This window comes from Lepidochelys kempii, chromosome 9 (genome assembly GCF_965140265.1).
Source record: "Lepidochelys kempii isolate rLepKem1 chromosome 9, rLepKem1.hap2, whole genome shotgun sequence".
Lineage (NCBI taxonomy): Eukaryota > Metazoa > Chordata > Testudines > Cheloniidae > Lepidochelys > Lepidochelys kempii.
Window position 1 is genome coordinate 82,383,797 of NC_133264.1, and position 144,179 is coordinate 82,527,975.

The window sequence follows — 144,179 nt, forward strand, 5'->3', positions numbered from 1 at the left end:
AAACAAGTTTTGTAACCCGGTGGCTATAGTGATTCTGGGCACCTGAGCAAGCCCCTGGCCTTCCAAACTAGTGGAACTGACCATAACTTACATGAGCATATTAGCAGTCACACAGAGCTTCTCTTTCCATGACTAGATGCACCAGGACAATGGAATGTACTAGTTTTTAAAGGCCATATCTCCCCCTCAGAGTGGTAGGGGATGGGGGAGAGTGTGCTTGTGTCCTGTACTTTAAGGAAATTCCCTAGTGAAGATTCTCCAAGCCTCAGCATGTTCCTCTAGCAGGGGAAGACAGGAGCAGGACAGAAGCTCTTTTCCCCTTCTCTCCAAGCTATTAAAACCTTTCCAGTGTAGTTTCTTGGCTCCTTCCATAAACTGTTCATCTTGAGTTACAGCACTCCCCATTCGTGCAAGGTACAGTGTAACGGATTTTACTCTAGTCACGCTTTCTGATATTCCTATTTGTCGAGCTGGATCATCTGAACAGTTGGACCCTCCAAACCAAATACACCTGAATCCACATATTAGTCTTATTCACCTATCCCTAACAACTCCATCATTTTGGGATTAATGTTTTGGCAATTTTTAAAGTCTCTTTCTCTTGTAAAGGAGGGTGTTTGTTTCAAGGTGACATTTAACAATCTAACTCAAAATCTCCTTTATTCAAATTGTCACACAATTTGAATAAAGGAGATTTGATGGCTCCATAAAACCAGGAGTATCCAGACTGACACGAGTGTCCATTTTGGGCAACTTCTGGGAGCCCTGCAGAGCCTATGTTATTGACTGTGGTAGCTACTCTCAACTTGATTGCAGAGTGGGCTCTTTCTTACTGCAAGAGGCCTGAAGATGGAAGTGTAAAATCTGGACTGAGAAGATATTGCTTGGATTAAGATGGATCATTACATACAGGGGACCTGTTACCTCTGTATAGAACTGAGTCTATAGTCCAGATAGGTTTAGAACTCTTTGGGCAAGTGAAACTTTGTTTACCCCAGCGCAACTTTGGTTTCTCTGAGATCAAATCAACATGGTAATAATAGGCCCCTAATTCAACACCAGTCTGAAAACTGAGGAAATTAGGGAATTTGCCATAGATTACAACAGTGTATGTACTCTCATCTGATTGGCATGCAGAGCCATGATGAAGCTGTAACTCTGTGTGACATTATTAGTCACACAAAGATCTCTTCAAAGCTACCAGAGTTTGACTATTGCTGTTGTTGCCTTCAGGGAGAGTTGTGAGCTCAGTTAGGGAGACAGCCTGACACCAAAAAGAAAAAAAAAAAGAAAGAGGCCTGTCTTAAAACTGATTTTAATGAGGTAGGTTTCTCACGAATTACTAGGCTGCACTATGATATTCAACATTGCTTCGGACCAAGGTTCACTTCAAACTATATAGATGACATTTCTCTGTTACTAATCGGATTCTTCATCATAATCATATTTGGCAGTAGTTGGTCTGAACAGTGCCACCTAGTGTAATCCTGCAAGAAAATAAATTATAATTTAGCAGCAGAATAGAATAATGATACTGTATTACAAGATTACTTTGCAGAGCACTCGTACTTTTTAACTGGGTACCTAACTCACTTGACAAACAATTATTCAAGTCTCACAACTCTACAGTGAGGCAATGGTATTATTAGAGCCCTTTAATGTAAATTGAAACAGAGAGAGAATAAGAGGTTACTTGAGGTCACAAATTGAGTCAGTGGCTTGTAATATAATTTAGGAAAACCACTGAAGTTAGAGATGGAAAGATGCAGGAGATCATCCAGGTCATATCCCTGCCAGTGCAGAATTTTTCCCTACGAGCATTTTCTAATGTTTTGTCTAATTCTACTCCTAAAATTCCAAAGCAAGTCCTAGTTTTGTAAGGAATATTTGTAGACATTTCATATAAGGAATGTGTGTGAGAATTCGGAGTGGTTTGATTGAACCCCCAAGCTGGAGGGATAGCCATAGCTCTGAGATCAAAAATAATATTAGGAGACTGGAGGGATTCATTTGGGAAAACAGATTAAAAGAGCTACATATTAACAGCTTGATTTACAGATAACTAAGGGGATACAATGAAAAAATAAACATTAAGGAAGGAGAGGAATTATTTATGGTGACACATGAGTGAATTACAAGGAGTAATGAGATCACAGTAAGTATGGAAAAATTAAGACTCAGTAGTAGAAGAAAACTCTTATGGTGGGATGTGATAGGCAATGGAATGGAATCTCAAGGAAAGTAGTGGAATCCCTATCACTTGGGAACAGGGTGGATTGATTTAAAACCAAGTGGAACACCTCAATTTAAATCAACTTTTCCATTTTTAGTTCAATTATTTTCTAAAGAAAGGTGCATTCTCATTGGTTGACATAATCATTAAAACATTGCTTTACAACTAAATAGAGCCTTTACGATAGATTTGGTGTTGTTTTTTTTTTTTGCTACCTTGAAGGGTACACTATACTATATACATTTATTTAAGCAATTATATAGCTTAATATTTTCAGATTCTTAACTCACAATTTTAGTATGTTAGAAAATAGTGAGTAATATATTACTTTTTTGCTAGAGAATTAAGTTTTTGCTCATGATTTGTGTCAAGCTGCATTAGGATGGTGACTAGAATTTAATTAAACACACCAAACAGCATATACAAATTAAACAAAACAACCTTAAAAGTTTTGGATACATAAACTTCCCTTATCAAAACTAAATGATTTATTAAACAGAGGGATTAACTGTAGTCAGTGAATTTAACTGATTATTTCAGGTCACCTTGAGAAAATTTTCCTCAGAACATAAGAATGGCCATACTATGTTAGACCAATGATCCATCTAGCCCAGTATCCTTGTCTTCTGACAGTGGCAATGGCAGATACTTGAGAGGGAAATACCACCACAGGGCAATTTATCAAGTAATCCATCCCCGGTCATCTGCTCCCACCTTCCGGCAGTCAAAGGTGTGGACACATCCAGAGTGTGGGGTTGCATCCCTCACCGTCTTGGCTAATAGCTATTGAGGTACCTTATCCTCCAAGAACTTATCTAATTATTTTTTAAACTCAGTTATGCTTTTGGCCTTCACAACGTCACCAGCAATTAATTCTACAGGTTGAGTGTCTGTTGTGTGAAGAAGAACTTCTTTATGTTTGTTTTAAACCTGATGCCTATTCATGTCATTGGGTAACCATTGGGTCTTTTGTTATGTGAAGGGGTAAATGACACTTCCACATTCACTTTCTACACACCGTTCGTGATTTATAGACCTCTATCATATCCCTCTCAACTGTGTAGTTTCTAAACTGACCAGTCCCAGTCTTTTTCATCTCTCCTGATCTGGAAGTTGTTCCATATCCCTAATTATTTTTGTTTCCTTTCTCTGTACTTTTTTCAATACTAATATACCCTTTTTGAGATGGGTGTGACCAGAGCTGCATGCAGTATTCAAGGTATGGGGATACTATGGATTTACATAGTGGGATTATGATATTTTCTATTCATTTCCTAATGGTTCCTAACATTGTTAGCTTTTTTGACTGCCGCTGCACATTGAGTGGATATTTTCAGAGAACTATCCATAATAACTTCAAGATCTCTTTCTTGAGTGGTAACAGCTAATTTAGACCCCATCATTTCTATGTATAGTTGGGATTATGTTTTCCAATGTGCATTACTTTGCATTTATCAACATTGAATTTCATCTGCCGTTTTGTTGCCCCAGCACCCAGTTTTGTGAGATCCCTTTGTAACTCTTCACAGTCAGATTTGGATTAAACTATTTTGAGTAATTTTGCATCATCTGCAAACTTTGCCCAGCTCACTATTTATCCCTTTTTCCAGATAATTTTTGAATATGTTAAACAGCATAGATCAATACAGATCCTTGGGGGACCCCACTATTTACCCCTCCCCACTGTGAAAACTGATCATTCATTCCTACCTTTGTTTTCTATCTTTGAAAGAGTTAGTAACTGATGAGAGGACATTCCTTCTTATCCCATGAGTGCCTACTTTGCTGAAGAACCTTTTTCTGTGTGTGAGGAACCTTGTCAAAGGCTTTCTGAAAGTCCAAGGAAACTACATCCACTGAATCACCCTTATCCACGTTTGTTCCCCCTCCCCCATCAAAAATTGTTTAGTTATGATAATTCTTTTCTTTACTATAGTTTCATCCAATTTGCCTGGTACTGAAGTTAGTCTTACTAGCCTGTAATTGCCAGGGTTGCCTCTATAAAAATCAACATCCTGTTAGCTATCTGCCAATTATCTGGTACAGAGTTTGATTTAACTGAGAGGTTACACAGCACTGTTAGTAGTTCTGCAGTTTCATATTTGAGTTCCTTCAGAACTCTTGGGTGCCCATCTGGTCCTGGTAACTTATTACTTTATCAATTTGTTCCAAATATGCCTTAGTCAAAGTGACTGGAGTTTAAATTCCTACTCGCCTAAGTCTCTTGAAAATGACACAATCTCCTAAATTACTTTGTCCGTCCTTCAGACGTCTATAACTGGTAGATGTCATCCTCAACCTCCTCATATTTATTCATAGACTGGAAGAGAAAGACGAGTTTTCCTGCTTTGCCAACGCCAATTCAGTTTCTCACTTTTGAATGAATTAGTCCAAATGAAGAAAATATTCTTTCTGTGCCTGAAGAAGAGGCTACTGCTGTCAAAAGCTAGCTTAGCACTTAAACACTGGCTCCAAGTGCTTAGCTGCTGACTTCCACCAGTTCAGTGGTGTGACTTATTTAAAATTGAGAACTGAGACAATTAGAGCTCAGGTAGAAAGAAGCTATAAAACAGGAGTAAGATACCACCAGGTGCGCTTGATGGATGATCCTGAGGAGATACATGATCATGTCTCCTGTAGTCAGAGGCCAATTCCCAATGCCTATGATGATTTGCCAGTCTCTTGCATCCAGTAACACAAGCGCTTGATCCTGTGGGGGAATCTAGGGGCTAATCCGGTACATGTTGTGACATGTTTAAAGAGCTTGACCTCAAAAGTTAGATATTTTTCTTTTGATTCTTTCTTTATAAAGATCAGCCATTAAATCAAAAGTTGTTGATACAGCGTCATGGATTCAGCATATTTATTTTTTAAAATGTTTTACAAGATAAGTTTAGGTCTTAACATACTTTGTATTAAATTCAGATTTTATTGTAAACAGGTTTATTTTTAAAAAGAAGAAAACAACAAAATTTCAAATTGAAATTCCAATTGAAATTTTATTAAAAAATAATCTATTTTTATCCATTCTGTTTGGGAACTCCCATCACTTGGAACTTTTAAAATTAAATGGAACAATTCACTAGAAAATGGTCTCTAGTGAACAGTCCTGTACTTGGGATAACTGTGCTCTTTCTTTAGAGAAAATTCTGTAATCTTAGTAAATTTCATATTGTATCACTATGGACTGAATTACATCAGAGGTTTATAATCGCTGATTCTATGCTATGAGTTAAGATGTGCAACTTTATTTATATATACTTGCAAGGGAGATTGTATTATTTAATATATTGGGGGGAAAAAAATCTCATCTTGTTTTCTATAGTTAAGGTCCTTCCAATTCTGCTGTATTTTTCCTCTTCCTGTGTTCTTTCGTCAGTTTCCCCGTTTTGGTTTTTTAATGCTCTTCTTCCTCGCTCCTAGCCTTATGGCCTACTAGCAATTATTATTTGTATTAGTGTAAGACCTTGTTGTGCTAGGCACCGTAAAAACACATAGTGGAAGACAATCCATGCCCCAAAGAGACAAGACAGGGTAGGAAAATGGAGGCCCAGACAGGTGAAGTGACATACCTAAGGTCACAGTGAGAGTCGGTGACTAGAACCCTGACATCCTGAGTAATAGGCCTCAGAGCCCTGCCTACTGGACCACATTGCCTCCAAATGCATAGTTAATAGGTAAGGAAATTACTTTGATTCCTCAAATCACTGGGGAACTTGGGACAAGGATTGCTGAAGAGGCCAAGCCCTCAACTTTTAGGGGACCATGTTTCTCCTGTGATTACATTTGGTAGAACCAGGGGTGACATGGATAACATCCAGTCAAGCTGTGATGGAAGAATATGGTGTCGTTGGGGAGAGCTGATACAGGGGGATAACTGGGTATTTTTGGAGATACATGCAAAAAAAAGAAAAAAAAAAGAATCTCTCTTTAACTTATTCTACTGGACTTGTGTATGGTTGCACCTTCCTTTTATACATTTCATTTGATTCTTTTAATCACAGTGGATTGCTGTACAACAGTGCTCACCATTTGGAGATACTTGCATTAAAATAGATACAAGACAATGAGACAGGACTGAGTTTTAGCCTTGTCACTGAATGGCCTCACTTTTTCAGATTCTTAATATTATTAGACTGATAACACACTTCCTGTGCATGTGCAATTGCTCAGCCACTCATTTTCTGTGTAACTTTGTGCAAGTCACTTAAAGTCTGTCTCTCCTCACAGTAAAATGGGAATAATAATAATAGTCTGCCACATAGGATGTTCTGAGGAATAATTAGTTAATGTTTTTACAGCACTTTGAAGATAGTCATAATACCTTTTATTATCCATGATGAGTGAGTATTTAGACAATTTCCCTTATTTAAGAGCTGTGAGTCAGTGCCCATTACAGAACCAGCAAAATGTTAATAAGGATGTACATATTACAAACTCCATGAAAACAAGGTATTTCAGAGACAAGCAACTTGATTTCATTTATTTGATCAATTTCAAAATAGGAAAAATGAGGTAGGAAGGGCAAAGAGGTTAGAAGAGCGAAATGTACAGGTGAATATGAAGTCAGAAACGTAGACTAGAAGAGTAGACTGTGTGAAGCTAACATCAGAGAAAGCAGCAATGTGTTAAGAGCTTTCCAAACAAAGAAGGTGATTAGGGATTTGACCATTGTGAGCAATGTAGATTTCAGAACCAGATCAAAAAAATTTGACCCAAATTCTTACTTCAGTTACATTGGGTTGATCCTATTGAAGGCAACGGGGTTGCACTGGTGTGACTGTGAAAATACATCCCTTTTTTTACTACAAGCGGCTTGATACTTGAATATAATAAGTGCTTGCATTAATAATGAGTAGAATTGATCACTTTAGATCAAGAATACGCCCTTTGTTGTTCACTTGACAGTCCTCCTTCAGTTTTGCCCTCTTAGTTTAAGCAGGTTGATACCTACTAAACATTTTTGCTCTTTGGCCACAGCTTCTCCTGTGAAGAAATTTCCAACTTCCTCTCTGAATAGGATTCACTTTTAAGTATTTCAGTCCTTCAATAAAAAAATAAGTCTAAACTATATTTCAGCAAGATATAAAAGATATCTACCATTATTTTCTCAAATTTCCATTTTTTCTGTTTCCTTAGGTTGGCAGATGTGGCTTCATTTAGATGCTCTCATTTTTGACATCTCTGCACACAGATACATGAAATGGCTTAGCAGTGCTTAGAATAAAACCATATTTGTAAAAACCTCATCAGGGTTTTGTCACAGGACAAAATCTCACAGGAGATTGTGCAGTGGCAGGGAAGTACTTGACTTGAAGTGTGTACGGATGTGAAATCCTGAGATTGACATGTAAAATATCAAGAACATGAAAATACACACACTAAAGGTGACTTATGATAAAAGCATAGGAGTCAGACAAATTACATGCTGTATCAGTTATGGATGGGGGACTGTTAACAAAAAACATTAAGAAGGTACAACATTTATATTGAATTTTAAAAGATGTTTAAGGGGATTATGATATTTCAATAAATTCTGATTATTAATTCTCCGAGCTGTAAAAATACAGAATGGAGCTTCAGAAAGAAGACTGAGCTAGATTTAGAACTATAAAACATTCTTCCAAAATAAGCAGAATCAGTGTTGGAGTTAGGCCAAAGGCAGACGCCTATCGTTCAAGAAGTGACCCAGGTAACTCTGATTGCAGTGCTCAGACTGAATGAAAATGCTCCCAATGTTCTGGCAATCGAATTACAGTCAGGAATCAGAATGGGAGGGTAAAAGAAAGTGATAGTACTCTATTCAATGTCCACCCACTATCCCCAAATATCTGGATTCTTTGGCTAAATAATCAGATTTGATATTACAACTGTCATGATTAGGTTTAATAGTTAACATCCCACTGAGATTATTGGAGGGATTTCATGCCTCACAAATCTTTTGGGCCACCTTCATCCCTAATGTAAGCCCATAGAAATCAGTTGAGTTACACCAGACATGAATGTGATCCACTGTTAACTATATTTGCCTGCAGACTCCATAAGGTAACAGTGGATCAATTTGCATTTGGAAAAAGTTATTCAGCCACAAGATATAGGCTCAGTGCAGATATTACTGGATCATAGAATCATAGAATATCAGGGTTGGAAGGGACCCCTGAAGGCCATCTAGTACAACCCCCTGCTCAAAGCAGGACCAATTCCCAGTTAAATCATCCCAGCCAGGGCTTTGTCAAGCCTGACCTTAAAAACCTCTAAGGAAGGAGATTCTACCACCTCCCTAGGTAACGCATTCCAGTGTTTCACCACCCTCTTAGTGAAAAAGTTTTTCCTAATATCCAATCTAAACCTCCCCCACTGCAACTTGAGACCATTACTCCTCGTTCTGTCATCTGCTACCATTGAGAACAGTCTAGAGCCTCCAATATTTTCTATTACCTAGGGAGGTGGTAGAATCTCCTTCCTTAGAGGTTTTTAAGGTCAGGCTTGACAAAGCCCTGGCTGGGATGATTTAACTGGGAATTGGTCCTGCTTTGAGCAGGGGGTTGGACTAGATGACCTTCTGGGGTCCCTTCCAACCCTGATATTCTATGATTCTATGATTCTTTGGAACCCCCTTTCAGGTAGTTGAAAGCAGCTATCAAATCCCCCCTCATTCTTCTCTTCTGCAGGCTAAACAATCCCAGCTCCCTCAGCCTCTCCTCATAAGTCATGTGTTCTAGACCCCTAATCATTTTTGTTCCCCTTCGCTGGACTCTCTCCAATTTATTCACATCCTTCTTGTAGTGTGGGGCCCAAAACTGGACACAGTACTCCAGATGAGGCCTCACCAATGTCGAATACAGGGGAACGATCACGTCCCTCGATCTGCTCGCTATGCCCCTACTTATACATCCCAAAATGCCATTGGCCTTCTTGGCAACAAGGGCACACTGCTGACTCATATCCAGCTTCTCGTCCACTGTCATCCCTAGGTCCTTTTCCGCAGAACTGCTGCCTAGCCATTCGGTCCCTAGTCTGTAGCGGTGCATTGGATTCTTCCATCCTAAGTGCAGGACCCTGCACTTATCCTTATTGAACCTCATCAGATTTCTTTTGGCCCAATCCTCCAATTTGTCTAAGTCCTTCTGTATCCTATCCCTCCCCTCCAGCGTATCTACCACTCCTCCCAGTTTAGTATCATCCGCAAATTTGCTGAGAGTGCAATCCACACCATCCTCCAGATCATTTATGAAGATATTGAACAAAACCGGCCCCAGGACCGACCCTTGGGGCACTCCACTTGATACCGGCTGCCAACTAGACATGGAGCCATTGATCACTACCCGTTGAGCCCGACAATCTAGCCAGCTTTCTACCCCCCGTCATATCCCCAGAATTGTGTGTGTGCGTGGGTGAGTTGTTGGGAGGCAGGGGGATTTACAGAAAGCCCACTATACCAAAGCAGGTATTTTTGGAAAAGGGATGCAACTGATTTGCTGATAAAAATTGGCTGCAGGACCACTTTGATCTGGACCCATTGAAATGAGAGATAAGGGACTGCAAAGTGTGGGGTATTATTTCCCTTTATAAATATAAAAAAATAGACAAGAATTGTTAGGTGGGGTTTTTTTTTTTTTGTATTTACTTTTGCTTCATTCAGAATGAATTCAAGGAACTATCCGTATGACAGAAGAACCACTCAGCCAAAGTTATCCCGAGTGTAACTCCACTAGGAGTTGACAGCCACTGTAGCAGAATTTTGCATAGCATTAGTGGTCTTCTGGGCCATATTTTCCAAGTCTTTTTGCATGTTCCTTTAGAAATATAAGGCCAAATTTTCAAAAATACATTGCCTTCCCAGCCAAAGTAATTTACTTCATCTACCACTGGAATGCAAACACCTCTGGAGTAAAATGCAGCAGCTGATTATAAGCACACAGAAATAAAAATTTTATTAAGATGATGTTTAAAAAAAGTGAAAGGTACAGAGTTTAAGCGTAGAAGTTTCTGGTTATCAGGGAATAACATACAGATTATCAAGGGGTGTGAAGTTTGGTTTAAAATTGGCATAAGGAATACATAATCTGCAATATCCCCAATTGGGGGTAAAAGGTTAACGGGTCAAAGTACAGACACTGAGATATGAGGGTATGTTGTTCATATGATGGCTATGTTCAGGTGTGGAGTATAATGAGTGGATACGATGATGAGGATGGATTGACCCCCATTTGGTGAGATTTAACGTTCAGTGAGTTTATGGTTCCAGTTCATATGGTCCAGTGGACAAAGTCTCTCGGTCCCTTTCTTGTGGTCGATGCATGATGTCGCTCCAGCTCACGCCTCCTGGTACTATTGGTGGCTGGTGATGTGTTTGGTGTAGATGTCCCTGGACCATTAGATGGTGTCTGAGACCATGAGGCGCCCCATAAGCATAGCGTCGACCAATCCCACATATCCGCAGCACACGCTTATTGCAGGGGTTCCAGGTGCCCAGGGCTCCGACGATCAGGGTGTCCATCTGCACCTCACAGCCTTTCACTCTCAGGGTGTCGGCCAGGGGAGTGTACTTTTCCAGCTTACGAGCTTGGGCTTTGCGAAAGCCGGGGTCCTGTTGTCAAAGGAGACTGTGATGTTGACAACGATGACCTTTTTCTGGGCCTAGTTGGTGACGACGACGTCAGGTCGCAGCTGGCTGTCGGTACCAGGGATGGCGCAGTTCACAGCAACCTCCCCCAGGCATGGTGCGATGGCTTTCACCAGGCTGTACTGGAAGGCGTTGTGGCGCAGCTGCCAAGCTCTGGAGTGGGGCTTGCAGCTGCACAGGACATGGGGCAGGTCTTGCTGGAGTACTCACATTTCCTGCAATGCTTGTCTTGGTTCCTCTGGTGGACGACTCCGTTAAGAAGGATGCAGTTGAATCGGGCACAATGGATGAACCGCCAGTCAGCGAAACGGGTGAAGTCGCCCCTGGCAAGGAAGTGGTTGCTGGCATCCCACTTGCTGGTCAACTCGAAGGCTTTACCCTGGTGTGGTTTACGTTTCAGGGTTTCCACGTACAGCGAGTGGATCCTCTCCAGTATGCCCCTGGTGCTCAGGGTGACAATGGTGTTGTCATTGGATCTGATCTGCGGTGCCAAGATTCCCAGCTCCTGGTGCTCCTCACACCACTTCCAGCGGCAGCCAATGTGCTTCCCCAGGCGACGCATGGCATTGCGAGCACGGGACCACAGTGAAGCAATGTCGCCCCCGTCCAGCCCGAATTCGCCATCCAGGGAGCTGCTCAGGAAGGTGGCGATGTCTTGGTTGGAAGGGGCTCTGCCGATCTGCTTCTTTATCATGTCACGTAGGGCGTTTGCCATGATGTTCCTTATTGTGGCATCAGGACACGTCAGCAGGTGGAAGGCGTGGTTGATCACCACGACGTCACACAGGTTGCCCATGCAGGGGACTCTGGCGCCTCCATGCCTGTGGGCGATGCAGACTAGCTCGTTGCTGGCTCTCTGAGGAAGGAACAGTCACTTCTTCACCAGCTGCCGGTCGTTCTTCTCTGTCTTGTTGAGGGGCACCTTTGCCACAGCAGATCCCCTTAGGATGAACGAGATGCGGAGGATCAAAAGAAGGTGTTCAGGGTGTTTACCTTCTGCCATGGTGCTATCAGGGAGGCGTCGATCTTGGTGGCATCCTGCAAGATCTCCTGGATGGTGTCCTCGGGTGTCTGCTGGACACAGAAACCCATTAGCGTGCCGAGGTGCTGGTACACCTGCCTCTCTGCCAGGCGAATGACGGGCTTGCCCTGAATCTGGAACCCCGTCGCTTGCACCGAGTCCCTTTTGCTGCTGTCAATGTGGAGAGTTGCGCACTTCTTTGCACTGAAGCGGAGCCCCAGTTGGCAGCTCGACTGGTGGCGTCTAGCATACCTTGGAGGCTCTGGGTTGTCCGCGTAAGCCAGGATGCTCACCCTCTCACCGTGAAGGTTAAAGCCATCTGTGCCTTTGGAGAGCGCTCGCAGCAATGGCTCCATGGCGAGGTTAAAGATGATGGGGCTGAGGGCACAGCCCTGCTTCACTCCGCTCTGGATCTCGGCGGTCTCCCCGTCACCCGAGCAGATGGTGGTGCTGCATCCCTCATACGGCTCTTGGATCACATGAAGGAAGTTCTCTGGCATCCCGAATTCCTGGAGCATGGCAAACATGTGGTGGTGGGGCATGGACCCAAAGGTGTTAGCCAGGTTGAGCCATGCTACCGCGCACTGCCTCCGCACCCTTCTGGCTGTTTGGATCGTGGTTTGGAGGACGAAGTTGTGTTCGTAGCAGCCCTCGCAGGACATGAAGCCTTTCTGGACAGAGCTGATGGCTCTCCCACTCAACGACCACTCCGTGATCCTTGACGCCAGGTAGCTGGCATACAGCTTGAACATTGGGGAGCAGAGGGAGATGGGCCTCCAGTTGCTGGGGTCATCCCGCTCTATTACACAATAATTGAGGGCAGGAATTGAAGAAAAATCCAGAAAACTACAGTGCAAATATAGGGAGGCAGAAAGTAATTAGCTGAACTTCAATTTGGTCAGGACCATCGGGGTCAATAGCTGTGTTTTTACGATTTTTTTTTCACTATGTGAAATGGTTAGGGCAAGAAATGGGCAAATACTGCAAAACGGTATTTGCAAACATTTATGCATATCAAATAAGTGAATTTGCCTCAGCAGTATTCATAAGCCCTTTTTTTGCTGTTTGCTAACATTTGGATGTGCAAGGCTTTGTTCATACAGATATTCAGGGGAGTCTCATATTCACACAAGTATGTGTGTTCCCACGGGTAATTATAAAAAAAAATTGTTAATCCAATCACGGAGAAGGAACAATATAAAGTAACTTTCTTGATGACAACCATGCAGCTTGAATAATGAGCAGTGAGCACCAAATGAATCCTTGCAGAAAACAGTTTACAAACAATGCACAATCCAAAATATGTTTGCATAAAGTGTTAGTTGAGCACTTGTAAATATTGAACAAGTTTATTAAAAATATTGCAGATTGCATGTGACCATTCTGAGCCACAGAAAGGACTAACTTCCTCTACTAAATTGTTCGCTAATAGTTCTTATAAAATCTCAGGCTTTATGTCTCAGCAGAAAATGTTCTTCCCTAATTCTCCCCCCACCTTCAGTGTTCCGCACTTTATTTTCTGTGTACTACACCTTTAAATGACCAAGAACTCTGTATGTGTGGAGAAATAGCAGTCATTTTGATGTCAGGGTTACTGTAGCATGTGCAGAGGTGACACATCAACACAATGCTCTCACATGCAGACTTTACTTTTGGTTTTTTTTTTTTTGATATCCTTAATCTAAATATAAAAATAATTGTAGACGGAAAGTGTATATTTAGCTTTCTGTGTAGAAACATAACAAGAAGTGGCTGTTTCAGGAGGTTTAGAGCAGTGTTGGGGAAGAGGTTTAAATTTTTGTGTGTGTGTGCCTGGAATAACAATGGATTTGTTTTCCTCTCTTTTCTTCTCTCCTCACATTTGTGTTTGCTCCCCTTCCATTCTGTATTGTCTCTCCACCCTCAAAGGACCTGAGATATTAACTGTAATTATAAAGCAGGCAGTAAACATCAGATTCACTGATAAGTATTCCTGGCCACGATTGTAATATAGTCCAATTAATGGCTTGGAATTTAGGAGTCTCATCATTTAATTAACAATCAGAATTCAGTAAGCAGTGACAGGGATACAACACAATTCACAGGACTTGGAATTTCTGAGTTTTGTCAGTTAGCATGAAGTAGGGAGGAGAAATCAACTGACCTGATAGCTAGTATGAATGTCAAGAGGGCAGACTCTAATACATAAATTTAAGAATATTTTAGAAATAATACCACAATGAATGGACAATTGACAACTTGATTTTTCTGTCATACACATAGGACTGGTTTCTGTTTCCCCTTCCACAAGCTTTACACTGACTAACTTGGACTTCAATGCACTTACTCCCAGTTTATACCAATGTAAAACCTGATCCTGCATTAGGTCTTCTAGCAGGGACCATGCAGTAATGTGGCTCCCATCTGTGATTTTTGTCAGGCAGGGCCAAGCAACAACAGTTTCACTGTCACAGCACTCCCTGAGGATGCCTCACCTAATGGAATTGGAACCTACTACTCATGGGCTTCATGCTGAGTTTAACAGCTGATGTGACATACCCTCTTAATAGTGGGAGAGGCCACAGAACCTAATTCAGACTACTCTTCTTGAAGGAAAACATAACAAATATGCTGAACTGTCTATTTTATATTAGCTTGCAACCCACTCTAACTCCTATTGAAGTCAATAACAAACCTCCCACTGACCTCAGTGGGGGTAGGATTGGGCCCTTAATTTGGGCCAAGATAGCAGCAATTAAGTTTATTTCATTGACATTAATATAATTATTTGTATTGTGGTAGCATTTAGAGTCCCAAATCAGGGATCAAGGCTAGGCACTCTAATAAATTTTGTTTAGTCTCTGTTCCAAAGAGCTTATAATTTTAACATATGATGAGAGACAACAGGTGGATGCAAGAAATAGGCAGGGAGGACAAGGCAGGAGTGAAAAGATCATTAAGTATAACAAAAAAAAAAAAAGGAGTACTTGTGGCACCTTAGAGACTAACCAATTTATTTGAGCATAAGCTTTTGTGAGTTACAGCTCACTTCATCGGATGCATACCGTGGAAAGTTTAGAAGATCTTATTATATACACACAAAGCATGAAAAAAGTATAACAAGGAGCAGCACAGGTTGAACCAATTCTAAACCCCCAAAACACAAATACATTAGAGACATGCACAAGCCTTGACTTTTGGGACTCAGATTCAGACTGGTTTGCGAGATGTTTATGGTTACATATTTAAGCTTCCTGAGGTCAGACTCCCTTCTCCTTTAAGCCACCTAGAATTCTTTCCTGCAGTAGTCTTCAGTTCCCCACACTCATGCCTCCTGTTATGGGATGCCACTTATCTGGCAGCCTTTCGGTTGGGTTCCGGGGCTGCTGTTCGTCCTAAAATTTTAAAGCACACAATCCCAGAGCACTTTACATTCCAGGGAATGTGATCTGGCAGAGAGGCCTGTGCTCCATTTCCCATCATTGAAAATTTGCTTCACATAATCTAAACTTCAAGTTTAGGCCACATTTTCAGCAGCCTCTGATTGTGTTCAAAAATGCATTTATGAGTGTAATGTGTAAACATTTTGCAAGCATTCACAGATGCACATACAATTTTGTAACTGCAAATACCTTTACATGTACTTTGGGAGTATGAAAGATAAAGCCTGGTTTGAGGCCCTCTGAATTTCAACCCTAAACATTGTTTCTATAGATGCACTTTTATGGTGGTCCAGCCTTTCATGGAGTCCTATCTTGTCTTCTCTCCATTGTATATATGTTTAAGCATTACAAAAAAAAATCATACAAGAAGTTCTCATTGAATGCTACTGTGCTCTGCAAACTGCAGTATTACTACATACCTAGTTCCTGGTTTAATGAATTGACAAGATAATTAAGATTTACCAAGGCTTTGCTTTATTTATTTATTTTTTAAATTCCTATTTTCCTAACAGGCATATGCCTAGAGTAACTGATATGCATCCCTTAATTATTGCAGAATCAAACACCTCAACTCCAATGAAGGATCTGTGTTTTTGCCTCTACAGTTAAGGCTCTGCCATTATTTCCATTATAAACCTGCTCTCTCCAAGAGTTCACAACTTCTCTGTTGAAAAAATACCATCTGAAATTTTGCACATAAGATGGGCACCTGGGATTTTTTTTTTCAAATAAATCTGTCAAACTCTGGCTATTTATGGTATAAGCATTACCATCTGTGGATGCTTATTTTGGGGGCAGATAGTCCAGAATTCATCCCCTATTTTTTCCTATCCTCCTCAAATATCTTCAAAGATATAACTGACCCAATTAGTTCAGATAAGGAAGGCTGCATTGTAATATTTAGCATAGTAAGCATTCAATGACTGTTTAGTTCAGGACAATACCTGTATGGGGCATTAGGAAGCCCAGGCTACATTTAGTATGGGAACTGGAAAGGAACACACATTTATAGGCAACAATGTATTGTCCCTCAAGGGTTAGTACTCATAACAAGTTAAGCTAATTAATGTAATCAGAAAGGAAATTTAAAAAGCTCCCTGTCTGTGATTAGATCCATTCCTCTGACCCTGGGGATAGAACACTACCTGACCAAAAAAAAGAACAGGAGGACTTGTGGCACCTTAGAGACTAGCAAATTTATTTGAGCATAAGCTTTCCTGAGCTACAGCTCACTTCATCTTTTTGCGGATACAGACTAACACGGCTGCTACTCTGATACCTGACCAAAGACATTCTCCTACTCCTTCCTATCTCCCAAGCAGCCATTTTTATTAACCCCCTGAACACCTGGGGGAATAGCAGAGCTGAAGTTTGTCCAGAGAGACCAGGTAATATCCTTACACAGCTCTAGTTGGCATGCCCCTCCCCTCCATCAAGCAGGTGTGTCCTTACAACGAATTGCGTTTTTAGTGGGTATGTCAGGAACCAGATGAAAATACAGCCATCTCTATATCCCATAGGAAGGCTGGAGGGATGTGTGGGTAGAGGAGTTTACCCAGTGCCAGCTAGTCTCCCAACAGAATCATTAAGGACTATTAAATCAATATGCAAAACCACTTCCTTTGAAGATAAATATATATTTCTATCCTTGGAGTTGGCAAAACCCTTAAACAACAACGTTGGCCGTTAGACTGATTTATAGGGTCCCTTGCAATCCCTTTAACCTGCTCGAACAATCCGTACACGGGCTGCACAAAGGAGGGTTAAGCAGGGGGTTTGCCCCTTTGCAATAGCTAAAGACAACCCCTGCCCGCCCCCGCGAACACCTGCTGAGCTGAACTGACTCTCAATCCTCATTCACCAGTCCCCCTGGCGATCCCGCTAGAGCAGCCCCCCCGGCCCCGAGCGCCTGCCCATCCCGGGATCCCCACCAAGGCGTTTCTCCGCCGGGGGGGGCTCGAGCGGCACGTGGCTGCTCAGCCCGCCTGCGGGCCTTGGGGAAGGACAGCCGGGGGATAAGGGGAGCGGGTTCACGGGGCCGGCAACCTCACAGCCGAGGGCAGCGGGAGGGGCCCCGGCATTTCACTTGCCGGGGAGGGGCCTGCTGATGCCTGAGCGACGCCGACGCGGAAGGAAGGGGGCTCGGGGGGGAAGGGCGCGCCCGCGGGCGGGTCACTGGGGTCCCCAGCAGGGCGCAGCGGCCCGGCGCGCTAGGCGCCGCCCGGCGGGGAAAGGAAGGGGACCGCAGGGGGCACGCGGAGCACCTCGGGGGGGGGGGGGAGCCCAGCCCGCTCGCGCCGGCGGGGGGAGGAGCCCTCTGCTCGCCGTCGCCCGCGTGCTCCGCACAGGAAGCGGGCGTGGCGGGAAGCGGGGCCTTATGCTCCCGGCCGCGGGACCCCTTCTGAGTGGTGAGTGGCAGGGCCGGGAGCCAATGGGCGCGGACGGGGCGGGCCGGGCCCGGCCGGGAGCGAGGGACCCGGGCTGCGCGCGGGCGGCGGGTGGCGGCGCGCGCCCCGCTGCATGGAGACCATGCCCTGCCACAACCGGCCGTTGGGCGCGGCGGGCGGCCCGCGGCAGCAGGAGGAGCAGCCGGCGGCCGGGGCAGGGGGTGGCTGTGGCAGCACGCGGCTGATCCGCTTCGCGGAGCCCGGCCCCGACAGCAGCCCCAGCCCGGACAGCGGCAGCAACGGGGTCCCACCCCCGGAGCCCGGGCCGCAGCCGCTGCAGATCGGAGCCCAGCTCAAGCTGCTGCCCATGAACGACCAGATCCGCGAGCTGCAGACCATCATCAGGGACAAGTGAGAGCAGGGCCCGGCCGGGGCGGTGGGGAGAGCGGAGACCCCCGGGGGACCAGGGGGTGGGGTGGGGAGGCGAGCGGGCTGTGGAAGAGGACGAATCGGGCTGGCGGAGGGATTGGCCGGGGGGGCGGGCAGGGGGCTGGGGGCAGAAGGGATCGGTTTGAGGAGGCCCAGGCTGGAAGTGGGGGATCAAGAGGGATCGGGCTGGGGGGCCCCAGGCAGCAGGTGGGATGGGGGGGGAAGCAGAAGACGGGGGATCAGATGGGGGGGGAGCAGGAGGGATTGGGCTGGGGGGGCAGGCAGGAGGCTGGGGGTATATGTGGGGTGCAATTTTATGGAGAGGGAATCAGGCAAAGGTTTAAAGTGTCCTAAGTGACAGGACTTGTCTCAGCAAAGAAGGGCTGTGAGGAGGGCCAGTTCTTGGTAACAACAAGTGTGCGTCTGGCAGCACCGTAGGTGGTCACACAAGGGCCACCACTGTTCAGGCTCCCCACTCTTTCTGAGACCTAGATGCTGCCCAAGCTTTGTGGGCATTTCAAGGGGCGAGGAAGTACAGTGTCTTGGGTTTGATTTTGCTTCTCAGTCTCAGACTCTTGCATTTGTCGGCAGCACCCCTTTGCTAAGTGGGGAGCAGCATGTCAGACTGTGCTGCTGAAGCATGCTCGGTCGGTCTCTGGCTGGCCCTGGGGTAAAACTTGCAGAACTAAGGGTATGTCTACACTATGAAATTAGGTCTAATTTTAGAAGTCGTTTTTTTAGAAATCGTTTTTATATAGTTGATTGTGTGTCCCCCCACACAAATGCTCTAAGTGCACTAACTTGGCAGAGTGCTTCCACAGTACCGAGGCTAGCATTGACTTCCGAAGCGTTGCACTGTGGGTAGCTATTCCACAGTTCCTGCAGTCTCCACCGTCCATTGGAATTCTGGGTTGAGATCCCAATGCCTAATGGGGCAAAAACATTGTCGCGGGTAGTTCTGGGTACATGTCATCACGCCCTCCCTCCCTCCGTGAAATCAACGGCCGACAATCGTTTTGGTGAGGTCTGTCAGGGGCACCTTGAAAACTAATGGAGATTCAGTCCTCCCTGGAATACCCAGGGGGAGGGATAGCTTAGCGGGTTGAGCATTGGCTTGCTAAACCTAGGGTTTTGAGTTCAGTCCTTGAGGGGGCCATTCTGTGTGACAGTTGTTTTTGTTTCTCCTTGATGTAAAGCCACCCCCTTTGTTGATATTAATTCCCTGTAAGCCAACCCTGTAAGCCATGTCATCAGTCGCCCCTGTGTCCGTCAGAGCAATGGCAGGCAATCGTTCCGCGCCTTTTTTCCGTGCAGGCGCCATACCACAGCAAGCATGGAGCCCATTCAGATCGCTTTGGCAGTTAGGAGCACATTAAACACCATATGCATTATCCAGCAGTTTATGCAGCACCAGAACCTGGCAAAGTGAAAGCGGGCTAGTAGGCAACGTCAGCGCGGTGACGAGAGTGATGACCAGACCAGAAAATAACAGTTGGGGATGTTGAAATGCATATATGTATCCTTGGGGACCCAGCCTACCCCTTAATGCCATGGCTCATGAAGCCATACACAGGCAGCCTGAACAGTAGTCAGGAGCTGTTCAACTACAGGCTGAGCAAGTGCAGAATGGTGGTAGAATGTGCATTTGGACATTTAAAAGCGCGCTGGCGCAGTTTACTGACTCGCTTAGACCTCAGCAAAACCAATATTCCCATTGTTATTACTGCTTGCTGTGCGCTCCACAATACTGTGAGAGTAAGGGGGAGACGTTTATGGCGGGGTGGGAGGTTGAGGCAAATCGCCTGGCAGCTGGTTATGTGCAGCCAGACACCAGGGCGGTTAAAAGAGCACAGGAGGGCGGGGTGCGCATCAGAGAAGCTTTGAAAACCAGTTTCATGACTGGCCAGGCTACGGTGTGAAAGTTCTGTTTGTTTCTCCTTGATGAAACCCCCCACCCCTTGGTTCACTCTACTTCCCTGTAAGCTAACCACCCTCCCCTCCCCCATTCGATCACTGCTTGCAGAGGCAATAAAGTCATTATTGCTTCACATTCATGCATTGTTTATTAATTCATCACACAGATGGGGGGATAACTGCCAAGGTAGCCCGGGAGGAGTGGCGAAGAAGGGAAGCACCGGGTGGGGTGGTGGAGGAGGGAAGGACAAGGCCACACAGCACTTTAAAACTTACTGAATGCCAGCCTTCTGTTGCTTGGACAATCCGCTGGGGTGGTGTGGCTGGCTGGCCGGAGGCCCCACCACTGTGTTCTTGGGTGTCTGGGTGAGGAGGCTATGGACCTTGAGGAGGAGGGCGGTTGGTTACACAGGGCCTATAGCGGCAGTCTGTGCTCCAGCTGCCTTTTCTGCAGCTCAGCCATACACTGGAGCATATTAGTTTGATCCTCCAGCAGCCTCAGCATTGAATCCTGCCTCCTCTGATCACGCTGCCACCACCTATCATCTTCAGCCCACCACTTACTCTCTTTAGCCCGCCACCTCTCCTCGCATTCATTTTGTGCTTTCCTGCACTCTGACATTGTCTGTCTCCACGCATTCGTCTGTGCTCTGTCAGTGTGGGAGGACAGCATGAGCTCAGAGAACATTTCATCGCGAGTGTGTTTTTTTCGCCTTCTAATCTTCGCTGGCCTCTGGGAAGGAGAAAATCGTGTGATACTTGAAACACATGCAGCTGGTGGAGAAAAAAAAGGGACAGTGGTATTTCAAAAGACATTTTATAGAACAATGGGTACACTCTTTCACGGTAAACCTTGCTGTTAACATTACATACATAGCACATGTGCTTTCGTTCCAAGGTCGCATTTTGCCTCCCCCCACCATGTGGCTAACCCCTCCCCCTTTCCCCTCTCCCCCCAACGCTAACAGCGGGCTGACAGCGGGGAACATTTCAGCCACAGGCAACCAGCCCAGCAGGAATGGGCACCTCTGAATGTCCCCTTAAGAAAAGCACCCTATTTCAACCAGGTGACCATGAATGATATCACTCTCCTGAGGATAACACAGAGAGATAAAGAACGGGTGTTGTTTGAACGCCAGCAAACATGTGCTGCAGTGCTTTGTTCTGCAATGATTCCCGACTATGTGTTACTGGCTTGGTATGGTAAAGTGTCTTACCATGGTGGACGGAATAAGGCTGCCCTCCCCAGAAACCTTTTGCAAAGGCTTTGGGAGTACATCCAGGAGAGCTTTATGGAGATGTCCCTGGAGGATTTCCGTTCCATCCCCAGACACGTTAACAGACTTTTCCAGTAGCTGTACTGGCTGCGAATGCAGAGCAAATTAATCATTAAACACGCTTGCTTTTAAACCATGTATACTATTTAAAAAGGTACACTCACCAGAGGTCTCTTCTCCGCCTGGCGGGTCCGGGAGGCAGCTTTGGGTGGGTTTGGGGGGTACTGGCTCCAGGTCCAGGGTGAGAAACAGTTCCTGGCTGTTGGGAAAACCGGTTTCTCCGCTTGCTTGCTATGAGCTATCTACAATCTCCTCATCATCATCATCTACTTCGTCCCCAAAACCTGCTTCCATATTGCCTCCATCTCCATTGAAGGAGTCAAACAACATGGCTGGGGTAGTGGTGCCTGAACCCCCTAAAATGGCATGCAGCTTGCCATAGAAGCGGCATGTTTGGGGCTCTGACCCAGAGCGGCCGTTTGCCTCTCTGGTTTTCTGGTAGGGTTGCTTCAGCTCCTTAAGTTTCATGCGGCGCTGCTTCGGGTCCCTGTTATGGCCTCTGTTCTTCATGCCCTGGGAGATTTTGACAAATGTTTTGGCATTTCGAAAACTGAAACGGAGTTCTGATAGCACGGATTCCTCTCCCCATACAACGATCAGATCCCATACCTCCCATTCAGTCCATGTTGGAGCTCTTTTGCGATTCTGGGACTCCATCATGGTCACCTCTGCTGATGAGCTCTGCATGGTCACCTCTGCTGATGAGCTCTGCACTCACCTGCAGCTTGCCACGCTGGCCAAACAGCAAATGAGATTCAAAAATTGGCGGGCCTTTTCCTGTCTACCTGGCTAGTGCATCTGAGTTGAGAGTGCTATCCAGAGCTGTCACAATAGAGCACTCTGGGATAGCTCCCGGAGGCCAATACCATCAAATTGTGTCCACACTACCCCAAATTCGACCCGGCAAGGCTGATTTCAGCGCTAATTCCCTTGTCGGGGGTGGAGTAAAGAAATCGATTTTAAGAGCCCTTTAAGTCGAAAAAAAGGGCTTGGTCGTGTGGATGGGTGCAGGGTTAACTCGATTTAACGCTGCTAAATTTGACCTCAACTCCTAGTGTAGACTAGGGCTAAGTCTAAGAGCCAGGGTCAACTGACTCAGCCTCATGGCATTCAGGCTGTGGGGCTAAATTGTGGTGTAGACCTCTGTTTCAATATTATTTATGCTAAAGAAATGAATCCTGTGACTTTAAAGCTTCCTGTAATATTTTTTCACTCCTTAGTTTGAGTCTTTTGCCACCCACGCTTGGCCTTGGCAGGTTCAGAGCTGATTGGAGCATTTGAGACAAGAGAACATAAGACCTTGTGGTAATAAGCTGCTGCTTCCTTTCTCTAGAGCAGTGTTTCTCACCCTTTTTGATACCAGGGACCGGCTTGCTGCCTTCCTAAACTGTGTCAGGTAGATCTCAGGGACCACTGGTTGAGAAACACTTTTCTAGAGAACATCAAGATGTGATATGGAAATAGTGGTGGTGAAACTTAACTACTCTTTGGATTTTTTATATAGTGCACAGAATGAAAAGTCTGTGTGGAGCCATAAATAGAAGCTGGGGAAGGTATGGGGCACCAGCGTGTGCCCTGTTGCATTTGTTGGAAATTGGTCACATGGGATACACCCACATGGTCTATTTGTAGTTGCAAGCCAACTGTCTTGATTCTGATGCAGTCTCTTATGTCCAGGCTTGTTTAAATTTTGTGCATGACAAAGACAGAAAGTAGTCAAAAACAATGCACGCTTTCTTTCACCCACTTCATCTGTCTTGTTCCTGGTCTCCCCACTCCTGGGACACGTGTTGATCCAACCAGGTTTTTTCGCTGTTTTGGAGTCAGACAACACCATTCCTTAACTAACAGATGTAGTGCAAGATCCTGCTCATTTCTGCCTGGAACAGAGTCCCTTTATTTCTTCAGGTCTCCCAACTCAGAACAAGAAGCTGGGACTGGGAACAGAAACATGTTATTAGGAGTTGTGCAGGACATGACCAGTAAGTCACTAGTTTGGCTAAAGAAGTGACTTTAAAATAGATCTGCTGCCAGATCATTCCTATTCATAGTTTGATTGAGACTAGAAGTTACCTCTCACGCATATAGTAAACATGAAATCATGACTAACTACCCAATTTTTATAGTTCTAGTCTCTTGTTATTTTCCTTCTTCTTTTCTTTTTTAATAGTACCCTAAAAGCAGGAAGGAATCCTCACAGGTAGAAAGACCTAGTGTTTGTAAAAAAAAAAACCCCTGTCTTTATACTTCTAGTTACAACATGTTAAAAGAGGCTTACACTTTCCTTAATTCAGAGTCAATTATTCTTCTTGTCTCACTGCTAAGGCTTGTGCTGTAGCTTTCATAGTGTCTGCCTCCTTGCTGTATTATGACTCTGCTTTCTGCTTTTGGATGTACATGCTAAAATGCATAGTATGTGGTGAGGAGCTATATACGTACAGAGAATAGAAAGCAGTACTACATTGGTCCTGTGCTTTGGAGCAGGAAGAACCATTGCTCACTGGCTATGATGTCAGATTTATTGTAGAAGCATCCATTGGTGCCACTGTGCCATTCGATAGGTCAGTAGTTTCATTACAATCCCCACTTCTCTGGCACTTAGATTGCTTTTCAAATTCCTGCTGCTTTGAACCCCCACATTCATTCCTTTGATCAAGGAGAGCCTCCTTTTTTGTAAGCTTGGCTGTTTAAAGAAAAATCAAGTTTTTAAGACACTAAATCAGTGTGAGGTATATGTTGCAGCCTCACCTGTTAACCAAATATTTAAATAAAGCATGTAAGAATACCAAGAAGAGGCTAAAGCAGCACGTGACTTGGAGTTCCAGTTAGGTTCTGCTATTGACTTGCAATGACTGTGACTGAACAGGAGAAGGGAGCAATACAGATATGACTAACATTTCCTTTTTCCCTAGTAGCTAATAGATGTAAACTTACCAGAGCAAGAAAGGGAATAGAGAAAGTTCCTGAGTGCTGGATTTCCCAGAAAGCAATTGTGAAAGAGAAGAAGAATGGAATGAGGCTGCCTCTGGAACAACTTTAAGGGAGAGGGCTGCCTTTGATCGTCTTCTCCGGGTTATAGAAGTTCGTGAGCAGCAGCATGAAGCAGACAAGACGCTTGCCAGTTTCCTGGGTGTTATTCAGACAGGGTTGGGCAGCCGTGAAACTGTCAACACTTGTGAGATTCTCTTTGTTGCTGACTGGGAAGCAGGCTATTGCAGCAGTTGCCACCAGGCACTACCAGTGGCCTTCCCTGGTCTTTTGTATCTGCCTTTGGTTGGGTCATTGACAGTAGGTGTTGTGTAAAATTTTCAAGCAATGGTTTAAATCATCCATATCCGTACAATACTTCACCTCTCCAGGACACTGTATGCATTAAGAAAAGGAGTACTTGTGGCACCTTAGAGACTAACCAATTTATTTGAGCATAAGCTTTCATGAGCTACAGCTCACTTCATCGGATGCATACTGTGGAAAGTGTAGAAGATCTTTCTATATACACACAAAGCATGAAAAAATACCTCTTCCCACCCCAGTCTCCTGCTGGTAATAGCTTATCTAAAGTGATCAATCTCCTTACAATGTGTATGATAATCAAGGTGGGCCATTTCCAGCACAAATCCAGGGTTTAACAAGAACGTCGGGGGAGGGGGAGTAAGAAAAAAACAAGGGGAAATAGGTTACCTTGCATAATGACTTAGCCACTCCCAGTCTCTATTCAAGCCCAAGCTAATTGTATCCCATTTGCAAATGAATTCCAATTCAACAGTTTCTCGCTGGAGACTGGATTTGAAGTTTTTTTTGTTGTAATATCGCAACTTTCATGTCTGTAATCGCGTGACCAGAGAGATTGAAGTGTTCTCCGACTGGTTTATGAATGTTATAATTCTTGACATCTGATTTATGTCCATTTATTTTTTTATGTAGAGACTGTCCCGTTTGACCAATGTACATAGCAGAGGGGCATTGCTGGCATATGATGGCATATATCCATAACCTCAGCCATGCGGAACACAATGCCATCCACAGCCTCAGAAACAACTCTGACATCATAATCAAAAAGGCTGACAAAGGAGGTGCTGTTGTCATCATGAATAGGTCGGAATATGAACAAGAGGCTGCTCGGCAGCTCTCTAACACCACTTTCTACAAGCCATTACCCTCTGATCCCACTGAGAGTTACCAAAAGAAACTACAGCATTTGCTCAAGAAACTCCCTGAAAAAGCACAAGATCAAATCCGCACAGACACACCCCTGGAACCCCGACCTGGGATATTCTATCTACTACCCAAGATCCATAAACCTGGAAATCCTGGGTGCCCCATCATCTCAGGCATTGGCACCCTGACAGCAGGATTGTCTGGCTATGTAGACTCCCTCCTGAGGCCCTACGCTACAGCGCTCCCAGCTACCTTGGAGACACCACTGACTTCCTGAGGAAACTACAATCCATCGCTGATCTTCCTGATAACACCATCCTGGCCACTATGGATGTAGAAGCCCTCTACACCAACATTCCACACAAAGATGGACTACGAGCCGTCAAGAACACTATCCCCGATAATGTCACGGCTAACCTGGTGGCTGAACTTTGTGACTTTGTCCTTACCCATAACTATTTTACATTTGGGGACAATGTATACCTCCAAATCAGCGGCACTGCTATGGGTACCCGCATGGCCCCACAGTATGCCAACATTTTTATGGCTGACTTAGGACAGTGCTTCCTCAGCTCTTGTCCCCTAACGCCCCTACTCTACTTGCGCTATATTGATGATGTCTTCATCATCTGGACCCATGGAAAAGAAGCCCTTGAGGAATTCCACCATGATTTCAACAATTTCCATCCCACCATCAACCTCAACCTGGTCCAGTCCACACAAGAGATCCACTTCCTGGACACTACAGTGCTAATAAGCGATGGTCACATAAACACCACCCTATACCGGAAACCTACTGACTGCTATTCCTACCTACATGCCTCCAGCTTTCACCCTGACCACACGATCCATCGTCTACAGCCAAGCTCTGCGATACAACCGCATTTGCTCCAACCCCTCAGACAGAGACAAACACCTACAAGATCTCTATCAAGCATTCTTACAACTACAATACCCACCTGCGGAAGTGAAGAAACAGATTGATAGAGCCAGAAGAGTTCCCAGAAGTCACCTACTACAGGACAGGCCTAACAAACAAAATAATAGAACGCCACTAGCCGTCACCTTCAGCCCCCAACTAAAACCCCTCCAACGCATTATTAAGGATCTACAACCTATCCTGAAGGATGACCCAACACTCTCACAATTCCTGGGAGACAGGCCAGTCCTTGCCTACAGACAGCCCCCCAACCTGAAGCAAATACTCACCAGCAACCACATACCACACAACAGAACCACTAACCCAGGAACCTATCCTTGCAACAAAGCCCATTGCCAACTGTGCCCACATATCTATTCAGGGGACACCATCACAGAGCCGAATAGCATCAGCCACACTATCAGAGGCTCGTTCACCTGCACATCCACCAATGTGATATATGCCATCATGTGCCAGCAATGCCCCTCTGCCATGTACATTGGTCAAACTGGACAGTCTCTACGTAAAAGAATAAATGGACACAAATCAGATGTGAAGAATTATAACATTCATAAACCAGTTGGAGAACACTTCAATCTCTCTGGTCACGCAATTACAGACATGAAAGTTGCGATATTACAACAAAAAATCTTCAAATCCAGACTCCAGCGAGAAACTGTTGAATTGGAATTCATTTGCAAATTGGATACAATTAACTTAGGCTTGAATAGAGACTGGGAGTGGCTAAGTCATTATGCAAGGTAGCCTATTTCCCCTTGTTTTTTACTACGCCCCCCCTCAGACCTTCTTGTTAAACCCTGGATTTGTGCCGGAAATGGCCCACCTTGATTATCATACACATTGTAAGGAGAGTGATCACTTTAGATAAGCTATTACCAGCAGGAGAGTGGGGTGGGGGAGGTATTTTTTCATGCTTTGTGTGTATAAAAAGATCTTCTACACTTTCCACAGCATGCATCAGATGAAGTGAGCTGTAGCTAACGAAAGCTTATGCTCAAATAAATTGGTTAGTCTCTAAGGTGCCACAAGTCCTCCTTTTCTTTTTGCAAATACAGACTAACACGGCTGTTACTCTGAAACCTGTATGCATTAAGTAACCTTATCTTCCGTAGTTTAAATTATTTTAAATTAGTGTTTTTCTGTATCTTTTTTCTCTGTGTGCTGAAGAGTAATAGTACCACAGGCACAGAATGCACGGAGCTGCTGCAGTCTCGCTGTACAGGCTGTGGAGGTTCCATAGAGAGCAACTCTGCACATCAGACACACTGCCTGGCAGCTGTCTCCCCTGCAGAGCAGAAAGGGGGCTTTGAGAGTGGGCTGCGGCGAGAGGGAGGATTCAGTTCTGCCTCCCGAACCCATGGTGTTCTCGTGTCCACTCAAAACTTGTTGGTGAGAAGGGTTTCCCCTGTAAAGAGTTTTGAGGCTAGTAAAGGAAAACCGTGTCATTTTTGGAACACAGGGAAATATCCCACTTAGTGGGTGTCTTTCTTGCTGCAAGTAAAAAAGTGTTCAGCTTTTCCAAGTGTATTCAGTAGGACTTTGGGTTTGGCAAGCCTGCAAGCCACTGGCTGATTCTTCCGTTGAGGAGATTTACACATTAGATTCATTGCAAGGCTATGTTATTTTGTTGAGAGGCGGTGGAGACTCATAAATATGGATCACTAAAATATCTACTGCAATGATGACAAGTCTCAGAGCTACACTCGATCCTGAACATGGCATGATGACAAGGCAGCAGAGCTGTAACTGACGCTCTGAGCTTTTCACTAAACATTTACTAGAAAAAAACATTACTGTGTAAGGGGGGAAGACCCAATGCGGCTGTTCAAAAAGGCAAGCAGGCTTTCGCATCTCATTTGTTAACACTTTCACAGGGGAAAAAATGGTAGCAGTTTTATTGCCACATTCCATCTGAGAAAGACAGCTACATTTCAGTGGTGGAGAAAGAGATTCCAGGGTGCAATAATCTTTCATCCAGGAGGATTCTAAAATGTTCACTGCTAAATCACATAGGGGAGAAGGAACAGTTAGGCACAGGGTGACTAGAACTTGCTGTGATGCTCTTTTCTGGGAACGGCATAATTCATCTTGTCTGGTCTTTTTAAGCAACTGTAGTGCTGGAAATCCTCTTAAGAATGGATGCAGCAGGGATAGGCATGGAGCTTTACAGCTAGGACTAGTTCCATGCTGCCAAGAGCTTGGTCTGCTTGATACGGATATCATAATGAGACATCAATAGACAATGCTAGGAAGGAAGGAAAAATTGGCTCACTTACAGGGTATCCAGATCACGTCTTGTTTCAGATCTCTTTCTAGATAGAAAGTAGTATAAAAATGAGCAGATAGCACCACAATTACAAGTCTTAGAGGGGAGGTGTATTTGCTTAGTGCCCCAGAAGACAGATGGTCGAGGCACTGGGACAGTATGAAAAAGCCACAAAGTTGGGAGGGGCAGGATGAGAGAGAAGTGACCAAGATATAGGGCTGAGTGAGGCAGTTTGTGGCTCTTACTCAGGAGCAGGGGTGGGATAGTCTCTTACTCTGACACAGGTTAGTTCCATATTAGCCTGTGGGATCCTGAGGACAGTTGGGGCTAGTGCAGAAGAGGGGCACAGTGGGGCTCTGTGTTTATTCCATGGTGGGAGGTGCTTGGGGAAGTGGGAGCTCACGCAAATAAGTCTTTCTCCCCTCTCTCCAGGAATCAGGGAAGTTAATGCAATCCTGCATTGCAATAACTATCTGGCATCTGCTGCAAAATATGGTGGGGAAAATCAGGCAAAATCTCAAGACACTTTAAAAAAGCTCTTACCATTGTGGGCTGGGTGGCATTTCATGGGTTCCCCCTTTTAGGATACTTACAAAGCTCTGTATCCGTGGAGTCATGCTATGCTGTGGCGCTCTGGTCAGCGGCATGTGACAAAGCACAGGAGGGCCAAGATTTGGGCCCGTTTGGCAAGTGACTATTCTTGGACAAACCTTGTGTCTGCAAGATGAAGTCTTAAATATATGTATTTTATCACCACAAATAGCCGGTGGGTATTTCTCTCCTTTCTCTTCTGTTTAGGTTCTTCTGCCATCACCAGGGTGTTGTCCTGGCATTGTTTTCAGTACAGCCCCTGAAGCCTAAGGAAGTTAAAGTAATTGGCATTATTACTAGTCCTTCTAATGCCTCATACTGGATAAGATAGCATATGTTAGTCCACCAAATCGTCATTACTGACTTAGTCCACTTCTCTCTCTAGAGCTGTCCATGTTCCTTTTGCTTCCTTTATGTAGCTGTCATTAATATTAACAGGAGTTGAGCACGTGTGCAGGAGACTGGGGGATAGGATAGGTTCCATATCACTTCCTCATCTCTATATCCAAGATGTTTTTGCAAACTTGCTCAGTTTTGCAAGCTTTCCAGTGTTTACTTAGAGGTGGTTGCCCACAGTTTAAGTCTAATGGATGTGAATTTTGAACCCTTTAATGGAGAATGTACTTGTGCATTTCAATGTTGGTTATGTGGGAGCACACTGCTGTAGTCTTTTGTTTAAAGCTCTGTACTGGTGAGACTATAAAAATCATCTCACAAAAGTTCATTCATTCATGGCAGGGATAAATTAGATTGAGTGATCTGGAGGCTAAAACCTGTAGTATTGCAATTTGCAATAAAATCAAGTCTAGTGCACCCAAGATCTCTGGTTTCCATAGAAGCAACTTCGTTAGCTTAGATCAGTAGTGTGTCTGTATTGTTTAAAATCCAGACTTAACACGAGGCAGGATTTAAGTGTAGGTATTTAAAGGTTATTGTGGCTTTTGTTTGTGACCATTTTATTGTATTCTACTTAGGCTTTTTATTCCCTGAGGTGTTTAGAGTGAATAATATAGAACTGAAGACAGTAAAGCAGCAGGGTATATGCTCCTCACTGCTGTACAAAGCCGGATGACTCAGCAGTGCATAACACATCAGTGAGATGACTTCACTGCTGGGGGGGGCAGTGGAGGGTGGCATCCCCTGCATGTTCCACTTCTAGCAGGGCAGACACTTAAAATACACTCGGTGCCTTAATTCTAGATTTGACAGCAAGAGGAACTTGGCAGTATTGCCTCAATATATTTTCTCTTCTTTGTGATATTGAGTCTACTCCTGAGTCTACTCTCATTTTTGACATCGGGTCACCAGGCCTGAACACAGTTTTCCAGGTGAGGGTGTACTACTGGTCTGCCATATTTTCAGAATTATTCTCTATTCTTATGCAGTCAAACACTGCTTGCTTAGTGAGACCCAGGTCTCCCCCCAAGTCAATATAATTAATGTAATAAGCTATGTGCATCATTTTGAATGTCAACACTGAATTTCATCTGTCATTATGTCACTTAGCTTACCTAGATCCTCTTAGATTCCATGGTATGGAAGAACCTAGATGTGCCATCTGGAAGTTTTGCGATCTCACTGCTCACTCCCCTTTTCCCAATAATTAATACATACCAAAGAACAAAATATCAATCAAAATCTAAAAAAACAAAATATGATTGTAAAATCACAAGAATTATCAGAGGAACACTGTGCAGATTTACCTGAAGCCATTTTAAAAAAAGTTTTGGGTTTCCTTTTAATGCCAGAGAACCAGAAAATGATTAGTCTGTGTTCACTGCATAATTGAAAGCCAAAAAATAAATAGCAGCGATGTGATAAACTAAATAAACTTATTATTAGTATAAGATTGGTAACATGGGGAAAGAAATTAAGACAAACTGACACTGTCCCTTTTAAAAAAATGTCTTTAATGTGGCAAAGTCACCAGTTGCTCTGGGAATAACCAAGTTTCCTGACTTTCATGCAGGTAAACCCTCAAGTAAAATATTGCAAAAATATGGAGTTTGGTGCCAACATTTCTTTATGGAAATTTAGAGAGAGCTGTAACTAATTGCATGTAGTACTAAGATGTGCTTGTACATGATATTCTGATGGCTTGTTTGGGGGTTTTTAGGGCTGTCAGACAGACAGTTGGATTCTTAGTTCAGCGCTGGAGGCTTGGTACAGCTCCCATTTGATGACAATGCTTCTGGCTATTGACTTGATTGGACGCAGGATATTGAGCACAATGTTTGTAAATTCAAGAAGTGAACACATGATAGTTTGGGTGGCCTGCTAGGATGGAGTGGAAGCAAGATCAGATTTTCCCATGGAAAGCTTACATAGCAATTTTAGGTTTTCATATTCTAATTGCTTTGGGCAAAGCACTGCAAAATGTTAGCCTATAGTAAGAGGCAAGCCTGGCTGTAGCTTTATGTTCCCTGAATATTAGTTACCCACTATCAAGAGATTCCAATTAGTTTTATCCAGTAGAAATTAGTTATGTGGAGAACTCCTGCTATGTACAGTGTACTATCCTTGAATTATTTATCAGTGTTATCGAAATAAAAGTTATTCCGCAATTTAATTTAGCACTTTTGCTACCTTTTTCAGGACAGCCAGTAGAGGGGACTTCGTGTTTTCTGCTGATCGTCTGGTAGGTGGAGAATTTCTTCTTGTTGTTGCTGTGCTTTGACACTTGTGTTAAACAGGACTTTCATGCTGGAGAGTCATCGGGTGGGAGCGATTTGTGAATGCTGTTTGACAGTAACTTTCTTAATGTCTTTGTATAAGATGCCTTTCATGCCAAAGGATTTCACAAATACCTTCAGCCACCTGTGGAATGCAGCAGCTGTTTTAACAGCACACACTACTATGTTAGAACAGAAGTGAAAAGCTTGTAGGTAATTGAGAATGCTAGGGAAACAGATGTGCCTACCTCAGTTTCCCTGAGTAACACCCATACTCTTGTTAAAAGTGCCATGGGATCTTTAATGGCCTGAACATGGGGTCCTGTTCCATGACTACACGATATTACAAATAAATAATAGTAATAACAATCCAAGAGCCTTTACCTCCACCAGTACATATTAACAGGTCAAAGTGACACTACCAGGGAGCCTACGGTTTTTACTTCAATCTACTAACATGTTAATACTGTGATACAGGCATACAAATTGGATAATCAAATTCATTAAATCATAACCTTTCCAATGATATCTTACATGAGCTATCTATCTTACTTATGCCATATTCATATCATAACCATATTTCTATGAAGAATATGGGGTGTAAAGTCACAGTCTCCAACAAATGTCATTTGTTTCAAACACACATTTGTGACAGTTAATAAAGCAAATAAGGACAATCGTGGAAGATACACACAGGATGTGAAAGACTTATTTCTAGGTCACTTCCATTTCAGTGTTCCAATTTGTCAGGGTTCCCAAAATCTTCTTATACGCAGAGTCAAGATTTGCAAACAATAAAGATAAACCGTACTGAACATTAACAGAACTTGGTTCTCTCCATCAAGGGTGCTTTCTCTACAAGAGTTTCTACCACACTGAGCTCCTTCTGAAAGCACTTTATTTTTTACCCTGCAGAGGGTTCCCATCATGACCTACTCTCAAAGGGGTATTCCTCCCCTATCAAATCACTTCAAAAAAGAAGATGGGTCAAAAATATGTTGCTAAAGTTTTGATAGAAGGGAAACAATGGCTATTGCAAGACAGGCAGGAGAAAACCTTAATTAACCCTAACTTACCCCTGTTGCAGTTTCCCAGTGTGAAAGTCCTCACCCTGGGCCCTCTCATATTTTCCTGGACGTGTTGTGCCCGTCTTAGGGATGTACAAACTACTTCCTCACTGCTGCAGGCTGTAACTTCCCAGTCACTGAGCCAAACTCAGGCTCATGGTGCTGGAGTCCAGTGTTGCTTAACCTGCACATTTACAGATCTAGAGCTGCTGCTCACAGGATTGCCTCTACCTGCTGGTCATACAACAGGCTTGACATTCGTTAGACAGGTATCAGGTCCCTCCTCCTCCTAAGAAGAGGGAAGAAATGGAGAACCCGTGCATAGGATTGTGGGATGTCTTGTTTTGTATATTTTATTGTTTGATTTGTACTTTGGTAGTGCCTAGAGCTCTAGGCAGATTGGGGCTCCATTGTGCTAGGTGCTTTACAAACCTAATAAAAAGCCAGTCCCTGCCCAAATGATAAAATGTAACAGATGGATGAAATAAACAGAGAGGTGGGATTGGATGTGAGAAGAGTTTAGCTTTTTGCCTGCTTGGCACTGGCTGCTAGCAGTCTCTGGGAGGGTCACAGCAGATGAGTCACAGGGAGAGATCTGAAGGCCGATAAATTTAGCAGTGCAGATTTTTTTCATGCAATTGTTCCCATACGTAATAGTCAGCATGAGAGTGTGTGCAAAGATGCTATGGGGAGAATGGGACTAATAGGTGGAAAGGCTGGCAGAGGGAAGGTGGCTGTCACTGATGTGCTAATGCATCTGTGAAGGGTGTGTCAGGCAGCTAAAACACGATGGTGAGGACAAATCTGGTGTTTGTAGAAGAGAAGGGGAAGCTAGTGGAGGCACATGGTTAAAATAATGGCCTGAGAAGATGATCTGAGCATTATAAAGACTTGGATTAGAGCTTTGGTGGTGAAATATCAAAACATTGATGTTCGGTCTGAAAAGGTTGAGTAGAGGCTCTTTGAAAAGCCTTGGGAGCAGACCAGGAGCTGCTGGAGAACACTGCAGGGCTTTCCAGTCTCTTCCACTGAAGAGTTGAAGACACTGGACTCAAACACAAAGTAGAACTCAGGCTATGTCTACACTATTGCGGGATCGGCACTGCTGCGATCGATGCACTGGGGGTCGATTTAGCGAGACTCGACCAAGTACTCCATCAGGAACAAGAGGAGTAAGGTAAGTCAACGAGAAAGTGTCTCCCGTTGACCCAGCGCGGTGTAGACACTGCAGTAAGCGGACATAAGTTACATCGACTCCAGTTACATTATTCACACTGGAGTAGCGTAACTTGGGTCAATTCATCCTGATAGTGGAGACATAACCTAAGTCTCTGAGTGAGTTGTGCTAGCACTGTAAACATGAAATCAGCGTTTGGTGGGTGCTTTCCATACCTGGTCTAGGTAATTTATTTTGCCCCTTTCTGTTCCCGGTCCTAGGCATGTACGTTCAAAGCCTGGTGCATCTTGGTTTAAGAGTACTAAAAGATGCATCTTCCCACAAACAGCACAACCAGATACAAGTGATATTTCCTTCAAGCTGTCAGGATTAGAATGTGCCAGTAAAGAGCAAGAAAGAAAACTTCACTTTAAAAAAGGGAGTAAGTTGGCAGTGACAGCTTCCTGTTAGCTGTAACTACCAAACTAGAGATGGACACACTGGGCCAAATTCACAGGGGATGCCAATGGAGGTGCAGGACTCAGTAGGACCCACTTCCTGATATGCAGTTTGGTGTCATTTATATGCCATGGAGAAAAATGAAAGTATCCATCTTTCCTGACATTTACTTACAGCATCTTGCTAATTGCTTTTCTTGTCTTCTGGCCCCTGGGTGTGTGAATTACACCAACTCTGACCCACTCACTCACTGACATAACCTGTCCATCATCTCTGAATGTGGCCCACTATAAAACTCTGCTCCGAATTGAAATTCTTGTGGTGGTAAGCTTGAGAACACTCATCAACCTTGTCATGCCAATAAAATTACTGAACTTTCTTTGGCGTGACAATAAGTCGAAAGGCCTTTGGCACTGACTGCAACTGAAGAACTTCCCTTAAACAGACAGTCTGTCTGCACTGGGAACTGGGTTGAGAGGGAAGGATAGAAAAGATTCCTCTGGTGGGTTTTGCCCTGTTCCTGGAATGAGAACAGTAGAGATGAACCTTATATTTTTTTGGTCAATGGATAAGTTATGTGCTCAGTCCTGTGAGAGATTGCCTCACTTCTATCATTATACAGTGACTTTTGCTTAATACGTTTTCATCTTTGCTTGGCTTTGGGGTTTTTTTTTTTTTTTTTTTTGAGCATTCTGGGCTCTGAATTGCTGGCTCGCTCTACTTTCTAAATCTTTAATACCTGGAGCTCCTTTCATGGGAAATCATCCCTGGGTCAGATTAATACATTTTAAATAACCTTGCCTGGGGTACAGCTACAGAGCTATCATTGGGGGAGGACTAGGGGTTTTCAGGTCACCTGAGGCTGTGGAATTTACTGGCTCTGTCTCCTGTAGAGATTTCCCTGCTGAAATTGGGCCATGTTTGTGAACGTGAAATCTTTTTGCAGAGCATCCCATAATAATGACAACTGATAGGTGTCAAATGGAGGGGTGATGATATTTCTCTATTGATTGATTTGCCTTGGGGAACTTAGCTTTGTGTTTACAGTGCTGAGGGTCAGGCTGTTCTGGGCAGCCCACTGCAGCTCCTGAACGGAGATAGGGATATGAAAATAAACTGGCAAGGGGAAAACCTTGTTGACATGTTCACTGTATGTTGGTAAAACTACTAGAATACAGTACCTTACCTTGATGGGTAAGAAACCTCTCTAAGCTGATGCTTTCCTTTGGTTCTACAGATCAGACTTGTGGTTGAAGAGGGATTAAATCAGCTGCCATATACAGAATGCACAGTGACCACTCCAACAGGTAATTGGGAGTTTACTCCCCAGCTGGTAGGGTTGGCAGTAGAAGCTTCATACTATATGTAAAGTAGAACTTAGAATCCTTGTGAGGCTGACTCAGCTGAACATTCAGGTCAGGCCCCGCTTCCTGACATTTAACAAACCCAAACTTTACTGGCTAATACACTTCAGCAAGACACACAAGAGTTATTTAGTAAGAATTTAAATCAGTCTAGCAAAATGATCATGAAAATGTACCAGTCCAGGTGCCAGATCTGCTTACTTGCCCTTACTGTGATGATGAAAATAACCCTGATGATGTTTTACTTACCCATTAAGGAGAGTTGGGGGGATTTAGGCAAATTCAAGAGGTCTTGCAAAATTCTCTGTGCCTGGTTGCTTTCAACTGGGGACCAGATAGCAGTGATAACAGAGGAGCAGGAAGTTAGTTTCTGCATCATCAGGGAAGCATCTATGTGTTAACACTAGAGAGAATCCATAGGAATCATTTTGGCTTGTTCCTGTTGAAGCCAAATATGGGGTTACAGGCAAGACAGGTTAAACAGGAAACAGTGTAGCATTAGCTAGAATTTGGGAAAGAGGCTTTAAAAGTAATACAGATGAACATTGTTTTACTGGTTTAACAGAAGTGTCGCCTTTCTCCTCTGGAACACTGGATTCAAATCCAGTCCACATCGATCAACAGCTGACACCACTTGAAGGCTGTTTGTTAAGTGCCCTCTGTGAAATGAGTTTGCTGTATTCCAAACTGCAGCTGGTAGCTCCTTTGCAGAAGAACGCCCAAGGACTTCTGACTGGGCCATTGCCATGGTTATAGAGCAAACTGTGCCTTAGACCTCTTGAATGTTCCTGTTAGGTGACAGGCCTGGCTTCCTGCAGCTCACTCTGGATGGCACCACATGGACCAACCGCTCTCCGACCAGATCTCTGTGTTCCCAACTGTGTTAATGTGACAGACCCAACAGCACTTGGCACCTATAAGCACTTTAGCTCTCAAACCCTCTTACTAGTTAAAGCAACTAAACAGCAGGTTTTCCAAAACAAAGCATTAAGTATTCTTACCCCCAAAGGAACATAGCACCCTGAGCAAAGAGTTAATGCAACAGAGTCCTATACACATCTTCCCTTACCTGTACCATAATCTTTCTTTGCCCGCATTTGTGAGTAACCCTCATCTCTGGCTGGGAGAAGGAGACTGTCATGCTTGCAGCATGTCTCTTCTGCATCTGTCCTCCCTTGCCAGGATGGCAGCTGTTGCTGACACTCATTGGGCAGCCTCTGGCCACTCACTCAACCCTTCCTCCTGCCCGAGGCTGGCATCTTTAAGGTTTAGCATCTCCTTTGATGCTAGGCTGAGCCTTGGGAAGAGTAACCTTGCTTACCCACTTCCTGGCTTCATTCAGGCTATTTCCCAATAAACAGCTTACCCAGTGTTTCCTCAAGGACATTATTTCAGTTTTTGTTTGCTTCCTTCTGAACAGCCTCTTCTGATTTATCTCCTGGCAGTCAGGCTGGGTAACATCACACAGAGAACCACAGGGGCTTTTGATATTTATAAAAAAATATTACACATAATTCCCTCAGTCTCCACAGGTGTAGACTGAACTCTGCACCAGCCTCAGTATTAAGACTGAAGCACAATGCTTGGGCAGGGGAAGCTTGCCCTGCTGTCCAAGCTGTTCTTTGAATAAGTAAAGGACTTTAGCTTCCAGGGCTGTCAGTTGACCCCATCACTCGCATAGTATTTTCCGGTTATTCCTTGCACAAATCAAATAACTCAAGTAGTTTCATATTTCTGGTATCTGTCCACAGCACTGGCCTGTATCCATTGGTTTCTTCTAAAGTTACCATTCAGCTTTATTTTGTATGGCATCCTTCATAAGAAGTGTGCCCAGAATATGAGTTATTAAACTAAAATCCTACAGCAGGGAAGGCTCTCCTCTAAACTCCATGTTACCAGCCCTTTGCCAACTTACATTTTTGTTCCTCTGCCCATCACTTTTTTAGGCCCATAGTATTTGGCACACTATCATACTATTGGTCCACGCAGAGTATGGCATACATCCGTAGCTCCTCTTCATACAGTATGTACTTAGAGAGATGTTAGTTCCATTCATGGGAATATCATTTAAGACTATAACCTAAAGGGGCACCAAATGGGTTAAAAAGGCACAATGACTTCCACTGATCATCAGGTCTGTCTTTCCTCCCACAGGGTACAAGTATGAAGGAGTGAAATTTGAGAAGGGAAATTGTGGAGTCAGCATAATGAGAAGTGGTAAGCCATGGTTTCTTAATGCGTCTGTGTTTAAAGCTCTTCTTTAAATCTCTTTACCACCTTGCTTTTAAGAACAGCAACAACCCCTTTTACTCTGATGAACAAAATTCACCAAAGTCCTCCAACTGCCATTCTTCTCTCTTCATAAGTGTCCTGTTTCCAACCAAGCTTACACCCAACCACTATCAAGTAATGTGTTTTATTAAGCCCTTAGGAAATAGAACAGTTGCTGGGGATTTCCTGTGGCTGCTAGAGAAGGGGTTCTAGGTCGAGGACATTCAAATGGAGCAAGGCCTGCCCTTCTTTCCTTGCTTCTAGAAACCCCTATCCTTGTTTCCATTAATTTCCCCCTCCCGACAATTCTCCAAATAAACTGTGGCTACTGGTAGAAATTGTGCACATTCTGGGGAATGCTAGTGGGTTTTTTTGTCTAACTTAATTAGCAGCTTGATAGCAACAGTTCTTAAAGATCTAACAGCAAGAGGCTGAAATCCACTTGATGCAGTGTTTTCTGTCCCCTCTATAGTATCATGATGATGCATCAGTATCTAGAGATTTGCAGATGAGTTTCCATCTCAGTACTCAACGCGGTTTTTCATACTGATTAGGAATGATCAAAATGTTTGTAGGAAACTTTGCTATATTTTAGATTTAGATTTGCTATATCCTTGAAAACCAGCCTTGTGTTAGTGCTTGGGACCAATGAATGATACTGATCAGGCTAACTTCATTATCTAAGCAGAGTGAAAACTTCCAGTTAATAATCTAATGTGATTTTAGTCATTTGGTTTAATAATCTCCTTACCACAGTTAAATATTGAATATCCTTTACTAGTAGTAGCTTGTGGTGCTTTCTTCCTTGACGTGTAACAGGGTTTTTGTTGTTGTTCTCGTTACTAAACTGAAGGAGAGGCAATGGAACAAGGCTTACGGGATTGCTGCAGATCCATCCGAATAGGAAAAATCCTGATACAGAGCGACGAAGAGACTCAGAGAGCCAAAGTGTACTATGCCAAGTTTCCACCAGACATTTACAGGAGAAAAGTTCTTCTCATGTATCCAATACTGAGTGAGTGTCTTAGAGAATTGTTAGTGTTAAATATTGTTTGACTAATCGGTGTTCTGTGTAAAATTCCCTGAATGTCAATGACTACTAGTAGGATTTTAGCTTGCCTTGAGCAACACAGCAGAGAATTTATCAAGTTCGGCTAGAATAAGCCTTAGGGCATGGCTACACTTGCCGACGTAGACGGCTTTGAATTAAACCAGCCTTTGGAGAGCGCAGTAGGGAAAGCACTGCAGTCTGTCCATACTGACAGCTTCAAGCGCACTGGCGTGGCCACATTTGCAGCAGCATTGGGAGTGGTGCATTATGGGCAGCTATCCCAGCATGCAAGTGACTGCAGTGTGCTTTTCAAATGGGGGTGGGGTGGGGTGGAGCGTGACAGGGAGTGTGTTGTGTGTATGTGGGGGGAGAGAGAGGGGTTTGGGGGGGCAGTGTGACAGGGAGTGTGTTGTGTGTATGTGGGGGGAGAGAGAGGGGTTTGGGGGGGCAGAGAGCATGTCAGCATGCTGTCTTGTAAGTTCAGACAGCAGCAGACCCCCCCCTCGCCTCTCTCTCTCAGCATTCCACAGTAATGGTTGCTTTGTCTCGGAGCAGATAAGCAGCCGGCTGTCAGAAACGGAGCTTTCAAAGGGCATATCTGCATTCCTGTAGTGATTCAAAAACAATTACAAGAGTGGCCACTTGACTTAAGGGGATTATGGGACGTTTCCAGAGGCTGATCAGAGCGCAGTAATGCAACACCTCGTTCACACTGACGCCCGGACATTTCAGTCAAGACGCAGCAAGCGTTAATCTTTTCACCAAGGTGGAGTACCAGGAGCGCTCTACCTGCCTTGCCAGTGCGGATGGGTAGGGAGCTTGGGCGCCCGGGGCTGCTTTAATGTGCTCTAACTCACAAGTGTAGCCAAGTCCTTAGTCAAACTGCATTACTTGTTGAGGCATTATTTTCAAAATACACACGTTGAGGCGCTACCTAATGAGGTAAAATAAATGTGGTGCAAATTGCTTGAGTATGACCCACTGTGTATGTGGGGTGGGGGAGAACTGGGGTTTGCTGTAAATTGCTTTTTTAATATATAAATTTTAGTATGTAAGTGTAGAAAAGATTTAGAACTATTATTGCATGCTAAACACTTTAAAATTTCAAATTAATTAAATACTAGTTAACGCTAATTTTACATTTAAAAATTCTATTTAACAGTTTATATTAAATTATTTCAAAATTAAATTAATTAATGCCACCAAAGAGCCTCAGAAGCTGGTAGAGTTTACATCAGGCTGAAGCGAATTTTCTAATACTTAATTCTCCTCCTTCACAAGGAACTCGATTGTCATTTTCTGTTTCAACTGTGATTTCTTGCCAGAGGGACTAACCAAGAGCCAATTGATGTCAATGGACTTTGGGTCAGGCTCTTAATACAAAAAGAAAAGGAGGACATGTGGCACGGTAGAGACTAGCCCATTTATTTAAATTGGTTAGTCTCTACGGTGCCACACGTCCTCCTTTTCTTTTTGCGAATACAGACTAACACGGCTGCTACTCTGAAACCTGCCCTTAATACAGTATTTTAGTGCCGAGCTGCAGTAGCGTCATCAAGGCACGAAGCTGCCATAGGTAACAGAGTGAGTGGTCTGTTCTGCAGCAGAAAAGGGACATATTCCGTCTGTTTACTTACACGCTAGTATTAGTGGTACACTAATCCCCTCTGAAGGTGAATTCTGCTTAATCTAGTTCCAAATGACTTGTAAAGTCTTTCTGATAAGGATAGTGTTGTTTTTCCCCTCCTCCCAGGCACTGGCAATACTGTCATTGAAGCTGTAAAAGTTCTTATAGAACATGGCGTTCAACCAAGTGTCATTATCCTACTAAGCCTATTCTCCACACCTCATGGTAAGTTGAAGGAATAGGTTGGGAGCAGGTTATTCATGCAACACAGAACTGTACACAATGAGTAGATTTTAAAAAGAGTTCCAGTGAGCTGATTTAATGTAGTCTTATTTGGGGACTGAAGTGGGAGAAAAGTCATAAATCGAGGAAAGAAATGGATAAAATGTAAACAAAACAACAACAGGTGGTCATGGTAGTTTATTAAATGTGACGTGAAAGACATTGGTTCAATTTGATGTTTTCCTTTCCACTCTGTTAAAGGGCATGTCATATGACTCAATAGCGATCCCTTGTGAATAACAGTGGCATTGACTGGTTAAGAAAGGAATTCAGTCCCATATTACTCTGCTGACTTCTGGGGCTTTGAGAAGGACTTTTGGTTTCTGTTTAGTGGGGTGGGAGGATGGAGAAATTCTAATGCCTGTCAGGGCTACTCGTGAAATTCAAACAGAGACATAGCAGAAAAGAAAAGGAGTACTTGTGGCACCTTAGAGACTAACCAGTTTATTTGAGCATAAGCTTTAGTGAGCTACAGCTCACTTCATCGGATGCATACTGTGGAAAATACAGAAGATTTTTATACACACAAACCATGAAAAAATGGGTGTTATTCTCTACCCCCACCCCACTCTCCTGCTGGTAATAGTTTATCTAAAGTGATCACTCTCCTTACAATGTGTATGATAATCAAGGTGGGCTATTTCCAGCACAAATCCAGGGTTTAACAAGAATGTATGAGGAAGGGTGGGGGTGGGTGTTAGGAAAACAAGGGGAAATAGGCTTAAACAGAGACTGGGAGTGGCTAAGTAATTATGCAAGGTAACCTAAGTTAATTGTATCCAATTTGCAAATGAACTCCAATTCAGCAGTCTCTCGCTGGAGTCTGGATTTGAAGTTTTTCTGTTGTAATATCGCAACTTTCATGTCTGTAATCGCATGACCAGAGAGATGGAAGTGTTTCCCAACTGGTTTGTGAATGTTATAATTCTTGACATCTGATTTGCGTCATTTATTCTTTTACGTAGAGACTGTCTAGTTTGACCAATGTACATGGCAGGCACATGATGGCATATATCACATTGGTAGATGTGCAGGTGAACAAGCCTCCGATAGCGTGGCTGATGTTATTAGTCCCTGTGATGGTGTCCCCTGAATAGATATGTGGGCACAGTTGGCAACAGGCTTTGTTGCAAGGATAGGTTCCTGGGTTAGTGGTTCTGTTGTGTGGTATGTGGTTGCTGGTGAGTATTCGCTTCAGGTTGGGGGGCTGTCTGTAGGCAAGGACTGGCCTGTCTCCCAAGATTTGTGAGCGTGTTGGGTCATCCTTCAGGATAGGTTGTAGATCCTTAATAATGCGTTGGAGGGGTTTAGTTGGGGGCTGAAGGTGACGGCTAGTGGCGTTCTGTTATTTTCTTTGTTAGGCCTGTCCTGTAGTAGGTGACTTCTGGGAACTCTTCTGGCTCTATCAATCTGTTTCTTCACTTCCACGGGTGGGTATTGTAGTTGTAAGAATGCTTGACAGAGATCTTGTAGGTGTTTGTTTCTGTCTGAGGGGTTGGAGCAAATGCGGTTGTATCGCAGAGCTTGGCTGTAGACGATGGATTGTGTGGTGTGGTCAGGGTGAAAGCTGGAGGCATGTAGGTAGGAATAGCGGTCAGTAGGTTTCCGGTATAGGGTGGTGTTTATGTGACCATCGCTTATTAGCACTGTAGTGTCCAGGAAGTGGATCTCTTGTGTGGACTGGACCAGGCTGAGGTTGATGGTGGGATGGAAATTGTTGAAATCATGGTGGAATTCCTCAAGGGCTTCTTTTCCATGGGTCCAGATGATGAAGACGTCATCAATATAGCGCGAGTAGGGGCGTTAGGGGACAAGAGCTGAGGAAGCGTTGTTCTAAGTCAGCCATAAAAATGTTGGCATACTGTGGGGCCATGCGGGTACCCATAGCAGTGCCGCTGATTTGAAGGTATACATTGTCCCCAAATGTAAAATAGTTATGGGTAAGGACAAAGTCACAAAGTTCAGCCACCAGGTTAGCCGTGACATTATCGGGGATAGTGTTCTTGACGGCTCGTAGTCCATCTTTGTGTGGAATGTTGGTGTAGAGGGCTTCTACATCCATAGTGGCCAGGATGGTGTTATCAGGAAGATCACCGATGGATTGTAGTTTCCTCAGGAAGCCAGTGGTGTCTCCAAGGTAGCTGGGAGTGCTGGTAGCGTAGGGCCTGAGGAGGGAGTCTACATAGCCAAACAATCCTGCTGTCAGGGTGCCAATGCCTGAGATGATGGGGCGCCCAGAATTTCCAGGTTTATGGACCTTGGGTAGTAGATAGAACATCCCAGGTCAGGGTTTCAGGGGTGTGTCTGTGCGATTTTGATCTTGTGCTTTTTCAGGAGTTTCTTGAGCAAATGCTGTAGTTTCTTTTGGTAACTCTCAGTGGGATCAGAGGGTAATGGCTTGTAGAAAGTGGTGTTGGAGAGCTGCCGAGCAGCCTCTTGTTCATATTCCAACCTATTCATGACGACAACAGCACCTCCTTTGTCAGCCTTTTTGATTATGATGTCAGAGTTGTTTCTGAGGCTGTGGATGGCATTGTGTTCTGCACGGCTGAGGTTGTGGGGCAAGTGATGCTGCTTTTCCACAATTTCAGCCCTGCACAAGCCCAGTGTAAATGCAAAAAGTGGATCAAACAGCGGAGGTGAGGTAACTACAGGGGACCAACCTCTGCTCAACTGATTATAAAATCCTGTAGGTGCTGGACTGAACTACAAAGTGTAGTTTCAACTATTTCCTTCTTTCTTCCTTAAAAGGTGCCAAATCTATCATCCAGGAGTTCCCAGAGATCACAATTTTAACTACAGAAGTTCATCCTGTTGCACCAACACACTTTGGACAGAAGTATTTTGGAACGGACTGACACTTAACACAAACTGGTTATGTCAATATGTTGCTGTATATTACAATGGTGTTTTTCTACGTTTTATTATTTGTAGCAGGGCTGGCTGCAGGCATATTTAAAATCTTTATTGGCCAGAGGGGAAAAATATTTGACCTACATTCATTTTGTTTGGTTACTTTCTGAAAATTGAATCAGATACAATAATGAAGAACATTCAATTATTATAAACTAAAGGCTGTTTAATGAGCTTTTGGAAATTGTTACACCCTCAGTGCTTTAACTTATTTATTCTTTCATAACCCTGTTCTATAGCTGTTTGCAATAGCAAAATAAAATCATGCTGTAAAGCATGCAGTGTAGATTTCATTTTATGTTGGTACAGTTTTCATTGTGCTGGTGTAGTCATTACAGCTTATTTTACTAATTCAAAAATCATGAAGGCACTAGGAACTCTGCATAGACATTAGCACCAGAGGTAGATTTCTGGTCCCTGGATGGTGCCCACAGCCATTGATTTCAACTCTTTTTAGGTCATTGTTCTTTATGGATTAATTCCACATAGTAAAACATGTAGGTGCCTCATTAAGCTCTGTGGTACTAAAAAATAAAGAAACCTTCCACCATAACCCACTTGCTGCTGTAGTGAAAATGCTCAAAGGGCTAGTGCTGAAGATGGCAACAGTACGGTTTTCAAAAAAAATCTCTACACAAAATACTTAGCAGTTGTGCCTTATTAAAACCCCTATGTGTTAAGCTACATATGTGTTCTAATTAACCATTTTAAAGATAAGTAAACTGTCAGATGAAGTGATGCCTGGTTTCTAGCCCTATCCATCAGCCAGCATTCCTAAGAAAGGGGTTTATGTTGGTAGCTGTCTTGCATTTTATGTCCAGTAATTAGGTCTAAATGCTTCTTAAACACAAGCTAAAACTCTGACACTTTAAATGTAGTTCTAGCTTCTTGGTGTGTAATTTTTACTGTAAAATATTTAAGTCAGTCAGCTTCAAGTGCACAACAAAACAGGGTCTTGTCTTACTGTAATTTTTTGGAATACCTAGCGCGAACAGTTTATTCTGGAAAGAGAAGCAAAAAAAGTTTTTCACACATAAGTGATAGCAACTGGATTGCCTGTTTGTAAAACTTGTACCTCACCTTAACATGGTGCTTAATATCATCCAAAAAATATCCCAACACATAAATGCTGTAGTGTGGTGTACTGGTAAGCTTCCTGCCTGTAATAGGGTGGAATGGGAATTCTCCTCAAAAAGACAAGCTGGTGCAAGTATCCCTTCACCAGGGCAAAGGAGGCAGGAATTAAGCTTGCCATGTGCGCAGCTCCAGCAGTGAGATCTTCTCAAACCTCGCCTAGGTGGGATGAGCTATCACACCCTCCTGTCCTCAGACAGCTGTTTCAGGCTTACAAGACCTTGCCTGTGAAATGGTGCTCTAGACTAACTTATGGCCAATAATCAACATCAGTGTAAAGCTAAAACAATTTTAATGCAGTTCTTTACTGCAATACAGTATAAACCATGCGATTCTCTAGTAAAAAAACAAATAGTAGAAAACAATGCATAATATACAGTATTCAAACCATAAAAACTCCTTGAAAGTGCTACTGAAACTTACTAACACATCAAATATAGAGAATGTTTGTTGGCCAATAAAAATGGTGGTTTGTACAGAAAGTTTTTGTAAAAATCCATTTGACACTAAAAGCCAATGCCAGCATCGCTAATAAAAACTCTTGAAACTGCGCAAAAACATTCCCAATGCTGTCAGACTTTTCATAACATTATGGAAAACATTTGGCCCCCCTGTTGACATAAAGAAGTGTGAGAGATAAAACCTCATGCAGTTCCAATCTATCACAGTCTTAGCTGAACACTCCAGTAATCATTTAATCTGCAAGATGCATTTCAAAAAAAGCAAAGAAAACACACTTACTGGTATGAACATAGGGCCATATTGTGCCAGCAAGTAAGTTAGTGTGTATATGTAAGGCAGAACTAATTTAAATCAAATGGCAGTCCCGTTTAAAGTTGCTGACATGATATGGCTCACTATGCCAGTTTACATTAGTGCAAAGGGAAAGTTCTCTGCACTGGTTGTTAAGATTGAAGGGGACGAGTGACAGTAGGTTTTCTCCCCAAGCAAAGCTTTCTGAGTAGTTTGGATAAAATGTTTAGTTTGATTCACACCTTCCCCAGCAAACAAAACCCATGCCTGTGCAGCAAGGAGTGAAGCTGACCAGTCAAAATGGATTTTGAAGTAGAGTAAAATATTAAACAAAATAACTAATGAAAAGTGAACTCCAACATGTAGGTTGCTTACATCTCACAGGTAAGTATGAATTTTTTAAAAAAGTTATTTTTAAAATGCTCGTGTTTTAAAAACTTAGGGAAGGAGGATCTCCCTTGACTAAATGATGGCTCAAGTCCGTCCCTAAATGAAGATGCACTGAAAACTTTACAAAAGAACTGGCGGAAGTTAAAATCAAAGCTCCCTGCATAAATGAAGCAACTTACATTTTTATGGTACTTGGGGTTTGTCTACACACAAGTTATTCTGGAATAGCCATTGCACTTGAAATTCACACCCTACCTTATTCTAGAATAACTTTCATGTTTAGACAAGAGCTTAGTGTCCTTCACCCTTGTAGAAAGGCCCTGTCTGCACCAGAACCAGGGTGGTTTGTTGCACAGTTAGGATACCAGATGCCTGTGTCATGACTTTGCTCCATTTATAGATGCACCACAAAACAGCTTTAGGGCTCACTGAGCACCAGGGCCCAGAGGAGAAAGAAAAACACAGAGATACAGATTATGTGCTTTCCTTCCATGCAGGTGTGTAATAGATAATACACTGCAAAGGCTCTACAGCTTTGCGAGTGGGGGAAAGACACCTCTGTCTGTCCAGGTTTGGTATAGGATTTGGTCACAAGTAAATGCAAAGTTAGTTACAAGTAGCAAAAAAGTTCTGTTTAGTAAAATCACCTTTGCATTACATGGGCTGTTTGATATTAGCACCCAGTGCAAAAAGAATGCCTCTTCCTAAGCACAACTGGAATAAAAGAACAAGAATGACCCTTTTCTATTTTGTGTATTTTAACAATTATGCATTTTTCTAATACCAGCTGTACTGCAGATGCTGCTGCAAACCTCAAATCCTGATATAGAATGAATACTTTAAACCGCATCTTTGCGGGCATAAAAGATTTTTGGTCTTACTTGAAATATAAATGTAAAACCTAATACCATTTTTAAAAATTTCAATGTGTACATTCCAAATTGCAGACAGAAAACAGTAAAATAGGGATTTACAAAAATATTTAAGCATTCAAAAGAAGATATAGAAAATTGGATCTTGCTGCACTGAACAAAAAAACAAATCAGAATGACAAGGATGATGCAAAGATACCCATCAACAAATTGACATCAAACCAAGAAATTACATTGCACGACATTTTTTGAGAGCCCATTCCATCCACTCTCTGTATTAGTAACTAAAGGAAAAAATGCAGCTGGCTGAAAAATAATAAATTGTAAGTCATTTGCATGCGATCAGAAAGAAAAACTCTTCTCACTTTGTATTCTTCTTTAACAAAATGAAATAAGAATGCCTGTAAAAACTAAAATGAACAAATGGCTATCATCTTGGTGGACTGTTAATTATCAAAAAAGTGAAACGAGATGAAATAAGAGGAAATGATCAGGAAAAGTACATATCTAATGCTCCATGTCTGAATTGGTTGCCACCCTCCAAGCTGCTAACAGAACATTAGTTTTAATGAAAAAGCAACTCTGCCATGCAAATGCTTTAATTGATGGTTTGTGGGAAAAAACCTCAGTTTGAAATGTTCTGCATCAGAACACCTGCTGACAACTGAAAAATACCAATAAGAACAAGACATTTTTCAAGTAGATCAGTTTCAAAACATTGTACCACAGACACAAAGAGAACGTGCAACTTTGAGTTGACTCAGGCCTAACAGGCAAGGGTCCAGCAATGTTTTGTTAACCTGCTTACAATTATTAATGATCAGTTCCTTTAACACTTCTGTGGAACAGTCAGCCATATGAATGGCAAGTCTGCTGTGCTGGCTTAACAACTGTACTGAAGGCAGTTGTTCCCTGAATGCATCTTTAAAATCTTAACTCCTCCATCCACATTGTTAGATACAAAGGAAGTACTTCCTGACAGGTTACATTCATATTGTGTTACAGACTTTATGCAGCTAGTCCTGTAACTGGTACAAAATTATGCTTTCAGCCTGTGCCAGAATACACACCTCCTATACTTGGAATACACTGTATATTTTGCTGAACCACAGCTCTGGCCATTTCTGGCAAGTAAACATTCATCACACTGTCATGCTAATAGAAAGCTTCCTAGTCCTTACTGATTACAGTACGCCTACATGCAACAAGTATAGTCTATTAAAAATGTACAGAACTGAATTCCTGTTTAAAGGAATACAAAAACTTATTCTACTCCAAAAACATCTTACACTGATTCAGCAAGAGTCCAAATTTACAAAACAAACTGCAGTGCAGAGATGCTTACAAACACTAATTCCTTGGAGAGCAACTCACTGGCCAAGGAGAGGCCTTGTCACAAGACACCCTATGCAGGCATCAATATGATGCCTTACCTGCTTGTTAGAGCAGGGTATCTGGAATGTAAAGAGGATAATTGTCAGTGGGATATTTTGGACTGTTATTCATAGGAGACAGGCAGCTTGACGGAATGATTCATATTACAGTAAAATCCACCCACAGCATTCTTTGTGCATGTGGTGACATTCACTGGGGAAAGTGTTTATAAGTACGGTCATTTTTTTGGGGGGGGGGGGGGGGGAGGAGAGAGGAAGAGGAGGATAGGACAAATAAATGTGTTTCTTATCTGATATGAACACCACAGTCAGTATAAAATGGATCTGGGGCTGGGGGAACAGGGGAACGTGCTTTGCATGGGGAGTTTCAATACCCAAGTTCTTAGACTTTGAGCTAAATTAATGTTTACTGTTTAACATTTCCAAAGAGACTTTAGGAACCCCTGTTAAGCTTTTCATCTTTAGGTCTCTGGTTTGAATTCAGTCCAGGTTGGTTGTGACTAAAAATTACTCTCTGATGGCTGTTTGGTGAATTACATAAATTGAATTCAGTGATTTCAATTCAGTTTCCACATCCAAAGCACAAAAAGCCACCATGGAGAGCACTAACTGGCAACTTGCCTCTCTCTGTCCATTCAAGCCTTCATTTCTCAAAGCAGACTGCCAGCTATTTTAGCCCCAGAGGTATTCCCTTTCGGGAAAGCTTGTACTGCTGCCTCCAGTTTGTGGCTAAACAGTACACTGTGCAGGGCTATCAATCTGGCACCTTTCAGGAATATTGCATTCACACAATTTAAAAATAAACATTGGGACCTGCTAGAAGGATTGTGCTCCAAAAGTTTAATAGAGCTTTAACTCCTGTTTTCTGGGATTCAGTTTACAGCTGTGAAGCCCATTCTTTTCCTTGGCAAGAACAGAGACACAACTGGATCCTGATGATATCATAGGACTTAAACATCTCTTTCTGTGATGCAGCATAAAAATATGCCCAGCAAATAGCACCAGTGAAAGAGAAAATGCACCCTTAAATTTAAAGGGCTATCAGAATGTTAAAAATCACACTCCGGGCTGAATATTTTACCAACAGTCTGTTTTTTCAGTGCATTTACTTAGTGCTTTTGATAGCGTTGTGTGCATAGTGCATTTCCCCTGATGTTCGTGCACGACTTTCCTACAGAAACAGGGAAGGAAGGGGAAAAAAAACACTTTACAAAATAAATAGGAACCTGACTGTAAAACCACAACAAATCACAGGTAGTGTCGAAACTATTTAACTCAATTTTTATGGTGACTAGATTTCAAGCTGACAGAATCCTTTTTAATAGTGAAAAATACCGACCGAGTTATACACTTCTTAGTATGTCATCCTCTGTGACCTTAGGAGTAGATCTGTAGTCACGACACACCATCAAAGCAGGGAAACTTAAGTAGAAATATTGTATGAAGTGCTAGGCTTCCCCAAAGGGCCTGGTTATTCATCTACATGCAGCCTTGAAGGCGGCAGATGCAGAATATCTCTAGGGAAGGAAATAAAGGCACACTGTATCTCTCCATTTTTGGGCATAATTATGTTCAATACAGTTTTCTGTACTCAGTTTTCTGTGCTTCTTTCTTGGGATGTAAAGTTTTTGCACAACTCCACTCTGTTGCATTGGACTGCAGCATCCACAAATTCGATCTGCAATCATAGTATGACCATTTCTTCTAAAAGCAAACAGGTTTATTTTGAAAACTGATTTTTTTGTCACTCAGACATTCCTGCTTTGTACTATATTTGTCACGTTTCACTTGGATTGAACTTCAGCATTGATTTCATTTTATTTTATTTTCTAAGCACATTTAGTTTTGAGCCTTGGTACTGATTTTTAAAAGTAGATTTTGAAGAGCTAAGAAACAGTTACACAGTCTTGGACAGGAGACAGTCACCAAGTTACCTTAAAAAGGAGACCTGCAGCCTTACCTGGCTACAGAATAGCTTTCTAAATTAGAATATGTAAATTAAGTGTGGAAATTTCAAAACAGTATTTCAAAATACCTGAAATTACTTCAGACTGTCCCGTTATGAATTGGACAGTTGTATAAACACTGATGGTCTGCCATTTTAGGGATAATTGCAACAGGAAATGCAGCCTGATGTGGTCTACTCAAAGAAGAAGGTCAGAGCTGCAGTCAGTGAGCAAACAGGAGCAGCTTCTATAGCACCTTGTAGATACTCTCCTGCTACCACTGTACAGTTAGCTTTGGCAAGAAACAAAAGAATTAGATGGCTGTAAACAGAAAAACAAAACAAGAGATACAAGAACCTACCTAAAAAACTCCAGGAGTTCCACGTGGGTCTGGCTGCAGCACTGTTCTTCCTGCTCTGAGGGATACAATCAAGCTAACAGATAATATGCCAGCCTCCTGCTACAATCCTTATCTTCACATTTTTATACATAGGGCATTTTAAAGAGTTTGTAGTGATTTAAGGGAAGATTTTTAAAGGCACAAACACCAGTTAGGTACCTAACTCCCATTAATTTTCAGTGGGAGTTAAGACACTTAACTGCATTTCTCCCTTTGAAAATCTCCCTTGAAACACATTTTGTATGAGATTGGGCAATTACTTTGATTTCATGGCTATCTTTCCTTAGTATTTCACAGAAAATAACGTAATGAAAGGAGCAAGCCTTTACAGAAGTTGACTATGAATGTATTAAAAGCAGTAATGGGCTTAAATTAAAGAAAGGCAGATTCAGATTTGATAAAAAAAAAATGTTGAGAGCCACCTAATAACAGAACAGCTACCAAAAGAGGTGTCTGAGGTCCCATCTGCACAATGTACAAATTAATTAGCTAACACACTCAAAAAAAGAGATGAGAAGAGAACCTACACTAGGATATGGATGTGTTCTGCAGTCCCACTTACCCCAGCTTCCAGGAGTTAAATTAGGTGTTTGTAAAATATGTTGCTGCTGAAAGCAAGAGTTCGATTACCAGCTCCAGGATTTAAATACAGAGATGAAAGACGTCTCTTCCAAAAGCAGTGATTTATATCTGTGACAGAAGGTGGGAGGAGGAGTGTTATGTACACCAGGTTCTTCCCCTACAATTTCCAGCTGCTGCTACCACTGGTATATCCTCCTCTCATAGCAGCAAGAGAGAAATCTCAGGGGGAAAAAGTCTATTCTGTAGACAAGGCCTTTGTCACTGAACATTTATCAAGCAGTTTCTCATCACATCCATACTTGCTGTTTCAGGAACTGTCCACAGGAAAGTAAAGACTGATACTAAATAAAAAGTTGTATCTAAAATGGTATATAGTGAGCATAATGACTGATCTTATGACCTATGCTTAAGGACTAATATTAGTATTGTCCATACATTACTATTATGAAACAAGCATCTGATTTCCAGCATGGATGATGATGGAGCTGTCAATCCTGAATCTTGCAGGTGGAAAGAGAAAATTAAGACCTACCACTAAGAACTACATAACATCTACGACCCAAAAACTCCAAATTCCATTACCTAGTATAAAATTCTTGATTGCAAAAGTAGCTTAAAAAAATCTGGAACAATGATGTGCAGTCAAAGGAATGCTAAGTAACTGGGAAATATGACCACAGCTTGGTATTGAAAAAATCTTTACAGCCCCAGTCAATACATTTAATCAGGCAGAAGTTTGAGCTAATATAATACATCAGCTGCTGTGTTCAGCATTATGGGGCTAAAACCATCTTGGTTGAGGCTCCAATCACACTTGCTGGAGCCATACATTCAATGCAAGTTTCTAATTTACCTGCTTCTAGATCAATGTTTATGGGGAACTGAAAACAGTGATTAAAAACCTTTGTAAAATGCGGATCCTGGTGGGAGAGGGAAGAAGAATGTGCTCTATGTGATTGTTAGATTCCCATACATTAGGCCTAGGAATTAAATGAAGTCATTAAAGGGAATTTTAGACAATATAACATTTGAGTACCTGCTACAGGATTGTGCTTGAAGGCCAATAAACTTCAAAATTGTACTGAGGATGATGCATTTCTAGACAGAAGCATCAGTGGCCTTGGCATGTTCTTTAACCTTGCTTCTGCCAGCATGAGCAGGTATTTTATGCACATATACAGTTGCAAATGTACATGCATGTTATCTAAATATACACTGCACATACACACAAAGGGCTCTTCCAATTTAGGCCCTGATTTGGCAAACCTGACTCACATTGAGTAGTACTTACTCAAGAAATTCTGTTGATTTATGTGTACATTTTACTCACCATGAGTAAAGGCTGAAGAATCAGGCCCAAGATAAACAGCCTGCCTGGGAATATAAAGGCTTGAAGTATTTTGAGATTTAGAGTGCCAGATGTTTGCAGCAATGTAAAGGACTGTGGAAATGCATTTACACCAACACTTTTCACCTATTACAGACACAATTATATATAGATATATTCAGGCCAGTCTGCCCTGGCCCACTGTCTATGAAACTGCTCCGCTCAGACATTAACTTTAAAACACCCTGAACTTGTAAAGCCCTGAAAGATCCGCCCAGCAGGTATTCTGGACAATCAGTCTAGAACGTTAGGATTCCAGATAGATAATACTTCATGATGTTTTTTTATCCTGAATATCCATTTGCTTCCTGACCTTCAATTCTGAAGTCTGTGCAAAGAAAAGATGCTGGCTCCTGAGAAGGAAGCTGAAATTTAAAGGAACAAGAAAAATAAACTAAGCATTGTTCTGTCAGAGCAATTCACACCTGCCTGCTTCAGCCTTTATACTGGGTTCAACATTTTTATTTTAAATCATACAGACTTCAAGGAAACACTTTGCCTTCTCACTAGCATTTTTGATGGGTGTAGGGCAGCAAGTGGCTTTCAGTGTTATCAAGATTCGGAACATTTCCTTCCTGGGTTGGTAGCATCGTCCTCCTCAGAATAAAGTGGATGCATATTCAAAAGCTATAACAAGTAGTTTATCAAATAGTCTTAGGGCTTGTCTTCACGTACCACACTACAGCAGCGCAGTTGTAGCGCTTTAGTGAAGATGCTACTACACCGTCACCGTAGCAAATCCACCTCCCCGAGAGGTGGTAGCTTTGATGACAGGAGTAGCTCCTCCCCCCCCCCCCGACATAGTTCTGTCTACACCAGGGTTAGGTTGGTATAACTACATCGCTCAGCGGCGTGGATTCTTCACACCCCTTGAGTGACGTAGTTCTACCATATAATTCTCTAGTTTAGACCAGGCCTTAAATCATCTTTTTGAAGCACAGAACAAGGTACTGGATTATGCTGCGTTAGCACAGAGTTTACAATTAACACTTTGAACAAAATAAGGGTTAAATGTCCTCTGTCTACCCACAGCCCTACACTGCCCTACCTACAGAAAAGAAAGAGAAGTAGATCTCTTAAAGTGGTGCTTCATTGCATGGTTCCTTTGCAGAGACTTGAGGAGGACACAGCTCATAACTGAGTGGAGCTGTGAGAGGGCATCCTCCCAATGTCGTGAAGGCCAGAACATATGGGAGCTAAGTTGATGGATCAGTGACATTCTGACATGAAGGACCTGACTCCTCTTCCAGCCCATGCCATCTGCTGTTATACCCAGGCCCCTCCACGGTGAGAAAAAGCCAGATGGGAGAGTCACTACTGACTTGAGCATTGTAAGCTACTGTAATTTAGCCCTGATTGCATGGAAGAGGAATTTACTATGTAGCATGGCTATTCCCAACTCCTCCCCTATTCCACAGTATTCTACCTGCTACTTTTGGAAGTACATGAAACAGATCTTCATTCCTGTGGTCATGCGGGGGAGAGATGTGATTAAATCTGAGGGAATATACTGCCCAGCCACATTCCACCATCAAATACCTCAACTCTTTGATCCTTTCCTTCAAGTTAAATGCCTTTCGGTGCTCTTATGGGGTGTGTAAACTGAGGGGGCTTCTCTGGGCTCTCTTAGCTCACACAAGTAGGTCACAGATATGTAAAATTTATTTTCTAGATCTCTGAACAAGGAGAGAGAACACTGTAGGCAACACTCTGTGCACCACAGTCCTGGGAGGTTAAAAAAATAAAATAAAACCCCCCCAAACCCCAACCTCCATTACCTTATCTCACACTTTTCTATTCAAAGCTCTGTACAAACATACCATAATTAATCCTCAGAGTGTCCCTATGAGGCATTATTATCCTATTTCACAGAAGGAGATATAGACAAACAGGTTAAATGACAAGGCCTCAGAAGAAGTCCCATGTCAGAACCAGACTGTCTCAAGTCACCTGAAAACAAAGCGCTGACCTGTCTGAATGAGTTTTGTACCATCAGATTTGCAAACCGCTATGTCTCCATTTCCATGGCAAGAGATGAACCTTCATGGTAACCTATAAAATTGAAAACAAAATGGTTAGAGATAGATAGAATAGTGTTCCTGTCATCCTTATGCTCTGAATACACCATTAGCCATTAAATGTTAAAAAAATTATCTAACACCATTTTAAACAAAAATCAGACATTCATCCCCATCAGGGGTAACCCTGCTGATTTCTAAACTGAGAGTTTATTTATTGACATTATCTGATTCACAGTCCATGCCACAGGCTTTAACAGCCACTTTGACAAGTAAAGATCTTCCAATTCTAATGGCATGTTTCAGGTCTGATCAGTTCAGAAAATTATACGGTCTTGCTGCTATTGCTCTGGATGTAATCCAAATACTCAGTTACAGTACTATAGCACTTGAGGTGCTGGTGCATTGATAGGAAGGAAAGAGATGGCTAGAAAATGAGAGACTGCAAAGCAGTATCAGTTGTGTCTCAGATACATGTGATAGAAGGGGATGGATGTATCTGCATGGATTGGAATTTAATCCCTACAATGAAAAAAGAGGTGATTGGCTTTGTTTCAAGGATTTATGCAAATTAACTGATGATTTCTCAGGACAGGGAGGTCTCTCTTTATTTAATTCCTCCTGGTCAGAGCACTGCAGTAAGTTCCTCAACTGCAGTCAAGGCAATTCTCATGCATACAGTATTTCCTAATGAGTAACATTTAAATTGAAATCAGGTGCTTTCAGATATTTGAAGCTTTATGTGATAATCTGTGTTTACCGCTTCCAACTATGACACAGAAAACACTGGAATATGTGGTCAATTCAGGGGGAACTCTACTCTCATGATTATGCTCCCAAATTTACTGTACTACATATCCAAGTACTACATATATTAATTATATCTAGAATTTTGACTTGCCCTGAAACATACATTTAAATCCACCTGTGTGATTAGTTGTTAACATCATATACTACATAGATATTTTAAAAGTTCTTGTCCACAGCCTTATCTTGTTACTATAAGGGCAAACAGAATCCAAGCACACGTAGGACCAACTAATTCAGGATTTGGATATTAAGTGAATTCAAGATTAATTTTTAGAAAAAATAAGATTATTTTATAATCTGCCAGCACAGGCCATTTGGGGGAACTTCCTGACTAGATAGATTAGAGAGAGAATATGTTTGTGAATAAAGGACAGCATTAATGAAATCAGAAAAATGCCATAACTTAAGAATTAAAGTGCATTTGAAAGTGAATGTTCTTGGTTTCTGATTGATCAAGAAGCTCAGAATGTTTTTCATTCTAACTGAAATGCTACAATCCTTAGCGAATCAATGTACAAAAAAAGTCAGAGCAAAGGTCAACACCCATTTCAAACCGAGAGGAACACAATCTTACAGTGAAGATAAAAGCAACTGAAAATATTCTTTTTCATACACCTAGTCCAGGTCATGGTGTTCCCCGCCTCCTGAATTTCAGTAACATGTCTCTTGTATTCAGAAGTCTTCCAGTTTCCCCCAAGATTGATTTTAAAACTATATCCACAAGGGGTTTGCCTTTGCCATTTTTGCTTTTAGCTTTAAGGGTCTGCTGGGTGTTCGCTTTGTTTATGTTCAGAAAAATCAAACCACAGCACAGGCAAGGATTGTAGCGTGGTGGTTCAGAAGGAGAACATTATACAGCAAAACTGGATCAAGCATTTTCTCTTTTCTTTTCTTTTTTTTTTAAATTATCTCTGTGGCATGTCACTTCCTCTTCCTCATATGCCTAGAGGAGGGACTCCGATGATGAGAACAGCTCTTATTACTTCTACCAAAGTGCAGGTGCCTGAGCAATCATAGGTGTGTGCTGCAAAAGCTCCAAGAGGAGAGAGACACCACTTAAATACATCAGGGGAGGGATCATTCTGCTTTTGTGTTCTAGGAAGGAATTCGAGTCCCATTGGTGGGGCCCTACAAATTCACGACCGTGAGAAACACATCACAGACCGTGAAATTAGACTTCCCCCGTGAACTCTAGCTATTGGAGGGGAGAGGAAGGGGCAGGGCTGGGGGCGCTCCAGCCAGGGACTCCTATCTGTCACTGAGCTCCAGCTGCTAGTCTGCCGGGCTGGGGAGGGACAGGACTTTTTCTTCCCCTGCATGGCTGCTCTTGGGGGGAGATCAGACCCACTTCCAATTACCTCCGCTGACTGCAGGAAGCTCCTTGGCTGCATTGCACCCCCATTGGTTTCAGCTAGGCTCTGAAGGCAATGCAGCCATGGAGCTTCCTGCAGCTTGGGGAGGTGCCCAGAGGTGGGTCTGATCTCCCCCCCACCAAACAGCAGTTGTTCAGGGGAAGAGGCCAGGACTGGATGCTAGGAGCCCCTGTGGGGGCGCTCCCAGCAGTATGGGGAAAGATCAGACCCACCTCCACCTCTGGGAGCCTCTTCCAGCTGCAGGAAGCACGGTTACAACACCCTGAAATTTCAGATGTCAAACATCTGAAAACATGAAACTGACCAATTAAAAAACCCTCTGGCTATGAAATTAACCAAAATGGCCCTACCTATTGGTGCTGAAAAAAACTTCACCAAGTTTCAGAGCAAGATGATTACACACCATTTTCTTCACTGGGAAAGAGCCTAGTACAGGTCACTGATCATTATATGAGCACTACGATCATAAGGCTTGAAACTCAGATTTTGAGAGCTGACTTGGCAAAAGCTAATTTCATTCTTATGCATGCTTATGCTCATATTTAGAGAGCTAAGCAGACTTTTTAATCAGAGCCCATAACACTTTGTAAAGGGTAGGGGACTTGGGAACCACTCCTGAAGGGACGGATTGATTTTTTTAAAAATTATCACGAATAGCACACAGAAAAACACCAATGTTATTTTAAAAAGTTCATCAGCAATGCACCACCGTGTCAGACAGATTAGCTTAACTAAAATATACACGTCTTAGCAGAAGCAGATGTTTTTTCAGCCCAGATGTACAAAGGCCATTTGAAATCACTTATCTGAACCAATGTTGAAATGAGCCTCTTCAGCTCTGTTCATGAAATCCTGGAGTGCTAGTGTCTGAAGTGTGCCTTGGACAAGGTTTCATTTATTTGCTTTGCAATGACAATAAAACTTTAACACAAGCTAACATTAAACCGGGGACAGTAAGGCTGCAAGTGCTGTATAGTCAGAAATAAAAAAAAATAATACTGAGGTCTTATATTGCAATTTTCATCATTAGATCTCAAAGTGCTGGAGTCTTTACCATATTTATCCTCCCAGCATCCCTGTGAGGTAAGGCAGTTTTATTATCCCTATTTTAAAAATGAGGAACTGAGGAAGAGAGAGTCTGTGGCAGAGCAGAGAACTGATCCTAGGCTAGTGCCCTAATAACTGGCCCATCCTTCCTCTACCTCCTTTCTGTGTTCTGCAAGTAACAAGATTGCACACACTTATAAAAACCTACACAAGCTTTATTTTTAAACAAAGCTATTGCTTCCACACAGGTCCCCAAGTACGCACTGTTGAAAATGACTAAAGGGGGCTTCCTGGAAGTGAACTACAACACGAATGGTCTTGTTTTAAGCCTGGAAACAGTTAACATGATACCAAAGCTGAGCTCCTAATGAAAGCCTAGTCTCTATAGCACTAAATGTGCATTAGCAAGCTCTTCACCTATATTTGCTTAATTCACAAGTTATGGTTACACAAGAGTTTATGATGTTTTCACGATTCCTATAGGAAAAAAACATGATCCAATTTTTTAAATAGAAATCTGCTGAGCTTTCATGCCAGGATGGAATATCTATGCCTTTATTATTATACTTTCCACACATATATATGTGGCTATCCTTGCTCCATACAGAAAGCACCTGTCTCATGACACCAAGTGACAATATTTTGGAACCCTAAAACTTGGAGGGCATGAAGCTTTACAGGACACCAGGATGTGTTAATGCTTGTCATCATGTTTGAAGGCCGGAGTTTGGGGGTTAACAAGTACATGAGAAAAAAAATTGTGATTCAACAGGCAGAAGCACTGAATTATTTTGAAACTGATTGTAGAGGTATCTTAACCAGAGCAAAAGCAAGCAGCGAGTGGACATATTAGCAGGGGCTATTTCACAGCAGCACATAAAAAGGGTGTCTATGTTTTTAGAGGTCCATCAAGTCTTATTTCCATCAATCCAAAAATTAATTTTCAATTAATCTGAAATTATAACTGTTGTACAAACAAGCCATTTCACTATAATTGCTGTAGGCACAAGTATTTCTTTAACACCAATTATAGCAGCATGGACAGGTTTGTTTAAGTACCACCTACCTGACAGTCTCACTGAGGCAAAGCATAATTGGGCATCCTTACTGACTGATTCACAGTGCCAAAATGCAGTTACTGTACATATGCACACACACTCTGACATGTACGCTGGGTAAACTTCTCATTGAGCATGCACAGTTTCATGTCCCAAATAACTGTGGGTGCAAACAGTGAGTGAGGGAATATCTTTTATTGGACCAACTTTTGTTAGCGTGAGACAAGCTTTTGAGCCACACAGAGTTCTGAGACAATAAAAAAATATTACCTTACCCACTTTGTCTGCCTAATATCCTGGGGCCAACAGGGCTACAGCTACATTGCATACCTGGTGCAAAGAGTATTTACACATCTACGAATTTAATTTGTGGGAGCAATCAAATAGCTTGATGAAGAAAAGTCACCATTTCTGCCTGCAAATGTGGGTGCAAAACTGCAAGTCCAATTACAGTAACTCCTCACCTAACGTTGTAGTTATGTTCCTGAAAAATGCGACTTTAAACAAAATGATGTTAAGCGAATCCAGTTTCCCCATAAGAATTAATGTAAATGGGGGGGTTAGGTTCCAGGGAAATTTTTTTTTGACAGACAAGAGACATTATATTTTTATATATATATATAGCGTGTAAGTTTTAAACAAATAATTTAATACTGTACACAGCGATGATGATTGTGAAGCTTGGTTGAGGTGGTGGAGTCAGAGGGTGGGATATTTCCCAGGGCATGCCTTACTGCTAAATGATGAACTAGCAATTGGCTGAGCCCTCAAGGGTTAACTCATTGTTCACGTAGCCTCACACTCTACAAGGCAGCATGAATGGAGGGACAGAGGCATACACCCTGTGTGCGGGGAGAGAGAGATGCACATTTCCCCTTTAATTATGCAGACACCACTCTTAAGTACATTACCTTGTTAAGTTAATCAGCAAGCTGAGACTGCAGCAGCTGCTGCCAGGAAGCTCCCTCCCTCCTGAGTCCTGTTGTGTGTCCCCCCTGCTCTATGGAGATAGGGTAAGTGGCGTGCAGGAGCAGGGGGGAGGGGGACATCCTGACATTAGCGCCCCCCCCCGCCTCCTCTCCTCCTGCTCGCAGCAAGCAGGAGGCTCTGGAGAGCAGCTCCAAGGCACAGGGCAGGAGCAGCACCTGGCAGTGGGGGGACGGACAGCTGAACTGCCAGCAATCGATAGCCTGCTGGGTGGCTGCTGCACAGGGAACTTAGGGGAGTTGGTGCGGGGCTGCCGGTCCACCCTGGTTCCAAGCCCCACCAGCTCGCTGCAACGGGCTGCTCTCCCTGCAAGCAGGTGGCTGCGAAATGACGTTATAAGGGAGCATTGCACAACTTTAAACGAGCATGTTCCCTAATTGATCAGCGATGTAACAACGAAACAACATTAACCGGGACGACTTTAAGTGACGACAGGTTTCAGAGTGGTAGCCATGTTAGTCTGTATCAGCAAAAAGAACGAGGAGTCCTTGTGGCACCTTAGAGACTAACAAATGTATTTGGGCACAAGCTTTCGTGGGCTAAAACCCACTTCATCGGAGTTTTAGCCCATGAAAGCTTATGTCCAAATAAATTTTTTGGTCTCTAAGGTGCCACAAGGACTCCTCGTTCTTTTTAAGTGAGGAGTTACTGTATTTGTAGGAGCAGAGCTCCTCCTGCAAAATGGGAGACTCATTCCAAACTTGGGCCTTATGTTTGTTCTATTTCATTAACTAAGTCAGAGCTGTCAGAGACTTAGCCAACATGCTCTTTCATAAGAAGAACTTTCATAGTGGGTTCTCAGTGACTATTTTTAAATCCACCCAACAGTTACTTTAGTTTAAAACACAACTAAATTTCCTTTTGTGTTACCTTACCATGGTTCTCTTCATCCAGTCCGTCATCTCCCCACTGCTCTTCATTTGCTAGCAGTGGATTCTGAGCTTCACACAACGTTCTCATTGGAAAGGAATGTCCATCACCCTGGCTGGGGAGACAAAGGCAGAAAATAAGCTACTCCCAACTTGCTTCATTTGAAGGTTGAACTACAACTTTACTCCTTGCTTTGGGCTTGAGTCAAACCTAAAACAAGTCTTTCAATGTCCAGAGATTACTTTTAAAGGACTAAATTCTGGAAAATACTGGGTTCAGTTTTGGAACCTTGTTTTGATGGGTGCTCATAGACCATGTTTTAAAGTGATTTTGATCTTGAATTCTTGCAAAAGATCAGTGGGATAAAGATTATAGTCCGAATTCATTACTGGTGTAACTCAAATGGAGTTCAATTTAGCTCAATCATTTAAATATCATTAAGAGAGATAGCTAAATGTAATCGTTCGTGTGTGTATGTATGTATGTGAGAGAGAGACTGACTGACAGACAGACAGAGACAGACACACACACACACGCCAATAGAGAAGGTGCAGACCACCTGTACACTATGAAGCTGTGCTCCGTGGCAGTTTCATTCATCCATGTTAACAGGAAGCCTGGGGGGACAAGGCAAAGATGTTTGCTGGTGGGTCTATGACTGCCTAACCACCTTCCAGTCAGCAGTACAGCTGGAGGTGTAGCAATGAGGCTGCAGCAGCTGTTGCTTAGGAGTGACTCCCTAGCCACTTCTCAATCTACATGCGAGGACACCAGCTCCTCTTGATTCTTGCAGAACTCCGCAATACATAACTGGTCGACACTCAGGCTGAGCCCAGGGACCAGGATTTGGCCCTCAGCTTCATGGTATTGGCCTCTTTTCCACTGTTTTGATTACCACTTACCTGGATACAATAGGTAGTAACCACAGCTTCTTTTCCTCTCCAAATACTTGCTGAAGATTCTTTATGAAGCCCAGATTGAATCCATTTTTATCTGGGCCATTTTGAAACACTGGAGCTGAGAACGCCTCTATGGACAGATGCCATCATAGGGGAAAAAATAAAAGAAGCAAATGTTAAATAAAATATTTTATGCTGAAGCTCCAACATAAGGTGTCTAAGATTTTTCAAAACCTTGCTTTGTTACACATTAAAGTGATGACACTGTATCCTCATGGGAATTTTCAACGGACAAATCCTGAGGATTTGAGGATACACAGGCCCTGTGTTGAGAGATAAAAGCGGTGCAGGGAGAAAATGATAAAATAGAGGGCATCAGAAACAGTATTTTTAAAGTTACTTTCTACACTGTTGTGTAGAGACCTGATGCTTCAGGCCAGCACAAAGGCCTATGGATGAGTTCTAGTGCCCTTTGAAAACGAGTTTTCAAGGCAAACCTATACTAGGTCTGTGCAAGAAAGAGAGAGATTAATCTGTGTGTGGAACTTTGCTAAAAAAGTTTCAATTTTGTTTCAAGCCACTTTGTCATTCAAAAATGTCACAAAATGGTAGTATCTGCATTGAAACGTGATATTTGTGCTCTAATGTGAAACCTGATCTTCACCCAAATGCAGTTTCAAATTTTGAAACTTGGAAGTTTTTGGCTCAAAAATCATGGAATTTCAGAATTTTTTCACAAAACTGATCCAATTCCACATACCCCTACCCTCACTCACCATCAGAAAAGATGGATGTACTTTTGCTCAAATCCACTTGCTGTTTTACGGCCTACTCCAGCAAACACACGTGTAAGTAAATGTACTTACAGGTAGTCCCATTGATTTCAGTGAATAAAGTAATGCATAAGCATTTGCAGGATCGGGCCCTTCTATTTTACAGTCTCCACGTCGCCAATTTAGCTTTTGTCAGCTGAAGAGGAAAACCCCCAGCAGTGTAAATTAGAAATCTTTTTATTTCAGTGCTTTTTCAAATATTTGCTGGTATACCTAGAGGTGAACAGCACACGTTTTTTTAGAACACTGCTTTATGGTGTACACATGGAATCTTACCCAAAGTAGACCTGTTTCTACTGATGAGCCAGCAGTGGTAGCCAAAGAGAAACATCAGGCTTAGAAAGAACATGACTGCCACAAAAAGAAGGAAAAGGACATGGAACTTGGAACGTCCATTGGTCAATTCGTCCTAGAAATAAAAGCAAAAAAGGATAAAGGACATGAAAAAGAGGGAGAGAGAAATCTTGGTGCCTAAAGGAAATCAGACGTTACACTGGATCCATTAAGGATGTGTAGGGTTTTCAGACTTGCAGGAAAAAAATCACCTCTCCCTACAATGAATAGACAAGACAAAGAAGAAATAAGCTGGCTCTTTCCCTCATCACTTCCAAAGCAGATATACAGTGGGGCTTTGCTATTAATTTTTTGTATGGAACTGGGCCAGTATGTTCACAGTCCCCCATATGGGTACGAGAAGTGTCTCCTATGCCCACAGTGAATTTGGCAGGCAATAACAAGTGCTGTCAAAGCCTGTTCACATTCTGCTGAGTTTCCTTTAATCTTCACATTTTCCTGGATGCACATTAATACGCTGCCATCTTTTCCAATGGCTACATTCCAATTTAAGAGATCAGAAATTTGAACTCCCTCTCTCTCAGCTATAACAGCAACAAGCAGGTAAATCAAATGCTTGTGACAGATGTCTACAGTTAGTAAAAGCCCAGAAAATCTTACAGGTGGCTGAAATGCTTCATTTCACATGTTGGAGCATGAGGACCTCTCTGGCACTTAATTCCTGCAGTTTAAAGACAGACTGTACCTACCCCTTGCAAGTGAGCAAATGTGCAAAAGCCTTCCTCCACCTTACAAGTCCTACATAACGTAAGGGAGAATTACAAAACCTTTGCCCTCCTGAGTATGTGGACTAATTCCCATTAGTGCCCCACAGGGGTGACTGGGTTGGAGGTATGGTTTACAGCACCATCTGTTATAAAATTGAGGTCCAGAGAGATTAAGGGTACATCTACACTACGATAAAAACACCCACAGCTGGACCCAGAGCCCAGGCTCCAGCCTAAGCCCCAATGTCTATACTAAAATTTGATAGCCTCGTAGCCTGAGTCAGCTGACGCAGGTCAGCTGCGGGTGTTTTACTGCAGCGTAGCCATACTCTAAGTGACTTGGCCAAAGTCACAAAGTGAACCAGCAGCACCAGCAGGCATTAGAAATCAAGAATCTTGAGGCCCATCTCCTGTTCCGTCAGCGGACACTGTCTCCATATAAACCAACTGTAATATAAAGAAGTGCTCAGTATTTCAGTCCGACTTTTAAGCCAAAAAAGAAAAACTATAAGGAAACAATGAAGTTTCTTTGAATGCCATATCCTAAAATGAATGTGTGTAGATCAATGGCAGGACAAAGCTCTTTATATTAGTTCTAACTCGAAGAGAAGAGAAAAGAGAAGATGTACTGCAGGAACTAAGCTTATGGAGACAAGCAGGCAAGTAACACCATGAAAACTAACACCAAAGTAGGTTTCATTTACTTTTCCTCTCACTTGTTCCCTTAACACACTAAACTTGATCCACAGGAGCAAGGATTCAGAGAAGGTTGGGAAAGTGGGTCTGGGAATTACAGGAAACAAAGCATAAAGTCACAGAAAAGAATATACTCCAAGTAATAGTTTCCTGCAATGCTAATGAAAATGCGTATGTGGTGATCATGCAGCCACTTAATACATTTCAAATGTTGGTAACCTGCCAATTTTTACCCAGGAGACAACTATCCCCCCAGGCAATACAAGCACATAAAGAGATGAGATGACATAATTTTTCAGTATTTCCCAAATAATAGTTGTTCTTGGATTTAGGAAGTTTCATTGTGTTCTGTTGCAAGATCACCACAACGATGTACTGATTCTGACTTGCTTTATAATTCTACCTCTCTAGTCACAAAGATCATTCCAGACATGACTGATATTCAATTGTAAATCTTTTATATCTGATCTCTCTCTCTGCGAGTCTTTACATTCCCCTTACACAATACATAGGACAGTTAAAAAAATGAATACACTAAAACTGCAACTGGCAACAATGATCCCTGTAATATGTTGCTCAAGTCAGTTCTGGGACAGTATGTGTTACTGTTACCCTCATTCTCCCTCCATCACCCACTCCTTCTTATAGTTTATACACACTCACTTGTATTTTGTTTAAAGTTAGGCTGCAAGTTCTGGGCCCTAAAGACTGGCTGAAAATATGTCCTTTCATGCACAAATTTGGTAGCATTTGTAGAAAAAATTTAAAAACAGGTTTAGCATTTTTCAGCCAAAACCTTTCTACAACTGGAGCCTATTTTCCCTTCAGTTTGTGCATATCTGAATCACAATGTGAGTTAAACGGACATACAGAATTCAAGAAAAAGCCCCCCTACTACTGAAATGCAATATATTTTTCTGTGGAATGACAGTAAGAGTAACACAGCAGAGTTTAAAGCCACAATAAGAGTAATAAAATACATAAAAGTAACATGATTTCATACACTTACTGTCCAATACTTGATGACATACTTGAAGACTGTTGCAGCAATATACATGCAATACAACAAAGAATACATTAAAAACAGTAGAAAGAATTTGTAGTTAGAAAATCCAACGCAGTTATTCACCCTAAAGAATTAAAGCAAAGTTGAAATCAGGATACTTACAGCACATGTGGTCCAAAGACAAGGAATACAAAAGTAATTTTTTAAATTTTAAATGTAGGTGCTTGATTATACAAAACAATCTGTTCAATAATAGCTCCCCTTAGTGGTAACAATGAAATGTAACTGAGTTCTTGGTTACTTTTGTATTTTACCTGCAAGCAAAAGTCACACCAAGCAAAACATGATAAATGTATTTGATAACATCAAAAGACCAGACCTCCATCAGTTTGGTCTCGTCGCTAGTTTGTCACAGAGATGGGCTCAAGCTGCAAAATTCATATCTGGATTTCAAATACCCCAAACTCTGAAGGTACCCAGATTTGGGATTTTGATTTGGCTTGTATGGGCCATTTGGGCCTGATTCACCACGGACATCCACCTCGTGGAGTAATTTACACATGTGCAAAATGAGTGCAAAATGGTAGTAAGTCAGAATTCTCCATTCACATTGGTGATAGCATCTTATACCCTCTTTATATATGGGGTGGGATCCGAGTTACTACAGAGATTTCTTTCCTGGGTATTTGGCTGGTGAATCTTGCCCACATGCTCAGGGTTCAGCTGATTACCATATTTGGGGTCAGGAAGGAATTTTCCTCCAGGGCAGATTGGAAGAGGCCCTGGGGATTTTTCCCCTTCCTCTGCAGCATGGGGCACGGGTCACTTGCTGGATGATTCTCTGCACCTTGAAGTCTTTAAACCATGATTTGAGGACTTCAATAGCTCAGACATAGGTGAGAGGTTTATTGCAGGAGTGGATGGGTGAGATTCGATGGCCAGCATTGTGCAGGAGGTCAGACTAGATGATCATAATGGTCCCTTCTGACCTTAACATCTATGAATCTATGTGTAAATCTTTCCACTAGGTATTAATCAGTGGTGCATCAGACTCGCATCTGGACCTGGGTTCAAATTTGGAACCCCCTACGTTTGGGAATAAGATACGGGGGTATGTTTCAGACCCATGTCTGTGTTGCCTCTGGTTCCTGAAGCCTCCCTTCTAGTAAAGGGGAGGGAGTAGCAGAGCTGGGAAAACCCAAAGACAGTAATTAAAAAAATCTCAACCAGGTAGTTCTGGGAAATAAGTATATGGGGGCAAACTCTCAAAGTGTGAGCTTTAATTTTCCATGCACCATTCCGCAGACACTATCACGTATGCCCAAATGACACCATTTCATATGCATACAAATATTATTGGTGGGTGCAACTACTAACTGCTTGCCCAAATGATTATGTACCCAAAATGAAAGGTGGGGTTGAGGCCCCTTTACAATTCTGGGTAATAATCTAAGAGTAGATTAGTTTATAACAGCTTCTAAAAATGCAGTTAATAAAACACGAATATTCCTTATCTGTCCCTCAAAAGAAATCAAATGCTTCAAGCAAGTCTTCCCAGTATGTTCATTTCATACAGTGCTAAACACAAAAAAGAGATACATCCTCCATGATAAAAGAAAGAGGCATGCAGACACAATACCAACAAAAGCATTTAAATAGCCTTTACTTTCAGAAAGATACAGACCAATATCCTGGACATACCATGGGCAATGATGATCCATTTTTAACACACACCTGCAAAAGGAAAGAAAAAGAATACAACAAAGAGGATCCTTATGTTTGGAACTTAAACAGACTCATAAACAAAGACTCCACCAACTGTAGGTCAGAAGACTTTGTTGCTGTTTTGTGTTGGATTTCTACAAAGAGATAGATTTAAGATAGCTGCTATCATTCCATCATTCTTAAGGCAGGCACCATTTTTAAGGCTGACTGTTGTTGTTGTAAGAGCTACCGACATCCTTGGTGCTGTACAAGACAAAAAATGAAGATGGTTCCTGCTCTGGGATGCTTACAATCTTTGCATGATCAATACATAGCGAAGGCCTGACATATTTAAAAAAAAAAAAAAAAAAGACTTTTTTGAGTGCACTGACAGTAGCTAGTGCCTTTCATAAATTGGCAAACCTTCCACCAGATTCACACCCATGCAGGCAAAGTGTAGAAACTATAACCACAAAACGTATTAGGGACACAGTGTTTTGGGAGTGCAAATGCCAACACTTTCGTGCATGTAGGTGCTGGCACACATGTGCACAAGACCTAGCAGAAGTCCTTTTGACTGTTTCGCCCTTACTGTTTAGCTATTCTTGAACATAGGAAAACATTTGGATACTTCTATGTGTATAAGTACATGTTCAAGACATTGCCATTTTTGTTGCTTAGCAGTGGCTCAATTCACTGGTGTCAAAACATTTCAACAACTTACATAGCACAAACAGAACAGTGGTGACAACGGTCAGGCTTGATTAGCTGGCATCTATCACAGAATCGAATAGCTAAAATTAAACACAGAAGTATTAGAGTTAGTAGTTAGTGTTAAATAATGAGCAGGAAGAGAACACACACTTAATATTCTGTTCATGTTCTCATCCTTTCCCTCATAACTGGCTTCCTAAACAACTTTACAGTTGATTCAGGCTGCCAGGCAAAAAAACAGATAAATGGTAGTCCTAATACTCCAAGGGGCTGGCTTTGAGGTGAATGTACATCCAGCTTGAAGGTAGTCAAAAGAAACGTAGAAACAGGATGTGTGTACACATGTACATTTGTGTTGTGGCTTTGAAAAAGCTCCATTTAAACAATGGCCCAGGACAAAAATTGCTTACTTCAGATCCTAAGTTTGCTGACTAAAGAATACACAGGCCTGAACACTGCAGCAATTCCAACCATAGAACTCCTTTAGGCTTCAACAAGAGTTCCATGTGTTACTCCTGAGGGCATTCTGTGCCAAAAAATTAAAAATTCTGCACACAATATTTTAAAATTCTGAAAATTGTATTTGTCAAATATATGTAGAGGCTCCAGCATGACACTGGGGAGCACAGGCCACTGGCTGCACAGAGGTGGGAGATCACTGTGCAGCTTTCCCCCTGGACACGGACTCAGCAATGATGCTGCACCCAACTCTGACATAGCGCGAGGACCGGGCCTGCCCCAAAAACACCCCAGAGCCCTGCCCCTCTGTGCTAAGTGCATCAGGTGTGGGCAGGCAGGCTCAGCAAGGCAAGATCCAAGTGTGGAGGGGCTTAGTGTGAGGGGATCCATGTGTGGGGTGAGAAGGTTCTGTGTGGGGGTGGCTCAGTGGGGGATCTGGTGCGGGGGGATCTGGATGCACAGAGGCTTGTTGGGGGGTTCTGTGTACAACATTAATGGGACTCTGCAGGGGGTCCAGATGAAGGTGGTTGGGGCTCAGTGGGGTCTGTGTGTCTGGTTGTGGGGGGACAGAGCTTGGCAGGGGAGTCTGGGTGCGGGGGGTGCCTTGGTGGTGGGGTCCAGATGCTGGGGGAGTGGGGCTCAGTGGGGTGGGGATCCAGGTTTAAAATCCTTTTAAACATTAAAGTGGGGTGGCTTGTCAGGGTAGTCCAGGTGCAAGGGGAGTGGGGCTCATTGGGGGGGGTTTGTTTGTGTGGGGGGGGTGAGGTTTGGTGGGAGGGTCTGGGTATGAGGAGGTTGGATGGGGGAGCAGCTCCCTGTACAGTGATCCCTCCCTCTGCAGCTGAGGAGCGGTGGGTGCAGGAAGCACGTGGGGGGGTGGAGTTTGCAGAGCTTCCTACAGCCGGGGGAGAAATCTGGGGGTGGGTCTGACACAGCCGTGGATGCTGTGCCAGGGAAGAGGAAGTCCCATGTCCTCCCAGCTCAGCTGGGACTAGTAGCTGAGCCCAGCACAAGGTAGGAGCTACCAGCCGGGTCTTCCCCAGTCCTGCTCCCTGCCCCACAGTGATTTACCTCTCTGCAGGCTGCACTGGGCATCCAAAACATACTACTGGGGAGGGTCACATGACTGCTTTTGTGGCTTCCCTTTGCTTCCCTGTCAGAAAGTCATTTTTCTGCAGAGAAGCAAAGAATTCTGCTGGGGGAAAATTCTGTACATGCGCAGTGGCACAGAATTCCCCCAGGAGTAACAACGTGTATCTGGTTGCAGAACTAGGTCCATAAGGGACAATAACTGTTGACCTCATTTATGGGGCCATGTCCTGAAGTCTTTACTCAGGCCAAACCCTCTTTGAAATGGGGGAAAAAAAAAAAAGGCGACAAGATTTGTTTCTACACATAGGTGTGGTTTGGCTTCCATATTTGAGGGGGCAGCTGCAGTCAGGCCAAAGGGGCCACATGGTCGGGGGGGGGGGGGGGGGGACATACAAATTCCATGCCTGCCCGAGCTTTCCATTTTTGGGGGTGGGAGGGTGGCAGTACTCTCCTATCCCCCCCAAGCTATGCCCATGATTCTACATTAATAACTACCGTTTCCAAACTATAACTACAGAAAGGAAGACAACAAAAGGCTAAGCCCCCGGCACTCTACTTGAAAATGTGATAAGTATTCAAGGATTTCTCGTTTTTCCCAATCAGGAGGGTTGGAGGAGGAAGCCAGGAAGGAAATCCTTTTAAACTAATAGTATTTCCTCAGCATTAAAGTTCTGAGCACTGAAATCCTTTAGCAGTATGTCTTGGCATGAGGGATTTGCTGTTACTGTCATTATACAATGGATTGCCAGCATACAATGCTTAGCATGATTGAATAGATTTATATCAACAGAGCCTCTGCTTAGCTGACCTCCATTCCCCGTTCTTGTGTACACTGGCAACTTCCTTGCAATTTCGACAAGAATCTGCCTCTGTACCTCCGGTCTCTCTTCATTTTCATAGCGCTCTTTGTCAGCATAGGACATATGGAACTAGAAGCAGAAATGATGAGAGGACCCGTTATCCATGTGTAGTACAGTAATATTTCAAATGCAGGCCAGGTTGGAAAAGCCATTATCCTCCCACCACTTCCAAAGCACAAACATTAATCACACTTAGAAGAGCTTTCATTTAGGAGATAAACAGAGAGGTAATCACTGTTGGACAGATCAACTGCTGCGGAACTAACTGATTCACTCATAAGAGATACAAACCGAAATTGAGGTCAGAGCATAATAGATTAGCTTCACTACTACATGTTGCCTTAGATGTTTTCTCTTCATTAAATAACAAATAATGATGATGATAATAATAGCGGCATTTACATTGCACTTTATGAGGCAGATTCTGTTCTCAGTTACGTTAGTTCAAATCTGGAGTATTCCACTGACATAAATTTACATCTTTGTAACTAAGCTCAGACTCTGGAGCTGTATTTTTAAACTGCTGCACAAACATTCATTAACTCAACCTCAAACAGCCTTCTGAGGTTGGTATTTTGCCAAATATTTTACCAAGGGGTATAACAAAGCATAAAGAAGTGAAGTGACTTGAGTATAGTCAGACAGTAAATCAATGACAGAGCAAAGATTAGAATCCAGGAATTCCTGGCTCCCAGTCCTGTGCTCCAGTAAGTCATGCTCTCCATCTTAAAAATATCCTAAAATTAAGAATATGATTTGTCAAGTAAATTAATCACAATCTACATTTTGGTGAAGTGGTTCTTTCAATGCCTCTTCTCCCTCTTTGTTGTGCTCTTGGACAGTGATTTTTCCATTTCTATTATCACCACAGAAGGACATTTTGCTACTGGGATAGGTGTCTCCTATGTGTACATAGGCAGGGATTGGCAAATTAAACAATAGACACATCCCACAGTCATGTAATGTCAGAATTTCACCTTTCATTTAAAACAAAAAATATGTTTTAAGCCTTCAAGGTTGCCAAACCCCCTCCATCCCCTGAAAATATGAAGCGAGTGTAATCAATTCAGTGACATTTGTCTGAGTCTGCAGATAGCCTCCAACAGAGGGCAGGCCAGCCAACACTAGAACCAGAGAGAAAAATCATCTGGCCCCACATCCACTCTAGGGGAACAACTCACATGCCTCCAAGGGTGCAACACTGCTGCTGCTCCTCAAGAGGCCCTGTCACCACTACCAGTGCACCCTTTGGGGACCTCCTGGCAGGCATGCCTAGGACTCCATATTGTTTTAATCCAGCTCTGTATACAGGAGCCAAATCTCAAGGTCCTTACTCAGGAAAAATTCTCATGGAATTGGTGTGAAGTTAGACTGAATAAGAACATCAGGATTGGTTAAATCAGAGGTGGGCAAACTACGGCCTGCGGGCCACAACCAGCCTGTGGGACCGTCCTGCCCCGCCCCTGAGCTCCCGGCTGGGGAGGCTAGCCCCCGGCCCCACCCCTGCTGTCCCCCTCCCCTGCAGCCTCAGTTTGCCGCACCGCCAGCGCTCTGGCCTGCCACTGCTGCTGGGCAGCATGGCTGGCTCCAGCCACGTGGCGGGGCTGCAAGCTCCTGCTGCTCTGAGCGGAATGGTAAGAGAGCAGGGGGTTGGATGGGGGGCAGTCAGGGGACAGAGAGGGTTAGATAGGCGTGGGAGTCCCAGGGGAGCCTGTCAGGGGGCAGGTGTGTGGATAGGGGTCGGGGCAGTCAGGGGACAGGGGTCCTGGGAGGGGGCTGTCAGGGGACAAGGAGCAGGGGCAAGTTGGATACGGGGTGGGGTCTCAGGGGGCAGTTAGGGGTGGGAGGTCCCGGGAGGGGGCAGTCAGGGGACAAGGAGCAGGGGGGGTTGGAGGTTCTGAGAGGGGCAGTCAGGGGGCAGGAAGTGGGAGGGGATGGATAGGGGCCGGGGGCCAGGCTGTTCGGGGAGGCATAACCTTCCCTACCCGGCCCTCCATACAGTTTTGCAACCCTGATGTGGCCCTTGGGCCAAAAAGTTTGCCCACCCCTGGGTTAAGTGCTTAGGGATCAAAGACATTAAAAGATGTAAATTAATAATAATAAATCCCATTATCCTCAACCATTTAAAATCCTGTTAGCTCCTAAACCACTTGAAAGTAAAGCAACATCATGCCTGCTTTAAGCTCCCTAGACAGCTTAATTTAAACAATTCTCAGAACCGTTCAACTGCACTCTTTCTTATGGACAGCCACAGACATGTTTCCATCTAACCAGGAAGACTCATCAGTTGTCCTTGGCCACAGTAGTATAGGTGGATTTCTTGAATTCTCCCTTTGTCTCCACTTTCGTCTTAGGCTTGCCATGGATGAAAAGTACTTAGGCCTGGGCTACACTAGGGTGTGGGGGGTGTGTGTGGGTGTGGGTGTATGTTTCGAACTAAGATACACAGCTTCAGCTACACTATTCGTGTAGCTGAAGTATCATAGTTCGACTTACCTGGCCGTCTTCACGGCAGTGAGTCGACCGTGGCAGCTCCCCCGTCGATCTGGCGGGTAGTGAAGACGTAGGCCCTTACCTTTTTATCTGGCTGCAGCGGGAGAGTAAAAACGGACTTCCAGTATGTCCACACAAAGAGCACAAAGATGACATGGAATATGATGAGGTAGGCCACTAAGAGAAGAAAAGAATAATGAATCATAAGCAGAAGTCCCTCTATACTCTTCACCATTCAGGGTGCTTCATTTTAAAAATATTATGCTCCAATGGAATTTTGTATCATGGGAAAAATCAAATATCTTATGAACTGTCAACTGCAGCTGTCAGAGCTCATGTGACAAAGCAAAATGGGAAAACATTTCTTTTCAGCAAGTAGGCAAAACAGGAAATGATCACAGCTGTGAGGCAGGGTTATAATTCATAGCGATATCTTTATCATATGAAAAACAAGGTACCTGGAGCAATCTTATTTCAATATACAAACTTCTTTACTTGAAAGAATTTGGGAGGACATGAGATATTGAAATGAGGCATATGAAGAGACTCAGAAGGGCAAAGGGCAGTTCTGCATCAGCTTTGCAAAGCGCTTGGATATTTTTTTAAATGCTTAAACAAAACTACAATATTAACTACAGTTATATCCATGGGCAGTGGGTAGCATAGGCAGGGGAAGGCTGTGCCTCCCCAAACAGCCTGGCGTGGCCCTGCCGATGCTCCGCCCCCAAGACCCCTCCTGCCTGCTTCCAGTTCCATTTCTGCTCTTTTGTGGTGGAGACGCTGGGACAGGCAGGCTGGGGATGGGGCCACACTGCACTGCCCGTCCGTCCAGCCAGTGCTCTGGGGCTAGGGGTGCTCCAGCTGTGCCGCCCACCCACCCAGCGCTGGGGCTGAGGGCGTGCTGTGGAGGGAGTGGTGCTCTGGGCTCCAGCGGGCAGAAGTGGAGGGGCAGAGCCTCAGGTAGACGGGGAGGGGCCAGGGGCTAGCCTCCCCCCCAACGGCATGTTCACCCGCCACTCTTGGTTATATCTGCAATCAGGAGACAGCCTTATTTCTAAGTCTGTCACTTAAATAGATGCAAATATGTGCTTTTCCTGATCATGTTGAACTCAGAATTAATATGACCACCACAGGAAGAGTCAGAAGGCTATAGTCCAAGACAAATCCTGTTTCCCTACTTATATTTTATGGAAATTTAGCTAGTGTAAAGGCTGAGTACACACTTGAAAATTTGGCCCTTTCAATGTGAATAATAAGTTATCCACTCGGGGAGGGTACGTTATTGTTATCTTAAGTTTATTTATTTGAAGTGTGCTCATCACACTGCCTTTAGGCGTGCACACAAATTAAACTAAACTAAAAAAAAAAAAATCTATTGCAGAGCTGGGAATAGAACTCAGGTCCCCTGATTTCTGGTCTTGTTTCTTATCCACAAGATCAACCTTCTTCAGATAGCTTTTTTGCACAATTCTATGCAATATGAGATTACACCTTCCTCTGAAGCATCCATGTCGCCCACTGTTGTTGATAGAATGCCTATTTAGATGCATTATTGATCTTCCCAGTGTGTCATTCACTATATATAGATATAGAGCTAGAATATAGTAATTTAGGAAGTAATGTAGGATTCTCTGTGCATACCAATAATATACATGGTATGTACACATGTGGTGGACTGAAAAAATTCTGAGAGGTTGAGATGTCCTAAAAGCTCTATTTCACAGAGAAATACTTCACAACCCTTCCAAGACATTTTCCCTGCTCCTTCCCAGGATTTACTGAGTGACATCAGTAAAGAATTTCTACTCTGGTAGTGCAAAGTAGCCTTAAGCAATAAGAAACTCATCTCAGGAGTAATGGAATTCACACTGGAAATGGCTCCCACTGGGGCAGATCCAAATACTCCACTGACTTCAGATAAAACAGTGTACTGCTTTTGGGGGCACATATTTTTAAAGAACATTGGCAGAATGAAAGAGACATAACTAAGGGATGCTAGTTATTTGGGAGTGACAAGCCACTAACTCATTCTGTGGTATCCCAGCAGGATAGGGCAAGCACTCAGTCATTCTTAAACTGGCATTTAAGGAGATAACTCTTGCTGAAGGTTTAGTTATGCTGGTTAGGTGGCACAGAGGGGCTTCTCTGGGAAAAAAGGATCAGGGTGAGCAAACTTTTGTCCAGGGAACTTAAATGCACAGTGATTTAAGTTCACTGGCAAACTTTACAAAATAAGATACATTTTGCTGGATCCTCATTAACCTATTGCCATGTTTTCTACATTTCTTTTGTGACCACTTAAAATACTGGAGCAGTACTTTGCTGCAAAGAGAACCTGCTTGGTGCAGCACTGAAAGAGGGGGCCATCTGGGAGTGAGTTACAGCTCTCCAGTTCTCTGCCTTGGAAGCTGCTCGTCTGTTCTGGCTGACATGGGTTCTCAAGGGCCAGTCTGCCAGATGAGGATCAGTAAACCTGCTACTCCTCCCCATCCCCTGGGATGGGTTGTGTGGGAGCTATGTATGCCAGCTATACACCTGCTGGGGACTCTCCCATGCTGTGGAAATCTCCAGCAGGGGAGACAGTGCCAGAATGCATCTCCTCTGTACCATTAAAGTAGCACAAAAGGGATGGAGCAGGACAGAGAATCTGGCTCAAAGGACCAAATGGCAAAACTCCCATTGACCCCCATAGCACAGGGTTGGGATTTAACCCACTGACAGTACGTGCCAATGGTAGCTCTGTCTAATCCTGCCTGCTCCTCCTGACTGATTTATTCAGTGACCTTGTAGTTCTGTTTCTGCTTCTGCTTCCATAAGAATAAACTTTCACATTACTGAACGAATTTGAAGAAGGTGCATGCGAACAAGGAGAGTGCAGTGGTGAACTAGTAATGGGACATAAAACCTTTCACCCCTAGGCCGCTAGTTGTAATTCATATAGAGACTGTAGTTTGAAAGTCATTATCATTCAATGGCCGCCCAGGGGCCTATGGAAAATGAGTTTAGTGGTCTTGGTCGAGAGATGTCTATTTTACAAAACCATTACAAGTGGCATTAAATGATACAGCAATGAAGAACATTAATTGGGGCCACAGGGACTGAACTACTGTTTAGAGATAGTATTTTTACAGAAAAAGTAGGATAGTGTGTGTGAAGGTGCTTTGGGAGCATGCCTGTTGCCCGTGCTGTACTTGTTCTGGGAATAAACAGAGGGTTTCCACTTCCAGTTGGCACCTTTCACTAGCACGGAGAGAGGTTAGAACACTTCTCTTGATACATGCTGTACATATCCTGGTAATCTGCAATCGGGGGAAGGAAATATTGAAAGAGTATGATGGTTTAATGGAATTCTACAAGAAGTTATTGTTTGTAGTCTGCTGGAGCATGGAAATGTTTGCTTTTAAATTTTCTTGTTACTGAACTGAAAGATCCTACTATTTGGAGATTCAGCACAAATACCCTTTCCCTTCCTTCTCTTGAGAGCTGTATGTACATAAATATACAAAAAATGATTTTCAACTGCTTTCTTTTAAGTAGATGTTTGTGCACTTTTGGAACTATGGACAAATGCCAAGGTATTTAATAAAATTCACCTACCTTGTTCTACAGGATTGGTTAGAGTCACTGAAAAAGAAAAAACAACTATATGTTTATGCAGCAGATGAAATTCCCAAAGAAGTCTATAATCTTTTCTAAAACAAAATAAAAATAAAAAAAAGAATTTCAATATGCTAGAAGACCAAAAAGAAATGATTCCCAATTTTTATCATTAAACCATGATCAGACATAACACTACACCTGGGAAAGCAGCTCTTTTCATTTATTCCCTTGAATGGGCTCCATAATAAAAAGTTCAATCATCTTAGTTACACCATTTTCCATTCCAACAACATGTAATTTTTCTCAGGAGTCCCAATGGTATTGATGCCTGCAGATAATCAGGGCTCCTCTAACAGCCTGTCCAAATAACATCTTCACTTATTTACTGATATGCCTGCTTGGAGCTAGTTTACAGCTGCTTTCATTTCTACATTGGAAGTCTTGTTTACTAATATCCATGGATAGTACAGTTAATTTTGTATTAATGTAAAATTAAAGTAGACTGTCATGGCCTAGCCAGGTAGCCAATCAGTGGTACTCTGCAATGACACAGTGTCTTACTTGGACCCATCTAGCTGCAATCTGGATTAACAGGGCACCAAAAGCACTATGGAGCTCACTGCTTGCTTCAGCCTGCAGGGAGGAGGGGTACATTGCTCAACAGCTACTCTGAGTACAGAGCAGTTGCCCCTGAGGAGGGAGGGGGAGAGCTGTGAGAGCTTTGTGTTGCTCAGCAATTACCCCTCTAGGTTGATTTAAGGAGTGGCAAAATTGACAGGATGCAATAGGAGATCTGCCCAGTTCTCAGCTGGTGGTTAGTGGCTATGAAGCGGACCCTTGTTAGTGGATAAAAAGAACAAATTCTCAGGAAATGCACAAGTGTCATTAGCCACAATACATTTTTGGTAAAGAAACTAAGGTCCAAAAAGATCCTGTCATTTTAGCTGATACTTCTCCCTCATTTCCAAAATTTGTCTCTTCTCTCTCTGGGGAGGGAACAAGATTAAAAAACCTCTGTTTCAGAAATTTGGGTGTTTTTGAACTCTGTTACAAGTAAGGCAAATATTTCTAAAACTGACAGTTGAATAAAAACACAGTTACCCGCCTAGGAAACTGAAGTTACGCAGGTCACTTTACACATATGATCAGACAATGAGATACAGCTTAGCATGTGTAACCTCTGATTTTTTTTTAAAGTTTCAACACCTTTTGGCAAACACTCATAAACCAACAAGTTTTTGGGCTGTGACTTCATTTGCTCCAACAAGCTAAACCTAGTGGGATCAAGACAGTATTTAAAAGGGAGACTTCTCCAAGGAAACACACTGGGTTCTACAGGAAGAGATACTGATGAATTAAGAGAAGTTGTTGGTACATATTGTGGTATTAAGGAGCTCCTACTACTCTTGACTGTCCTGGGGTCATATGATTTAGATGAAGAGTTATAAATGCTTACGTTAGAATGATAACACACAATCTCTTATGTCAGTAGCAGGCACCATAAAAGTTTAGACGACAGGGTAAAGCCACCTTGAAAACTGAGCAGATCTGATCCACATTTATCTAGAAACAATGGCTAGCCCCTCCATGCCATTTTTAGAGTCATTATTCAGCTTCTGGGAAAACATCAATGCTCTGGCCTTTTGGAACTCCCAATGTTTCCAAAACAGCTGCAGTTTCTACCTGGGTAAATAAGACTTAACTACATCAGGTTTAATCTCATCAATTTATCTGATACCCATGACAGAACATAACTCAGGTCCAACCCCTTATGCTGAGGGCAGGGCTGAGTAAACCTGGACCATCCCTGACAGCTGTATGCTTAACCTGCTCTTAAAAATCTCCAATAATGGGGATTCCACAATCTCTCTTGGAAGTCTATTCCAGATCTTAACTACCCTTACAGTTAAAACATTTTCTAATATCTAATCTAAATCTTCCTTGCCGCAGATTAAGCCAATTACTTCCTGTCATACCTGAAAGCCCTCTTTATAACCACCTTTAACACACAGGAAGACTGTTATCAGGTCCCCCACTCAGGCTTCTTTTCTTAAGACTAAACATGCCCAGTTTTTTTAGCCTTTCCTCACAGGTCAGGTTTTCTAAATCTTTTATCGTTTTTGTTGTTTTCCTCTGGACGCTCTCAATTTGACAAGATCTTTTCTAAAGTGTGGCCCCCAGAATTGGACACACTACTCTAGCTGAGGCATGAGCAGTTCTGAGTATATCAGGACAATTACCTCCCATTTAACATTCCTGTTCGTACACCTCAGAATGACATTAGCCATTTTTCGCAACAGCATCACATTCAGTTTGTGATCCACTATAACCAACAAATCCTTTTCAGCAGTACTTCCATCTAGCCAGTTGTTCCCCATTTTGTAGTTGTGCATTTGATTTTTCCTTCTTAAGTGTAGTGCTCTGCACTTGGTTTTACTGAATTTTGTCTTGTCAATTCCAGACCACATCTCCAATTTGTCAAGGCCATTTTGAATGCTAATCCTGTATTCCAAAGCACTTGCAATCCCTTCCAGCTTGGTGTCATCCACAAATTTTATAAGCATACTCTCCATTCCATTATCCAAGTCATTAATGAAAATACTGACCAGTACCTGACCCAGAATTGACTGCTGCAGGACCCGACTAGAAACACCCTCCCAGTTTGACAGCGATCCATTGATAATTACTCTTTGAATATGGTCTTTCAACCGGTTCACATGGAAAATACAAATTAGAATAGGAACTGAGATGTATTGCATATGTTGATAAAGATGGCTTTTGTTAATGCCATGCTATCTGGTACTTTTGAGCTGTAGGCTATTTGAAATCAGCTAAGTAATCAGGTTTTTATAGTTGAAAAATACAGCAAAATTTATCATTTGCCTATGCATGGTCACTTATTCACATCTGAATATGCAATATCCTCTTCCCTTTTCTTTGGTTCTTTGAAAATCAGCACTACGAGACCTCACTAGCATTACACAACTGCTGCCTGGCTCCCTCCTAAGGCTCATTTTGATGCCCACAGTAGGACCCCCCCATGCATCATAAGTCCAAGGTTCTGCTTTAGTGGGAGTGGAAGCTTTAACCCAGGGACTGGCAACCTTTGGCACGCGGCCTGCCAGGGTAAGCCCCCTGGTGGGCCAGGCTGGTTTGTTTACCTGCCGCATCCACAGGTTCGGCCGATCGCGGCTCCCACTGGCCGCGGTTAACTGTTCCAGGCCACTGTGGGAAGCAGTGGCCAGCACATCCCTCGGTCCGCACCGCTTCCCACAACTCCCATTGGCCTGAAGTGGCAAACCGTGGCCAGTGGGAGCCGTGATTGGCCAAACCCGCGGATGCGGCAGGTAAACAAACTGGCCCAGCCCATCGGGGAGCTTACCCTGGTGGGCCGCATGCCAAACATTGCCAATCCCTGCTTTAACTCTATGGTTTTGCAACAGTTTGTTCTTTTCCCTCTTCCTTGACGTGGCATAATATTCACACCTCCAGCACCCTCATTCCCTATCATTCTCATGCTGTGGTAGCATCCACCAGCCAGTCACTGGAACCAGATCCCCTCTGAAGCATGGCTTTATATCCAAATCAGGCAGCAATAGCTGCAGTGATAATAGCGTGAGATATTCCCTCTGGAATAGAGTACATCACCTCTACACCGTTTCAAACTCACAGTGGTACTATGTTACAGAATCTGTTTAAAAGAAAAAGAAAAATTGTATTATGCCAAGAGTTCAGAAGGGCCAACTTTGTGCTCTAAGCATCAGTTTTCAGATATGTGCATTCCCTAGAAAAGCAGATTCAAATCCTAAGAGCATCAATTCAGCCATTCATCCTTCCAATACAGATAAACTAAGTTTCATACAGTTATTGTGTTTGTGGTGTGTGTGTGTGTGTGTGTGTGTGTGTGTGTGCATGCATCTCTTTTAGGTGAAATTTTAGACATTGAGGTCCTGTCTGCTCTGCATGGGCTTTGAAGAGACCAATGGTTTGACCAAGAACACAGGAAACAAACTTCTTCCCTCACTGTCACCCTGTTTGAAACACTTCACCCAGTTTGTGGCTGCAGAACAATCTACAGTTGAAAAGCATGATATGGGCCTGTGGAAGTAGATAAAGGGAATTTGGATGCTGACTTTAATGGGAGTTGGATTTGATCTTATAAGAACTAAATATTATTATTACTAAACTTATATAGCCCTTCTATCAAAACACTTTCCAAAACTCCAATGGTACTTTAGGTACATATTTTGTTAACCTCTTTATGTCATTGGGCTAATAAACCACTGACCATATCTGCGCAGCTGGGGGCTAGTCTCTTTAAATTAATTCCTAAAAGGAATTACGTAGTTCTAATCTCAGTAAAAGGAGAATAAAAAAGAGTCCTGGGGTGGCTTCTCTTGACTACGTGTTGAAATGAAACAACAAATGCAGGGCAACTTCCTTGTACCTAGTCCAACTGTAGAAAAACAAAAATAGATCTTACCATGGTTACTGCCTTGCCTACCACCAGTACAGTCCTTCTGAGCACAAGACAAGCAAATGTTTCTGCAGTTTTGCCACTCCCCTTGTTGGGGTCTGGTTCAAGAGCCTTCTAGGTTAGGAGGAGACCAGAAAGCAGCTCTTTTCTCATCTCAGAAACATCCCTCACTCCTCTCTCATGACCTCTCCTTCCTTTATTTGGCTTTACCCCAATAAAGAGGTACAGCCATCAGTTCCACCTCCCCGTCGCTTAACACACACAGCTGTCAGCTCTACCCATCTCTTTTAGGTACAGTGTCTTCCTTTCTGCCTAGTGAGGAGGTTTAACTCCTTCTTGGGTCACATGATGGGCACATAAGTGGTGGCCCATGAAGTGACTCAGGCTTTGCGATGCCTTTTAGGTGCCTAGAAAAATCACACGAATGCTGCTGAGATCCAGAAAGCCTGAGTTAGGCACCTAGGGTCCTTACAAAATGAATGAGGAAGGATAGGCTCCTTAGATTACTTAGGTTACTCTGAAACCGCTCCTTAGATTGTAATCCACAAAGCCAGCATGCTAGGTGGGGAGCCACCTAAACTAGCCAATGAGAGATGCTGACCAGAGAGCCCGGCCCCTCTCACAGAGATAAGCACTTAACTATGGGCTGCAAGGAGGCATCTTTACTAGTGATCCAGGACCCAGAGAAACATAGGCATTTGGTCACCAAAGCTGCACATGGGACCCAAACCAAATGACAGGAGGATCAGGAAGACTTTCCATATAGCCTGTAGTCTAATGCACAGGGTAATCCTCCAGGATGCTGGAGACTCTCCTGATTCAAGTCCCCCTTCCTACTGAGGGGTAGAAGGGATCTGAGCAGGGATCTGACAGGAGAGTGCTCTAATCACTAGGCTATGGAGTCATTTTAACTCTTTCTTTGGCCCAATTACTATTTATTATTCCATTGTTTAAATCAGTGGTTCCCAAACTTGTTCTGCCACTTGTGCGGGGAAAGCCCCTGGCGGGCCGGACCAGTTTGTTTACCTGCCGCGTCTGCAGGTTTGGCCTATCACGGCTCCCAGTGGCTGCGGTTCGCTGCTCCAGGCCAAAGGAGCAGCGATCGGCCGAACCTGCAGACACGGCAGGTAAACCGGCCCGCCAGGGGTTTTCCCTGCACAAGGATCTGAACAAGTTTGGGAACCACTGGTTTAAATTAAAGTGGAATGCTTTCAATAGGAGCGACTGAGGAAGACCTACATCAGGATATTCCATAGATTGGTGACTAGGGCACTCACCTGATCTATCTCTGGCACCTAGAGAAAGGCTGCAGTGCACATACCTAGAGGTGCTGAATGAGTTTAGGCAACTATTGATTTAGGTGGTAGCCAAATAGAAGTTTTAAGGGCTGCAATGGTGCTTAAAAACAGGACTCAGGTGCTTATAAATGGGATGTAGGTGCCTAAATACCTTCATAGATTGCACCCAGACATCCTACCACAAAGTGCTATGGAAATGTTAAATACTATTACATGCATCATATTATTTTAAACTTCCCTGCAAACTTACTAATAATCACTTTAGCCTCTTAGGTAGTACTGCGACAAAGCAATTTATTGCAGACAGCACTCATTGTTCTTATAAGTTGATCATTCAAATAGCAAAAGCCTAGGTTAGATAAAGAGACAAAAGAAATTGGTCTGCATTGCACAGCATCACTCACTATTCTTTATTTAATTTAAATGAAAACCACCTTTAAATACGGTTCAGGGTCCATTAACATGAAATTTTATTGGAGGTCTGTGTCTCCCCCAACCCCCTCAACTTCATATTTATTTTTATGAACCCATCGCCATAGCATCTGAAAATATGAGATTCAGATTCAACTCCACATTCAACAGCCAACAATACCAGTTCAACATTAGCTAAGAAAAGAACTCAGTCATGAATCTGGGGTAGTGGGATGCCCAGTGCACCACAAACATTCCCCAAATTAATCGCATCCTGGAACTGGCATACTAATGGAAAAAGCAAAAAAACTTTAAAAACAGACTCAAATGAGAAACCGCAGAACTGGAATTAATTTGCAAACTGGACACCATCAAATTAGGCTTGAATAAAGACTGGGAGTGGATGGGTCATTACACAAACTAAAAACTATTTCCCCATGCTAATTTCCCCCCCTAATGTTACTCACACCTTCTTGTCAACTGTTTGAAATTGGCCATCCTGATTATCACTACAAAAGGTTTTTTTCCTCCTGCTGATAACAGCCCACCTTAATTGATTTGTCTCATTAGAGTTGGTATGGCAACCCCCATCTTTTCATGTTCTCTGTGTGTGTGTGTGTGTACATATATATATATATATATATATATCTTCCAACTGTATTTTCCACTCCAGGCATCTGATGAAATGGGTTTTAGCCCACGAAAGCTTATGCCCAAATAAATTTGTTAGTCTCTAAGGTGCCACAAGTACTCCTTGGTTTTTTGGGGGTTTTTTTTTTTTGCTGGTACAGACTCACATGGCTACCTCTCTGAAACAAATATATCTGTCATTAGAACAAGTCACTTTCTACATCTAAGGTTACATCTATAGTACCAACTGCGGGGTGTGATTCCCCTGCTTGTTTACACATACTCCCCTCTGCTACTGCAACTGTATAGACATAGTAAGATGCAAAGAGCAGAGCCACCTCCCCAACTCTCCTGAAACTCATGATAAATGACATTCCCTGTGGACCCAACTGTGCCAACACAAGACCAGATGAATCATCCTATTAAGACTCAGTAATACTAGCAGAATCAGGGTCCTTATCCATAATAACTTCACAAATAATGGTGTGTTTGTGAGCTACTGCTCTTGCATGGGACAATGCAAACCTAAAGTTAGTCACTGTTACCCCGTCTCGCACTTCTGAGATGAGAGCCAGTGCAAGATCAGTGGTGACAGATGTTGTGTCCAAGTGACCACAGATGTTGACCAACTGGTCTATATCTGGATGTGTCTCTTTTCTGGGTAATCTACTCAACAAGAATTTAAAGGGCCCATGCGCAAAGAATTTATTTACGGCCAAACGTGCAGCTTAGAACAAACACTGCTACTCTCACCCCGCATATGAATGCTGCTTTTACTACCATCATAGTGCTGTCAACTCTCATGGTATCACAAGTCTCAAAATATTTAGGGTTTTGTGTCAAGCCCAAGCTCTTGGAGTCACACAGTCATAAGAATCTCAGCTTTTATTTCTTTAAAAAAAAGATTCTAGCGTTCATGGTTGCAGGAAAAAGCTTGAGCCTTTACTCAAACCCCAGAAGAGAAATAATAAGCATCTAAAAACTATTATTTTTACAGTTGCCATTATTCTGGGGGGCCTAAATAGTGATTTTTAAAAAACACTTAAGAGTTGACAGTTTGTGTCTCCCCATCTCCTCCCCAGTCTGGAAGGGAATGAATCCTCCCCATCCCCCCAGGCTGGGGCCAAATATTTAGGCTCTTTCCTCTTGCCAGACTCTCTTCAATCCCCCCTCTCCTTCTGGGAGACCCCACATACACACCCCACTCATATACAGGATGGGGGGAAATACGGGGGTGTCAGCTTCTCTCTCACCCCAGGTTACTGTCGCTGCTTCACACAATCACATTTATTCATCCAGTGCCCCCTCAATCCTGTTCCCCAGTCCCCCAAGCAGAACTTCACTCCTCCACTCACCCAAATTTCAGGTCCCTGGCCAGGCACAAGCAGAACCCCCCCAGCCCACCCAGGCAGAGCCCCCCACTCGCCCGGGGAGAGCTCCCCCCAGCCCACCCAGGCCGAGCCCCCCACTCGCCCGGGGAGAGCTCCCCCCAGCCCACCCAGGCCGAGCCCCCCACTCGCCCGGGGAGAGCTCCCCCCAGCCCACCCAGGCCGAGCCCCCCACTCGCCCGGGGAGAGCTCCCCCCAGCCCACCCAGGCCGAGCCCCCCACTCGCCCGGGGAGAGCTCCCCCCAGCCCACCCAGGCCGAGCCCCCCACTCGCCCGGAGAGAGCTCCCCCCAGCCCACCCAGGCCGAGCCCCCCACTCGCCCGGGGAGAGCTCCCCCCAGCCCACCCAGGCGGAGCCCCCTCCCCCCCACTCACCCAGGGAGAGGCCCCGCCCCTCCACCAGCCCAGCCGGGCAGAGCCCCCCCACTCACCCAGGCAGAGCTCGCACACGTAGGCGTAGTAGGACCAGAGCACCACCAGGGTGATGATAACGACCGGCACCCAGGCGAGCACCCGCTGGCAGCACCGCAGCCCCCTAGACAGAGCCATCTTCTCCCCAGCCCCATCCGCATCGGCGATCCATAGAGAGGGGCTGGCGCAGGGCGGGGAAGCCGGCGGCTCGGAACTCCACTGAGGAGGCCTGGCAAGCCGCGGCTAGCGGAGGTCTGGCGCCGCTGGCCATTGCGCCGCAGCGCCACCTGGCGGGGACTGCGCTGGCAGTGCACAGCAAAGGCCGTTCCCGCAGAGCGGGGGGAGCCGGGGCAGGGCGGAGGGCGCTGCGTGGGGAAGGGCAGGCGGGGAGCGTGGCCATGGGCAGCGTGGTGGGAGCCCTGCTGGTAGGTGAGACGCAAGGTGGGCGGGACCATATCGTTCCCCTGTTGGGCCAGAGAGAACTGGAGCTGCCTGGAGCCAAGGAAGAGCTTTGGGAAGGGCCAAAGGGTCTCTCGCCAACAGCAGTTGGTCCAGTCACCAATACAGTGGAGTCGCATCTTAGGCAGGGGTGAGGTTCTAAGGTCAGCGGCTAAAACGAAAATCACGTATAATCAAAATTTCCCTTGAAAATCCCTTAAATCGCCCTTAAAGTACAGTATACACGAGAACAGGGGTCGGCAACCTACGGCACACGAGCCCATTTTTTTTTAAATGGCACACTGCAGGTCCCGGCCGCCAGGACCCCAGGCCGGCCGCGGGCTCAGGGCGGCCGGGACCCCAGGCCGGCCGCGGGCTCAGGGCGGCCGGGACCCCAGGCCGGCCGCGGGCTCAGGGCGGCCGGGACCCCAGGCCGGCAGGAGCTGGCGGACAGAACCCCTGGCCACCAGCAGGCTGAGCCGGTCAGCCCGCTGCCAGTCTGGCAGGGGTGAAAGTAAGGCGGTATGGGGTACCGGTAAAAGATAGCCGCCTGTACCGGCCTTTACTGCCTTAAAGTGCTGCCGTGGCAGCGCTTTAATGTCGCTGCTCTTTTTGCGCCACCCCCCTCGGGAGCCCTGCCAGGTCCCTACTGTCAGGGCCACCAAACCGGGGGGGGGACCACACGACGCAAAAAGAGCAGTGGTGTTAAAGCAGGGCGCTTCAAAGAGCTGACGCAGCAAAGGGACCTGCTTAAAGCGCTGCCATGGCTTTAACATCCCTGCCCCTTTTGCCCCCACCCTGGGCTGCTGCCGCTGATGGGGGGGGGAGCAAAAGGAACAGCTACCCCTGGACAGCGTGGGCAGGCTGGCAGCAGGATGTTGACCCCCACCTGTTCCGCCCGAGGCCCCACCCTATTTAACGTGGGGAAATAGATTCAATATGTGTAATGACCCAGCCACTCCCAGTCTCTATTCAAACCCAAGTTAATGGTATCTAGATTAACTAGACTGTAATGACCCAGCCGCTCCCAGTCTAGTTAATCTAGATACCATTAACTTGGGTTTGAATAGAGACTGGGAGTGGCTGGGTCATTACACATATTGAATCTATTTCCCCATGTTAAGTATCCTGACACCTTCTTGTCAACTGTCGAAATGGGCCATCTTGATCATCAGTACAAAAGTTTTTTTTCCCTCTTGCTGATAATAGCTCATCTTAATTAATTTAGTCTCTTACAGTTTGTATGGCAACTTCCACCTTCTCTGTATATAGATAGATAGATAGATAGATAGATATAGATAGATAGATACACACACACACCCCTACCTTCTTACTATATGTTCCATTCTATGCATCTGATGAAGTGGGCTGTAGCCCATGAAAGCTTATGCTCCAATACATTTGTTAATCACTAAGGTGCCACAAGTACTCCTGTTCTTTTTGCGGATACAGACTAACATGGCTGCTACTCTGAAACCAAAGAAAAATAATTTCAGCATGATCACAGGGTAACTATGGGAACTGCATCCGTAATAAAGAGCCCTATTCTAAGGGCTGGTATAAAGTCAACATTGATTTATGTGGCACCGGGATACTGCTTTCAGGCAAAACCAGTATCTTATGTTTATCATGAAATATAAATATAGAACAAATTTCAATTTTCTACAATAATTTATTCAGTCTACACAAATCAAGGAATCAGTATCAATTTCATCCCTCAAAGGGTAGTATTTCCCATGAAAAAGAGGTCTGAAGGAAATAGACATTAAAATATTTTCAGTCACATTGCCCTTTTAAAAACTGTCATATAGCAAGCCTCAAATGACATTTCTCCCTACAAAATGCTATAGAAAAAAAATCAAGCTGTGCACAAACTACAATACACATTTAAAATGATGTACTAACCCAAAAGAGAGAAGTTTTGCAGACCATTTCACCCTCGTTAAAGTGGAAATTCTGGTGTACCCTTAAATGTGGTGACACTACCGCTCCTTCATAATGTTGCTGTGCCACAGCATTAGGGTCAAGGGCTGGTGAATATCTTAATTCTGTATTTTCTGGTTTTCAGAAGTTTAACTATAGGAGACCTTGACATTCTGGGAAGGTATAAAGCACACATTTGGTCAATCTTAACTCTGTGTTAAGAACATTTATGGGTAGTGAATAGCTCTGTAATTAAAGCTGAACAAAAATAAATAAAAAAAAACCATGACAGTTTTCAAAAAATTCAAAATGTTTTGTTTCAAAGTTTTGAAAAGGAATTGAGATAAAAAATATTCATGACATTTTTACTAAAACATTTCAGCTTCAAAATATTTGGTTTTCTGTTTTTTCACCCCCTTATTTCTCCTTTCTCTGCCTTTTTTTCCCATTTTGCCCCTGAAAATCAGAGGGGGAAAAAAAGGTGAGGTTAAAGAAAAACTGAAAATTTGCAATTTTGTTTTTTATTTTAAAAAATTAACAAAAAATGAAATTTTCATTTTTGAAAAAGATTTTTAATAAAGAAATATTTACATTTGAAAACTTTCAACCGGCTTTATATGAAATGCATTGACCAACGCCACATATATTTGGCATATTGGCTCTAAATTCTGCAGCAATGTTGATTGATTACACAACCATTCAACTGCCTGCAATGTAAAGAAATTGTTCCGGAAGAAAAGCTACCATGTGAAACTAGAATACTGCAAATACATTTTTTTTTTTTATATGCAGCATAATGAAGGAACAGCACCCACCTTACACAGTCCTCTGAAACTGCTTGCCATAGCTAGACCCCCTAAGTGGGCTATCAAAAGCCTTCCTTCCCTTCATACACTGCCCCAGCTTAGTTAAGATCTCCTGTCAGACTTCTGCCACAAGCTTTTAGCACTAAAGCATCTCAGGCCCCAATTCTGCAAGGATTTAAGCATGTGCAGTGACTTCGGTGGCACTACTCACAGGCCATAAAGTTAAGTACGTGTAAATCCTTGTAGGACTGGGGTCTTAGTGCCTCAAACTGATTTTGTTTCCTCCCTTCCTCAGTGGAGTGGATATGAGCAGCTGTTTCCCCAGGAATTGAAATGGGGGGGGGGGATTTGAATTTACAGGGGGTGGGGGATGTCAGGGTCGATGAGGGGTGAGACTGTGAGGGTGAAGGTGGGCTGTATGGCACCACAGTAAAAACATAAAAATGTTTCATGACCATTTTATTAGATTTAACTCAGGTTTTAAAAAAAATCACACAAATTAAGGTTGGCTACTCAAGCCTTCTATGAAGAACTAAGTCTACATCCTTCGTGGTTTCTTGTTATAATTTTGCACAACTCTGTTAATGAACTTCTTGAATGCAATGCGTTCATCTTTGGTGGCCTCTCATCTGTCCAGTACTTCCATTCCTTCAATTGATATGCTCATTAGTTCATTCACATGATCAGACAGAAGGCGACTTCTTTCAGAACACAAAATTCTATTCAATGATGAAAAAGAATGCTCAATTGTAGCTGTTGTGACTGGGAGTGGCAAGAGATGAATTTCTACTTCTTTCATCCCAGGAAAGATAGCACAAAGATCGGGTTGAGCCACTAGTGATGATAAAAAAGCAGTTGAAGTCAAATCTTCATTTATTTGTTGTATGATATTCCACTCTGTGTTCAAATTCTCTAGTCTGTCCTGATCACATGACAGCCCCATTGCTGGTAGTGCCTCCCTCCACTCAACTGTTGGTGTTTTATAGGACAGGCATCTGTAAAAGCTACATAGTGATTGTGTAGAATCTAGAAGTTGCTGTTGTAAATTTTTAAGAATCAAGTCTGTGTACTTTTTCAGTTGTCTTAACAAACACTTCTTGTCCTCTTCACTTAAGGAGTCAATATAAATGCCTGCATTAGTCAACTTCTGGACTGAAGTCTTTGCTTCTTCCAGTACTTTTTCAATGGATAGCTCTCCGATTGATCCAAATGTAGCTTCTATTGCTGGACAAAGATCTACTACTGTTGTAGCAGATGCCTGGATAGCATTGTTTAATGACCCAAGTGGTTTCAACAGTAGACTTACGAGAGAGAGAATGGCAGTAGTCTTCTCTGAACGTAGTAGCAAAAGTAATCCACCAGCCTCACTACTTAGATCCATCCCATCTTGGTAGATACTTTCCAAAGCTAGTAATAACGGCTGGAGTAATTTTAAGACAACAGTCAAGGATCACTCATGAGAATGCCAGAGGGCTTTTCCAGGTTGGACTAATATGAACTTCAGTCCCACTGTATCTTCTATATTTTTCAAGATATTCAGTCGTTTTGGACTCTTGCTGAAAAAAGAATATAATGAAGACATTAAATTTATAGCTTTTTTAATGTCCTTTGAAGATTCTGCAGCTTGTACTAGTGCTAGTTGGAGTAGATGGCCTCTGCAGTGTGTATAGGAGAGATTAGGGTTACACTTTTCTCTGAACAAAGCTTGTACTCCACCATGTCTTCCAGAGAAGTTTGCAGCTCCATCAAATGCCCAAGCAGTCATCTGTTTGGGGTCCGACTGACAAGCATTTAACTCTAAGATGTGGGTTGTCACAGATGCAGCCGATGTGTCTTCTATAACTTGAACATCTAGAAATGCATCTACTGGCCTACCACTGACATCAAGAGAATGTACACAATGACTTAATACTTGATGCTCATTTGCATTCATCAGCCATGTTTGCAAATTTTTTGAATGTGGAGAGGGAGTTCTTCACTTTTTCAACTGTTGAGTCTTTCACTGTTGCACCGCATGCTTGTAGCCAGTCAGTTGAGTTTCTTGGGGAAAGATAGTGAGCATTTGCTGGTCTTGTTTGGAACCAGTGTTCAACTACAGGATGAACAAGTGACAATGCACTTAACATTGGCCTCCAGTTTGTAGTGTGTGATATCTCTTGCTTAAATAGAAAGTATGATGCCACAGCCATGTTTGTTTGCATGAACTGTGTTGTGTCTCCAGCATTCTTAACAGCTTCATTAAGTACTTCTAAAATGGGCTTTGAAAGTGTGCTTATAAGGCTTTCTGCATGTTGATGTAGTCCAGAGGCCTGGTGTTTTGCTGCCTTTTCACATAGTTTGTCAGCATTGGCTTTGCTGATCAGTCTGACAAACCAAACTCCTCCACTTTTACCAGTTATAGCATTGGGGAGCTTTCCTTCTTCATAAGCTTTTTTGCAAGAGGTGTGCCAGTAGCCATCTTTTGTAACTTCAATAAATGGGAACACTCTGACCAACAAACATCGGGAACTGCCTTTAGGATTTGGAGACAGACACTGTTTCTTCAGTAGGTAGCTGTATTTGTGCTTCGGGCTGGTCAGATGTAGATACACCACTTGAACCTTCAGATGACATATTGATATATTCCTGGTTCTCAATGTGTTCTTCACCTTGGTTAGTTTTTGAGGCCTTTGAGTGGAAAAATTGTTGTATTGTTTTTTGTCTTTTCATTTTCACTTTGATCTGCAACATATAAAAGAGATATGAATAAATTAAATGTTTTGTTAGGATAATGCAAAACACATAACAGGTCTAGATTTCTAAAAAAATATAAATTAAAAAAATGTATTTAATTTAAATTGACTTTTGAAAAGTAAGCCATCATTGGCTAAGAGGGAAGTCCTCTCATGGATCAGTAACTGGTTAAAAGATGGGAAACAAAGGGTAGGAATAAATTATCTGTTTTCAGAATGGAGAGAGAGATAAATAGTGGTATCCCTGAGGGGTTGGAACTGGGACCATTACCTTTCAACATATTCATAAATGATCTGGAAAAATGGGTAAACAGTGAGGTGACAAAAATATTCAAGATAGTTAAGTCCAAAGCAGATTGCGAAGAGTTACACAGGGATCTCACAAAACTGGGTGACTGGGCAACAAAATGCAGATGAAATTCAAAGTTGATAAATGCAAAGTATTGCACAGTGGAAAACATAATCTCAACTGTACGTACAAAATGATGGGGTCTAAATCAGCTGTTAACACTCAAGAAAGAGATATTGGAGTCATTGTGGATGGTTCTCTGAAAATATCCACTCAATGTGCAGCGGCACTTAACAAAGCAAACAGAATGTTGGGAATCATTAAGAAAGACAGAAAATATCATATTGCCTCTACATAAATCCATGGTACATGCACACCTTGAATACTGTGTGCAGATCTGGTCACCCCATCCCAGATTGGTGAATTGGAAAAGGTACAGAGATGGGCAACTAAAATTATTAGGGGTGTGAAACAGAAGGAGAGATTAAAATGACTGGGAATTTTCAGCTTAGCAAAGAGACGATTAAGGGGGGTATGATAGAGGTCTATAAAAATCTTGACTGGTGTGAAGAAAGTGAATAAGGAAATGTTATTTAATCCTTCACATAACACAAGAACACAGTCACCCAATGAAATTAATAGGCAGCAGGTTTTTAAAAAAAAAAAAAGAAAAAGGAAATACTTCTTCACACAACATAAAGTTAATCCATGGAACTCTTTGCCAGGGGATGCTGTGAAGACCAAAACTATAACAGGATTAAAAAATAGAACTAGATAAATTCCTGGAGAATAGGTCCATAAATGTTATTAGCCAAGATGAGGAGATACAACACTATGCTCTGAGTGTCCCTAGCCTGTTTGCCAAAAGCTGGGAATGGGCAACAGGGGATGGATCAGTTGATGATTACCTGTTCTGTTCATGCCCTCTGAAGCACCTGGCCTTGACCACTGTCACAAGACAGGATACTGGGCTATATAGACCATTGGTCTGACCCAATATGACCATTCTTATGTAAAAATGAATTATAATAATACAAATGTTTAGTACAGAACCTCCCCAACATAATGACCTCTCAAGATAGCAACGACATGAGATAACAACTGTGGCAAATAATGCATTTTAAAAATCTTGGACTACTAGGAAACATATTTATATAAGTTTCCATTCCTAGGCACAAATCTAGCATTCTGGAGCAAAGTCACTAAAATATAGTCCAACAAACAAATGTTTATTTAACATGCCCCTCACTTTTCCCTCCACTGCACCCCACTCACCAGTGTTGTCCTTGGTCAGTGGAGACTCAGAGTTCAGAGGTGCTTTCCCATGAGTACACCTCCCAGGTGGGGGGGGGCAAGAAAGCACTTTGCTTATTCCTCTAGCTGCTCACTGTTTGCTCTGGCTACCGTTGTTCACTGTGCCACCATTCACTCCACAGCTCTGTTGCCAATGGCTCTACACTGTCACCTTCTGCTGCCACCTGCCACTGTGACCTCTGCAAGTTGGTCTCTTGAGCTTCCACCCAGCACTCAGTGATTTCAGCTGAGCTCTCAGTGGGGGAACCTCGCTGCTAGTGCAGTCTGGGCCGTCTCTTCCACAGAAACACTGTCCCACAGCAGGTCTAAGCACTGAGACCTGATTTTCAGTGATTTCAGCTTATTAGTCACTTAATAAAACAAAAGACTCTCTATGGAGCCTAATCACCTCTGTCTTTAAACAGTGGAGAGGGGCAGGTCAAATAGTACTTGTGACTCAGACAGACCATCAAGCAAAACACCTGGCTCTTGATGCCCTCAATCAACACTGGCTAACTACAGTTCTACTGCCCTTTACTCATACAATAAGAATAACAACATTTCATTCCCCCGCCCCCCACATTCAAGTGATTTGTAACCCAACCCCATCCAAAATCTATCACCTGGGCAACACAACTCTGTTTGCTGGATACCTAGGTAGATTAGATGTGAATGTAAATACAACCTGGTCCTGAAGTCCTTTTCCCCCAGCTCATTACTAGCTGTCAGGGAGAGCTCATTCAGACTTCACTTACAAATCATAATTTGAAATTATTAGGTTGGCAAACATCACCGAAATGAATGCACTTACATTGTCATAAAAAACAATAGCTGTATAAGGAAGCTAGTCTATGTTTATGTAAGGGGACTGTTGCCCCCTTACTAACATTCAGTGGGAGTGTTTTGGTTGGCTAGCTCCCAGTACTAAAAGGGGAAGGGTCTATAGGAAACCAGGACCCTGAGACTGATAGTCCCCAGGAACAATAGGGAGAGGCCAATGCTCCAGGTCAGCCTGAATGGCAGGCTAATCATGGAGTCAGGAGGCCAGGGAGGTCCCATCCTCTGTGTAAGCTAGATTTGCCTGGGTCAGACAGAGTGGGGCCGACCTAAGGAGAAAGCAGGGGCCCAAGCTAAGCTGGGCCAGATCCAGAAGGACCAGAAAAAGCAGCCCAGAGAGAGCAGACCCTTTCCTGGGAGCAGAGCTGCAGCCCCAAAGCCAGAGGCACAGTCCAGAGAGAGCAGACTTGCCCTGGGAGGAGAGCTGCAGCAACTAGAGCCAGAGGGGCCAGAAAAGCAGCCCAGGAAGCAGGTCAGTGCTGGAAGCAGAGTCACAGAAGCAGCCTGCAGAGCAGACCTGTCCTGGGAGCAGAGCTGCAGCAACCAGAGCCAGAGGGGCCAAAGAAGCAGCCCAGGGAGCTGGAGGCAGAGCAGCAACAGCAGCAGTGCTGAGACAGAGTGGTGGAGCTGGGGCTGGAGCAGTCCGGAGCTGGGTGCGGTGAGCAGCTGGGGAGAGCGAGGGGGCCCCTAGGTAGCAGGCCCAGCACAGGGAGACGCCTCAGCCAAGAGGCTCTGCAGGCCAGGCTTGAATCATAACCCCAATAGGGCGGGGGCGACACTGGGAAGAAGGGTCCTACCACTTAGAGCATGTGGCCACCACCAGAGCAAGTGTCCGACCCACAGCATCCCTGCAGCACAGCCAGGGCCTGAGAAGGAGGCCTGGGACTTACAAGGAACAGACTGTGAACGGCCCGGACATTCCAGAGACACTGTTTGTGATGTTCCCTGCCACAGAATGGGGTGATGTGTTCCCTTTAACCTTTCCCATTTTTCCTTATTCTTTTTAAAATTAATTGTTGATTAAATAACTTGCATTTGCTTTAACTTGTATGTAATGGTCAGTGGGTCAGAGAAGTGCCCAGTGCAGAGAGAGAGTACCCCGGAGTGGGGACACCCTAACCCCTGTCCTAGGTGACCACAGCAGGGTTGGGGGTTGAGCCCCCCAGGAATCCTGGGCCCAGCCTTGTTGGGGTTACGAGGACTCTGCCGGACAGGAGAGTGGAAGGGGAATCCTCAAGGGCAGGGAGGCCATTGGGTAAAGGAAGTGGGAGCGAGGACTCAGATCCTTTCGCTAGCCCACTTCACCGGGATAGTGCAGAAACCAGGAAAGTTTTCCACAATAGCAGGACTATTCCCCCGCTTACATTTATACTTTTAAAATCTATTACACTTTTTCAGATACACATTTTATCATACACTGTATATGCTTTTAAAGTGTGTATTAATATTTCAATTCAGATTTCCAAACAGTCACTAAATTGGCATGTAACTAGTTCACAAAACTGGAGAGGGTGCTGGGGAAATTCAGGGGGGGTGTGGGGAAATCACTGCATGCGAGGCAGCAGGCTGAGAGGTGTGTGTCTTTGGAAAGTTGGGTAAGACTAGAGGGGGACACTTATGGTGAGGACTGGCATGGAGGACAAGGATCCAGAAAGATGTGAGCGCTCACATTAATTCACCTTTAAAACTTGAGGTACTTTATGCCTAAAGTTTTAAATGTCACCAACCTGAAACCAGCTCACATTTGTAATGTGTACGCATGAGGAGAAATGGAAATATAACTGTGAAGATAAACATCCATGAAAATCCTTTGAGGACCTTACTCAGAAAATACATTTTGAAGTCAATGTGAGTTTTGTCTGGGTTTGGTCCACTAAGATAATGCTATCATCGGTTGACCTCGTGTGCGTGCTATAAGAGAAAGTCAAAGATAAAGCAGTAACATTTTCATCATCACACACACACTTATATCTCAGTTAATTTTACATTTTAAAAGCAAAAACGTTTTCCAAGAATAAGAAAAGAATATGCTCTGGGCCTCAACAACCTCTACTGCAACCTTAATAGAATCAAAGAAAACCTGAGTTTTCCAGGGCTGGCCAGAGGATTCAGGGGTCCTGGGGTCTTCGGGGGTGGTGGTCCTTCCGCTCCGGGTCTTCGGGGCACTTCACCGAAGACCTGGAGCGGAAGGACCCCTGCTGCCGAATTGCAGCTGAAAACTCTCCTGGGGCTCCCTGAAAACTCTCATGGGGGGCCCCTGCGGGCCCCATGGCCTGGGGCAAATTGCCCCACTTGTCCTCGCCCGGGCGGCCCTGGAGTTTTCTCAGTGCCAAGGAGGCTGAGTCTGTAATAGCAATAAATGTGGACAGTGAGATGCATCTTACAGCACTTTCTAAACTGAGCCAGAGGAGTGGGTCAGATACATAAGAACAGCCATACTGGATCAAACCAAAGGTCCCTCTAGCCCAGTATCCTGTCTTCCAATAGTGGCCAATGTCAGGTGTCCCAGAGGGAATGAACAGAACAGGTAATCATCAAGTGATCCATCCCCTGTCACCCACTCCCAGCTTCTGACAAACAAGAGGCTAGGGACCCCCATCCCTGCCCATCCTGGCTAATAGCCATTGATGGACCTATCTTCCATGAATTTCTCTAGTTCTTTTTTGAACCCTGTTATAGTCTTGACCTTCTCAACATCCTCTGGCAAGGAGTTCCAGGGGTTGACTGTGCGTTGTGTGAAAAAATACTTCCTTTTGTTTGTTTTAAACCTGCTACCTATTAATTTCATTTGGTGACCCTTAGTTCTTGTGTTATGAGAAGGAATAAATAACACTTCCTTATTTACTTTCTCCATACCAGTTATGATTTTATAGACCTCTATCATATCCCCCCTTAGTTGTCTTTTTTCCAAGCTGAAAAGTCCCTGTCTTATTAATCTCTCCTCATATGGCAGACGCTCTATACCCCTAATAATTTTTGTTGCCCTTTTCTGAACCTTTTCCAATTATAATATGTCTTTTTTTAGATTGGTTGATCACATCTGCACACAGTGTTCAAGATGTGGGCGTACCATGGATTTATATAGAGGCAATATGATAGTTTCTGTCTTATTATCTATCCCTTTCTTAATGATTCCCAACATTCTGTTCCCTTTTTTGGCTGCTGCTGCACATTGAGTAGATGTTTCCAGAGAACTATCCACAATGAATCCAAGATCTCTTTCTTGAGTGGTAACAGCTAATTTAGAACCCATCATTTTATACATATAGTTGGGATTATGTTTTCCAATGTGCATTACTTTGCATTTATCAACATTGAATTTCATCTGCCATTTTGTTGTCCAGTCACCCAGTTTTGAGAGATCCTTTTGTAGCTCTTTGCAATCTGCCTGGGACTTAACTATCTTGAGTAGTTTTAGATCATCTGCAAATTTTGCCACCTCACTGTTTACCCCTTTTTCCAGATCATATATGAATATGTTGAATAGGACTGGGCCCAGCACAGACCCCTGGGGGATACCACTATTTACCTCTCTCCATTCTGAAAACTGACCATTTATTCCTTCCCTTTGTTTCCTATCTTTTAACCAGTTACCAACCCATGAGAGGACCTTCCCTCTTATCCCATGACAGCTTACTTTGCTTAATAGCCTTTGGTGAGGGACCTTGTCGAAGGTTTTCTGAAAAACTAAATACGCTATATCCACTGGATCCCCCTTGTCCACATACTTGCTGACCCCCTCAAAGAATTCTGGTAGATTGGTGAGACATGATTTCCCTTTACATAAAACATATTGACTATTCCCCTACAAATTAAGTTCATCTATGTGTCTGACAATTTTGTTCTTTACTATCGTTTCAACCAATTTGCCTGGTACTGCAGTCAGGCTTACCGATCTGTAATTGCAGGGATCATCTGTGGAGACCTTTTTAAAAATTGGCGTCACATTAGCTATCCTCCAGTCATTTAATACAGAAGCTGATTGAAATGCTAGGTTACAGACTACAGTTAGTAGTCCTGCAGTTTCACATTTCAGTTCCTTCAGAATGCTCTACCCCAGCTTCCCCAAGTCTCATCCTTGGGATGGTTAGATTAAGCATTCCAGACAAATAGAAATGGCAGAGCAAGTTGCAGAGGGAGAGCTGTTTAGGAGATAGGTTATGAAGACTTTTTAGCTTGAAACTAGCACTTTTATTTTCACCCAGAACTTTGTAGCCAGTGCAGTGTGAAGTACAGATGTCATATGCTATCACCAGCCTAGTCCACTTTGCTCAAGAAAGTAACAGCGCATGATGCACTAACTGAAGTTTCTGAGTAGCCTTCATGGTTACTGCCAAGCAGAGCACAATTCAAAACTGACAAAGATGTGTTCATGCTATAAATAGTTTGGGAAGGGGACTGTTTATTTGAGATGCATTTTAATGAATTAAAATGGAATTGTAGGTAGAATTATTGAGAAGATACAATAATTGACAGGATTTATTATTGTATAAAATTATATATTTGAAGTCTCCTTTAAATGTACTTATCGCATCTTACAGACCTTGACAAAGACGTATAGTTGCTATAGTTAAGGTTGAGGATTATTCTACAGATAAGCCCCTACTTTCTGAACCGTGAATCTCTGTTATCAAAATTCTTATCTTGTCCTGTATCTGAAATTCTTATTGAAAACGACATTTGTTTTTATGAAACTCCAACTTTATAAAGGTTTTGGATATTGCATAAGACTTTGGTAAATTTGGGATTTATCTGATTAATCTAGCTCCCATCACTGTAGTATCAGGAAGCTTGTAGGACTGGTGGACGTTGAGATCAAGACTACTAAATAACATTAACAAATAAATTACAGTCAGCTGAACATTTTCAAATCTCAGAAGAGGTCCTGTTTGTTTTGGATTGGTGGTTTGGGGAGGGAGGTTCATATTTTATCCATGCTTTTGTTTTTCTTCCTAATTTTTCCAGCTCCTTGACAGATGATGTTATAAGGGTAAAATGTGTTTGACTAGTACTAATATATCAGAATCATATTTTTATTGTCTTTAAAACCTGTCTAGTAAAGATCATATTTTCATATTAAAAACCTGCTCCTTTCCCACCTCCCGAAGACCTACTTTTGGTTTCTTTTATTGAAGAAAATAATTTAGGCACAGCATTGCAACTCTATATCATGACTCTTGCACCCTATATTATGCGATTGCATTTATACACAATGACCATGTTATCGCACACTGAAGCATACCATGTGAAAGGAATGTCATGATGCTGCCTTGTAAGGCCTAAAATAAAGTCAGGTGACTATGGGCCAAAGCCTCGGCTGATATAAATCAGTATACATTGATTTACACCAACTGCGGATCTGGCTCTATAAGTATTGGTAGACTTTAGATTTGGGGAAGTTGGCAAGCCTACCACTAATATTAAAACCAAGTTAGAATAGGTACGTTTTCCCTATAGAGGTTAGAAAGTTTGAGGTTTTTCCCAATGCTCTAGTCTCTCATGTTTAAATTCAAATAACTTGCACTGCAACATGATTTTTTAAATTCACTTTTGCTTCCTGCTCTTTCAGAGTTCCCAGTTCTCTCACCCCCCTCTTTAGAACTTATAATAATTTGATGCAGTAATTCTGGCCAACAAAATGACAAGATACATCTCCATTTTTGTGATAATCAATTGTGTGCAAAACTGCTTTGGATATTACAAATTTGTTAATAAGCACCAAAGGGAAAGGTGGCTATTAGTACAAGATTTTGTCTCCTAATATCACAAGCATGGTCACTGTGTATGTAACTGTAAGAGAGAGATAAAGCAAGTAACTTCTGTTGGTGAGGGACAAGCTTTTGAAACTTGAAAGCTTGTCTCTCTCACCAACAAAAATTGGTCCAATAAAAGAGATTACTTCACCCACCTTGTTACACTAATATCCTGGGAACAACATGGCTACAACAACACTACATATGTATGTGTAAGGAACACATGCGTAATAAAAAACATGAACAGACCATTAGAGGGTGCTGGAGTCCACATAATATTGTTTACTGTGAGAGTCTATCATAGTCCAATATAGTAGAACCTCAGAGATATGAACACCTGGGGAATGGACGCTGTTCATAACTCTGAAATGTTCATAATTCTGAACAAAACATTATGGTGATTCTTTCAAAAGTGTACAACTGAACACAGACTTAATACAGCTTTGAAACATTACAATACAGAAAAAAAAAATAAAGGGAAAGAAGCATATTTCAAGTAGTTTACATTTAACACAGTACTGTATTGTATTTGATTTATTTTTTTATCTCTGCTGCTGCCTGATTGTGTACTTCTGGTTCCAAATGAGATGTGTAGTTGACTGGTCAGTTCGTAAGTCTGGTGTTTGTAACTCTGATCTCTTTTCACATGAAATTTAAATATGCAGTTTTCAGTGGTGGTTGGTGCATTAAAATACATCCTGGGCACTGGAAAAGACCACCTGTTTTATCATGCTTTATAGCATGTATACCTTTTCCCAGTGATTGTTCCCAGAACTGTTTCCCCATGATTGTTGTTGTCATATATTCTTGGGGTTTAGGAAATCTGCTTAGAGACCCTCGCAGAGTAGATATTTAAGTTGCAAAGTCAAGCACTTAGAAGTTAGATGTCTGCAACCATAAATATGGCATTTCCTAACTTCTAAGTGCTTGACTTTGCAACCTAAATAACATTCTTTATCATAGTTTTTGTATGCATTTCCTAGATTTTTGTAAAGTAAAATCAAATTCTATTCAGTACAACTGTAACAATATCCCCACCACTATCAGGGTTTGAACCCTAAACCTTCAGCACAGACATTTACCACTTTGATTTATATGACTAACTACACTAGTTGGCAACAGCAGAAGGCTGTTATCCCAGTGAAGGGGCCACTGGGACCAGATGATGGGCCAACAGTTGGCTTGGGAGGACTTGGTCTGGCTTTCTCTGTTACCCATGTGGTGCCCCCAGAGAGGGAGAGAATGGGCTACAGAGGAAATGCATTGTGTCCAGAAGGGATTACAGGAAAGAGGCCTAGATTTCTGCACCCCCCAGGATCTGGTAGAGCTCTTGTCCCAGGTGGTGTCCCTGGAGGGGTGGCATGGAGTTCTGGGGCCATTTGCCAGGTAAGGGGGGTGTCACTGGGGTATGGGGAGCCCAGTGTATTTCTCTTCCCAGTTCTATAGCAGTTACCACTTTTTCTGGTGGAATAGCTGCTGCTGCTGCTTTGATGGCCATATGGGCCTCCTACTTCAAAATGTTCATGTGCAGTTATTATTTTGGCATGCTGCCAAAATTTTCTAGAGGCATGCAAGTGAGAGAAAAGAAATTGTGATTTTTTTTTTTGCAGTTTATGACTCAGCTACATCAAAATGGAATTTCAGGGCCAAAGAAAAGGCACTTCTGTAGTCCAATGGCTTGCTCCATGCTGAATATCAGTGGCCTGCTGCAAACAATGGAGGTGCTCAGAACTTCTCTGGAAAAAAAAAACTTGCAAGAATCTTTCATAATGGAAAGGGTTCGGCAGTCTCAACAGAGGGGTCTTACAATAACTGTGTGAACACAATTCTGTACTCAGCTACGCAGGCAAAATTCCTTTTGAAATCAATGTGCATTTCACCACTGTACTTTATGCTTTTTCCTCCTTAGTTTCTAGGTTTGTAACAATACTTCCATAGGCACTTCAGGAGAGTGTGCAGTGCTTTATGAATCAGCTGTATTCCATGTTTTATTTTTTAAATCTTTACTTTAGTCTTGCCAAACTTCTTTACTCTTTCCCCCCATAGCTGTATTTGAGCTCTGGTAAACACAATTATATCCAATGGGTCACTGAAGCCTTCCCAACATTTTAGCATAATGTACTCTGTGGTTTAATCCTCTGACTCTTGTGAAGCTGCTGCAGAACCTGAATCTGTTTCACATAGTAGAAATGAGGTAAAAAGAAAAAATTCAGTGTTGTCTTTCCAAGATGAAAATGAAGGCAACTATGTGATTAGTTGAAAGTTCACTTTAAAGTTTTAGCAGATTTCTAGTAACATCAGTGATGCACAGGATTTATCGGGAAGGATTGACTTTGTTAACTCACTATAGCCTGCACAATTTTCTTTGGGTATGGTGACTATTATTTCAATGATGAAAAGCGGTCCATGGATGTAGGCAGTCAGCATATGCCATAAGCAACTTTTAAAATTTCCTGGTGGCAGCAATTCTTAGAAGAGCAATAGCAGGTTTATTTATTTTTTTGTTCTTCATCAGGCCTTTTATTAACATGCTGCTAGATGTCTCTAACTGGATCTGGCCTGCGAACATCTGAGTATAATCGTATCTTGGAATCTAGGGGATTGTGCATAGAGATGTGGAAAGCAGCAGGCAGTACAGATACACATTTCAAATTGCCAGCTTTATTCCTGAAGCAGTTCAGGTGAGGAAAAATCTCAAGGACAGAATGAGAACAACATGGCATGGTTGTAGTTCTCACTGAAGCTGTAGGAGGAGCAAGCAGACATGGAGTCTTCATTATGCTGTTCATAGGAGTTTTATTGCCTTCTGGATATTCACACCCTTCAAATATGTAGAAAAGATTTCCATGTCCTTGTCATTTAGCTGAACTATACCTATTTAGTCTTTATTTAAAAAAATCTATTAATTTATTTAGGAAGTTTTAACAGGTTCACAAATCATTGCCATGTAAATATCAGAGATGAGAAGAATCATTACACCAGTGAGCTGTTGTTTAGAAAAATGTTATACAACCATCAGATCTCTCCCTATCACAGAGTAAGGCTCCCTACCCTACTCAGAACATGGTGGTCTTTTTTTTTTTATTTTATTCAACTAAGGGAAACCTCTATAAAATGTTAATATTCAAAAAATTGGACAGGTGTGCTTTTGTTTTGTTAGGTTAAAAGAAAAGGAGGACTTGTGGCCCCTTAGAGACTAACCAATTTATCTGAGCATAAGCTTTCGTGAGCTACAGCCCACTTCATCGGATGCATCCAATGAAGTGAGCTGTAGCTCACGAAAGCTTATGCTCAAATAAATTGGTTAGTCTCTAAGGGGCCACAAGTCCTCCTTTTCTTTTTGCGAATACAGACTAACACGGCTGCTACTCTGAAACCTGTTTTGTTAGGTTAATTATTTTTTGTCTGAATATTGATTAAATGGTAATCAAATATCTATTTGTCCTCTATTTTATTGGGTATGTAATTTGGTGAATTGATTTTTCCATAATAACAACCTGCCCCATTTTGTAACTATTCCTTTAGTTTTAGACCATTTTTCATTTTCCAGTGAGAGGGTATCAGTAGTCTAGCAGCTACTAGCACCTGAGATGAATTCTTAATTTCTCTTCAAGGAGAATTACCAAGGGATCATTTAGTAAGGGGTATCCAACAATTTGTAATATCTGATTAAGAATTGCATCCCAATACTCTCATGATTCTGCAGGTCCACCACATATGCATCAAATCTCCTCTTTCACCACAATTCTGCCAACATTTATCCTCATTCAATCTATATCTTTACTTTACTTTAACTTGATTGGTGTTAAGTACCATTGAATCATAGAACTGGGAGGGACCTCGAGATCGTCTAGTCCAGTCCCCTGCACTCATGGTAGGACTATATATTATCTAGACCATCCCTGACAGGTGTTTGTCTAACTTGCTCTTAAAAATCTCCAATGATGGAGATTCAATAACCCCCTTAGGCAATTTATTCCAGTGCTTAACTACCCTGACAGTTAGGAAGTTTTTCCTAATGTCCAACCTAAACCTCCCTTGCTGCAATTTAAACCCAGTATCCTAAAGAAACAGTTAAATTGGTTAGTCTCTAAGGTGCCACAAGTACTCCTTTTCTTTTTGCGAATACAGACTAACACGGCTGCTACTCTGAAAGTTATCTTAAAGAAATTTCCTTGAATTGTGCTACAGACTGAGGTTGCCAGTCCCCTTTTCCAGGTCAAATCCCATTCCTCTGATGTAATTTGTCTTTTTCCAGCATGTCATATATGGCCTTTTTTTTTTTTTTTTAAAGTAAGGTTGTCTGCAACAATTGATATAAATTAGTTATTTTTTTGTTTCCTAATTGATGGGAGACCAGACACCATCACTTTTATTAAAGCTAGCTTTCTGTATAAAACAACTTTTCCAGAAAGTTAAGACATATAATTTCTAGTTTGAAGTTACTGTTACCATGGGAGAGAGGGCCAGTTAAAGTTAATTTTGATTTCCAAATAAATTAGAAAAGTTTCTTGCTGAGCAGCTGGCCAATTGTCTGTATTCCATGGCTCTCCCATTCTTTAAAACTCCCGGATTTGGGATTTGGGTTAAGATTTGAATTATATGCAAAGCGTGTCATTGGTGAAGGAAAATAACTTATTTAGTCTTTTAAACACTTCTCATAAGTCAGTCGTGATCTTCTTTCAGCCGTAGCCTGCTGTTTCGATCACATTCCTCCTTTTCGCTCATGTTTATGTTCACTCATCTCAGCTGGGAAGGATGTATTCCACCACAAGATTTGTGTGTGTGGGTCATTATCTAGTTGACATGTCTTCTTCAGAAAGCTTCTATAGTCCATTTAAGACCCTTTCAGTTAATGACATTATTCTTTACCTCTCTTATCTTTCTCTATTCTAATACAGCTCCCCAGGTAAAATATTCCAGTCCTTTAACCTATTTATTCTAAAAATAGTGTCCACTTTCTTAATTTATTCTTTTGTCTTCTTAAATTCTTGTGCACATCTGCTTTGCTTTCATTGTCTGATAGAGACTTGGCATTTGTAGCTTCATGTAGACTCTTGGTTTGTGAAGGAAGCCAGAAAGTAACCAAAGCACTCAGGAAGAAAGACCATATGCTCCACATAGTCTTAGTCCTGAACTTTCTTTCCACCTTCATGTCTTTGTGTGAAATCCTAGCTCCATTGATGTCAACAGCAAAACTCCCATTGACTTCAATAGTGTCATTATTTTGTCCTTTGTCTTTATTTCCCACCATATTAGTCTTCATGAGATACTCCATTTAACCAGATAGTGGAGAAGATTTGATGGATTTTTATATATCTTTCAAACTGTTCTTTATTCCTAGCAAAGTCTTTGTTCTTTCCTCTCTCCCTCTCTATATTCCTTCAGAGTAATAGAAGCACTAAACAATGGGCCAAATTAATCTCTGGTGCAATTTCAGCAAAAAACAGTGAAGTTACACTGATGATTAATATTTCTCCTGTTTCTCTTTACACAAAGTCATTAATCCCACAATAATTATCCTTCATATAAGCCAGTACAACCCTTTAAAACCAATCACCATAAGTCTTCAGAGTGCAGAAAGTTAGTGTAGCAACTCTGCTCCAGGATCAGCCTGCTGTTGCCATCCAAAGTAAAATTTCTCTTATGTCATATAAACTTCAGCTAGTCTGGATTGTGACTACTAATAATATAATGGACAGTGAATAATAGCTGATGGCTCTAAGAAAGGTACAACTTGTTATCAATTCAGTAATAATCTGTGAGGAAAAACAGAATTTTCTAAAAATGCTGTGTGGATGACAAGTTTTGGCTTGAAATTTTCAGAACAAAATATAACTCACAAGGTTCCCTCTTTTTCCTAATGCTGATGAGCCCCAAGCGTGCTCATAAATACTGGCAGACTAAATTAAGTCATATTTTGCCAACTTTTGTTCCTGCTAAATTGTAGTTAGTTTTATTAGCATGGTGATACATAACAACGCCCTTAATGCTATTCACTGGGATTTCACCCCTGAAATTCTGTTTCAGCTCACTGTGATCCCTGGACGTATATGTCGGCTAGCGTTATGACTGCCAGAAAATAGTTACTACACTTGCTAATGGACCCCAACAAGGGGAAACATATGTCTGCAGCTGCATTTGACTCACGGCAGAATGAAGGAGTCTCTCATTTTCAGTACTTCTAAGTTTCACTCATGTTTGTTTTATGTAGCTGTACATGTTTATGTACACGAGAGACTCTTCTAGCATATTTTTAAGGATCTGACTTTGGTTTTGAACATTCATATTTTAAAACTGGAAACAAGGTAAAGGTAAAAAAAATAATGCTCCAATCTGTTCTTTTTAGTTATTTCTGAAATTCTCAAAAAATAGTAGTTGTACTTGTATCAGGTTCTATTAGTAGATTCACGCCAAATAAACTTGGAACAAGACAGACGATGCACATTTCAAGCCAATTCCTATTTAGACTTCTCATGTGTCTATACACTTTCCTTTTATAAATCATTCATATTCAGTTGGTTACTAGCTACTCTGGAGGACCACAAACTCATTACAATCTCAATCAATATTTGCCTCTTGATCTTGGGAGAATACATTTTAATGTTCACCTAAATAAAAGTGACTGTGTACTGGGAACAGAAGGTGGTTTATGGTAACTCAGTCTGTCACTACAATCATGTGCTTTAAAATTTTTGGTTACTTCTAGTCTGGTGTCTTGCCAATAATGTCATTTGCTTTTTGTAGCTCAAATCTCTTTCTTTAGTTTTCATCACAGTCACCAAATCATTGAAAAGTTTGTTTCTTTACAACCTGTACTAGTTTGGGAATGCAAGTACAAAATTGTGTGCTGTTACGGGGCTTATTCCTTCACCCACTTACTTCCCTGGTCCTTCTCGCATGAACAGAGAGCAACAATACCCGAAGTCCAAAGGTGCAAACAATTCGATGTTTGTTGGGGTGAACTTCCAGCAAGCATGATTCCAGTTTCCTTTCTTAGTGTCCCCCTTCCCAGCTCTGACACCACAGTCTTACCTATGTCCCTGTTCCCATTTCCCCCCACTTAGCAAAAGGATTCCAATTCCCCACCCCCATTCCATTCCAATTCCCTCCCTTAGCAAAACATGATTCCAATTCCCCACCCCCATTCCCTGTTCCCATTTCCCCCCTCCCACATCCATTTCCTGATTGACTGCAGCCTATATAGTAAAACTTGAGTTCTGCTTAGCTATACCTTAACCAATCATTTTCCTGAAATTTAACTAACCAATCCTAACATTGTAACATGATTATTTAACCAATTATATCCCACCACCTTAATTAGTTTACACCCAACAAAATTAATTATACAGCAGACAGAAACAATCACAGAACCAGACAGAGATTATACAGACAAACAATAGCAAAGTGGGAACTATAATGACAAAACAATACAGAAGTGAGGATTTCACATCCCAGCTATTGATAAGTGAGTTCTTGCCAGACAGGATGCTATCAAACTAAGTTTCCTTTTACATCTTCTAGGCACTTCCCTTTCTCTGGAGGCGATAGGCATTATCAGGACAGGATTGTATTTCTAACAGCCCAATAGCACCTTATTTCAATGTGACTAATTTGGAATGTGAGGATGTGACCGGTCGCTTCCCAGCTTATGGCTGCCTCTGCTGCTTAGCCAAAGGTCTTAGCCTAAGCACAGGGCCTCAGACTGTCACAGTAAGAGAAGGCCCTTACACCAGAAGACAGTGATTTTGATTCTTTCTTTTATATCTCTATAACTAGCCAAGTGATAAGAATACACCTAAATTCTTAGAGTATAGGCCTTTACAGACCTATCTATATCCTGAATATCTATATCCTAACATGTGCAAAGACTGTTGCTACAATTAAGTGGGTGTGTACAAGGATGATGTTATAAATATAAAGGGAAGGGTAACCACCTTTCTGTACACAGTGCTATAAAATCCCTCCTGGCCAGAGGCAAAACACTTTCACCTGTAAAAGGTTAAGAACCTAAGGTAACCTCACTGGCACCTGACCCGAAATGACCAATGAGGGGACAAGATACTTTCAAATATGGAGGGGGGAGGAACAAAGGGTTCTGTCTGTCTGTGTGATGCTTTTGCCGGGAACAGATCAGAAATGCAAGCCTTCCAACTCCTGTTAAATTAGTAAGTAATCTAGCTAGAAAATGTGTTAATTTTCTTTTGTTTAATGGCTGGTAAAATAAGCTGTGCTGGAGAGAATGTATATTCCTGTTTTTGTGTCTTTTTGTAACTTAAGGTTTTGCCTAGAGGGATTCTCTATGTTTTAAATCTGATTACCCTGAAAGGTATTTACCATCCTAATTTTACAGAGGTGATTCTTTTACCTTTTCTTTAATTAAAATTATTCTTTTAAAAACTTAATTGATTTTTCATTGTTCTTAAGATTCAAGCGTTTGGGTCTGTGTTCACCTGTACCAATTGGTAAGGATTATTATCAAGCCTTCCCCAGGAAAGGGGGTGTAGGGCTTGGGGGGATATTTTGGGGGAAGACGTCTCCAAGTGGTCTCTTTCCCTGTTCTTTGTTTACAACGCTTGGTGGTGGCAGCATACTGTTCAAGCACAAGGCAAAGTTTGTACCTTGGGGAAGTTTTTAATCTGAGATGGTAAGAATAAGCTTAGGGGGTCTTTCATGCAGGTCCCCACATCTGTACCCTAGAGTTCAGAGTGGGGAAGGAACCTTGACAGATGGTCGCTACATTTCACTAGGGATAGCAGGTTCATTGTTGGCACATTGAGATTATGAGGTGTTAAAACAATATGTCATTGAAGCTATGTACACACCTTAAATAGATAAATATGACAATGAGCAAATAGCAATGAGACTGAAGCACCCTGGATGCATAACTCTGGTTCCTTTATCACATTCAGTCAGCAGTCACATGCTTTAAGTACAAGACTCATCACAGTTACTGTTTTATCAGGCACAGCCCAGCCAGCTCATAAAATATTATCCTCCTATGTTGTCAAGCCTTTTAGTTTGGTAGGAGATAGTTGTCCCAACAAACACTTTCCATCCTGAGTTGAAACCATGGTTTGCATGGGCTTATGAACCATTTATAAGATGTGGCTATTGTAATCCTCAAGACCAGTAAGCTTGATTCTTGAAAGATATTTGTGTTTATGTAGTGGAAATATGATAAAACATATTTTGACTAATGGTATCACTCTAGAGAAAAACATACTTGTTATGAATATGTTCCATTGCAATTGCTGGAAATCTAACAAAATCGCCATACACAGGATTTACATCAATGTTCCTGCTTGACCTATTCGGAAGAAAAAAAGGAACTTCTGGGAATGCAAAACAAAACAATTTTTTTGGAAACAACATAAGCAACGCAGCCCTTTCTTTTCATAGAATGTAGCCATGATATTGCTACTGCTGCTTAGTTAGAGTTCTTTGAAATGATTCATAAAAGCACTAGATGTAAAGGTGCGTGTGTATTTTTCTTAACTTCAGGCTCTACAGTAAACTAAGAATTGCTCATGCAGTGGGTATGAGACTCTCAGTTTTTAGATCGAATAACATTTTCAAAATTAAAATCATGTCCTTCTGGAAATGGATAAGCTGAGCAATCAACTCCCTTAACTTTCTCTCTTATGCCAGTTCAACAAATTGTTAATTAAGATGCTGGAGCTACAGCTGATGTTGCACACCACTTCCTGGAAATACCCTATCACAGCTGGACTGTGCCTTGTGCCAGCAATGCCCCTCTGCCACGTACATTGGCCAAACCGGACAGTCTCTGTGCAAAAGAATAAATGGACACAAATCTGACATCAGGAATCGTAACATTCAAAAACCGGTAGGAGAACACTTCAACCTTTCTGGCCACTCAGTACAAGACTTAAGGGTGGCAATTTTGCAACAGAAAAGCTTCAAAAACAGACTCCAACGAGAAACTGCTCTGCTTGAATTAATATGCAAACTAGATACCATTAACTTGGGTTTGAACAGAGACTGTGCGTGGCTGGGTCATTACACATATTGAATCTATTTCCCCATGTTAAGTATCCTCACACCTTCTTGTCAACTGTCGAAATGGGCCATCTTGATCATCACTACAAAACCTTTTTCTCCTGCTGATAATAGCTCATCTTAATTAACTAGCCTCTTACAGTTTGTATGGCAACTTCCACTTTCTCTGCAAGTGTGTGTATGTATATATGTGTGTGTGTGTATATAAACTTCTTATTATATGTTCCATTCTATGCATCCGATGAAGTGGGCTGTAGCCCACGAAAGCTTATGCTCTAATAAACTTGTTAGTCTCTTAAGGTGCCACAAGTACTCCTGTTCTTTTTGTGTCTTAGATGGCTCTCTCATTCATCTATATGTTCCTCCTATGAGAGAGAATCCCTATCCAGTGCAAAACACCCATCTGAAAAACAGCGATGAAACAAAAAATGGTTACCTACCTTTTGTAATTGTTGTACTTCAAGACTCTGGGACAAATACTCTCGCCTTTTTTGAGTCCAGTACTGCCCCTATGAACTCTATCCTCTGAACGGGGGACAAAGTTGACTTCTGCATGTTCAGTAGAAGGCCGAGGTCGTTGAAAGTTGCTCTTGTCAGCCTCACATGTGTGTCCACTTGCGCTTTGGAGCAGCCCTTCATTAGCCAGTTATCGAGGTATGGAAACACCTGCACCTGGCGCTTTCGCAGAAAATTGGCCACAACTTCCATGCACTTGGTGAACTCTGGAGGTGCCGCCAACAGGCCGAAGGGGAGGACTGTGCATGGATAGTGACTGTGGTTCACCACGAACCTGAGGTACCTTCTGTGGGACAGTGTTATTGAAATATGAAAATAAGTGTCCTTCAAGTCGAGGGTGGCATACCAATCCCCTGGATCCAGACCAGGGATAAAGTAGGCCAAAGAAATGATGCAGAACTTCAACTTCTCCATGAACTTGTTGAGGTCTCACACATGTAGGATGGGCCAGAGGCCACCTTTGGTGTGACGATGCCCCCCATAAGACTTTATGGAAATATACTTATGAATGTATATATGACATAACTAGAATGTGTTTTATGCTACATATGCCACATAATATATCTCTGTAAAGGTTATGATCTACTGAATCTATTAATCCTATTTGTATGCATGTATCATTTTTGTATTCGAAGTTATGAATATTGGCTGCATACTTGTTTGATTCTGAGTAGGTTTTAGTGAAGCAGTTGGTCAGCTTCCTGAGAAAAGACTATTCTCAGTAAGTGCCCAATCAAGAAGCCCTTAAGCCAACAATGAACTTGAAGATGCCAATCCACATCTGGGCTTTCCCAGGAATGTGGCGTGGCTGGTAAGGAACTCAGTCATGCATGGACATGTGACTTGCCCAGGTGACTCCAAAACTCCATTTTGTAGCTGGACTTTGCATAGGAGAGAGGAGAAGGTCTCCACTCGCAAGAAAAACTCTATTTAAACCCCTGAGAGACCCCTCTATTTTGTCTTCAGCTGGCTAAAGAGAGAGCCTCTCCACGCCCAAAGATACCTGAAAGAAACTGGAACAAAGGACAGTAACTACAGGGGGTGTGAGTGATTGCTGGACCCAGACTAGAAAGAGATTAGTCTGTAAAAGAAAGCTTACCTGAACTGGTGAGGATTTTATCTGTATTCAGTTTGATTAGATTTAGACTTGCATTTTTTATTTTATTTTGCTTGGTAATTCACTTTGTTCTGTCCATTACTACTTGGAACCACTTAAATCCTACTTTCCGTATTTAATAAAATCACTTTTTACTTATTAACCCAGAGTATGTATTAATACTTGGAGGGGGGGCAAACAGCTGTGCATATCTATCAGTGTTATAGAGGGCGAACAATTTATGAGTTTACCCTGTATACACTTTATACAGGGTAAAACTGATTTATTTAGGGTTTGGACCCCATTGGAAGTTGGGCATCTGAGTGTCAAGGACAGAAACACTTTTGTAAGATGCTTTCAGTTAAGCCTACAGCTGTTAGGGGACATGGTTCAGATCTGGGTCTGGGTTTGCAGCAGGCTAGCAGGTCTGGCTCAAACCAGGCAGGGCACTGAAGTCCTAAGCTGACTGGGCAGAAAAGTAGGGGCAGAAGTAGTCTTGGCACATCAGTTGGCAGTTCCCAAGGGGGTTTCTGTGATCCAGCCTGTCATAGTTTGGCTTTTGGGATTAGGAAACAATGGGAATAGAAGCCCTGGCCCTTTAGTTCCTGAGGAACCTCTTCTATAGCCCCACACTTAGAAGCGTGCATACCTCCTGCATTAGAAGCTGCTCGTGAGAGGGGTCCCTGAAGAGGGACGGGGAAAAGGGGGTGGAAAGGAGGGAAAGAGCTGAACTGGAGAGAATATCCCGGTTCTACCATGCAGAGCACCCAGTGGTCTGACGTAATTCGGGCCCATGCCAGGTAGAAATAGGATAGTCGGCACAAAAAAGAAGGGATAGTTGGATCTGATGTTTGAACTGGTGTGTTGCCCTCGGGCGCACCTTCAAAAGGCCTGCTTTTGACCAGAGGACTGTTTCGGCTGCCCAAAGCCCTGAGCTGACGAGGGAGGAGGCTGCCTCCTGTAGTTTCTGTTATGCCTCCTAGAGTAGTCCTGCCTGTTCTGCAGCTGGTAGAATCGAGGCAGGGGCTGGGGCTGAAAATGCCTCCACTGCGTAGACGGAGTATGGAGACCCAGGCACTTGAGAGTGGCTCTTGAGTCCTTAAGGCTATGAAGCCGTGAATCTGTTTTCTGAGCGAAAAGGGTCGAACCTCAAACAGGAGGTCCTGGATGGTCTGTTGGACCTTATATGGGAGCCCTGATGCCTGCAGCCAGGAGCTCCTCCCCCTGGCCACTGCTGAAGCCATGGTACGAGCGGCCAAACTGGCAACGTCCAGGGCTGCCTGGAGTGATGCCCTTGCCACAAGCTTGCGCTCCTCAACCAAGGCAGAAAACTCTGCTCTCAAGTCTTCTGGCAGAAGTTCCATGAATTTAGATATAGCCCCGCAGGAACTGAAGCGATATCTATTAAGGACCACTTGGTGGTTTGAAATCCGAACCTTGAGCCCCCCGGTAGAATTTCCTCCCAAAGAGGTCCAGCTTCTTCGCATCACGAGCTTTAGGTGATGGGCATTGGTGCCCTTGATGTTTCTGTTCATTTGCTGCCACCACCACAAAGGAGTCGAGCGGTGGTTGTGAATAAAAGTGTTCAAAACCTTTAGAGGGGACAAAATATTTCCTCTCTGTCCTTTTTGCTGTTGGGGGCAGGGACATGGGTGTCTGCTACAGGATTTTGGTGGTATCTTGTATGGTTTTAATGAGTGGCAGGGCAACTCGGGAGGGACCCGAGCGGGCCAGGATGTCAACTATGGGGTCTGATGACTGAGAGACCTCCTTGATTTGGAGCCCCAGGTTCTAGGCCACCCTCTTCAGGAGCTGCTGGTGGACCCTATGATCCTCGAGTGCAGGAGCCATGGAGGTTCCAGCCACTGCCTCATCTTGTGAGGATGAAGACAAGGTTCTAACTGGGACTGGCCCTTGCTCTTGGCCTTCAGCACTGAGGGGATCATGCAGTGCCGGGCCTTCCAGCGTGGCATAGGGCAGCTGATCTTGCACTGGGGGAGGTGCGTGGGATTCTGAGGCCACCGACACCGACCTCCTGGAATAGGACCCCTGGCTTTGATGAAATGCCCAGGTGGTCCAAAATGGCCATTGGGCTGGAGCCTGCCATTGCATGGGCTATGGCATCGGGGAATATTGCTGTCTCTCCCTGTCTAACCTCGATCTGTCTGCACTCCGATCTGTGCTGGCTCTGCGTGGACACAAAGGACTCTGACTCTGATTGGGAGGACTCACTGTAGGAGGATCATGGGATATTGGGGACCAGTGTGCGGCTCCCTTGTCAGTCTGCTGGCAGAATATACTGGTGACTGGTGCTGAGGTGATGATGATCAACATAGTATCATTGCTGACTTGCCTTGGGACGGCACCAGGGAGGGGAGTCTTGGGAAGCTGGACTTGACTGACCCCTTCTTGGGGCAGGAGTCAATGGTGCCAGGCGAAGCGGTGGCCCAACATGGGTCTCACTATAGTCAAGTCCTTACGTCCTGGTCTTGGTGTGGGTGAGTGCCCTCTGTCCAGCTTCTTCTTTTTGCAGGAAACTAGGGACTGGGACTGGTGCCGTGCTCTACCATGTATGGAGCCTCTGTGCAGGGAGGCTTGTCGGTGCCGAGCGTCTTTATCCAAGTCTTTTCTCAGTGCCAAAGTTTCCCATGTTGATGCTGGAGCACTGTGTACTGATGCTGAGGTGCTAGGTATCGGTTCTGCTGACCCTGGCTTCAAGTGGGGATCTTCAACTGTTGGTTCCTTTCTTTTTGAGTCCTGGGGCGGAATCCCCTGCAGATCTTGCAACAGTCCTTCTGATGCGATTCCCCCAGACACTTCAAACAGGAAGTGTGAGGGTCACTCCTGGGCATAGGCATGCCCCGGTACTGGGGGGCGGGGAGGAGGAATAGGGGGCACCCCCAGAACAATTCCCTATTGGAATTCTAACTATATACTGACTAAACCAACTACCACTACTATCTACTGATCTAACTATTTACAGAAGAAACAGTCTGAAGACTACTAGGGAGAAGGCTTGCCGAAGCAAGAGAGAATGACCGTTCCGGCGAACCCTCACAGGTGACAAGAAGAAACTGAAGTGGCGGCAGGTCGGCCTCCCTACTCGATACCAGGGAAGTGTTAGAGGTACCCACGCCATTCTGCGCACTGGCCCCAACTCCATGCCGGTCCACGCTTTTCCTGGGGAGGGGGAAGAGCTCTAACTTCAGCCACAGGCAGTAAGGAGTGGAGGAAGCACTGCCTCACGTATCCAGGGGAAGTGCTAGGGCCATAAAGTGCAGATGCTGCCCCTCTACAGTTATTGCTAGGCAAATGTCTCCGGCTTCAGAGCGCTGGACACGCTCCCACCTAAGTGGAAAAAACTGCAGCATCTACTCAAAGAAGAATGTACAGTTGTACTTCCATAGATGATTCCATATTGGATTTTGGTTGCTTTAAATTCTGCGCTTAATTAACTATAATCTGCACATGTACGTTCAAAATTCAACTGTCTTCTGTAAAGAATAATTCTTGCAGTTAGCTTGTTCGGATATTGCTCCAAGTTACCTCTTATTTTGTATTTACTGCTATAAACCATATGAAAGTATTTTATAGTATCATGTAGTAATAGCCAAAACCACCGTTGTAAAACTGCTAAGCTGGTGTCTTTGGGACAATTCCTGTAGTATACTGCAGTATATTCTCATACAGGAAACTACCAGTGCAAAGGCAGGGCTTGGTGAAGCTGCTGGTAAGCATCTTCTTTGCCTCTTTGCATGCCTTGCAGCAATGATAGCTGAAGCATTCTTATTAATCACTCACTCCCCACAAATCGTTTTACGGAGAAATATGAATCTATCATGACAAAAAAACAACAGCCCTCACACAGTTTGTTTTCTTCAACCAGTTAAAATTTATCTTTCTCAGGTATTTATGTATCAGTATTTAAGCACTGAAAAATCCCATATCAATGTCTTGCCCAGCTAGATATGGCATAGTGAGAAATTTCCCACTGCCCCTGTTCCCCTCTCAACGGGAGGAGGTGGCAGAACTACCATTCGGTCTCCCTGGGAGCGAGCTTCCTGTGTGGGAAGGCAGCTTCAAAATCTAGCTGGGGCTCTGCTGGCAGAGGTGCCAGTTCAGTGCCTTTCTGGACGAACACTTTACACTTTGTGGCCTGTGCCATCTGGTTCCAGGCACCACGGCAGAGCAGAAGTTGTGCTGCTTCACCTAACCCTGTTCTGCAACCAGGCAGAATCTGATCCCTAGAATACGAAAAAATGCCACCTTTGAGAAAATCCCATAGTCTCCACAATGTGGGTTGGATAGCAGGGTTCATGCAACAGTTACAAAATCTGTGATGATGAGAGAGAATTATTCCTGTTCACCCCTTTCCCAATTCCTCACTCCCCACCTCCACATGCATTTAAATTACGTATCTGCAGTGTGGTCTTAACAGATCTGTAAGTAGGGTCTACCCAAATGTTTCCAATTTCCCCTCATTGAACTTGAATGAATAACATCTGAAAATGCGTCTTACAGCATTGCTACAGCACATGGAGATGATTTAAAACAGCAGTTTGAAAATGTCATGATCCGTTAGAAATAGTCCACTTTACACTGAAGATATTAAAAGTTAGTTGCCTCAGTCACATAGTGTATGTTCTTCTTATGACCCACAAGAAAGCAATTCACTGGGTTGTGAAATATGATGTTTGGACCTCCCTGTAGCAGGATAAGTACAGCATGGATAGTGCAGCTTTTTTCTTTTGTGTCATATTATTCTGCTGTTCACAGCTACTAAATTCACAGCTAATAAAATGCAAGAGTTATCAAATTAAACCTATTGTTACCCCAACCCAGGTAAGCATCTGATGGAAAATCAGTCCCACTGGGTATAGCAAACATCTTTGCAAATAGCACATGATAAAGGAATTGGCTTTATTAATGAACAAATAAATCAAGCCCATAATGTAGAAAATGGAGAGAACTGTATGATCTGTTCTGTGAGTTCATGCTAATGCTAAGTGTAATGTAAACATATAATCCTACAAACAAATTCACCACCAGCCCACCTCTCCTGTCACACATGTAACTTTTTGCACATAGCTGCAGGAACCTGTAGGCAATGAACCTGTAGCCAATTTAAGTTTCACTGGACTCATTTTCCTGGAAGCATATGCTACTGGTCTGATTTTTCCATGTCTCTCTCTCTCTCTCTCGAGAAGCTACTGCTGCAATTGCAGTTGTACTCACAGATACCACTAGATGATATGGTTTGCTAGGATCTGGGGTGATCAGCACAAGTGCCTACATTACTTCTTGCTTTAATTTGACAAATGCATTTACATGCTGGTCTGTCCAGACCCAAACTACTCCCTTTTTCAAGAGATTGTAGAGTGGACCTGCAATGTAAGCAAAGTTAGGGATGAAGTCTCGATGGTATCCTGATAAATCTAGAAATGAACATAAAGAAGTTATGTCAGTGGGCGTAGGCAATTCCCGAATTGCATACAACCTCCCTGAGACAATGTGATACTTAAAAAAGAAACTTCTGGGACCATTAGTTTTACCTTTGTTGGGTTACACTTTTGTCCTGCTTCCACGATGATTTCTAAAAGCTCATCCAGGCACTCCAGATATTTCTCTCAAGTCTCTCTTGGAAAACAAATGTCTTCTACATACTGAATAAAACAGATGGTTTGGAAAACCTAGACAGAATTCACTTCATTTATCTATGCAAGATAGCTGGACTGTTATGGAATCCTTGAGGTAAGACTTAGACAGTGTACTGAACCCCCTCCAATGTGAAAGCCAGATGGTATTGACTTTCAACATGTGTCTTAACCACAGGATATAGGTTGTGCGTCAATGCTAATGAGAACAAAGAGAACCTAAAGAAATTAGGGTCCCTTAAGTTTCTAGGGGACACTACACCAGTAAGAAAAAAAGAGGACTGACACTTTCATGTACATGCACAGAATGTAGGCATAGGCAAAATCACATTATTAAAAGGGGGTGCCTGGAGTGGGAAACTTGAGCTTCCTATGGGAAAACTCCAGCAGTAACGACTAAGTGGGTATTCACCCACCAAAGCTTATGCTCCAATACGTCTGTTAGTCTATAAGGACTCTTTGCCATCCCTCTACTGATGATCGATCCATGAGAGAGCCATCAGACCCTAACACTATTTAGGAGGATGTGAGTATGGCTGTAGTTATAACTGGTGCATGGATATATCCAGGAGTTGTATATGCTGTGACATTCATAACTTTGTTAGTAACTTTAATAAAATTGATAAGATAATGGATTGTATTGTTACTTGCCTGTGGTTTCACATGTTCCTATGAGCGCTAGATCTAAAACAAGCAGAGATAACACTGTTGAACTTGAGACTGTAGCTGCCAGAGTCGAACCCTCAATGGTGTAATGTAACATCACTAACATTTAAATAAAAGATACAAACCTATTGACTTAGGCTTGATCCTACCCAAGGCAGGTGTGAACTGCAGCCTGTTGATCCATAAAGCAGAAAGTGATCAGCAAGACAGAGAGTACAGTGGAGAGTTCTAATGAACATTAATGAGAGTGCTGTTGTGGGGCTGCCAGCTCAGTCCTGCCTAGTAGAAGTGCAAGCACTGTTACATAATAGTGGGCACTGATGCTACTTATTGCTAGGTATGGCCCTGAGCAGATCAGCAGTGACCACAGGCTCTGGGAGTGTGGCTGAAGGAGTCAGAGGCATATGTTGTGTTCTTGTCCATCCTCCAAGTTGAGGGTAAGGGCGCACCAGGGACGTGTGTGTCCTGGAGATAAATGTGTGGCTGCACAGATGGTGTTGATGGGACGGCTTCAGCTTCCTCAACCATGGGATGCTGTTCTGGGAAGAAGAACTGCTGGGAAGAGATGGGGTCCACCTGACCAAAAAGGCAAAGAGCATCTTCACACACCAACTCACCAACCTAGTGAGGAGGGCTTTAAACTAGGTTTGAAGGTGGCAGGTGACAAACGCCCCTAGATAAGCATAAAAAAAGGCAACCTTAAGAGAGGACTAGATGCTGGAAGGGGATAGAAAATTATACTAAGGTCATAGAAGAAAGAAGAGGGAAATCACTGGTGCAGTCTACTCAACATTTTGCTCAGGAAGGACAGGCTCGAAAAAAGGGAGATGTTGCATTGTACATCAAGAATATGCTGGTTATGAGGTCCAGAGGGAGGTGTGAGGCTGTCCAGTTGAAAGTTTTTGAGTAAAGATAAAAGAAGTGGTTATGGTAGGGATCTATTATTGATCACCAAATCAAGAAGAGGAGGTGCATGAGGCACTTCTAGAACAAATAACAGAGATATCCAAAACATAAGACCTGATAGTAATGGGGGACTTTAGCTACCTAGACATGTGTTGGAAAAGTAATTTGGCAAAACAAAATTTCCAGTACGTTCTTGGAATGTACTGGGGACAATTTCAGAAAGTGGATGAAATAATCAGGGGGACAGCCATTTTTGAATTAATTCTGATCATCGGGGAGGAATTAGTTCTGGATCTGAAGGTAGACGGCAATTTGAGTAAAAGTGATCACAAAATGATAGATTTCATGAGTCTTAGCCCTGGTCTACACTCAGTCGTTAGGTTGAATTTAGCTGCATTAGGTCAATTTTAAAATGAATGCGTCTACACAACCAACCCTGTTCCGTTGACCTAAAGGGCTCTTAAAATCGACTTCTGTACTCCTCCCCGGCGAGGGGAGTAGCACTAAAATCGACCTTGCTGGGTCGAATTTGGGGTAGTGCAGATGCAATTCAACGGTATTGGCATCTGGGAGCTATCCCAGAGTGTTCCAATGTGACTGCTCCGGACAGCACTTTGAACTCTGATGCACTAGCCAGGTACACAGGAAAAGCCCTGGGAAATTTTGAATTTCATTTCCTGTTTTGTCAGCGTGGTGAGCTCAGCAGCATAGGTGACCATGCAGTCCCCCAGAATCGCAAACGAGCTCCAGCATGGACCAAAAGGGAGACACTGGATCTGATTGCTGTATGGGGAGAAGAATCTGTGCAGGCTGAACTCCAATCAAAAAGAAGAAATGCTAATATATATGCCAAAATTGCACAGAGCATGGTGGAGAGAGGCTACAACAGGGACACACAGCAGTGCCACGTGAAAGTCAAGGAGCTCAGGCAAGCCTACCAAAAGACAAAGTAGGCAAACGGTCGCTCTGGGTCAGAGCCCCATACATGCCGCTTCTGTGATCAGCTGCATGGCGTTCTAGGGGGGGACCCTACCACTACCCCACCACTGCCCGTGGACACCTGCAAGGGGGGAGTCTCACGCAACAGAGAGAAGGATTTTGTGGATAAGGAAGAGGAGGCGGCGGAAGAGGAGAATGTGCAGCAGGCAAGCGGTGAATCCATTCTCCCTGGCAGCCAGGAGCTTTTCATCACCCTGGAGCCAATACCCTCCCAAGGCAGGATCCCCGACTCTGAAGCCAGAGACGGTAGCTCTGGTGAGTGCACATTTGTAACTACAGTACAGGGTTTAAAAGCAATAGTGTTTAATGTTTGATTTGCCCTGAAGAATTGGGATGCATTCGCGGCCAGTACAGCTACTGGAAAAGTCTTTTCACATGTCTGGGATGGAGCAGGAATCCTCCACGGACATCTGCATGAAACTCTCCTGGAGGTACTCTGAAAGCCTTTGCAGAAGGTTTCGGGGGAGGGCTGCCTTATTTCGTCCTTCACAGTAGGACACTTTACCATGCCAAGCCAGTAGCAAGTATTCTGGAATCATTGCAGCACAAAGCATGGCAGCGAATAGTCCTGGGTTTTGGTTGCATTCAAGCAACATTCGGTCTTTATCTTTCTGTGTTAGCCTCAGGAGAGTGATATCATTCATGGTCACCTGGTTGAAATAGGGGATTTTTTTGTAAGGGAATAGTAAAAGGACCCCATTCATGCTGGGTTGTTCGCGCTTGGCTAAAAGGGATCATTCTGCAGAATAGCCACGTGGCGGGGGGAGGGGTGAAGGGATCATCCCAGAGAATAGCCACGTGGTGGGGGGAGGGGTGAAGGGCTCATCCCAGAGAATAGCCACGTGGTGGGGGGAGGAGGTGTGTGCTGCACATCCACCTGAAAACCGCAGCCCCTCCTTTTAAATATGAAACCCAACTGGAATTGCTTGCTATGGGAAAGGATGGCGCTGCAGTTTGAAACCATTCCCACATGTTATGAAGGTGTAAGAAGCCAACCCCGCATACCAAAAGGCTTACCATGGCTGCCTGGAGATCGAATTCTGCTGCCCAGCCATTTGTGATGTGTCTCTATACCGGCAGGTGCTCAATATAAAAGGCAAAATGTGACCTGTACCTAAAGCACATGTGCTGTCTGCTGTGAATTGCTTGATTCACTGTGAAAGAGTCTTCCTTTTGTTCTCAGAAATGTATCATCTTACATTTTACTCTCCCTTTTTATCTCCCCCCAGGTGCAAATGTTTCTATGCTCCCCCATCATCTCTGTCCCTGAGGTTATTGCAGATTAGAAGGTGAAAAAAACACACTTATGATGACATGTTTTCTGAGCTCATGCAGTCCTCCCACATTGACATTCAGTGGCAGACGCCAGGAAAGCATTAAGTGAGCGTGAAGAGCAGAGGAAGGGGGCAATGCTGAAGCTAATGGGGGAGCAAACGGACATGATGACGCGTCTGTTGGAGCTGCAGGAAGCCAACAAGAGCACTGACCCCCGCTGCATCCATTTTATAAGTGCCTGCCCTCCTCCCCAAGTTCCATATCCTCCTCACCCAGATGCCCAAGAATGTGGCGGGGGGGAGGCTCCACTCCACTCCACTCCAGAGGATGGCCCAACCAACAGAAGGCTGTCATTCAAACAGTTTTGATTTGTAGTGTGGCTACAATAAGCTATGTGGCCTTGTCCTTCCCTCCTCCCGCACCCCACCCCACCCCAGCTACCTTGTCAGTTATCTCATTTTTTAAAAAATTAATAAAGAAAGAATGCATGGTTTCAAAACAAGTTATTTTATTTCCTTTGCCAGCTGTGATCAAAGGGGGGAGGGTGGTTGGCTTACAGGGAATTAAAATCAACAAAGGGGGAGGGTTTGCAGCAAGGAGAAACACACACAACTGTCACACTGTAGCCTGGCCAGTCATGAAACTGGTTTTCAAAGCCTCTCTGATGTGCAGCATGCCTAGCGGTGCTTTTCTAATAGCCCTGGTGTCTGGCTGCTCAAAACTGGCTGCAATGCGATTTGCCTCAACCTCCCACTCCACCATAAACGTCTCCCCCTTACTCTCACAGATATTATGGAGCACACAGCAAGCAGCACTAACAATGGGAATGTTGGTTGCACTGAGGTCTACCCTAGTCAGCAAACAGCGCCAGCAAGCTTTTAAATGTCCAAAGGCACATTCTACCATCATTCTGCACTTGCTCAGCCTGTAGTTGAACAGCTCCTGACTACTGTCCAGGCTGCCTGTGCACAGCTTCATGAGCCATGGGAGCAAGGGGTAGGCTGGGTCTCCAAGGATAACTATTGGCATTTCAACATCCCCAACGGTAATTTTCTGGTCTGGGAAGTAAGTCCATTCTTGCAACTGCTTGAACAGCCCAGAGCTCCTAAAGATGAGAGCATCATGCACCTTTCCCAGCCATCCCGCATTGATGTCAGTGAAACGTCCCTTGTGATCCACCAGTGCTTGCAGCACCATTGAGAAGTACCCCTTGCAGTTTACGTACTGGTTGGCAAGGTGGTCCGGTGCCAAGATAGGGATATGTGTTCCGTCTATCGCCCCACCACAGTTAGGGAACCCCATTGCAGCAAAACCATCCTGTATGACCTGCACATTTCCCAGAGTCACTACCCTTGATAGCAGAATGTCAGTGATTGCATTGGCTACTGGGATCACAGCAGTCCCCACAGTAGACTTGCCTACTCCAAATTGATTCCTGACTGACCAGTAGCAGTCATGCATTGCAAGCTATTGCCACTCACTTCTCAACTGTCAGGACAGCTCTGATCTTGGTATTCCTGTGCTTCAGGGTGGGGGAAAGCAACTCACAAAGTTCAAGGAAAGTGGCCTTACGCATGCGAAAGTCTCGCAGCCACTGTGAATCATCCCATACCTGCAACACTATGCAGTCCCACCAGTCTGTGCTTGTTTGCCGGGCCCAGAATCGGCGTTCCACTGTATCAACCAGCCCCACTGCCGCCATGATGTCCCAATTGCCACAGCCTGTGCTTTCACGAACGTTTGTGTCCATGTCCTCATCACAATCGTCCTTGTGCTGGCATCTCTTAGCCCGGTTCTGCACATACTCCTGGATAACGTGCGAAGTGTTTACAATGCTCACAACAGCATGCTTGCCGTGGTATGGCGTCTGCACAAGTAACCCAGGAAAAAAGGCATGAAACGATTGTCTGCCGTTGCTTTCACAGAGGGAAGGAGGGAGGGAAGAAGGGGCGACTGATGACATGTACCCAAAACCACCCTTGACAATGTTTTTGCCCCATCAGGCATTGGGAGCTTAACCCAGAATTCCAATGGGCAGCAGAGACTGCGGGAACTATGGGATAGCTACCCACAGTGCACCGCTCCGTAAGTCAATGCTAGCCACGGTATTGAGGACACACTCTACCGACTTAATGCGCTTAGTCAGGACATACACAATCAACTGTATAAAATCGATTTCTAAAAATCGACTTCTATAAAATCGACCTAATTTTGTAGTGTAGACATACCCTAAACAAGGAAAAGAAGGAGTGAGAGCAGTAGAATAAGGACAAATGGACTTCAAAAAAGTTGAATTTGACAAACTCAGAGAACTGGTAAATAAGTTCCCATGGAAAGAAAATCTAAGGAATAAAAGAGGTGTTGGCAGTTTTTCAAGGAGACAGTATTAAAGGCACAACCAGAAACTATCCCGATGCAAGGGAAAGATAGGAACAATATGGCTTATCAGAAACTCTTTAAGGACCTGAAAATCAAAAAGAAATCCCACAAAACATGGAAACAAGGATGGAGCACAAAGTAAAAGCACACTCATGTGGGGACAAAATCAAAGAGGCTAAGGCACAAAATGAGTTACACCTAGCAAGGGACATAAAAGCCAATACAAAGAGGTTCTTTAAACATATTAAGAGCAAGAGAAAGATGAAGGGAAGTCTAGGTCCTCTACTTTTCAGGAAAGGAGAGTTAATAACCGATGACATAAAGAACGCTAAGATGTTTTATGCCTGTTTTACTTCAATCTTCACTAAGAGGTTAATTGTGACCAGATACTCGACACAATATTAACAGCAAAGGGGAAGGAACGCAAGCTGAAATAGGAAGAACAGGTTAAAGAATATTTAGATAAATTAGATGTATTCAAGTTTGCAATGCCTGATGAAATTCATCCGAGGGTACTTAAGGAACTAGCTGAAGCAATTTTTGAACCATAAGGAATTATCTTCAAGAACTCATGGAGGATGGGTGAGGAGCAGTCAGCCTAACTTCGATACCTGGAAATATACTGGAACAAATTATTAAACAATCAATTTGTAAGCACCTAGAGGATAAGGGAGTTATAAGAAATAGCCAGCATGCATTTGTCAAAAACAAGTCATGCTGTGCCAACCTAATTTCCTTCTTTGAAAAGACTACTGGCCTAATGGATAGGGGGGGTGGGGGTGGGAAGCAGTAGACATAATATATTTTGATTTTAGTAAGGCATTTGACAGAGTCCCAACATGACATTCTCATCAGCAAACCAGCAATGTGGTCTAGATGAAATTACTACAAAGTGGGTGCACAACTGGTTGAAAGACAACTCAAAGAGTAGTTCATCAAGTGTTAGCTGTCAACTGGGAGGACATATTTAGTGGGGTACTATTCAATATTTTCATTAATGGCTTGGATAATGGAGTGGAAAGTATGCTTATCAAATTTGCAAGTGACAGCAAGCTGGAATGGGTTGCAAACACTTTGGATCAGAATCCAAAATGACCTTGACAAATTAGAGATTTCATCTGAAATCAACGAGATGAAATTCAATAAAAACAAGTGTGGAGTATTACACTTAGGAAGAAAAAATCAAATGCACAACTACAACATGGGGAATAACTGACTAGGTGGTAGTACTGCTGAGAAGAATCTGGGGGTTATAGTGGATCACAAACTGAATATGAGACAACAATGTGATGCTGTTGTGAAAAAGGCTGCTACATCATTCTGGGGTGTTGTGATGGGGTCTACAGGCCCCTCACTGTACCAGGGCTGGGAGTAGAGAAATATTGGGCTAGGGAGGCCCCAGCCCTCCACAGGTTCAGGGCATGTTTCCAGCAGAGGAACAGTTCAAAAGGACACAGGTAGTCCAGGAAAAGTGGTTGGGGGATAAGAGCTGCATGTGCAGCAGGAGGCAAGGTTGATGCTGTGATCTGTGTGAGGAGTGGCAACAGCTTTCTGAAGGCTGTTCTAGCAGCAGGGACTTTGATTCCCTCCCTCACTCCCATTACCTCTTCTACTCTTTGAGAGCTGGAAGCCCTAAAAGAGATTGATTGAACAGGACACTAAGAGATGAAGGGGAGTCTGCTGAACCAGCAACCATGCCTCAAACTGAGGAGCTCCAGTCTGGTAGGAAGTGACCCAGGGGGAAATGTAATTTGAGGTAGCTCAATAACTGGGCCTGATGCTTTGATAGACCCATAGGGCTCTGGGTTGGGACCTAGTGGAGTGGGTAGGCCTGGGTTGCCCTACTTTGCCACTCTCCCGTCCTCCCGTAGTTATAGAACCTCTGGGGCAGCAACTGAAGCACATGGGGGAAATTGAGTCTGCAACTGGGAGCCCCTTGGAATGACTAGGCCAATAGAAACCATATGGCCAGCTGTTCATTGGACCTTTCCCGCAACTGGTGTTTTAACAGGAATGTTGTATGTAAGACATGGGAAGTAACTGTCCTGCTCTATTCAGCACTGGTGAAGTCTCAGCTGGTGTACTGTGTCCGATTCTAGGTGCCACACTTTAGGAAAGTTGTGGATGCATTGGAGAGAGTCCAGATGAGAGGAAGAAAATTATAAAAGATTCAGAAAACCTGACCTGTAAGGAAAGTTTACAAAAAATTAGCATGTCTAATCTTGAGAAAAGAAGACTGAGGAGGGACCTGATAAGTCTTCAAATATGTTAAGGGGTGGATAGACACAATTATTTTGTGTGTGTAGTTGGGATTATGTTTTCCAATGTGCGTTACGCTGCATTTTTCAATACTGAATTTCATCTTCCATTTTGTTGCCCTTTGGCTAGTCTATGCTACACTAGTAGTAAAGGCTCCCAGGAATAGTATCACCAGTTGATCACTGGAATGCAAGCCACTCTGGCCAGGCCTTGGCCTATCCTGGAATATCCCTGTGACAGTCTGTATCTATATGTTCACCCTTTTTACAAAACTATAATGGATTTTGTACAAAGTATGCCTTGTGAGTTATCATCTGAAAACTCATAAATGTGCGGATCATTGCTGTCCTGGTAAAATATGTTTGGCAACACTGTATGTCATATGTAAAGTTATAAAATTCTACCATATGACATTGCTGAGACATGCTCCAAAATTAGAAAACTAGTTCATCAGAGACAAAAGGCAAACTGATGCCTCAGCCAGGTGTCAACAAAATCAAATGGATTATCACCTGGTTAAGCAACCATTCTTTGGCAGGAAAAACGGTATAAGAGAGAAATTTACATGTTGGGAAAGAAACAGCTGGAAGTTCCCGTCCCACAGATTTGCTTTCTCCTGAACCCCAGCTGGAGATGATTCTCAAAGAGGAGGAAAAGATATAAAAATGAGGAACAAACTCTCCAGATTATCTCTCCCTTCATCTCTACTCACGGCATTGACAACACTTGAAAGACAAAGGAAGCATCACTGGACTGGGGAGGGATCTTGGCTGAAAGATTCAGCCAGTAAGACTGCTAGAACATGTGGTGAGAGAGATCCTTTTACTTTAAATTCACTTAGCTTGTTAAGTTAGGTATTAGTTTATGTTTTACCTTTTATTTCTTGTAACCAATTCTGACTTTTATGCCTCATTACTTGTAATCACTTAAAATTCAGCTTTCTGTAGTTAATAAACTTCTTTTATTGTTTTATCTAAACTAGTATTTATTGGATTGAAGTGTTTGGGAAACCTCACTTGAGATAACAGGATTTGTGCATATCATTTTCTCTTAATGAAATAATGGACTTTATATGAGCTTGTCTTGTCCAGGAGGGGCAGGGCAGCGCAAGGTGCACATTTCTGGGGGAAAGTCTGTGACTGGGAGTTTACTGGTATCACTCTGCAATATAACTCTGGAGTGGGAATGATTTACATGCTGAAGGCCAGGAGTGGTTGCTCTCACAGAGAAGCAGTGTAAGAGGCACCCCAGGCTGGAGAATTGAGGGGACACAGCTGTTCAACAGTCCAGATTGTACCCTTGGTAATGTCACAATCCACTAGGTCAGTTATGGGGAAATGAGAGGTGTAGCACCAGCTGTGCCAGCTTTAGGTCACCCCAGGATTCTGCAATGTCATGGACATTACCAGCAGCCCCATAAGGGTAGCTTTCTGTCTCCTTTGTGCTGCATGAGCAATGCAAAGCAGCTGGCTGAAGGGCCAAGGAATTGGCCCCTTGGATCTAAAACTCACTATATCTTCACTAGGACAACACATGCTTGTCTCTCACGTGCACTGGAGAGGTGGTTCATGCTGAATTCTGTACTCAGCTCTAATTGTTTAAATCCAGAGGAACTCTCAGGAGTCAATTCTTCTTTTAATTAATTCATGCAACTCCCATTAATTAATTTATCTTGAAAGTTTCTTAATTGTGTAGTTCCTGAGACATCCTGTGAGAGCCTCAGGGAAACAGCAAACCTACTATCATCTTATTTCTATGTATTCTGGTACAATACAAATAATAAAACAACAAACAACTTAAAACAGTCCCAACATCAGACCATGTTAGAAGGGTTTAAGAGTTTCAAAAATGTCAAACAACCTTGCTCAATGGAACAGGGAAGCTTATTGTAGCTGTCCGGAACTGCAACCCCAAAACTGTGCCAAAATAGTCAGTGTTAGCTCCAAGCACTTTAAAGTGCACAAAATAGTTTAAGTGGAGGGTGTCTGATACTTTCAGTGAGGAAAAACATGAATGTAAATGTGCTGGTAGGAAACAGTACCGGGTTAAACTGGGATCCCATTCACTAAAGGCTGAATCTCAAAGACTTTACTCAGTTTTTGCTTAGATCTGTGGCATTTGCCTGAATAAGAACTCAGAAAGAAACCTCAGCATTTGGCCCCAAGAGATTATGCATCTGTCTATGCATTTGTAATCAGCATCCCACTGTACAAGGGAGACAACCCAAATGCAAAACTTAGCAGGGGTGTTATGTGTCTGACTGGCATACAGTCTGTGTTCCTCCCGACCGTGTCATTTTTACACCTATGTATTTCCCTAAAAACCAAAAGATTTTCCAGATAATACTGAAAGGAAACACTTTGCTGTAAAGTGCCTCTCCTCCCCTCCTAGTACATTCCTTTCAGCTGGGGGTCCCACCACTAACTTGCACTCCAGGACCCACTCCTCCTCTTCCTCAATCTGTCTTCCCTCTTCCCAAAAAGTGAAAGCAATTACAAAACCACATTAAAATAAAAGGAAAGAAAGCCAACATAATTACCAAGTCCCATGCATGACACAAAAAAACCAAGACACAATATGTTTGAACCCTCATCCTCCTCTTATCCCTACTGTCTATTGTTATCACTCACTGTGTTATTGCCTCAGATCTGTTTTTAGAAGTGCCTATCCAGGGCCTGAGATGCTTGAACACACATAAATATACAAAACATATATCCAGCTTAGACCATACACTCCTCAGGACAAGGACTATATCCTCTGTTGTATACTCAGCACACTTAGAGTATGAATAAATCGTAAACAATAGAAATAAAGAATCACTTGTGCTATATTTATGAGTTTGGTCTATGAGGCTGCTCCACCAATGACCCTGAAAATTATCGATGAGACAGAGGGTAGTAAAGTTAAAAAAAATCAAGCTATTCTTTCCATCTTTCTTCTGAAAAGTTTGAATCCAAATCCCAGGAGAGGTGACACAGAGCAAACTTTTTGCTTTTGATGTGGATGTGAAGAGATTTGGCTTTTTAAATCAAAGCTAGTTGGGAAGAGGAGGTGGGTGGCTATGAAAAAGAAAACCCAGGCAATTATCTGCACTGGTTTATAAGAAATGCACATTCTATGATTTTGGGAGGTGGAACACTCTGGAACATGTGCTAACGTGATTCCTCTGGGGGCCAGCAAATGTGAGCTGAACACTCATATCAAATAAAGGGGGTGGGGAGTTCCTGTCCTAATTGAGAACACACTTGTTTGCAGGGTTCAGTGTTGGGAATTCTGACAGTGCTTTTAGAACAGAGATTATTGTGTAGGTGTTGGAATTCACAAGAGGCAAAACAAAGGCTGATGGAAAGAGGCATCTGTGACAACTTATCCCTTAGAGTACTGTACTCTCTCCTATTCTCTTTCTTCCCATTACCACACCACCTTGACCTTGTCTTCCTATTAGCTGCTGCTCCCTCTCCTAGCAATCCTTTTTTACTTCTCTAACCCTCTCCCACTGACCACTGTAATATGTTCCCCCTCGAGCAATCCAACAACCTCATGCTGCCCACACACTTTTCACTGTCTCTAGTCCCACCTCCCTACTCTTCCCACGGCTGGCTTCCATGTTTGTTACTCACTACCCATAAAATGAGCTCCAAAAGTGACTCCCTACCTATTGCTGACTCCTGGCCTGAGGGAGGAATCAGGACCTGGTAGCATGGGAAGCTTAGTCACATTACGAGTGACAGGCGAGGAGGAAAGTTTCTGGCAGCGAGAACCATGGCAGGTCACACTCTATTCCAGACTATCAACGTACCTTGCCACTTAGTGGCCAGGAATCTTCAAACCTTCCCAGGACACCACCACTTAGTGACACCACAAAAATTATAGAATTTCCTAAATATTAATAACTTAGGACTTAGCTATCTTTCACAGGGTTTAACTCACAAGTTTCCAAATGATATTTTGTTAATGTGCTGAGACTATCATACAATTCTTTCATGTTCAACCTTTTTATTTAAAGATAAAGATAAAGGGATGAAAAGATTTCTGCTAATGGTTTGCTCAGTTCACTCAAAATAAGAATAATAAGATTTCCCACTAAAAAGTAAGGCAGAAAAACCACTTAAGAGCCTGATCCTGCTGTTGTTGCGAGGACAAAGCTCCCATTTTTTTGTTCAGTGGGAGTTTTGCCTCCAGGTGGTGTGCTAAATCAGACACTAAAAGTTTGGCTGAAAGGAAAGAGACTGCAGAAAGTGTCTGACAGTTTCAATCACTTTTTCAGAACCACCTCTCTCTTCTAAAAAAAGTTAACTTTTCTCAGATATGGGGCAATATTATGGACACACAATAAACCCCAATGGTGAAACCCCACCTTATAAATGATGTATTTGGTAAATATGAAGACAGAATACCAACCTATGACTGTATATATAAATGCTTAATCCAAAGCCATTGATTTTAATGTGCTTTGGATCAGACTCTATGTATTTAGAAGAATGTGGTTGATTCTTTCTTAAATTATTCTTACTGGTGGTGGTTTATAGTGCCAAACACACACAGACCCCTGGAACTCTTCAAGGTCAATGATGATTTTTGAAGATTCTTTTGCCGCCAATCATGCTGCACTGAACTATGGGATTAGGTGCCTTTTAAGCATGACATACCAGGCTCAGCTGTCACCCCATCACTGCTGTCTTAGCTTTTTGATGCTTTTCATTTCAGGTGCTGCCATGTACAGTCTACACTGCTACTTTTAGCCTTGAGGAGCAAAACCAAGTCAGTTGATCCAGGCTCTGAGACTCACTGCCATGGGTCTTTTTTTACTGTGTAGGTGTACCCAAAGGAACTTAAGTTTTTGTGGCAGTTGGATTATCTAGTTGAATTCAGCATCAGTGGTCACAACGTGTAGATTTGATTCTTGGCAACAAATCTAACTTTCCAAAAAACACCAGGAAGCGATGCGTTTGTCATCACTTACGATCAAATGTCTGGTGTTCAACTTTGAAGAAATTTCTCTATTTTTGTTGATTTCTTTCAAAAGTAGGAAAGAATTTCACAACTTCTTGTGGTGAGCTCAACTGCAGGAAAAGAATGTTATGGCTGGTGGGAGTTAGGGTTGCGAACCCTCCAGGATTGTCCTGGAGTCTCCAGGAATTAAAGATTAATCTTTAATTAAATATTCTGTCATGTGCAGAAACCTCCCGGAATACATCCAACCAGAATTGGCAACCCTAGAGTGCTAGTTTCAACCAGTTCTATCTTGACTGTCATGCTATAGCACTAAGACATGTGGAAGAAACTGCTCGGATTTTGCACATATACACAGTTTGATTTGGGAAGTTTGTGGTTTCATGGATTCACACATAATCATCATTCAGATATAACAATCAAAAAGAGGAACAGCTCAAACTGACCCTTATAAATAGAACTCTACTGTAATTAGATGATGGAGAGATGGGTTCAAATCAAAGTTGAGATCTGAATTTCAACTTCTCATCCCTTAAGGGTAAGGCTGGAGGATCTGGATCTAGATCTTAATTTTGCAGCTTGGTCCCATCTCTAGTTCCATGGAAACATGTATGTCAAGCACTCCTGGAGTTTTTCTATAAATCTAAATTTATTTCAATGCTAATTTCCAACAATTCCTGTTCCATTCCCCAGAACCCTAGAATTTGGGTGGCTGTAATGTGCAAACATTAAAAAAAATATTAAACACAAGTCTTTGAAACATGCAGAAACAAACATCAGTGGAAATGTCTTTTCTACATTTTTACAATAATTCCATACCGTTGGGTTTACAATAAGCAGCATCTTCACTTTGGGTATGTACACACCAAAAGTACAGTTATGTATGGGTAGAGCCCTGTGTTATTTGTAAATATGAAATAACGTGAAATAAAACAAAAAAAATCATGCCTAAAACAAAGTAAAATGAAAAACTCACCCCACAATGGCAACTCCTGGCTCCCAGTTTCAGACTTTGAGACCTGGCACACCGGGTTGCAGTGCCATTCATTCAAATTTGGCCCAGTCACCCAGGTTTCCGCTCCCTGGGGAGCAGGACCATACATATCCCCTCCCGCACCAGGTGGATAAAATGAAATAACATGGAATTTCCCAAAAAAATAAAATGAAAAATTTCAGACATTGAGATTCCATTCCTGGCTCTACCACAGACTCACTGTTTAATCTTGGGCAAGTCTATAAGTGCTAAGTACTATGATTATAGGGGCCAATGTCTACAGCACATACGTATAAAACTTCATAGAAATGGCTAATTTGACTGACTTCTGAGATTAACAACTTCTTTTTTATTAAATATGTTTTAATAAATGGTAAACGTGGATACTCTGATCCAGGTTTTTCTGAAGAAAATGTTAATGATGTAGGTCCTCTTCCTACTGACTTTAATAAGAGCAAGATTGGACCACTAATCTTACAGTATCTGCTCTTACATGTGCTAGAAGTTATCTGTGTACCATAATTAAAGCAATGGACCAGATACTTAAAGAGAAAAAGTGCTCCTAATTAAAACGTTAACTTTATTTATCCATATGGTGAAAAATAATAAAAACAATACTTTGCACTTCCCAAAGATGCATCATCTGAGGATCTTAAAATATTTTATAGACATTATATTACAAACCTCATTACACTCTTATAGGTATCAACAGGTAATGGATAATAAAAAGAAGGACATTTATTTATTTTACCATAGAAATGCAGCTATTTCAGGGTGAAACTTGGCAGCTGTTTAACATTAAGAGTTTAAGACAGGAAGTGAACATTCTTGTAGTCAGCTCAAACTGCAAGAAAAACTGTAGGTAGGAGGAATTTTAATTACCTGGATCATTAAAGCGTGAGCCATAGAAATGTTAATGGAAAATAAAGTTGGCAAGATTCTATTGCTCACATTTCTACCAAAAGGCCCCAAATCCTTTTAAATTGTGTCTAAAAGATGTTCTCAGTTACCCCAGTGTAAACTGAGGGCTTGTCTACATGGGGATTTTAAACTGGATTAAATCGGGTTAATCTGGTTTGAAAATGCTAGCATATACATGACACAATTCATTATAGCATACTAACTGCATTTCTCATGAATTCTGGAGGCCTCTTTTAACTGAGTTTGATGCAAATTGAATTAGTTCAAGCTATTGCTCATGTGCATGCAATGCTACTGCACACTATTTTGGCAGTCCTTCAACTGCTATCCCACACTGCTTTGTGAGTGACCGTTACTGACCTACTTACCCATGTGCCCTTCACTGCTCTGGTGTTAAGTTTACTGGGTGTCCACTTCCTTGTTTAAAAACAGGTGTGGGCCAGAATTTACCTGTCTGCTCCTGGATTTGAGTATATCTGCATTGCTGTGATTACTCCAGAAACCTTACAACATGCCTCAACCATCCGCTTGGAGCTATGCTGGGACCCTAAATTGCATTGCCAGATGGGGAGATGCATTGATGCAACAAGCTCTTGTGGCCAGCCACTGGAATAAAGATCTTTTTGTGGACACTGCTAAGCAGAGATCTGCAAGGGGTCACAGCCAGGATGCCTACCAGTGCAGGATACAGCACAAACAGTTCAGGAGACTGTCCATTAAAACCAAGGATACCAGAAAAAGTTCCGGCAGTTGAAATGTAACTTGTCCATTTTTTTGGGCAGCAGGACAACATTTTGATCAGTTACACCATAACTAAACCCAAGAAAGTTGTGTAGGCTGGAAGGAGAAGGAACATGAAGAGCTGTCCACTGAAAGCCAGGATCTCTTTGGGACTCAAAATCCTGACACCAGCCAGGAAGGAAACAAGCCCAGCTCCTGCAGTGTAGGAATTGAGCCTACTTCCTAGCCAGAAACCCAAGCTGGGTCTGAGGAGGGAGATCTTATCGAGGGACCCTTGCCATGTAAGAATCCAGCTTTACAATTTATTGTTATTATGCTACACTGCCACGCTAGCTTCTGTTCCTAGTGATCAACTGTGGCAGTCCTTATTGGCAGTTACAAGTTGGTGCCTTTTCAAGTATCCAGCACCCTTCCTCCCTCCCTTGGCTCACACTGTCCATTTGGTGCCACACCCTACATATTTTCAAAATGGTGGCTGCTCCTGCTAAAGCCCTGACTATCAACTATTTTCAAGCCCACACCATGGAGGGTACATGCCCATCTACCTATTTTCCTTTCCCCTCCCTGTCCTGCCCAGCAATACCCCCTGCTCCAACTTCATTCACCAGCTCAAAATGGGGGCTGACAGTATGGCTCTGGCCCTTCCCAGGCATATTCAAATTGTAACCCTTCTGCCAGGTGGAGTCGGCAGCGACAAGGGCCAGATTCAATATCTACAGGTTCCTTTTTAACAGTACAACAAAGAACTGGCTCGAGCCCCCATCCAGTAACCTGGGAAAATACACACCACCCACTAGGTGCCTCTAAGAGGCAATACTTCCCCTCTTGCAAGCACTGAGTCTGTGCTGCATAGAAAAGAAACTTTTAATAAAAAGGGGAAAGTAACCTGGTATTAACTTGGGAAAACGCCACAAGCACGATTCATAAGTATAAGACCACGAACAAAACACCCAACCCAGAATACGCTGGGCAGTGTCATTTGCCTCAGGTTCTCACCTTGCAGTGAGAAAGTCCAAGAAACAAAAGTTCCTTTAACGTGTCCCTACCCTGTCCCTTCACCGCACCCCACTCGCAGTTGTCGTCCTTGGTCAGTGAAGACCCAGAGTTCAGAGGTGCATTTGCGTGAGTTCACCTCCCACCTCGGGGGGCGGGGAGTCACCTTGCTTGCTCTGCCAGTCAGCTGCTCGCTCCACTGTTGGTTGCTTGCCAGTCACTAGCTCTGCTGTTGGCCTCTCTGCTGCCCGTTCACTCCACCAGCTGCTTGGCTATGCTGTCGGCTGCTCTGCTGCCTGCTCGCTCCACGAGCCACTCACTCCACTGGAACCTCTGGGATGTCTTGAGGTCCCACCACTTAACACAGTTTTCAGTGATTTCAGCTGTTAGTCGGGGAGCCTCACTGCTCATGCAGGCTGGGCAGTCTCTTTCACCAGAGACCTTGTCCCACAGCGAGTCTAGTGCTTAGACCTGGTTATCAGTGATATCAGCTTCATTGATCTGCAACAAAGGAGCCTCAATGGAGTCTTAATCAGCTCTGTCATTACATAGTGGAGAGGGGGAGTATCAAATAATGTCTAGAACCCTTAGGCAGAGCCCACCCCACCAGTACAAACACCCGACGCCACCCTCTGTCATCTCCGCTGGGCTTTGGTACTCCTGCCTAGAGAGCGCAGTCCAGCTGAGAGTGAGTTCCTCAATCAGGGCACACCAAGCACAGGCTTGCTGTCCTTTATTCACATGACAAGGGCAAAACACCTTGTTACCCCTGCTCCCCAATAACAAAGTAACTTGAAGCACCCCTTCCTCCCATTGTGTTCTGCCCTCCACTGTGCTGTGTCACCTTGAATTTTTGTTGCATTATTGTTTTAATTAAAGGTTTAATTCTGGTTATTATATAAATAGTTTGTTGTTTACTAATAAAACATTAAAATTTAATTCATAAAGAATCATCAAAGCATTTTACACAGAAAACTCAAGCATCTTAAATAATTCATAGGCTTTACAAGGAACAGACACAAGGTAACCTCAGGATTGCCACAACTTGCCACCATCCCCACCCATAAGAGAGACTGAACCTCTCAAAATTCATCTCAACCCCTCTGCCAACCCCCACTCCCTGGGTTAACAACGGGATGTACAGCTGCACATTTTCAGCCCAGCGACCAAAAGCAAGAGCAGTAGACGTCTCAGACAGTATTGTCCTGGTTGTTTCCATTTTCTATTGGACATCTTGCTGGCTGCTCAAACCGCTGATCAAGGCTCATACCTCAGCTCCCTAGCCATCATTAAGGCTGTCTCCCTTAATCTCACAAATATTGTGCAAAATACAACATGCAGCAATAATGTAAGGTGTATTTTTTTCTGCAGCTTCCCACCTATTCCTTTCATACTCTACTGTCATTCTGCAACTACTGAGGTGATAGTTAAACAATTCCTTCATTCAGTCCAAGCAGCCTGTGGATAGTTTCATTAGCTAGGGCAGCAGAGGATAAGACAGGTCTCCCAGGATAATCAAAGCAATCTCTACACTATTAAAGTCTACAGTGATCCTGGGGGCAAACTGTTCTTTTTAATAGAGCTAAGTTCCGAAAGACCCTAGCATCACGGACCTTTCCAGACCACCCTGCATTTATGTTTGTAAACCTGCCATGGTGGTCAACCAGCCTTTGAATACCATGGAGGAACATTCCTTTCTGCTTATAAATTCTGAGTCCTGACTGGGTGAAATAATAGGCACCTGGATCCCATCAGTTGCCCCAGTTCAGTTCAGGTACCTCATGTGTGCAAAGCTGTCCATGTTCTGAGTATTACCAGGCTTTATAACCTAGTTATATGCATGGCATCACAAACCTGCATGACAATGGCCCGAACAATCGATCTCTCCATGGTAAAATGGCTGGCTATGGACTGGTACCATCTGGGAGTGGCCACCATCCAGATGAACACTTCTCCATGGGTATGGACCAACTTTTCCCTGGTTATGGGGCACTGCACACTGGCATGCTGCCGCTGCAGCTCTGGGGCTAGTTCATCACATAATTCATCCATCCTGAAATTCTCTTGCTATTGCTGGTCACCTAAGTCTGCAGAATGATCCTTTCCCACCAATCAGCACTGGTTTCCTGAGCCCAGAAACCACAATGCATGGTGTGATGCTGCTCCGGGAACAGCTCCTGTAGTAGCAGTTGCTCAGTGTCATGCTCTTCCTTGTCCTCTTCCCACTTCCTCTGCTGCCACTGAATCTACTGCTGCTGCTGGAGGAGTTGTTGCTTCTGCCACACCCTGTGCTCAGTGGTGCGACAGGCAAAGTCCAAAACTGAAACCACCTGGCTTTGAGAGCTGAAATACAGCTCAGGAAGCCTCTGCATATTCATGATTGCCAGTATAGTGGCACAGAGCACTGTGGTTCATGCTAGCTGAAAACAATTTGAAAATGGCACAAACCCACCCGGAACGAAAGCATAGAAGATAGACAGCGGAATTTTAGGATGCACAGCAAGAAAAATCCTAGAATGCACACTGCTCTGCAATGAAGGAAAGGATCCTGGGTTATCCTCCAAGAATGCCATGCACTTAGTACGTAGCAAGTAGCCATTATATGTACACAATGATGTGCACTTATCCTATGTGCATGCTATTAGTGCTATTTGTGTATTGTGTGTTAACTAACCTGCGTAAACTCAATCCAGCTTAAACCCTTTGAAAGAGAAGCCCTAAGAATAACTCCCCTGAAGTCTTTAAAGTCATGGACCAGGACCCCATGGTACTAGGCGCTACACAAACACATAACAAAAAGAGAGTTCCTGCCCCAGAGAGTTACAGAAATTTAAGTAAGTGTGTCAGTGGCTTTTAACACTATATTGAAGAATTGGTTCAGTACTAATTGAGAGGGAAGAGTGCCACTTACGGAAACATCAACATCAGTTTTTGGGGGAAAGGGAGATGAAGTGGATGACCTACTAGGTCTTTTACATCTCTATTTTCTATTTACTATTCAAGTCTTTGGAAGTAAATGAAGGAGGAACTGATTTTCAACTCTTAAAATACACACATGCATGCACACACGCCCAATCCTGCTCCCGTTGAAGTCAATGACAAAGCATCTATCACTTAAGTACAAGCAGAATTGGGCCCCACAACTGAGATAAAATCACCTGTTGCTGACTGTTCCTTCCAACATCTAAGATTAACAAAAATTACACCTCTACCTGATTTGTCACATCATGAAAATAAAACATTCTAGGATGGTTTTATCGGAGGCATTTAATTCGGGGCTACAGCCATACTCTTTTTTCAAAAAGTTCAGCTGGATCACCAGTTTCTCATTGGCACAGGCAACACAGAACAGCCAAATAAATGGAACAACATGGCCTCTCATCCAACAGCTGTGCAGTTCTTAATCTTTTAGCCAGCGGAGATACAGTATAATGTATGTACAGAAGATGACTAAAATTTAATTTGCACCAGTTGTAGTACAGAAACATAAGCCACTACACAGAGTTGAAATAATGTGGATGGTACCATCTGTATATAATTGTTAGGGTTACATTTTCCATTACATTTTCTTCTGGAGGAAGGGGAGGATATACAACAGGGTAGCAATCATAACAATCATGCATTACAAAACATCAATCAAAAATCATACTTCCATTTACTACAGGGTGATTTGCATTTCATTCTGACACGTACAAATGGTCTATTTCTAAACAATGTCACAGAAAATTATATGAAATTAAACTTTTATCCCAAATATTGTAAAGCTATAGGCCAAACAGATGGACAGGTATGGCATTACTTCATTTGCGGCATGCTAAGCTTGGCTAAGGGCCTACAGAGCACAAATGTTTCAGTAGTCCTTAGGGGTTAACAGGCATTAAATTCAATGAGGCCCAGAAATTAAGAGATCTGGCAATTGTTGCTCTTTGTTTTAACCCTGGAAGAGACTGCTGGAGTGGGGAAAGAGCTATTCTTGATTAATCAACCTGTCATTTTCAACTCTTTTAAACAGTTTCTTTAAAGGGGAACTACATAAATTATAACAAAACCAAAAATAAAGCAAAAAACAAACAAAGCAAAAATCACAACAAAAAACTGTTTTAAGAGCCTGTATTTTGTGTCTTTTTTTGGAAAGTAAATTAAAAAAAAACTGTAAACATATATAAAGAAATACTTCAGACACACCACTTCCAAAATCACCTTTCATCATAGGTCAATCACAAAAAGCTGAAAATACCCACACATCCACACCATAATTGGTGTGGGATCAGGGCCTTATTAACACTTGCAAATCTGCTCAACTTTAAGCATGTGAGTAGTCCCAGTTAAGTGTGTACAGAAGTGTTTGTAAAATCAGATTCTAATTCTGCAGATTAAAATCAAAATGAAAAACCATTTGCCTCTTTCAATTACCTGCCAAGTCCTTAGTTTGGATTTTTGCATTTCCCTGCAAGTATTAATGAAATTACCAATGTGAAATCTGAATGACTTCAAGCTCCTCAAATCTCTAATTAGAGCTACCGTTGAACAGAGTATTTTCCTTTATGACTCCTTGATGGCAGCAACTCCTGCAAGGGAAATATCGACTGCTAAACTGGGGATTCCGTTTTTTTAAAATATGTTTCTTTGAAATATATTTATTTGGTAGTTTAAAAATATTGTTATGAGATGGATAAAACCTAGGTATGGGTGAAGTTAAAAACCAATTGAGATTGACAGGTGTAAGGTCACCCTTCAATTAATGTAAATGTAAGCATAAGCTCCTACACGTAGGACAAAAGGTATGGGTTGTCTGAGTATTGTTTTGGGTCATGTGAGTATAGGAAGATCTTTGGACTGAGTATTGTTTTGGGTCATGTGAGTATAGGAAGAAAACACACAGAAACTGAAAAAGACAAGGACAGAGAGAGGCAAAGGCAAGAAAGCCAAGTAGGAGCCTGTAAAAGAAGTATAACATTGAAAAAAGCTAGGGAAAGAGCTTTTGGGACCGATGTTTGCTAAAGAGGCATGGGCTGTAAGAAAAGAAACTGCTTCTTTTCTTCTTGGTTCCTTCTGAGTTCAGAGACACCAGACTTCATATACTCCCTCTCAATAAACAAGATTGCATCAAGGAAAATACCTGACTCCATCAATTTCTACTTGAAACTGGACCATTCCCAGGGCCCTGAACGGCGACTGGCCACTTGGGTTGAAAAGGGGCAACAATACGCAAATGGAGCCCAAAATGTCAAAAGCAGCCTCGAAAACTGACCCCCGAGTTTTGTGCAGCCACTTTTTCGGAGTGACCACTTTTCTATGTCTGCAAAAACTTACATTTGCACACACCATCTACACCAATGCTCTGAAATTGGGTGGAGGACTAATCACCTGCTTTGCATGAACCAATGCAGTTGCCTGGGCAACTTGGAGCTTTTATACATAGAAACAGTTGGATGTACAAAACAAGGGTGCAATATTAGGTTAGGGCCCGGCTCCTTTGAAAATCTGACCCTTAGTATTTTTCCTACTGATCTGGGAATGTAAACAGTATGGGGAAAAAATATTCCGAAAAGCATTTGAAGTTCATCTTCAAAACTACAGGGAATATTTCTGGACATATACCTGTCTGCATATGGCACTTCTGTGATGTCTTTCAAGAATACAACTGCAGCCAGTTGCTGCAAAGCAAGGAATAGTTAGAAAAATCTACATAAAAAAGGCTTGCCAGCATTTGCAGATCCATCATTTTTAAGCATGAAATCTCTGGAAAAACTGCTCCAGACCAAGACTTTGATGGATAGGTATTGGATGCCCTTCCAATGAAATCAAAGAACTAAGCCTTAATTGTTTTAACTATTAGAAACTGATCTGGCTTTCTGGCAAATGATGTTTATGAAATGCTACAGGAAAATAATTTATTAGCCATCATTTTGGTGTTCCGGATGAAAATATTCTTTAGAATCCTTTCTGAACCCAAAAATGCCTAGAATGAAATTCAGAGCAGTGATACATGGGTTAAGCTCCTGTCCCCTTGTTCTTAAAATGTTAAAACATTGTTCAACTTTCCACAGAACTTGGAACTCTGACAGTGCAATGCATACTTAAAACTAATTGGCAGTGAAGTGTTGCTTTAGGCTTACAAACACTGTCTTTTTCACTTCTGGGGCCTGGGTTTAGTCCAGCTTAATCCAACTAAAAATTGTTGTCTTGAAAAGTCTGAGACTGCCTTGAAATGGGAGAATTTGTAGTTGCTTGCCCAGAAATCTTCCCTTGTCAAAGGAATTGATCCACATATTCTCAGTGTGGGTTGTCGCCTTATGCAGCTGTAGGGGGCAGAATCAAACCTGACTGCACAGCTAACTAGGGACTAGCCCTTACCTTCCGGAGACGACCTCAGTTTCGAGATGCTTCCAAAGCTAGTCCATCTGGATTGTAAAACAAAGAATGAGTCTCTCATCTGCATGTTAATACTCAACAAGATAACATTATGAACAAGAAACATTTAACTACTGCAGAGAACTTTAACAATAAGTTAGACAGATCTCCCTTTTTCAGGGAGGACTGGATCTAGCTCTTTGAAGAAGGGAAAATTTTCAGGTAAGCAACCACAAATTCTCCCATTTTCTCCACAAATCCACCATGTGGGATTTTCTCAGCAACAACAACATTCCTAGGGAGGGAACAAAATAATGTCACTGAGAGAAAGGATTCCCTCACCCTAAGGAATTACCATAGTGTGCAGGATCCAGCTGCCAAAGACTGCATCAGCTGAACACTGAGCATCTATCTATCTTGTAAAACTTGATAAATGTATTCAGGGATGACCAAGTTGCAACTTTACAGATTTCATTGTAAAGGGCCTGCCCTTTCCCAGTCCATGATGCTGCCAATGCTCATACTGAGTTGAGATCTGGTGCACACTGGAGGATTGAATCCTTTGTCCCATATGCCTGTAAGGATCTGACAGTGCAGGTCTAACAGCCAGGGCTATGGGCATCCTGGATCTCTGACACTCCCTTGTTGCCAACAGGGGAGATGGGTGAACAAGCATCTTGCCAGTCCTGGAAGGTCAGGTCACATAGGAAGTGCTATTGGAGCACCCAAAGCCTGAGGCTGCCTGAATGGTTCACTCCCCCTACAGGAAGTGAGCCACGTGGGACATCTGAACAATCGTGCAGATTCCCTGCTGCTGCTGTGTTGGGCCCTGCACTTTCCTGCCTCCTGCAATCCGCACCCAACCCTGTTCCTGACTCCTGCACTGCTCCTGTCCTCACTCCTAGCGCCTACCTTACTTCTGGCCTGTGCCTGACCCTTGCCTCTCCTCCGGTTCCTGCCCTTACACCTCGCTCTTGACCATTGGCTACTATTTCTGTCTCTGACTTCTGACTCGATCCTTGGCTCTGGCATTTGATATCTGACCCCGCCTCCATCTCTCAGCTTTGATTCCTGGTTCTGACTCCGGCTCCATTCCTGGCTCTGGTATTTGGCAGCTGACTCTGGTTCTGACCCTTGCTTTTGTTCCCTAATCTAGACACCCTCTCTGCTCACTAGATCCCACTCCTGCTTAAGGTTGCCACCTTTCTAATTGCTGGTAACTGGACCCCCCATGGCCCTGCTCCTGCTCCACCTCTTCCCTTGAGGACTTGCCCCCTTCTCTGCCTCTTCCCTCGAGGCTCCACCCCCATCGCTCGCTCTTCTGCCTCCCTCCCGCCATTGCTCGCTGGATCATCTCCACCTCCCCCATGCCTCAAGCTGGGCTCCTTCTCCTCCAGGGCTGGGATGGGAGCTTTTGCAGCCTGACAAGGAGCCTGCCTGCAGGTAGGAGGCAGCCCCAACTGAGCAGGGACTGGCAAGGGTTAATTACCCAGCAGCTTCCCCGCCTTGTGGTATCTGCACTTTGGGTGTCTGCATCTGACCTGACACTAATAGGCCCCCTTTTCAACCAGACTTTCTGGTAAAAAAAAAATGGGCACCTGGCAACCCTAAAGGGCACCTGGACACAGAAACCAAAAACTGGACTGTCTGGGTAAAACCTGGATGGTTGGCAACCCTACTTCTGCTTTGACTTGTAGGCCAGACCGCCTATGTCCCAGTTCCTAACAACCCTCACCAAAGCATCAGCATAGCCACTGTGAAACTAATGATTTTGATGCCTTAGAACCTCTTTTTCTTTGATAAAATAAGACCAGAAAGGCTGTTTTACTTATGCTCTCAATTCTTTTCAGATAAGCCTTTAAGGCTCACCTTATATCCAGCAAATGCCATTGCTTCTCCTTTGCAGGAGAAGTATGTGGACAAAAAGAAGGCAACGAGATCTCTTATGCTGGATGAAAAATCTAATTTACTTTTGGAATAAAGGTGAGATCCACTCTCCAAACCACCGTGTCTATGTGAAAGATGCAGCAAGATGGATCAAGTGACAAAGCTTCAAAAACTCTTCTTTCTGAAGTGATAGCGATCAAAAAGGTCTTTTTGATAAACAAATAATATAATGAAACTGATTTCATAGATTCAAAGGGTGCCTGCAGTAAAGCATTGAGCTCAATGTTCAAATTAAAAGATGGAGCTCTGTGCATCTTAGGAGGGCTCAATAGCTACACTCCTCTAATGAAGCAATAATTGTCCGTATAGTAGGAAATGGAAGATTTTCTGGATACCTCAGAATTGCAGCCAGTACAGAAACATGTTTGTTCCAGGCATTAGCCTGCAGTCTGATACTGATTCTTATTAAAAATTTAGAACATGAGACACTTTGCCTACATGATGTTGAATATGTCTCTCTCAACACCAAGCTCTGAATTTAGATCAGATCCTTGAGTAAGCCCTGTTTGTTGATTTTCTCCTCAATGCTAACAGAGTTGAAAGATAACCACTGGAGTAACCATTTTGTTCAAGAAACTTCCTTTCAAATACTAAGTTTCAAGATTTAACTTGCTTGGATCCTGGTAGAAAAAACTGGACCTTGGGACCAGGGCCGTCCCAAGGTATTCTGGGGCCCTACACAGCTCCCCTGGGGGGGGGGAGGCCTCTGTGAGGGGGGACTGGCTTGGGGGGCAGTGGGGAACCACCCCCCAGCACTCACTGGCGGTGCAGCTGGGGCTGGGCTTCTGCACTTCCTGCCGCCAGCGAGCGCAGGCCCAGCTCTGCTGCAGTCCTCAGGGGAGTGGGGGCGGGGCTGGAGTTGAGCAGGGGCAGGAAGAGGCGGGATGGGGCGGAGGCCCTGGGGAAGAGGTGGGGCAGGGCAGAACAGGGGCGGGGGCTTTGGGGAAGTGGTGGAGTGGGGGCGGGGCTGGAGTTGAGCAGGGGCGGGAAGAGGCGGGATGGGGCGGAGGCCCTGGGGAAGAGGTGGAGCAGGGGCTGGAGCAGTATGCAGCTGCAAATTTCCTGGTGCCCTACACAGCTGCATACTTTGCGTATGGGTAAGGACAGCCCTGCCTGGGACAACAAATCTGGACTCCAATTCAAGAACAATGGTGGGTCCACTGATGTGTTCATGAGGTCAGGAAACCAAGACCCCCTTGGGCAATGGGAGGGGGCACTAAGATCACTTCCTCATCCGTCTTTCTGATCTTCTGCATTACCCTAGTGATACTGGGGGAAAAGCATAAAGTAAGCTGCGGGGGACAGAGGCTCCCATTTTCTTGCAAAGTATTGGTGAATCTTCTGGTTTGCCTTGGTTGCAAAAAGAACCAGAATAAGAACTCTGAATTTTTTGATGATCAATCGGAATGATTTGTTGTGAAGACTTCATTCTGCCTGATCGATTTACCTGCTGCTCAGCTAGTCGGTTTTCACATTTCTAGTGCCATTGATATGCAAGGACCTGATAGACTGTAGATGGGCCTCTGCCCACTGCATCATGGAGATCCCATGAGCCTTACCAGTCTGATGGTTTGTGTACACTGTTGCCAACATATTCTGTCATTACCAGAATATGACTCTTTGACAATGCTGGGGCCAGTTGTTGAAAAGCATACTTTATTGCCCTTGGCAATAAATGTATGTCTTTCTTCTGCTCTGAGAACAACTGTGGCCCTTGAGCCACTAAGTTCTTGGAGAACACTCCCCATCCTTGCAGACCGGCATCTGTTGTTACAATGACCTCTCTGGCTCTGTCATGGCCATCCCTCCCTGGCATCTGTCTTTGGACTCATCCACCAAGCTACGGATTTCAACACAAGTAATGGAACTTCACTTTTCGAGATGGAAAAATCAGAAAATGGTGGTGAAAAAACAGCAGAAAACTCTAGAGCAGGGGTCTCAAAGTCCAGACCCATGGGCCATCTGCAGCCCAAGAACCTCCCCACTGCAGCATGCTGCCGGCAATGTCTGGTGCAGGCACCGCCCCTCGCAGCTCCCATCGGCTGGGGGAGAGGGACAGAGATTTCACCACTAGTTGCTGGGCAGAGTCAACCATGGAGGCAGCATCACTTTTTTCCACAATGACTATAAACAAGTCAAAATACCGAACACAACTATCTGATGCACCCCTTGCTGCAATCCCGAAGGTTTCAAC

At 43.2% G+C, this 144,179-nt stretch overlaps 2 protein-coding genes across 6 annotated transcripts; one reads left to right on the plus strand and one right to left on the minus strand.

Moving 5' to 3' along the window:
- The first annotated feature begins 17,736 nt into the window (after positions 1–17,736).
- Positions 17,737–47,763, plus strand: UPRT (uracil phosphoribosyltransferase homolog). Its single transcript, XM_073361131.1, has 7 exons — positions 17,737–18,100; positions 31,920–31,962; positions 35,916–35,985; positions 38,197–38,259; positions 39,167–39,328; positions 41,118–41,216; positions 44,025–47,763. The coding sequence occupies exons 1-7, from the start codon at positions 17,823–17,825 to the stop codon at positions 44,129–44,131; spliced, it is 822 nt and encodes a 273-aa protein (XP_073217232.1). The 5' UTR covers positions 17,737–17,822; the 3' UTR covers positions 44,132–47,763.
- A 1,200-nt stretch (positions 47,764–48,963) lies between these two features.
- ZDHHC15 (zDHHC palmitoyltransferase 15) lies at positions 48,964–85,417 on the minus strand. 5 transcript variants are annotated; one of them, XR_012160964.1, is made up of 13 exons: positions 85,259–85,417; positions 76,622–76,648; positions 73,107–73,201; positions 70,480–70,600; positions 68,131–68,200; positions 67,404–67,436; positions 65,706–65,826; positions 63,216–63,348; positions 62,110–62,236; positions 61,213–61,322; positions 55,014–55,096; positions 50,765–53,409; positions 48,964–49,900 (listed from the first exon to the last, which is right to left on the minus strand). XR_012160964.1 is itself a non-coding variant. In XM_073361130.1 (13 exons), coding segments are annotated over exons 2-12 (882 nt in total). In that variant the 5' UTR covers positions 82,651–82,748; positions 85,259–85,335; the 3' UTR covers positions 48,964–53,409; positions 55,014–55,052. The 5 variants fall into 5 exon arrangements, 3 of the variants coding, with proteins under 3 accessions (XP_073217231.1, XP_073217229.1, XP_073217230.1); XR_012160963.1 differs by having other exon boundaries at positions 50,069–53,409; XM_073361130.1 differs by adding an exon at positions 82,650–82,748 and having other exon boundaries at positions 48,964–53,409; positions 85,259–85,335.
- Positions 85,418–144,179: the final 58,762 nt, after the last annotated feature.

What these genes read in the sequence shown, in the direction of transcription:
- UPRT (XM_073361131.1), top strand. Translation starts at nt 17,823, where the DNA reads ATGGAGACCATGCCCTGCCACAACCGGCCGTTGGGCGCGGCGGGCGGC. An exon ending in AGTCAGCATAATGAGAAGTG is followed by an intron (nt 38,260 to 39,166) that starts GTAAGCCATGGT and finishes ACTAAACTGAAG; the next exon opens with GAGAGGCAATGGAACAAGGC. An exon ending in TCTCATGTATCCAATACTGA is followed by an intron (nt 39,329 to 41,117) that starts GTGAGTGTCTTA and finishes CCCTCCTCCCAG; the next exon opens with GCACTGGCAATACTGTCATT.
- ZDHHC15 (XM_073361128.1), bottom strand. Translation starts at nt 85,376, where the DNA reads ATGGCTCTGTCTAGGGGGCTGCGGTGCTGCCAGCGGGTGCTCGCCTGG. An exon ending in TAGAAACAGGTCTACTTTGG is followed by an intron (nt 62,237 to 63,215) that starts GTAAGATTCCAT and finishes ATCTGTCCATAG; the next exon opens with AGGCGTTCTCAGCTCCAGTG. An exon ending in TTACTACCTATTGTATCCAG is followed by an intron (nt 61,323 to 62,109) that starts GTAAGTGGTAAT and finishes TTGTCTCCCCAG; the next exon opens with CCAGGGTGATGGACATTCCT.